Genomic DNA, 142076 nt, shown 5'->3' with positions numbered 1-142076 from the left:
CAAAGGGAGGGCCCCACAGAGGGCTGGCGGAGCGCAGAGCACACCCCACACAGGCTGGGGTCTGCCCTGGGGTCCGGAGAAAGTCACTCCCCTCGCCGCCTGCTTCCCAGCTCCCTGTCGGGGCGGGGGCGGGGGCGGGGGGAGAAACTGAACCTAACTGTGACTTCGTTCTCGCTGGCATACCACCTCCTGGGTCATTCTGTCATGTTTAGATTCAGGCCCAGTGTCTCATCTCGGCCTCTGGGGTGGGCTGCCCCACAATGCTCTCTGCTTTTATGCCTTCTGGTCACGTGTCCTTGTGTGACCCCCACACCCTCCCCTGCAGTGCGGATGGACATTGGGACCGGGTCCTGACATGCAGAGTGGCGTGTGAAAATGGGCGTGACTTCCGCTCGTTCCCAGCTCCAGTGTTCCTTCTCCCTCTCTCTGTCTCTCAGCGCCTGTCTTGTCTCTCTCTCTCTCTCTCTCTCTCTGTTTCTCTCTCTCCCTCTGCCTCTCTGTGTTTCAGTCTCTCTGTCTCTTTTCCTGGATGTATGTGCGTATACATTTACGTGCGTATCTGTGTATTTACATGTTTATATTGTTAGGGCTCAGGGCAGGTCACTTCTGAAAGTGCCTTGATGACGCACTGATTCTTTTGATGTTACTGAAGAAAAAACTTCCTTGCAAGTTGTGCGAGCACTTTGGTGGGGTCAGCTCTAAGGATCAGCACTGCTGGGGAAGGGCTGCGCCTGTGGCCCTTTGATGCGTCCTGCACACTGTTTCCCTGGAGGGGAATGTCTGTTCTCTCGTCCCTCCGGGGGATCTGCTGGGGCCTCTGCCTCCTCACGTTGCCACCAGGGCTGGCTGTCACCAGGCTAAAGATCTGCCAGCGTCATGGTGACAAGTGCTGTCTCCACAGTGTGTCCGTCTGCCTGTGTCCTCAGCCGAGAGGTCGAGCACGTCTAACACACACTGGCCACCTGCTCTGCCTCTCGTTGGAACTGCCCGTGTGTGTTCTGTTTGTTTAGAGCAACTGGGTTTCGAGAGGTTTTTGGGCCCCGCGGATGTGTAGCCTTTCTCCAAGCTTGGGTTCTGAGGAACGCTTCTTCCGGGTCGTGGTTTGTCTTTCCGGCTCTATTTCTGGGCTTTTGCTGGTTTCTTGATTTGCTTGGTTTTGCTTTGGCCCCAGGAAGAGCTAAGCATCTCCCTTCTGTCTTCTGGCTGTGGTGTCACAGGGGGAAGAGCAGTGCCTCCCCCGAGGTTATGCACAGAGTTACTGAAAGGGCTTCATTTTGTACATCACATCTTTAGCCCACCTGGATTTCCCTTTCAAATAGTAAAAATGCTATTTCAAGTGGAAACAAAACAAATCACCACCAGCCCCTGCTTAAGCCATGTGGGCAGGCACGCAAAGCCACCTTTCCTGTGGCTTCATTGACAGGGAAGACCCAGGAGAGGTAAAGACACCCAGAGGGGAAGTGGACTCGGGGCTGTCAGGGGCTGGAGGGGGCGGGGGAGTGCGTGCTCTGGAACCAGGGTTTTACTTTGAAGAAAGGAACAGTGTGAGCCTGCATGGTAGTGAAGGTCGCACAGCATCGTGAAGGCACCTAGTGCTCCTGAGTTGCACAATTTCAGAGGGACAAAGTCTATGTTTTATTAAAAGAAACTTAAAAAAGAAAAATAAAGGATGACATAACCGATCTGAAACAAACAGAGGGAAGCGAAGAAAAGCCAAACTCCAACAAGTGCAGGGGAAGGGAAGTCAAGTTCGGGTGGGGGAGGGGATTCATGGTGGGATTTTGAAGAAGAAGGTGTGGGTGGGCACAGAGGGGGCTCAGCCCCAGGGGCTGGTGACGCCTGAGCTGGTTCTCCGTGGCCCAGCGGTCCAGCTGCAGGTGCAGCATCTTCCGGGCCTTCGGAAGCAGCAGGAGCTGCGGGACCTTCAGCAGCAGCCGGAGCTGCGGGACCTTCAGCAGTAGCAGGAGCTGCGGATCCCTCAGGAGCAGCAGGAGCTACTGGAGCGGCAGGAGCTGCAGGATCTTCAGGAGCAGCGTTAGCTGCTGGAGCTGCAGAAGCTGCAGGAGCAGCAGGAGGGAGCTCGGGGTCTCCTGCTGGATCCTGATGGCCCTGGCTTTGGTCTCTGGCATCTTGCCCTGCCCCCGCCTGCTCTGGATCTGTGACTGTTGGAAGTGGAGAGAGCTTTCAGTCTTGTGGAGGTGCTCATGCTGTGAGAGAGGAAAGCTTTACCCATGTGCCTCCCTTTCCATGGGCCTCTTCAAGGACAGACATCTTCCCAGAGCTTTCCAGACAGCTCCCACCCAGCAAGTGCCCACAGGATGTGTTTTGTGACTGAATTCTTCTAGACCGGTGGTCTGAGGCCAATCTTTGCTCTGGTGCCAGCAGCAGCCTCTGGGGACGCCTCCCTGTGTGGCCCAGCCCTAGGCCCTCCCTCACCTACGCACATGCACCAGCCCCGCCCTTCTCACCTTCGGGCTCTGCCTCGGTGGGCTCCTGGTCCTCCGCCTGACTCCCAGGGAGGTGCTCCAGGTCAGAGGCGGGTCTGCTGAGCTGCCTGTCACCCGCGGGCAGGGCCCTGGCGTGACGCCTGGGCGGTTTCTGGGGAGGAAGCCGTCGTGGTGGCGGGGACCCCCCCGTGTGCAGACTCACCCGGAGCTCGTGCTGGCCCTGAGAAGCGTGCACCGGCCCCTCACTCGGGGAGGCGGCGTGGGTGTCGTCATCCAGCGGCTCCTGCAGTGTCCGGCTCTGCAATGACAGTGACCGGCAGCCGGCCCGGCCCGGAGGTCTCAGAGCCCTGCCCGGCCAGGACCACTCCTGTTTCTGCCCACTCGACCCTCTGCTGCCAGATCAGACTGGGACCTTGGTCAGCTCGGACGGCCACCCGGGAGGGAAGAGACACAGCCAGAGGGCATGGGCTTCGACTCGGGCAGCAGGGCCCTGCCCGGCTCGCCACAGCCCAGCCCGCCAGCTGGGACCCGGGGTGCGGACGTGACCGGCCCCCCAGGCCTCTGAGCTGCTCGTGCTTGAGGCAGGGCACCCCCCCTCCCCCAAGCCCAACATGACTGCCCACCTCCACCAGCAAGGAGAAGGGGATGTGGGGCTATACCCGGGTGGGGTCTGAGTGGTGGCCCGGCCTGGGCGGGCCTGCCCCAGGCCTCCCTGGGTTACCTTTGGGTCCCTGTGGCCAAAAGGCCAGAGGCGCCTGGGGTGAGAGCTGACCCAGCGCCGGCACCGCTGGCCCAGCCCCTCGCTGCGGGCCTTCCGGGGGCCGCGGCCTCGGGGTGTTGGGACACAGCAGAACATGTCTGAGTGGAGCCGAGTTCCCCAGCCAGGTGAGCTGAGTAGGGGCTTCTCCACAGAGTGGGTGCCTGGTGACCTCAGTAATAAGTTCTGTTGGGTTCTAATTGCCAGGGAAGTGAGGTCACTTCCTGGGGTCCCCTTCCCCAAGCTTCCTCCTTCCACAGAGGTCCCCAAGGGCCTCTCTGGGCTGCTGACTGCTCACCTCCCACCCCGTGCCATGTCCGCACACAGTGACACCAACTCAGCCCCCCTCCCCAGAACCCTGCGGAGGCCTGGATGCAGCCAGGGCGCCAGCTCTGAGGACGCAGCTGGGTTCAGACCCCTCGTCAACAGTGCTGTCACCCTGGACAAGCCACCTGCCTCTCAGGGTCTCCCCAGTCCCCCATCGGCACAGTGGGGATCATTCTGGCCCCTCCTTCCTGGGGAAGCCATCGTGTCTCCAGAGCCACAAACACCTACCGCACCTGTCAGCCCTGCGGGCTGGCATCACAGGGAGCTCGTGCGCAGACTCAGCAAAGGGAGGGCCCCACAGAGGGCTGGCGGAGCGCAGAGCACACCCCACACAGGCTGGGGTCTGCCCTGGGGTCCGGAGAAAGTCACTCCCCTCGCCGCCTGCTTCCCAGCTCCCTGTCGGGGCGGGGGCGGGGGCGGGGGGAGAAACTGAACGTAACTGTGACTTCGTTCTCGCTGACATACCACCTCCTGGGTCATTCTGTCATGTTTAGATTCAGGCCCAGTGTCTCATCTCGGCCTCTGGGGTGGGCTGCCCCACAATGCTCTCTGCTTTTATGCCTTCTGCTCACGTGTCCTTGTGTGACCCCCACACCCTCCCCTGCAGTGCGGATGGACATTGGGACCGGGTCCTGACATGCAGAGTGGCGTGTGAAAATGGGCGTGACTTCCGCTCGTTCCCAGCTCCAGTGTTCCTTCTCCCTCTCTCTGTCTCTCAGCGCCTGTCTTGTCTCTCTCTCTCTCTCTCTCTGTTTCTCTCTCTCCCTCTGCCTCTCTGTGTTTCAGTCTCTCTGTCTCTTTTCCTGGATGTATGTGCGTATACATTTACGTGCGTATCTGTGTATTTACATGTTTATATTGTTAGGGCTCAGGGCAGGTCACTTCTGAAAGTGCCTTGATGACACACTGATTCTTTTGATGTTACTGAAGAAAAAACTTCCTTGCAAGTTGTGCGAGCACTTTGGTGGGGTCAGCTCTAAGGATCAGCACTGCTGGGGAAGGGCTGCGCCTGTGGCCCTTTGATGCGTCCTGCACACTGTTTCCCTGGAGGGGAATGTCTGTTCTCTCGTCCCTCCGGGGGATCTGCTGGGGCCTCTGCCTCCTCACGTTGCCACCAGGGCTGGCTGTCACCAGGCTAAAGATCTGCCAGCGTCATGGTGACAAGTGCTGTCTCCACAGTGTGTCCGTCTGCCTGTGTCCTCAGCCGAGAGGTCGAGCACGTCTAACACACACTGGCCACCTGCTCTGCCTCTCGTTGGAACTGCCCGTGTGTGTTCTGTTTGTTTAGAGCAACTGGGTTTCGAGAGGTTTTTGGGCCCCGCGGATGTGTAGCCTTTCTCCAAGCTTGGGTTCTGAGGAACGCTTCTTCCGGGTCGTGGTTTGTCTTTCCGGCTCTATTTCTGGGCTTTTGCTGGTTTCTTGATTTGCTTGGTTTTGCTTTGGCCCCAGGAAGAGCTAAGCATCTCCCTTCTGTCTTCTGGCTGTGGTGTCACAGGGGGAAGAGCAGTGCCTCCCCCGAGGTTATGCACAGAGTTACTGAAAGGGCTTCATTTTGTACATCACATCTTTAGCCCACCTGGATTTCCCTTTCAAATAGTAAAAATGCTATTTCAAGTGGAAACAAAACAAATCACCACCAGCCCCTGCTTAAGCCATGTGGGCAGGCACGCAAAGCCACCTTTCCTGTGGCTTCATTGACAGGGAAGACCCAGGAGAGGTAAAGACACCCAGAGGGGAAGTGGACTCGGGGCTGTCAGGGGCTGGAGGGGGCGGGGGAGTGCGTGCTCTGGAACCAGGGTTTTACTTTGAAGAAAGGAACAGTGTGAGCCTGCATGGTAGTGAAGGTCGCACAGCATCGTGAAGGCACCTAGTGCTCCTGAGTTGCACAATTTCAGAGGGACAAAGTCTATGTTTTATTAAAAGAAACTTAAAAAAGAAAAATAAAGGATGACATAACCGATCTGAAACAAACAGAGGGAAGCGAAGAAAAGCCAAACTCCAACAAGTGCAGGGGAAGGGAAGTCAAGTTCGGGTGGGGGAGGGGATTCATGGTGGGATTTTGAAGAAGAAGGTGTGGGTGGGCACAGAGGGGGCTCAGCCCCAGGGGCTGGTGACGCCTGAGCTGGTTCTCCGTGGCCCAGCGGTCCAGCTGCAGGTGCAGCATCTTCCGGGCCTTCGGAAGCAGCAGGAGCTGCGGGACCTTCAGCAGCAGCCGGAGCTGCGGGACCTTCAGCAGTAGCAGGAGCTGCGGATCCCTCAGGAGCAGCAGGAGCTACTGGAGCGGCAGGAGCTGCAGGATCTTCAGGAGCAGCGTTAGCTGCTGGAGCTGCAGAAGCTGCAGGAGCAGCAGGAGGGAGCTCGGGGTCTCCTGCTGGATCCTGATGGCCCTGGCTTTGGTCTCTGGCATCTTGCCCTGCCCCCGCCTGCTCTGGATCTGTGACTGTTGGAAGTGGAGAGAGCTTTCAGTCTTGTGGAGGTGCTCATGCTGTGAGAGAGGAAAGCTTTACCCATGTGCCTCCCTTTCCATGGGCCTCTTCAAGGACAGACATCTTCCCAGAGCTTTCCAGACAGCTCCCACCCAGCAAGTGCCCACAGGATGTGTTTTGTGACTGAATTCTTCTAGACCGGTGGTCTGAGGCCAATCTTTGCTCTGGTGCCAGCAGCAGCCTCTGGGGACGCCTCCCTGTGTGGCCCAGCCCTAGGCCCTCCCTCACCTACGCACATGCACCAGCCCCGCCCTTCTCACCTTCGGGCTCTGCCTCGGTGGGCTCCTGGTCCTCCGCCTGACTCCCAGGGAGGTGCTCCAGGTCAGAGGCGGGTCTGCTGAGCTGCCTGTCACCCGCGGGCAGGGCCCTGGCGTGACGCCTGGGCGGTTTCTGGGGAGGAAGCCGTCGTGGTGGCGGGGACCCCCCCGTGTGCAGACTCACCCGGAGCTCGTGCTGGCCCTGAGAAGCGTGCACCGGCCCCTCACTCGGGGAGGCGGCGTGGGTGTCGTCATCCAGCGGCTCCTGCAGTGTCCGGCTCTGCAATGACAGTGACCGGCAGCCGGCCCGGCCCGGAGGTCTCAGAGCCCTGCCCGGCCAGGACCACTCCTGTTTCTGCCCACTCGACCCTCTGCTGCCAGATCAGACTGGGACCTTGGTCAGCTCGGACGGCCACCCGGGAGGGAAGAGACACAGCCAGAGGGCATGGGCTTCGACTCGGGCAGCAGGGCCCTGCCCGGCTCGCCACAGCCCAGCCCGCCAGCTGGGACCCGGGGTGCGGACGTGACCGGCCCCCCAGGCCTCTGAGCTGCTCGTGCTTGAGGCAGGGCACCCCCCCTCCCCCAAGCCCAACATGACTGCCCACCTCCACCAGCAAGGAGAAGGGGATGTGGGGCTATACCCGGGTGGGGTCTGAGTGGTGGCCCGGCCTGGGCGGGCCTGCCCCAGGCCTCCCTGGGTTACCTTTGGGTCCCTGTGGCCAAAAGGCCAGAGGCGCCTGGGGTGAGAGCTGACCCAGCGCCGGCACCGCTGGCCCAGCCCCTCGCTGCGGGCCTTCCGGGGGCCGCGGCCTCGGGGTGTTGGGACACAGCAGAACATGTCTGAGTGGAGCCGAGTTCCCCAGCCAGGTGAGCTGAGTAGGGGCTTCTCCACAGAGTGGGTGCCTGGTGACCTCAGTAATAAGTTCTGTTGGGTTCTAATTGCCAGGGAAGTGAGGTCACTTCCTGGGGTCCCCTTCCCCAAGCTTCCTCCTTCCACAGAGGTCCCCAAGGGCCTCTCTGGGCTGCTGACTGCTCACCTCCCACCCCGTGCCATGTCCGCACACAGTGACACCAACTCAGCCCCCCTCCCCAGAACCCTGCGGAGGCCTGGATGCAGCCAGGGCGCCAGCTCTGAGGACGCAGCTGGGTTCAGACCCCTCGTCAACAGTGCTGTCACCCTGGACAAGCCACCTGCCTCTCAGGGTCTCCCCAGTCCCCCATCGGCACAGTGGGGATCATTCTGGCCCCTCCTTCCTGGGGAAGCCATCGTGTCTCCAGAGCCACAAACACCTACCGCACCTGTCAGCCCTGCGGGCTGGCATCACAGGGAGCTCGTGCGCAGACTCAGCAAAGGGAGGGCCCCACAGAGGGCTGGCGGAGCGCAGAGCACACCCCACACAGGCTGGGGTCTGCCCTGGGGTCCGGAGAAAGTCACTCCCCTCGCCGCCTGCTTCCCAGCTCCCTGTCGGGGCGGGGGCGGGGGCGGGGGGAGAAACTGAACCTAACTGTGACTTCGTTCTCGCTGGCATACCACCTCCTGGGTCATTCTGTCATGTTTAGATTCAGGCCCAGTGTCTCATCTCGGCCTCTGGGGTGGGCTGCCCCACAATGCTCTCTGCTTTTATGCCTTCTGGTCACGTGTCCTTGTGTGACCCCCCACACCCTCCCCTGCAGTGCGGATGGACATTGGGACCGGGTCCTGACATGCAGAGTGGCGTGTGAAAATGGGCGTGACTTCCGCTCGTTCCCAGCTCCAGTGTTCCTTCTCCCTCTCTCTGTCTCTCAGCGCCTGTCTTGTCTCTGTCTCTGTCTCTCTCTCTGTTTCTCTCTCTCCCTCTGCCTCTCTGTGTTTCAGTCTCTCTGTCTCTTTTCCTGGATGTATGTGCGTATACATTTACGTGCGTATCTGTGTATTTACATGTTTATATTGTTAGGGCTCAGGGCAGGTCACTTCTGAAAGTGCCTTGATGACACACTGATTCTTTTGATGTTACTGAAGAAAAAACTTCCTTGCAAGTTGTGCGAGCACTTTGGTGGGGTCAGCTCTAAGGATCAGCACTGCTGGGGAAGGGCTGCGCCTGTGGCCCTTTGATGCGTCCTGCACACTGTTTCCCTGGAGGGGAATGTCTGTTCTCTCGTCCCTCCGGGGGATCTGCTGGGGCCTCTGCCTCCTCTCGTTGCCACCAGGGCTGGCTGTCACCAGGCTAAAGATCTGCCAGCGTCATGGTGACAAGTGCTGTCTCCACAGTGTGTCCGTCTGCCTGTGTCCTCAGCCGAGAGGTCGAGCACGTCTAACACACACTGGCCACCTGCTCTGCCTCTCGTTGGAACTGCCCGTGTGTGTTCTGTTTGTTTAGAGCAACTGGGTTTCGAGAGGTTTTTGGGCCCCGCGGATGTGTAGCCTTTCTCCAACCTTGGGTTCTGAGGAACGCTTCTTCCGGGTCGTGGTTTGTCTTTCCGGCTCTATTTCTGGGCTTTTGCTGGTTTCTTGATTTGCTTGGTTTTGCTTTGGCCCCAGGAAGAGCTAAGCATCTCCCTTCTGTCTTCTGGCTGTGGTGTCACAGGGGGAAGAGCAGTGCCTCCCCCGAGGTTATGCACAGAGTTACTGAAAGGGCTTCATTTTGTACATCACATCTTTAGCCCACCTGGATTTCCCTTTCAAATAGTAAAAATGCTATTTCAAGTGGAAACAAAACAAATCACCACCAGCCCCTGCTTAAGCCATGTGGGCAGGCACGCAAAGCCACCTTTCCTGTGGCTTCATTGACAGGGAAGACCCAGGAGAGGTAAAGACACCCAGAGGGGAAGTGGACTCGGGGCTGTCAGGGGCTGGAGGGGGCGGGGGAGTGCGTGCTCTGGAACCAGGGTTTTACTTTGAAGAAAGGAACAGTGTGAGCCTGCATGGTAGTGAAGGTCGCACAGCATCGTGAAGGCACCTAGTGCTCCTGAGTTGCACAATTTCAGAGGGACAAAGTCTATGTTTTATTAAAAGAAACTTAAAAAAGAAAAATAAAGGATGACATAACCGATCTGAAACAAACAGAGGGAAGCGAAGAAAAGCCAAACTCCAACAAGTGCAGGGGAAGGGAAGTCAAGTTCGGGTGGGGGAGGGGATTCATGGTGGGATTTTGAAGAAGAAGGTGTGGGTGGGCACAGAGGGGGCTCAGCCCCAGGGGCTGGTGACGCCTGAGCTGGTTCTCCGTGGCCCAGCGGTCCAGCTGCAGGTGCAGCATCTTCCGGGCCTTCGGAAGCAGCAGGAGCTGCGGGACCTTCAGCAGCAGCCGGAGCTGCGGGACCTTCAGCAGTAGCAGGAGCTGCGGATCCCTCAGGAGCAGCAGGAGCTACTGGAGCGGCAGGAGCTGCAGGATCTTCAGGAGCAGCGTTAGCTGCTGGAGCTGCAGAAGCTGCAGGAGCAGCAGGAGGGAGCTCGGGGTCTCCTGCTGGATCCTGATGGCCCTGGCTTTGGTCTCTGGCATCTTGCCCTGCCCCCGCCTGCTCTGGATCTGTGACTGTTGGAAGTGGAGAGAGCTTTCAGTCTTGTGGAGGTGCTCATGCTGTGAGAGAGGAAAGCTTTACCCATGTGCCTCCCTTTCCATGGGCCTCTTCAAGGACAGACATCTTCCCAGAGCTTTCCAGACAGCTCCCACCCAGCAAGTGCCCACAGGATGTGTTTTGTGACTGAATACTTCTAGACAGGTGGTCTGAGGCCAATCTTTGCTCTGGTGCCAGCAGCAGCCTCTGGGGACGCCTCCCTGTGTGGCCCAGCCCTAGGCCCTCCCTCACCTACGCACATGCACCAGCCCCGCCCTTCTCACCTTCGGGCTCTGCCTCGGTGGGCTCCTGGTCCTCCGCCTGACTCCCAGGGAGGTGCTCCAGGTCAGAGGCGGGTCTGCTGAGCTGCCTGTCACCCGCGGGCAGGGCCCTGGCGTGACGCCTGGGCGGTTTCTGGGGAGGAAGCCGTCGTGGTGGCGGGGACCCCCCCGTGTGCAGACTCACCCGGAGCTCGTGCTGGCCCTGAGAAGCGTGCACCGGCCCCTCACTCGGGGAGGCGGCGTGGGTGTCGTCATCCAGCGGCTCCTGCAGTGTCCGGCTCTGCAATGACAGTGACCGGCAGCCGGCCCGGCCCGGAGGTCTCAGAGCCCTGCCCGGCCAGGACCACTCCTGTTTCTGCCCACTCGACCCTCTGCTGCCAGATCAGACTGGGACCTTGGTCAGCTCGGACGGCCACCCGGGAGGGAAGAGACACAGCCAGAGGGCATGGGCTTCGACTCGGGCAGCAGGGCCCTGCCCGGCTCGCCACAGCCCAGCCCGCCAGCTGGGACCCGGGGTGCGGACGTGACCGGCCCCCCAGGCCTCTGAGCTGCTCGTGCTTGAGGCAGGGCACCCCCCCTCCCCCAAGCCCAACATGACTGCCCACCTCCACCAGCAAGGAGAAGGGGATGTGGGGCTATACCCGGGTGGGGTCTGAGTGGTGGCCCGGCCTGGGCGGGCCTGCCCCAGGCCTCCCTGGGTTACCTTTGGGTCCCTGTGGCCAAAAGGCCAGAGGCGCCTGGGGTGAGAGCTGACCCAGCGCCGGCACCGCTGGCCCAGCCCCTCGCTGCGGGCCTTCCGGGGGCCGCGGCCTCGGGGTGTTGGGACACAGCAGAACATGTCTGAGTGGAGCCGAGTTCCCCAGCCAGGTGAGCTGAGTAGGGGCTTCTCCACAGAGTGGGTGCCTGGTGACCTCAGTAATAAGTTCTGTTGGGTTCTAATTGCCAGGGAAGTGAGGTCACTTCCTGGGGTCCCCTTCCCCAAGCTTCCTCCTTCCACAGAGGTCCCCAAGGGCCTCTCTGGGCTGCTGACTGCTCACCTCCCACCCCGTGCCATGTCCGCACACAGTGACACCAACTCAGCCCCCCTCCCCAGAACCCTGCGGAGGCCTGGATGCAGCCAGGGCGCCAGCTCTGAGGACGCAGCTGGGTTCAGACCCCTCGTCAACAGTGCTGTCACCCTGGACAAGCCACCTGCCTCTCAGGGTCTCCCCAGTCCCCCATCGGCACAGTGGGGATCATTCTGGCCCCTCCTTCCTGGGGAAGCCATCGTGTCTCCAGAGCCACAAACACCTACCGCACCTGTCAGCCCTGCGGGCTGGCATCACAGGGAGCTCGTGCGCAGACTCAGCAAAGGGAGGGCCCCACAGAGGGCTGGCGGAGCGCAGAGCACACCCCACACAGGCTGGGGTCTGCCCTGGGGTCCGGAGAAAGTCACTCCCCTCGCCGCCTGCTTCCCAGCTCCCTGTCGGGGCGGGGGCGGGGGCGGGGGGAGAAACTGAACCTAACTGTGACTTCGTTCTCGCTGGCATACCACCTCCTGGGTCATTCTGTCATGTTTAGATTCAGGCCCAGTGTCTCATCTCGGCCTCTGGGGTGGGCTGCCCCACAATGCTCTCTGCTTTTATGCCTTCTGGTCACGTGTCCTTGTGTGACCCCCCACACCCTCCCCTGCAGTGCGGATGGACATTGGGACCGGGTCCTGACATGCAGAGTGGCGTGTGAAAATGGGCGTGACTTCCGCTCGTTCCCAGCTCCAGTGTTCCTTCTCCCTCTCTCTGTCTCTCAGCGCCTGTCTTGTCTCTGTCTCTGTCTCTCTCTCTGTTTCTCTCTCTCCCTCTGCCTCTCTGTGTTTCAGTCTCTCTGTCTCTTTTCCTGGATGTATGTGCGTATACATTTACGTGCGTATCTGTGTATTTACATGTTTATATTGTTAGGGCTCAGGGCAGGTCACTTCTGAAAGTGCCTTGATGACACACTGATTCTTTTGATGTTACTGAAGAAAAAACTTCCTTGCAAGTTGTGCGAGCACTTTGGTGGGGTCAGCTCTAAGGATCAGCACTGCTGGGGAAGGGCTGCGCCTGTGGCCCTTTGATGCGTCCTGCACACTGTTTCCCTGGAGGGGAATGTCTGTTCTCTCGTCCCTCCGGGGGATCTGCTGGGGCCTCTGCCTCCTCTCGTTGCCACCAGGGCTGGCTGTCACCAGGCTAAAGATCTGCCAGCGTCATGGTGACAAGTGCTGTCTCCACAGTGTGTCCGTCTGCCTGTGTCCTCAGCCGAGAGGTCGAGCACGTCTAACACACACTGGCCACCTGCTCTGCCTCTCGTTGGAACTGCCCGTGTGTGTTCTGTTTGTTTAGAGCAACTGGGTTTCGAGAGGTTTTTGGGCCCCGCGGATGTGTAGCCTTTCTCCAACCTTGGGTTCTGAGGAACGCTTCTTCCGGGTCGTGGTTTGTCTTTCCGGCTCTATTTCTGGGCTTTTGCTGGTTTCTTGATTTGCTTGGTTTTGCTTTGGCCCCAGGAAGAGCTAAGCATCTCCCTTCTGTCTTCTGGCTGTGGTGTCACAGGGGGAAGAGCAGTGCCTCCCCCGAGGTTATGCACAGAGTTACTGAAAGGGCTTCATTTTGTACATCACATCTTTAGCCCACCTGGATTTCCCTTTCAAATAGTAAAAATGCTATTTCAAGTGGAAACAAAACAAATCACCACCAGCCCCTGCTTAAGCCATGTGGGCAGGCACGCAAAGCCACCTTTCCTGTGGCTTCATTGACAGGGAAGACCCAGGAGAGGTAAAGACACCCAGAGGGGAAGTGGACTCGGGGCTGTCAGGGGCTGGAGGGGGCGGGGGAGTGCGTGCTCTGGAACCAGGGTTTTACTTTGAAGAAAGGAACAGTGTGAGCCTGCATGGTAGTGAAGGTCGCACAGCATCGTGAAGGCACCTAGTGCTCCTGAGTTGCACAATTTCAGAGGGACAAAGTCTATGTTTTATTAAAAGAAACTTAAAAAAGAAAAATAAAGGATGACATAACCGATCTGAAACAAACAGAGGGAAGCGAAGAAAAGCCAAACTCCAACAAGTGCAGGGGAAGGGAAGTCAAGTTCGGGTGGGGGAGGGGATTCATGGTGGGATTTTGAAGAAGAAGGTGTGGGTGGGCACAGAGGGGGCTCAGCCCCAGGGGCTGGTGACGCCTGAGCTGGTTCTCCGTGGCCCAGCGGTCCAGCTGCAGGTGCAGCATCTTCCGGGCCTTCGGAAGCAGCAGGAGCTGCGGGACCTTCAGCAGCAGCCGGAGCTGCGGGACCTTCAGCAGTAGCAGGAGCTGCGGATCCCTCAGGAGCAGCAGGAGCTACTGGAGCGGCAGGAGCTGCAGGATCTTCAGGAGCAGCGTTAGCTGCTGGAGCTGCAGAAGCTGCAGGAGCAGCAGGAGGGAGCTCGGGGTCTCCTGCTGGATCCTGATGGCCCTGGCTTTGGTCTCTGGCATCTTGCCCTGCCCCCGCCTGCTCTGGATCTGTGACTGTTGGAAGTGGAGAGAGCTTTCAGTCTTGTGGAGGTGCTCATGCTGTGAGAGAGGAAAGCTTTACCCATGTGCCTCCCTTTCCATGGGCCTCTTCAAGGACAGACATCTTCCCAGAGCTTTCCAGACAGCTCCCACCCAGCAAGTGCCCACAGGATGTGTTTTGTGACTGAATACTTCTAGACAGGTGGTCTGAGGCCAATCTTTGCTCTGGTGCCAGCAGCAGCCTCTGGGGACGCCTCCCTGTGTGGCCCAGCCCTAGGCCCTCCCTCACCTACGCACATGCACCAGCCCCGCCCTTCTCACCTTCGGGCTCTGCCTCGGTGGGCTCCTGGTCCTCCGCCTGACTCCCAGGGAGGTGCTCCAGGTCAGAGGCGGGTCTGCTGAGCTGCCTGTCACCCGCGGGCAGGGCCCTGGCGTGACGCCTGGGCGGTTTCTGGGGAGGAAGCCGTCGTGGTGGCGGGGACCCCCCCGTGTGCAGACTCACCCGGAGCTCGTGCTGGCCCTGAGAAGCGTGCACCGGCCCCTCACTCGGGGAGGCGGCGTGGGTGTCGTCATCCAGCGGCTCCTGCAGTGTCCGGCTCTGCAATGACAGTGACCGGCAGCCGGCCCGGCCCGGAGGTCTCAGAGCCCTGCCCGGCCAGGACCACTCCTGTTTCTGCCCACTCGACCCTCTGCTGCCAGATCAGACTGGGACCTTGGTCAGCTCGGACGGCCACCCGGGAGGGAAGAGACACAGCCAGAGGGCATGGGCTTCGACTCGGGCAGCAGGGCCCTGCCCGGCTCGCCACAGCCCAGCCCGCCAGCTGGGACCCGGGGTGCGGACGTGACCGGCCCCCCAGGCCTCTGAGCTGCTCGTGCTTGAGGCAGGGCACCCCCCCTCCCCCAAGCCCAACATGACTGCCCACCTCCACCAGCAAGGAGAAGGGGATGTGGGGCTATACCCGGGTGGGGTCTGAGTGGTGGCCCGGCCTGGGCGGGCCTGCCCCAGGCCTCCCTGGGTTACCTTTGGGTCCCTGTGGCCAAAAGGCCAGAGGCGCCTGGGGTGAGAGCTGACCCAGCGCCGGCACCGCTGGCCCAGCCCCTCGCTGCGGGCCTTCCGGGGGTCGCGGCCTCGGGGTGTTGGGACACAGCAGAACATGTCTGAGTGGAGCTGAGTTCCCCAGCCAGGTGAGCTGAGTAGGGGCTTCTCCACAGAGTGGGTGCCTGGTGACCTCAGTAATAAGTTCTGTTGGGTTCTAATTGCCAGGGAAGTGAGGTCACTTCCTGGGGTCCCCTTCCCCAAGCTTCCTCCTTCCACAGAGGTCCCCAAGGGCCTCTCTGGGCTGCTGACTGCTCACCTCCCACCCCGTGCCATGTCCGCACACAGTGACACCAACTCAGCCCCCCTCCCCAGAACCCTGCGGAGGCCTGGATGCAGCCAGGGCGCCAGCTCTGAGGACGCAGCTGGGTTCAGACCCCTCGTCAACAGTGCTGTCACCCTGGACAAGCCACCTGCCTCTCAGGGTCTCCCCAGTCCCCCATCGGCACAGTGGGGATCATTCTGGCCCCTCCTTCCTGGGGAAGCCATCGTGTCTCCAGAGCCACAAACACCTACCGCACCTGTCAGCCCTGCGGGCTGGCATCACAGGGAGCTCGTGCGCAGACTCAGCAAAGGGAGGGCCCCACAGAGGGCTGGCGGAGCGCAGAGCACACCCCACACAGGCTGGGGTCTGCCCTGGGGTCCGGAGAAAGTCACTCCCCTCGCCGCCTGCTTCCCAGCTCCCTGTCGGGGCGGGGGCGGGGGCGGGGGGAGAAACTGAACCTAACTGTGACTTCGTTCTCGCTGGCATACCACCTCCTGGGTCATTCTGTCATGTTTAGATTCAGGCCCAGTGTCTCATCTCGGCCTCTGGGGTGGGCTGCCCCACAGTGCTCTCTGCTTTTATGCCTTCTGGTCACGTGTCCTTGTGTGACCCCCACACCCTCCCCTGCAGTGCGGATGGACATTGGGACCGGGTCCTGACATGCAGAGTGGCGTGTGAAAATGGGCGTGACTTCCGCTCGTTCCCAGCTCCAGTGTTCCTTCTCCCTCTCTCTGTCTCTCAGCGCCTGTCTTGTCTCTCTCTCTCTCTCTCTCTGTTTCTCTCTCTCCCTCTGCCTCTCTGTGTTTCAGTCTCTCTGTCTCTTTTCCTGGATGTATGTGCGTATACATTTACGTGCGTATCTGTGTATTTACATGTTTATATTGTTAGGGCTCAGGGCAGGTCACTTCTGAAAGTGCCTTGATGACACACTGATTCTTTTGATGTTACTGAAGAAAAAACTTCCTTGCAAGTTGTGCGAGCACTTTGGTGGGGTCAGCTCTAAGGATCAGCACTGCTGGGGAAGGGCTGCGCCTGTGGCCCTTTGATGCGTCCTGCACACTGTTTCCCTGGAGGGGAATGTCTGTTCTCTCGTCCCTCCGGGGGATCTGCTGGGGCCTCTGCCTCCTCTCGTTGCCACCAGGGCTGGCTGTCACCAGGCTAAAGATCTGCCAGCGTCATGGTGACAAGTGCTGTCTCCACAGTGTGTCCGTCTGCCTGTGTCCTCAGCCGAGAGGTCGAGCACGTCTAACACACACTGGCCACCTGCTCTGCCTCTCGTTGGAACTGCCCGTGTGTGTTCTGTTTGTTTAGAGCAACTGGGTTTCGAGAGGTTTTTGGGCCCCGCGGATGTGTAGCCTTTCTCCAACCTTGGGTTCTGAGGAACGCTTCTTCCGGGTCGTGGTTTGTCTTTCCGGCTCTATTTCTGGGCTTTTGCTGGTTTCTTGATTTGCTTGGTTTTGCTTTGGCCCCAGGAAGAGCTAAGCATCTCCCTTCTGTCTTCTGGCTGTGGTGTCACAGGGGGAAGAGCAGTGCCTCCCCCGAGGTTATGCACAGAGTTACTGAAAGGGCTTCATTTTGTACATCACATCTTTAGCCCACCTGGATTTCCCTTTCAAATAGTAAAAATGCTATTTCAAGTGGAAACAAAACAAATCACCACCAGCCCCTGCTTAAGCCATGTGGGCAGGCACGCAAAGCCACCTTTCCTGTGGCTTCATTGACAGGGAAGACCCAGGAGAGGTAAAGACACCCAGAGGGGAAGTGGACTCGGGGCTGTCAGGGGCTGGAGGGGGCGGGGGAGTGCGTGCTCTGGAACCAGGGTTTTACTTTGAAGAAAGGAACAGTGTGAGCCTGCATGGTAGTGAAGGTCGCACAGCATCGTGAAGGCACCTAGTGCTCCTGAGTTGCACAATTTCAGAGGGACAAAGTCTATGTTTTATTAAAAGAAACTTAAAAAAGAAAAATAAAGGATGACATAACCGATCTGAAACAAACAGAGGGAAGCGAAGAAAAGCCAAACTCCAACAAGTGCAGGGGAAGGGAAGTCAAGTTCGGGTGGGGGAGGGGATTCATGGTGGGATTTTGAAGAAGAAGGTGTGGGTGGGCACAGAGGGGGCTCAGCCCCAGGGGCTGGTGACGCCTGAGCTGGTTCTCCGTGGCCCAGCGGTCCAGCTGCAGGTGCAGCATCTTCCGGGCCTTCGGAAGCAGCAGGAGCTGCGGGACCTTCAGCAGCAGCCGGAGCTGCGGGACCTTCAGCAGTAGCAGGAGCTGCGGATCCCTCAGGAGCAGCAGGAGCTACTGGAGCGGCAGGAGCTGCAGGATCTTCAGGAGCAGCGTTAGCTGCTGGAGCTGCAGAAGCTGCAGGAGCAGCAGGAGGGAGCTCGGGGTCTCCTGCTGGATCCTGATGGCCCTGGCTTTGGTCTCTGGCATCTTGCCCTGCCCCCGCCTGCTCTGGATCTGTGACTGTTGGAAGTGGAGAGAGCTTTCAGTCTTGTGGAGGTGCTCATGCTGTGAGAGAGGAAAGCTTTACCCATGTGCCTCCCTTTCCATGGGCCTCTTCAAGGACAGACATCTTCCCAGAGCTTTCCAGACAGCTCCCACCCAGCAAGTGCCCACAGGATGTGTTTTGTGACTGAATACTTCTAGACAGGTGGTCTGAGGCCAATCTTTGCTCTGGTGCCAGCAGCAGCCTCTGGGGACGCCTCCCTGTGTGGCCCAGCCCTAGGCCCTCCCTCACCTACGCACATGCACCAGCCCCGCCCTTCTCACCTTCGGGCTCTGCCTCGGTGGGCTCCTGGTCCTCCGCCTGACTCCCAGGGAGGTGCTCCAGGTCAGAGGCGGGTCTGCTGAGCTGCCTGTCACCCGCGGGCAGGGCCCTGGCGTGACGCCTGGGCGGTTTCTGGGGAGGAAGCCGTCGTGGTGGCGGGGACCCCCCCGTGTGCAGACTCACCCGGAGCTCGTGCTGGCCCTGAGAAGCGTGCACCGGCCCCTCACTCGGGGAGGCGGCGTGGGTGTCGTCATCCAGCGGCTCCTGCAGTGTCCGGCTCTGCAATGACAGTGACCGGCAGCCGGCCCGGCCCGGAGGTCTCAGAGCCCTGCCCGGCCAGGACCACTCCTGTTTCTGCCCACTCGACCCTCTGCTGCCAGATCAGACTGGGACCTTGGTCAGCTCGGACGGCCACCCGGGAGGGAAGAGACACAGCCAGAGGGCATGGGCTTCGACTCGGGCAGCAGGGCCCTGCCCGGCTCGCCACAGCCCAGCCCGCCAGCTGGGACCCGGGGTGCGGACGTGACCGGCCCCCCAGGCCTCTGAGCTGCTCGTGCTTGAGGCAGGGCACCCCCCCTCCCCCAAGCCCAACATGACTGCCCACCTCCACCAGCAAGGAGAAGGGGATGTGGGGCTATACCCGGGTGGGGTCTGAGTGGTGGCCCGGCCTGGGCGGGCCTGCCCCAGGCCTCCCTGGGTTACCTTTGGGTCCCTGTGGCCAAAAGGCCAGAGGCGCCTGGGGTGAGAGCTGACCCAGCGCCGGCACCGCTGGCCCAGCCCCTCGCTGCGGGCCTTCCGGGGGCCGCGGCCTCGGGGTGTTGGGACACAGCAGAACATGTCTGAGTGGAGCCGAGTTCCCCAGCCAGGTGAGCTGAGTAGGGGCTTCTCCACAGAGTGGGTGCCTGGTGACCTCAGTAATAAGTTCTGTTGGGTTCTAATTGCCAGGGAAGTGAGGTCACTTCCTGGGGTCCCCTTCCCCAAGCTTCCTCCTTCCACAGAGGTCCCCAAGGGCCTCTCTGGGCTGCTGACTGCTCACCTCCCACCCCGTGCCATGTCCGCACACAGTGACACCAACTCAGCCCCCCTCCCCAGAACCCTGCGGAGGCCTGGATGCAGCCAGGGCGCCAGCTCTGAGGACGCAGCTGGGTTCAGACCCCTCGTCAACAGTGCTGTCACCCTGGACAAGCCACCTGCCTCTCAGGGTCTCCCCAGTCCCCCATCGGCACAGTGGGGATCATTCTGGCCCCTCCTTCCTGGGGAAGCCATCGTGTCTCCAGAGCCACAAACACCTACCGCACCTGTCAGCCCTGCGGGCTGGCATCACAGGGAGCTCGTGCGCAGACTCAGCAAAGGGAGGGCCCCACAGAGGGCTGGCGGAGCGCAGAGCACACCCCACACAGGCTGGGGTCTGCCCTGGGGTCCGGAGAAAGTCACTCCCCTCGCCGCCTGCTTCCCAGCTCCCTGTCGGGGCGGGGGCGGGGGCGGGGGGAGAAACTGAACCTAACTGTGACTTCGTTCTCGCTGGCATACCACCTCCTGGGTCATTCTGTCATGTTTAGATTCAGGCCCAGTGTCTCATCTCGGCCTCTGGGGTGGGCTGCCCCACAATGCTCTCTGCTTTTATGCCTTCTGGTCACGTGTCCTTGTGTGACCCCCACACCCTCCCCTGCAGTGCGGATGGACATTGGGACCGGGTCCTGACATGCAGAGTGGCGTGTGAAAATGGGCGTGACTTCCGCTCGTTCCCAGCTCCAGTGTTCCTTCTCCCTCTCTCTGTCTCTCAGCGCCTGTCTTGTCTCTGTCTCTGTCTCTCTCTCTGTTTCTCTCTCTCCCTCTGCCTCTCTGTGTTTCAGTCTCTCTGTCTCTTTTCCTGGATGTATGTGCGTATACATTTACGTGCGTATCTGTGTATTTACATGTTTATATTGTTAGGGCTCAGGGCAGGTCACTTCTGAAAGTGCCTTGATGACACACTGATTCTTTTGATGTTACTGAAGAAAAAACTTCCTTGCAAGTTGTGCGAGCACTTTGGTGGGGTCAGCTCTAAGGATCAGCACTGCTGGGGAAGGGCTGCGCCTGTGGCCCTTTGATGCGTCCTGCACACTGTTTCCCTGGAGGGGAATGTCTGTTCTCTCGTCCCTCCGGGGGATCTGCTGGGGCCTCTGCCTCCTCTCGTTGCCACCAGGGCTGGCTGTCACCAGGCTAAAGATCTGCCAGCGTCATGGTGACAAGTGCTGTCTCCACAGTGTGTCCGTCTGCCTGTGTCCTCAGCCGAGAGGTCGAGCACGTCTAACACACACTGGCCACCTGCTCTGCCTCTCGTTGGAACTGCCCGTGTGTGTTCTGTTTGTTTAGAGCAACTGGGTTTCGAGAGGTTTTTGGGCCCCGCGGATGTGTAGCCTTTCTCCAACCTTGGGTTCTGAGGAACGCTTCTTCCGGGTCGTGGTTTGTCTTTCCGGCTCTATTTCTGGGCTTTTGCTGGTTTCTTGATTTGCTTGGTTTTGCTTTGGCCCCAGGAAGAGCTAAGCATCTCCCTTCTGTCTTCTGGCTGTGGTGTCACAGGGGGAAGAGCAGTGCCTCCCCCGAGGTTATGCACAGAGTTACTGAAAGGGCTTCATTTTGTACATCACATCTTTAGCCCACCTGGATTTCCCTTTCAAATAGTAAAAATGCTATTTCAAGTGGAAACAAAACAAATCACCACCAGCCCCTGCTTAAGCCATGTGGGCAGGCACGCAAAGCCACCTTTCCTGTGGCTTCATTGACAGGGAAGACCCAGGAGAGGTAAAGACACCCAGAGGGGAAGTGGACTCGGGGCTGTCAGGGGCTGGAGGGGGCGGGGGAGTGCGTGCTCTGGAACCAGGGTTTTACTTTGAAGAAAGGAACAGTGTGAGCCTGCATGGTAGTGAAGGTCGCACAGCATCGTGAAGGCACCTAGTGCTCCTGAGTTGCACAATTTCAGAGGGACAAAGTCTATGTTTTATTAAAAGAAACTTAAAAAAGAAAAATAAAGGATGACATAACCGATCTGAAACAAACAGAGGGAAGCGAAGAAAAGCCAAACTCCAACAAGTGCAGGGGAAGGGAAGTCAAGTTCGGGTGGGGGAGGGGATTCATGGTGGGATTTTGAAGAAGAAGGTGTGGGTGGGCACAGAGGGGGCTCAGCCCCAGGGGCTGGTGACGCCTGAGCTGGTTCTCCGTGGCCCAGCGGTCCAGCTGCAGGTGCAGCATCTTCCGGGCCTTCGGAAGCAGCAGGAGCTGCGGGACCTTCAGCAGCAGCCGGAGCTGCGGGACCTTCAGCAGTAGCAGGAGCTGCGGATCCCTCAGGAGCAGCAGGAGCTACTGGAGCGGCAGGAGCTGCAGGATCTTCAGGAGCAGCGTTAGCTGCTGGAGCTGCAGAAGCTGCAGGAGCAGCAGGAGGGAGCTCGGGGTCTCCTGCTGGATCCTGATGGCCCTGGCTTTGGTCTCTGGCATCTTGCCCTGCCCCCGCCTGCTCTGGATCTGTGACTGTTGGAAGTGGAGAGAGCTTTCAGTCTTGTGGAGGTGCTCATGCTGTGAGAGAGGAAAGCTTTACCCATGTGCCTCCCTTTCCATGGGCCTCTTCAAGGACAGACATCTTCCCAGAGCTTTCCAGACAGCTCCCACCCAGCAAGTGCCCACAGGATGTGTTTTGTGACTGAATACTTCTAGACAGGTGGTCTGAGGCCAATCTTTGCTCTGGTGCCAGCAGCAGCCTCTGGGGACGCCTCCCTGTGTGGCCCAGCCCTAGGCCCTCCCTCACCTACGCACATGCACCAGCCCCGCCCTTCTCACCTTCGGGCTCTGCCTCGGTGGGCTCCTGGTCCTCCGCCTGACTCCCAGGGAGGTGCTCCAGGTCAGAGGCGGGTCTGCTGAGCTGCCTGTCACCCGCGGGCAGGGCCCTGGCGTGACGCCTGGGCGGTTTCTGGGGAGGAAGCCGTCGTGGTGGCGGGGACCCCCCCGTGTGCAGACTCACCCGGAGCTCGTGCTGGCCCTGAGAAGCGTGCACCGGCCCCTCACTCGGGGAGGCGGCGTGGGTGTCGTCATCCAGCGGCTCCTGCAGTGTCCGGCTCTGCAATGACAGTGACCGGCAGCCGGCCCGGCCCGGAGGTCTCAGAGCCCTGCCCGGCCAGGACCACTCCTGTTTCTGCCCACTCGACCCTCTGCTGCCAGATCAGACTGGGACCTTGGTCAGCTCGGACGGCCACCCGGGAGGGAAGAGACACAGCCAGAGGGCATGGGCTTCGACTCGGGCAGCAGGGCCCTGCCCGGCTCGCCACAGCCCAGCCCGCCAGCTGGGACCCGGGGTGCGGACGTGACCGGCCCCCCAGGCCTCTGAGCTGCTCGTGCTTGAGGCAGGGCACCCCCCCTCCCCCAAGCCCAACATGACTGCCCACCTCCACCAGCAAGGAGAAGGGGATGTGGGGCTATACCCGGGTGGGGTCTGAGTGGTGGCCCGGCCTGGGCGGGCCTGCCCCAGGCCTCCCTGGGTTACCTTTGGGTCCCTGTGGCCAAAAGGCCAGAGGCGCCTGGGGTGAGAGCTGACCCAGCGCCGGCACCGCTGGCCCAGCCCCTCGCTGCGGGCCTTCCGGGGGCCGCGGCCTCGGGGTGTTGGGACACAGCAGAACATGTCTGAGTGGAGCCGAGTTCCCCAGCCAGGTGAGCTGAGTAGGGGCTTCTCCACAGAGTGGGTGCCTGGTGACCTCAGTAATAAGTTCTGTTGGGTTCTAATTGCCAGGGAAGTGAGGTCACTTCCTGGGGTCCCCTTCCCCAAGCTTCCTCCTTCCACAGAGGTCCCCAAGGGCCTCTCTGGGCTGCTGACTGCTCACCTCCCACCCCGTGCCATGTCCGCACACAGTGACACCAACTCAGCCCCCCTCCCCAGAACCCTGCGGAGGCCTGGATGCAGCCAGGGCGCCAGCTCTGAGGACGCAGCTGGGTTCAGACCCCTCGTCAACAGTGCTGTCACCCTGGACAAGCCACCTGCCTCTCAGGGTCTCCCCAGTCCCCCATCGGCACAGTGGGGATCATTCTGGCCCCTCCTTCCTGGGGAAGCCATCGTGTCTCCAGAGCCACAAACACCTACCGCACCTGTCAGCCCTGCGGGCTGGCATCACAGGGAGCTCGTGCGCAGACTCAGCAAAGGGAGGGCCCCACAGAGGGCTGGCGGAGCGCAGAGCACACCCCACACAGGCTGGGGTCTGCCCTGGGGTCCGGAGAAAGTCACTCCCCTCGCCGCCTGCTTCCCAGCTCCCTGTCGGGGCGGGGGCGGGGGCGGGGGGAGAAACTGAACCTAACTGTGACTTCGTTCTCGCTGGCATACCACCTCCTGGGTCATTCTGTCATGTTTAGATTCAGGCCCAGTGTCTCATCTCGGCCTCTGGGGTGGGCTGCCCCACAATGCTCTCTGCTTTTATGCCTTCTGGTCACGTGTCCTTGTGTGACCCCCCACACCCTCCCCTGCAGTGCGGATGGACATTGGGACCGGGTCCTGACATGCAGAGTGGCGTGTGAAAATGGGCGTGACTTCCGCTCGTTCCCAGCTCCAGTGTTCCTTCTCCCTCTCTCTGTCTCTCAGCGCCTGTCTTGTCTCTCTCTGTCTCTCTCTCTCTCTGTTTCTCTCTCTCCCTCTGCCTCTCTGTGTTTCAGTCTCTCTGTCTCTTTTCCTGGATGTATGTGCGTATACATTTACGTGCGTATCTGTGTATTTACATGTTTATATTGTTAGGGCTCAGGGCAGGTCACTTCTGAAAGTGCCTTGATGACACACTGATTCTTTTGATGTTACTGAAGAAAAAACTTCCTTGCAAGTTGTGCGAGCACTTTGGTGGGGTCAGCTCTAAGGATCAGCACTGCTGGGGAAGGGCTGCGCCTGTGGCCCTTTGATGCGTCCTGCACACTGTTTCCCTGGAGGGGAATGTCTGTTCTCTCGTCCCTCCGGGGGATCTGCTGGGGCCTCTGCCTCCTCTCGTTGCCACCAGGGCTGGCTGTCACCAGGCTAAAGATCTGCCAGCGTCATGGTGACAAGTGCTGTCTCCACAGTGTGTCCGTCTGCCTGTGTCCTCAGCCGAGAGGTCGAGCACGTCTAACACACACTGGCCACCTGCTCTGCCTCTCGTTGGAACTGCCCGTGTGTGTTCTGTTTGTTTAGAGCAACTGGGTTTCGAGAGGTTTTTGGGCCCCGCGGATGTGTAGCCTTTCTCCAAGCTTGGGTTCTGAGGAACGCTTCTTCCGGGTCGTGGTTTGTCTTTCCGGCTCTATTTCTGGGCTTTTGCTGGTTTCTTGATTTGCTTGGTTTTGCTTTGGCCCCAGGAAGAGCTAAGCATCTCCCTTCTGTCTTCTGGCTGTGGTGTCACAGGGGGAAGAGCAGTGCCTCCCCCGAGGTTATGCACAGAGTTACTGAAAGGGCTTCATTTTGTACATCACATCTTTAGCCCACCTGGATTTCCCTTTCAAATAGTAAAAATGCTATTTCAAGTGGAAACAAAACAAATCACCACCAGCCCCTGCTTAAGCCATGTGGGCAGGCACGCAAAGCCACCTTTCCTGTGGCTTCATTGACAGGGAAGACCCAGGAGAGGTAAAGACACCCAGAGGGGAAGTGGACTCGGGGCTGTCAGGGGCTGGAGGGGGCGGGGGAGTGCGTGCTCTGGAACCAGGGTTTTACTTTGAAGAAAGGAACAGTGTGAGCCTGCATGGTAGTGAAGGTCGCACAGCATCGTGAAGGCACCTAGTGCTCCTGAGTTGCACAATTTCAGAGGGACAAAGTCTATGTTTTATTAAAAGAAACTTAAAAAAGAAAAATAAAGGATGACATAACCGATCTGAAACAAACAGAGGGAAGCGAAGAAAAGCCAAACTCCAACAAGTGCAGGGGAAGGGAAGTCAAGTTCGGGTGGGGGAGGGGATTCATGGTGGGATTTTGAAGAAGAAGGTGTGGGTGGGCACAGAGGGGGCTCAGCCCCAGGGGCTGGTGACGCCTGAGCTGGTTCTCCGTGGCCCAGCGGTCCAGCTGCAGGTGCAGCATCTTCCGGGCCTTCGGAAGCAGCAGGAGCTGCGGGACCTTCAGCAGCAGCCGGAGCTGCGGGACCTTCAGCAGTAGCAGGAGCTGCGGATCCCTCAGGAGCAGCAGGAGCTACTGGAGCGGCAGGAGCTGCAGGATCTTCAGGAGCAGCGTTAGCTGCTGGAGCTGCAGAAGCTGCAGGAGCAGCAGGAGGGAGCTCGGGGTCTCCTGCTGGATCCTGATGGCCCTGGCTTTGGTCTCTGGCATCTTGCCCTGCCCCCGCCTGCTCTGGATCTGTGACTGTTGGAAGTGGAGAGAGCTTTCAGTCTTGTGGAGGTGCTCATGCTGTGAGAGAGGAAAGCTTTACCCATGTGCCTCCCTTTCCATGGGCCTCTTCAAGGACAGACATCTTCCCAGAGCTTTCCAGACAGCTCCCACCCAGCAAGTGCCCACAGGATGTGTTTTGTGACTGAATACTTCTAGACAGGTGGTCTGAGGCCAATCTTTGCTCTGGTGCCAGCAGCAGCCTCTGGGGACGCCTCCCTGTGTGGCCCAGCCCTAGGCCCTCCCTCACCTACGCACATGCACCAGCCCCGCCCTTCTCACCTTCGGGCTCTGCCTCGGTGGGCTCCTGGTCCTCCGCCTGACTCCCAGGGAGGTGCTCCAGGTCAGAGGCGGGTCTGCTGAGCTGCCTGTCACCCGCGGGCAGGGCCCTGGCGTGACGCCTGGGCGGTTTCTGGGGAGGAAGCCGTCGTGGTGGCGGGGACCCCCCCGTGTGCAGACTCACCCGGAGCTCGTGCTGGCCCTGAGAAGCGTGCACCGGCCCCTCACTCGGGGAGGCGGCGTGGGTGTCGTCATCCAGCGGCTCCTGCAGTGTCCGGCTCTGCAATGACAGTGACCGGCAGCCGGCCCGGCCCGGAGGTCTCAGAGCCCTGCCCGGCCAGGACCACTCCTGTTTCTGCCCACTCGACCCTCTGCTGCCAGATCAGACTGGGACCTTGGTCAGCTCGGACGGCCACCCGGGAGGGAAGAGACACAGCCAGAGGGCATGGGCTTCGACTCGGGCAGCAGGGCCCTGCCCGGCTCGCCACAGCCCAGCCCGCCAGCTGGGACCCGGGGTGCGGACGTGACCGGCCCCCCAGGCCTCTGAGCTGCTCGTGCTTGAGGCAGGGCACCCCCCCTCCCCCAAGCCCAACATGACTGCCCACCTCCACCAGCAAGGAGAAGGGGATGTGGGGCTATACCCGGGTGGGGTCTGAGTGGTGGCCCGGCCTGGGCGGGCCTGCCCCAGGCCTCCCTGGGTTACCTTTGGGTCCCTGTGGCCAAAAGGCCAGAGGCGCCTGGGGTGAGAGCTGACCCAGCGCCGGCACCGCTGGCCCAGCCCCTCGCTGCGGGCCTTCCGGGGGCCGCGGCCTCGGGGTGTTGGGACACAGCAGAACATGTCTGAGTGGAGCCGAGTTCCCCAGCCAGGTGAGCTGAGTAGGGGCTTCTCCACAGAGTGGGTGCCTGGTGACCTCAGTAATAAGTTCTGTTGGGTTCTAATTGCCAGGGAAGTGAGGTCACTTCCTGGGGTCCCCTTCCCCAAGCTTCCTCCTTCCACAGAGGTCCCCAAGGGCCTCTCTGGGCTGCTGACTGCTCACCTCCCACCCCGTGCCATGTCCGCACACAGTGACACCAACTCAGCCCCCCTCCCCAGAACCCTGCGGAGGCCTGGATGCAGCCAGGGCGCCAGCTCTGAGGACGCAGCTGGGTTCAGACCCCTCGTCAACAGTGCTGTCACCCTGGACAAGCCACCTGCCTCTCAGGGTCTCCCCAGTCCCCCATCGGCACAGTGGGGATCATTCTGGCCCCTCCTTCCTGGGGAAGCCATCGTGTCTCCAGAGCCACAAACACCTACCGCACCTGTCAGCCCTGCGGGCTGGCATCACAGGGAGCTCGTGCGCAGACTCAGCAAAGGGAGGGCCCCACAGAGGGCTGGCGGAGCGCAGAGCACACCCCACACAGGCTGGGGTCTGCCCTGGGGTCCGGAGAAAGTCACTCCCCTCGCCGCCTGCTTCCCAGCTCCCTGTCGGGGCGGGGGCGGGGGCGGGGGGAGAAACTGAACCTAACTGTGACTTCGTTCTCGCTGGCATACCACCTCCTGGGTCATTCTGTCATGTTTAGATTCAGGCCCAGTGTCTCATCTCGGCCTCTGGGGTGGGCTGCCCCACAATGCTCTCTGCTTTTATGCCTTCTGGTCACGTGTCCTTGTGTGACCCCCCACACCCTCCCCTGCAGTGCGGATGGACATTGGGACCGGGTCCTGACATGCAGAGTGGCGTGTGAAAATGGGCGTGACTTCCGCTCGTTCCCAGCTCCAGTGTTCCTTCTCCCTCTCTCTGTCTCTCAGCGCCTGTCTTGTCTCTCTCTGTCTCTCTCTCTCTCTGTTTCTCTCTCTCCCTCTGCCTCTCTGTGTTTCAGTCTCTCTGTCTCTTTTCCTGGATGTATGTGCGTATACATTTACGTGCGTATCTGTGTATTTACATGTTTATATTGTTAGGGCTCAGGGCAGGTCACTTCTGAAAGTGCCTTGATGACACACTGATTCTTTTGATGTTACTGAAGAAAAAACTTCCTTGCAAGTTGTGCGAGCACTTTGGTGGGGTCAGCTCTAAGGATCAGCACTGCTGGGGAAGGGCTGCGCCTGTGGCCCTTTGATGCGTCCTGCACACTGTTTCCCTGGAGGGGAATGTCTGTTCTCTCGTCCCTCCGGGGGATCTGCTGGGGCCTCTGCCTCCTCTCGTTGCCACCAGGGCTGGCTGTCACCAGGCTAAAGATCTGCCAGCGTCATGGTGACAAGTGCTGTCTCCACAGTGTGTCCGTCTGCCTGTGTCCTCAGCCGAGAGGTCGAGCACGTCTAACACACACTGGCCACCTGCTCTGCCTCTCGTTGGAACTGCCCGTGTGTGTTCTGTTTGTTTAGAGCAACTGGGTTTCGAGAGGTTTTTGGGCCCCGCGGATGTGTAGCCTTTCTCCAAGCTTGGGTTCTGAGGAACGCTTCTTCCGGGTCGTGGTTTGTCTTTCCGGCTCTATTTCTGGGCTTTTGCTGGTTTCTTGATTTGCTTGGTTTTGCTTTGGCCCCAGGAAGAGCTAAGCATCTCCCTTCTGTCTTCTGGCTGTGGTGTCACAGGGGGAAGAGCAGTGCCTCCCCCGAGGTTATGCACAGAGTTACTGAAAGGGCTTCATTTTGTACATCACATCTTTAGCCCACCTGGATTTCCCTTTCAAATAGTAAAAATGCTATTTCAAGTGGAAACAAAACAAATCACCACCAGCCCCTGCTTAAGCCATGTGGGCAGGCACGCAAAGCCACCTTTCCTGTGGCTTCATTGACAGGGAAGACCCAGGAGAGGTAAAGACACCCAGAGGGGAAGTGGACTCGGGGCTGTCAGGGGCTGGAGGGGGCGGGGGAGTGCGTGCTCTGGAACCAGGGTTTTACTTTGAAGAAAGGAACAGTGTGAGCCTGCATGGTAGTGAAGGTCGCACAGCATCGTGAAGGCACCTAGTGCTCCTGAGTTGCACAATTTCAGAGGGACAAAGTCTATGTTTTATTAAAAGAAACTTAAAAAAGAAAAATAAAGGATGACATAACCGATCTGAAACAAACAGAGGGAAGCGAAGAAAAGCCAAACTCCAACAAGTGCAGGGGAAGGGAAGTCAAGTTCGGGTGGGGGAGGGGATTCATGGTGGGATTTTGAAGAAGAAGGTGTGGGTGGGCACAGAGGGGGCTCAGCCCCAGGGGCTGGTGACGCCTGAGCTGGTTCTCCGTGGCCCAGCGGTCCAGCTGCAGGTGCAGCATCTTCCGGGCCTTCGGAAGCAGCAGGAGCTGCGGGACCTTCAGCAGCAGCCGGAGCTGCGGGACCTTCAGCAGTAGCAGGAGCTGCGGATCCCTCAGGAGCAGCAGGAGCTACTGGAGCGGCAGGAGCTGCAGGATCTTCAGGAGCAGCGTTAGCTGCTGGAGCTGCAGAAGCTGCAGGAGCAGCAGGAGGGAGCTCGGGGTCTCCTGCTGGATCCTGATGGCCCTGGCTTTGGTCTCTGGCATCTTGCCCTGCCCCCGCCTGCTCTGGATCTGTGACTGTTGGAAGTGGAGAGAGCTTTCAGTCTTGTGGAGGTGCTCATGCTGTGAGAGAGGAAAGCTTTACCCATGTGCCTCCCTTTCCATGGGCCTCTTCAAGGACAGACATCTTCCCAGAGCTTTCCAGACAGCTCCCACCCAGCAAGTGCCCACAGGATGTGTTTTGTGACTGAATACTTCTAGACAGGTGGTCTGAGGCCAATCTTTGCTCTGGTGCCAGCAGCAGCCTCTGGGGACGCCTCCCTGTGTGGCCCAGCCCTAGGCCCTCCCTCACCTACGCACATGCACCAGCCCCGCCCTTCTCACCTTCGGGCTCTGCCTCGGTGGGCTCCTGGTCCTCCGCCTGACTCCCAGGGAGGTGCTCCAGGTCAGAGGCGGGTCTGCTGAGCTGCCTGTCACCCGCGGGCAGGGCCCTGGCGTGACGCCTGGGCGGTTTCTGGGGAGGAAGCCGTCGTGGTGGCGGGGACCCCCCCGTGTGCAGACTCACCCGGAGCTCGTGCTGGCCCTGAGAAGCGTGCACCGGCCCCTCACTCGGGGAGGCGGCGTGGGTGTCGTCATCCAGCGGCTCCTGCAGTGTCCGGCTCTGCAATGACAGTGACCGGCAGCCGGCCCGGCCCGGAGGTCTCAGAGCCCTGCCCGGCCAGGACCACTCCTGTTTCTGCCCACTCGACCCTCTGCTGCCAGATCAGACTGGGACCTTGGTCAGCTCGGACGGCCACCCGGGAGGGAAGAGACACAGCCAGAGGGCATGGGCTTCGACTCGGGCAGCAGGGCCCTGCCCGGCTCGCCACAGCCCAGCCCGCCAGCTGGGACCCGGGGTGCGGACGTGACCGGCCCCCCAGGCCTCTGAGCTGCTCGTGCTTGAGGCAGGGCACCCCCCCTCCCCCAAGCCCAACATGACTGCCCACCTCCACCAGCAAGGAGAAGGGGATGTGGGGCTATACCCGGGTGGGGTCTGAGTGGTGGCCCGGCCTGGGCGGGCCTGCCCCAGGCCTCCCTGGGTTACCTTTGGGTCCCTGTGGCCAAAAGGCCAGAGGCGCCTGGGGTGAGAGCTGACCCAGCGCCGGCACCGCTGGCCCAGCCCCTCGCTGCGGGCCTTCCGGGGGCCGCGGCCTCGGGGTGTTGGGACACAGCAGAACATGTCTGAGTGGAGCCGAGTTCCCCAGCCAGGTGAGCTGAGTAGGGGCTTCTCCACAGAGTGGGTGCCTGGTGACCTCAGTAATAAGTTCTGTTGGGTTCTAATTGCCAGGGAAGTGAGGTCACTTCCTGGGGTCCCCTTCCCCAAGCTTCCTCCTTCCACAGAGGTCCCCAAGGGCCTCTCTGGGCTGCTGACTGCTCACCTCCCACCCCGTGCCATGTCCGCACACAGTGACACCAACTCAGCCCCCCTCCCCAGAACCCTGCGGAGGCCTGGATGCAGCCAGGGCGCCAGCTCTGAGGACGCAGCTGGGTTCAGACCCCTCGTCAACAGTGCTGTCACCCTGGACAAGCCACCTGCCTCTCAGGGTCTCCCCAGTCCCCCATCGGCACAGTGGGGATCATTCTGGCCCCTCCTTCCTGGGGAAGCCATCGTGTCTCCAGAGCCACAAACACCTACCGCACCTGTCAGCCCTGCGGGCTGGCATCACAGGGAGCTCGTGCGCAGACTCAGCAAAGGGAGGGCCCCACAGAGGGCTGGCGGAGCGCAGAGCACACCCCACACAGGCTGGGGTCTGCCCTGGGGTCCGGAGAAAGTCACTCCCCTCGCCGCCTGCTTCCCAGCTCCCTGTCGGGGCGGGGGCGGGGGCGGGGGGAGAAACTGAACCTAACTGTGACTTCGTTCTCGCTGGCATACCACCTCCTGGGTCATTCTGTCATGTTTAGATTCAGGCCCAGTGTCTCATCTCGGCCTCTGGGGTGGGCTGCCCCACAATGCTCTCTGCTTTTATGCCTTCTGGTCACGTGTCCTTGTGTGACCCCCCACACCCTCCCCTGCAGTGCGGATGGACATTGGGACCGGGTCCTGACATGCAGAGTGGCGTGTGAAAATGGGCGTGACTTCCGCTCGTTCCCAGCTCCAGTGTTCCTTCTCCCTCTCTCTGTCTCTCAGCGCCTGTCTTGTCTCTCTCTGTCTCTCTCTCTCTCTGTTTCTCTCTCTCCCTCTGCCTCTCTGTGTTTCAGTCTCTCTGTCTCTTTTCCTGGATGTATGTGCGTATACATTTACGTGCGTATCTGTGTATTTACATGTTTATATTGTTAGGGCTCAGGGCAGGTCACTTCTGAAAGTGCCTTGATGACACACTGATTCTTTTGATGTTACTGAAGAAAAAACTTCCTTGCAAGTTGTGCGAGCACTTTGGTGGGGTCAGCTCTAAGGATCAGCACTGCTGGGGAAGGGCTGCGCCTGTGGCCCTTTGATGCGTCCTGCACACTGTTTCCCTGGAGGGGAATGTCTGTTCTCTCGTCCCTCCGGGGGATCTGCTGGGGCCTCTGCCTCCTCTCGTTGCCACCAGGGCTGGCTGTCACCAGGCTAAAGATCTGCCAGCGTCATGGTGACAAGTGCTGTCTCCACAGTGTGTCCGTCTGCCTGTGTCCTCAGCCGAGAGGTCGAGCACGTCTAACACACACTGGCCACCTGCTCTGCCTCTCGTTGGAACTGCCCGTGTGTGTTCTGTTTGTTTAGAGCAACTGGGTTTCGAGAGGTTTTTGGGCCCCGCGGATGTGTAGCCTTTCTCCAAGCTTGGGTTCTGAGGAACGCTTCTTCCGGGTCGTGGTTTGTCTTTCCGGCTCTATTTCTGGGCTTTTGCTGGTTTCTTGATTTGCTTGGTTTTGCTTTGGCCCCAGGAAGAGCTAAGCATCTCCCTTCTGTCTTCTGGCTGTGGTGTCACAGGGGGAAGAGCAGTGCCTCCCCCGAGGTTATGCACAGAGTTACTGAAAGGGCTTCATTTTGTACATCACATCTTTAGCCCACCTGGATTTCCCTTTCAAATAGTAAAAATGCTATTTCAAGTGGAAACAAAACAAATCACCACCAGCCCCTGCTTAAGCCATGTGGGCAGGCACGCAAAGCCACCTTTCCTGTGGCTTCATTGACAGGGAAGACCCAGGAGAGGTAAAGACACCCAGAGGGGAAGTGGACTCGGGGCTGTCAGGGGCTGGAGGGGGCGGGGGAGTGCGTGCTCTGGAACCAGGGTTTTACTTTGAAGAAAGGAACAGTGTGAGCCTGCATGGTAGTGAAGGTCGCACAGCATCGTGAAGGCACCTAGTGCTCCTGAGTTGCACAATTTCAGAGGGACAAAGTCTATGTTTTATTAAAAGAAACTTAAAAAAGAAAAATAAAGGATGACATAACCGATCTGAAACAAACAGAGGGAAGCGAAGAAAAGCCAAACTCCAACAAGTGCAGGGGAAGGGAAGTCAAGTTCGGGTGGGGGAGGGGATTCATGGTGGGATTTTGAAGAAGAAGGTGTGGGTGGGCACAGAGGGGGCTCAGCCCCAGGGGCTGGTGACGCCTGAGCTGGTTCTCCGTGGCCCAGCGGTCCAGCTGCAGGTGCAGCATCTTCCGGGCCTTCGGAAGCAGCAGGAGCTGCGGGACCTTCAGCAGTAGCAGGAGCTGCGGATCCCTCAGGAGCAGCAGGAGCTACTGGAGCGGCAGGAGCTGCAGGATCTTCAGGAGCAGCGTTAGCTGCTGGAGCTGCAGAAGCTGCAGGAGCAGCAGGAGGGAGCTCGGGGTCTCCTGCTGGATCCTGATGGCCCTGGCTTTGGTCTCTGGCATCTTGCCCTGCCCCCGCCTGCTCTGGATCTGTGACTGTTGGAAGTGGAGAGAGCTTTCAGTCTTGTGGAGGTGCTCATGCTGTGAGAGAGGAAAGCTTTACCCATGTGCCTCCCTTTCCATGGGCCTCTTCAAGGACAGACATCTTCCCAGAGCTTTCCAGACAGCTCCCACCCAGCAAGTGCCCACAGGATGTGTTTTGTGACTGAATACTTCTAGACAGGTGGTCTGAGGCCAATCTTTGCTCTGGTGCCAGCAGCAGCCTCTGGGGACGCCTCCCTGTGTGGCCCAGCCCTAGGCCCTCCCTCACCTACGCACATGCACCAGCCCCGCCCTTCTCACCTTCGGGCTCTGCCTCGGTGGGCTCCTGGTCCTCCGCCTGACTCCCAGGGAGGTGCTCCAGGTCAGAGGCGGGTCTGCTGAGCTGCCTGTCACCCGCGGGCAGGGCCCTGGCGTGACGCCTGGGCGGTTTCTGGGGAGGAAGCCGTCGTGGTGGCGGGGACCCCCCCGTGTGCAGACTCACCCGGAGCTCGTGCTGGCCCTGAGAAGCGTGCACCGGCCCCTCACTCGGGGAGGCGGCGTGGGTGTCGTCATCCAGCGGCTCCTGCAGTGTCCGGCTCTGCAATGACAGTGACCGGCAGCCGGCCCGGCCCGGAGGTCTCAGAGCCCTGCCCGGCCAGGACCACTCCTGTTTCTGCCCACTCGACCCTCTGCTGCCAGATCAGACTGGGACCTTGGTCAGCTCGGACGGCCACCCGGGAGGGAAGAGACACAGCCAGAGGGCATGGGCTTCGACTCGGGCAGCAGGGCCCTGCCCGGCTCGCCACAGCCCAGCCCGCCAGCTGGGACCCGGGGTGCGGACGTGACCGGCCCCCCAGGCCTCTGAGCTGCTCGTGCTTGAGGCAGGGCACCCCCCCTCCCCCAAGCCCAACATGACTGCCCACCTCCACCAGCAAGGAGAAGGGGATGTGGGGCTATACCCGGGTGGGGTCTGAGTGGTGGCCCGGCCTGGGCGGGCCTGCCCCAGGCCTCCCTGGGTTACCTTTGGGTCCCTGTGGCCAAAAGGCCAGAGGCGCCTGGGGTGAGAGCTGACCCAGCGCCGGCACCGCTGGCCCAGCCCCTCGCTGCGGGCCTTCCGGGGGCCGCGGCCTCGGGGTGTTGGGACACAGCAGAACATGTCTGAGTGGAGCCGAGTTCCCCAGCCAGGTGAGCTGAGTAGGGGCTTCTCCACAGAGTGGGTGCCTGGTGACCTCAGTAATAAGTTCTGTTGGGTTCTAATTGCCAGGGAAGTGAGGTCACTTCCTGGGGTCCCCTTCCCCAAGCTTCCTCCTTCCACAGAGGTCCCCAAGGGCCTCTCTGGGCTGCTGACTGCTCACCTCCCACCCCGTGCCATGTCCGCACACAGTGACACCAACTCAGCCCCCCTCCCCAGAACCCTGCGGAGGCCTGGATGCAGCCAGGGCGCCAGCTCTGAGGACGCAGCTGGGTTCAGACCCCTCGTCAACAGTGCTGTCACCCTGGACAAGCCACCTGCCTCTCAGGGTCTCCCCAGTCCCCCATCGGCACAGTGGGGATCATTCTGGCCCCTCCTTCCTGGGGAAGCCATCGTGTCTCCAGAGCCACAAACACCTACCGCACCTGTCAGCCCTGCGGGCTGGCATCACAGGGAGCTCGTGCGCAGACTCAGCAAAGGGAGGGCCCCACAGAGGGCTGGCGGAGCGCAGAGCACACCCCACACAGGCTGGGGTCTGCCCTGGGGTCCGGAGAAAGTCACTCCCCTCGCCGCCTGCTTCCCAGCTCCCTGTCGGGGCGGGGGCGGGGGCGGGGGGAGAAACTGAACCTAACTGTGACTTCGTTCTCGCTGGCATACCACCTCCTGGGTCATTCTGTCATGTTTAGATTCAGGCCCAGTGTCTCATCTCGGCCTCTGGGGTGGGCTGCCCCACAATGCTCTCTGCTTTTATGCCTTCTGGTCACGTGTCCTTGTGTGACCCCCCACACCCTCCCCTGCAGTGCGGATGGACATTGGGACCGGGTCCTGACATGCAGAGTGGCGTGTGAAAATGGGCGTGACTTCCGCTCGTTCCCAGCTCCAGTGTTCCTTCTCCCTCTCTCTGTCTCTCAGCGCCTGTCTTGTCTCTCTCTGTCTCTCTCTCTCTCTGTTTCTCTCTCTCCCTCTGCCTCTCTGTGTTTCAGTCTCTCTGTCTCTTTTCCTGGATGTATGTGCGTATACATTTACGTGCGTATCTGTGTATTTACATGTTTATATTGTTAGGGCTCAGGGCAGGTCACTTCTGAAAGTGCCTTGATGACACACTGATTCTTTTGATGTTACTGAAGAAAAAACTTCCTTGCAAGTTGTGCGAGCACTTTGGTGGGGTCAGCTCTAAGGATCAGCACTGCTGGGGAAGGGCTGCGCCTGTGGCCCTTTGATGCGTCCTGCACACTGTTTCCCTGGAGGGGAATGTCTGTTCTCTCGTCCCTCCGGGGGATCTGCTGGGGCCTCTGCCTCCTCTCGTTGCCACCAGGGCTGGCTGTCACCAGGCTAAAGATCTGCCAGCGTCATGGTGACAAGTGCTGTCTCCACAGTGTGTCCGTCTGCCTGTGTCCTCAGCCGAGAGGTCGAGCACGTCTAACACACACTGGCCACCTGCTCTGCCTCTCGTTGGAACTGCCCGTGTGTGTTCTGTTTGTTTAGAGCAACTGGGTTTCGAGAGGTTTTTGGGCCCCGCGGATGTGTAGCCTTTCTCCAAGCTTGGGTTCTGAGGAACGCTTCTTCCGGGTCGTGGTTTGTCTTTCCGGCTCTATTTCTGGGCTTTTGCTGGTTTCTTGATTTGCTTGGTTTTGCTTTGGCCCCAGGAAGAGCTAAGCATCTCCCTTCTGTCTTCTGGCTGTGGTGTCACAGGGGGAAGAGCAGTGCCTCCCCCGAGGTTATGCACAGAGTTACTGAAAGGGCTTCATTTTGTACATCACATCTTTAGCCCACCTGGATTTCCCTTTCAAATAGTAAAAATGCTATTTCAAGTGGAAACAAAACAAATCACCACCAGCCCCTGCTTAAGCCATGTGGGCAGGCACGCAAAGCCACCTTTCCTGTGGCTTCATTGACAGGGAAGACCCAGGAGAGGTAAAGACACCCAGAGGGGAAGTGGACTCGGGGCTGTCAGGGGCTGGAGGGGGCGGGGGAGTGCGTGCTCTGGAACCAGGGTTTTACTTTGAAGAAAGGAACAGTGTGAGCCTGCATGGTAGTGAAGGTCGCACAGCATCGTGAAGGCACCTAGTGCTCCTGAGTTGCACAATTTCAGAGGGACAAAGTCTATGTTTTATTAAAAGAAACTTAAAAAAGAAAAATAAAGGATGACATAACCGATCTGAAACAAACAGAGGGAAGCGAAGAAAAGCCAAACTCCAACAAGTGCAGGGGAAGGGAAGTCAAGTTCGGGTGGGGGAGGGGATTCATGGTGGGATTTTGAAGAAGAAGGTGTGGGTGGGCACAGAGGGGGCTCAGCCCCAGGGGCTGGTGACGCCTGAGCTGGTTCTCCGTGGCCCAGCGGTCCAGCTGCAGGTGCAGCATCTTCCGGGCCTTCGGAAGCAGCAGGAGCTGCGGGACCTTCAGCAGCAGCCGGAGCTGCGGGACCTTCAGCAGTAGCAGGAGCTGCGGATCCCTCAGGAGCAGCAGGAGCTACTGGAGCGGCAGGAGCTGCAGGATCTTCAGGAGCAGCGTTAGCTGCTGGAGCTGCAGAAGCTGCAGGAGCAGCAGGAGGGAGCTCGGGGTCTCCTGCTGGATCCTGATGGCCCTGGCTTTGGTCTCTGGCATCTTGCCCTGCCCCCGCCTGCTCTGGATCTGTGACTGTTGGAAGTGGAGAGAGCTTTCAGTCTTGTGGAGGTGCTCATGCTGTGAGAGAGGAAAGCTTTACCCATGTGCCTCCCTTTCCATGGGCCTCTTCAAGGACAGACATCTTCCCAGAGCTTTCCAGACAGCTCCCACCCAGCAAGTGCCCACAGGATGTATTTTGTGACTGAATTCTTCTAGACCGGTGGTCTGAGGCCAATCTTTGCTCTGGTGCCAGCAGCAGCCTCTGGGGACGCCTCCCTGTGTGGCCCAGCCCTAGGCCCTCCCTCACCTACGCACATGCACCAGCCCCGCCCTTCTCACCTTCGGGCTCTGCCTCGGTGGGCTCCTGGTCCTCCGCCTGACTCCCAGGGAGGTGCTCCAGGTCAGAGGCGGGTCTGCTGAGCTGCCTGTCACCCGCGGGCAGGGCCCTGGCGTGACGCCTGGGCGGTTTCTGGGGAGGAAGCCGTCGTGGTGGCGGGGACCCCCCCGTGTGCAGACTCACCCGGAGCTCGTGCTGGCCCTGAGAAGCGTGCACCGGCCCCTCACTCGGGGAGGCGGCGTGGGTGTCGTCATCCAGCGGCTCCTGCAGTGTCCGGCTCTGCAATGACAGTGACCGGCAGCCGGCCCGGCCCGGAGGTCTCAGAGCCCTGCCCGGCCAGGACCACTCCTGTTTCTGCCCACTCGACCCTCTGCTGCCAGATCAGACTGGGACCTTGGTCAGCTCGGACGGCCACCCGGGAGGGAAGAGACACAGCCAGAGGGCATGGGCTTCGACTCGGGCAGCAGGGCCCTGCCCGGCTCGCCACAGCCCAGCCCGCCAGCTGGGACCCGGGGTGCGGACGTGACCGGCCCCCCAGGCCTCTGAGCTGCTCGTGCTTGAGGCAGGGCACCCCCCCTCCCCCAAGCCCAACATGACTGCCCACCTCCACCAGCAAGGAGAAGGGGATGTGGGGCTATACCCGGGTGGGGTCTGAGTGGTGGCCCGGCCTGGGCGGGCCTGCCCCAGGCCTCCCTGGGTTACCTTTGGGTCCCTGTGGCCAAAAGGCCAGAGGCGCCTGGGGTGAGAGCTGACCCAGCGCCGGCACCGCTGGCCCAGCCCCTCGCTGCGGGCCTTCCGGGGGCCGCGGCCTCGGGGTGTTGGGACACAGCAGAACATGTCTGAGTGGAGCCGAGTTCCCCAGCCAGGTGAGCTGAGTAGGGGCTTCTCCACAGAGTGGGTGCCTGGTGACCTCAGTAATAAGTTCTGTTGGGTTCTAATTGCCAGGGAAGTGAGGTCACTTCCTGGGGTCCCCTTCCCCAAGCTTCCTCCTTCCACAGAGGTCCCCAAGGGCCTCTCTGGGCTGCTGACTGCTCACCTCCCACCCCGTGCCATGTCCGCACACAGTGACACCAACTCAGCCCCCCTCCCCAGAACCCTGCGGAGGCCTGGATGCAGCCAGGGCGCCAGCTCTGAGGACGCAGCTGGGTTCAGACCCCTCGTCAACAGTGCTGTCACCCTGGACAAGCCACCTGCCTCTCAGGGTCTCCCCAGTCCCCCATCGGCACAGTGGGGATCATTCTGGCCCCTCCTTCCTGGGGAAGCCATCGTGTCTCCAGAGCCACAAACACCTACCGCACCTGTCAGCCCTGCGGGCTGGCATCACAGGGAGCTCGTGCGCAGACTCAGCAAAGGGAGGGCCCCACAGAGGGCTGGCGGAGCGCAGAGCACACCCCACACAGGCTGGGGTCTGCCCTGGGGTCCGGAGAAAGTCACTCCCCTCGCCGCCTGCTTCCCAGCTCCCTGTCGGGGCGGGGGCGGGGGCGGGGGGAGAAACTGAACCTAACTGTGACTTCGTTCTCGCTGGCATACCACCTCCTGGGTCATTCTGTCATGTTTAGATTCAGGCCCAGTGTCTCATCTCGGCCTCTGGGGTGGGCTGCCCCACAATGCTCTCTGCTTTTATGCCTTCTGGTCACGTGTCCTTGTGTGACCCCCCACACCCTCCCCTGCAGTGCGGATGGACATTGGGACCGGGTCCTGACATGCAGAGTGGCGTGTGAAAATGGGCGTGACTTCCGCTCGTTCCCAGCTCCAGTGTTCCTTCTCCCTCTCTCTGTCTCTCAGCGCCTGTCTTGTCTCTCTCTGTCTCTCTCTCTCTCTGTTTCTCTCTCTCCCTCTGCCTCTCTGTGTTTCAGTCTCTCTGTCTCTTTTCCTGGATGTATGTGCGTATACATTTACGTGCGTATCTGTGTATTTACATGTTTATATTGTTAGGGCTCAGGGCAGGTCACTTCTGAAAGTGCCTTGATGACACACTGATTCTTTTGATGTTACTGAAGAAAAAACTTCCTTGCAAGTTGTGCGAGCACTTTGGTGGGGTCAGCTCTAAGGATCAGCACTGCTGGGGAAGGGCTGCGCCTGTGGCCCTTTGATGCGTCCTGCACACTGTTTCCCTGGAGGGGAATGTCTGTTCTCTCGTCCCTCCGGGGGATCTGCTGGGGCCTCTGCCTCCTCTCGTTGCCACCAGGGCTGGCTGTCACCAGGCTAAAGATCTGCCAGCGTCATGGTGACAAGTGCTGTCTCCACAGTGTGTCCGTCTGCCTGTGTCCTCAGCCGAGAGGTCGAGCACGTCTAACACACACTGGCCACCTGCTCTGCCTCTCGTTGGAACTGCCCGTGTGTGTTCTGTTTGTTTAGAGCAACTGGGTTTCGAGAGGTTTTTGGGCCCCGCGGATGTGTAGCCTTTCTCCAAGCTTGGGTTCTGAGGAACGCTTCTTCCGGGTCGTGGTTTGTCTTTCCGGCTCTATTTCTGGGCTTTTGCTGGTTTCTTGATTTGCTTGGTTTTGCTTTGGCCCCAGGAAGAGCTAAGCATCTCCCTTCTGTCTTCTGGCTGTGGTGTCACAGGGGGAAGAGCAGTGCCTCCCCCGAGGTTATGCACAGAGTTACTGAAAGGGCTTCATTTTGTACATCACATCTTTAGCCCACCTGGATTTCCCTTTCAAATAGTAAAAATGCTATTTCAAGTGGAAACAAAACAAATCACCACCAGCCCCTGCTTAAGCCATGTGGGCAGGCACGCAAAGCCACCTTTCCTGTGGCTTCATTGACAGGGAAGACCCAGGAGAGGTAAAGACACCCAGAGGGGAAGTGGACTCGGGGCTGTCAGGGGCTGGAGGGGGCGGGGGAGTGCGTGCTCTGGAACCAGGGTTTTACTTTGAAGAAAGGAACAGTGTGAGCCTGCATGGTAGTGAAGGTCGCACAGCATCGTGAAGGCACCTAGTGCTCCTGAGTTGCACAATTTCAGAGGGACAAAGTCTATGTTTTATTAAAAGAAACTTAAAAAAGAAAAATAAAGGATGACATAACCGATCTGAAACAAACAGAGGGAAGCGAAGAAAAGCCAAACTCCAACAAGTGCAGGGGAAGGGAAGTCAAGTTCGGGTGGGGGAGGGGATTCATGGTGGGATTTTGAAGAAGAAGGTGTGGGTGGGCACAGAGGGGGCTCAGCCCCAGGGGCTGGTGACGCCTGAGCTGGTTCTCCGTGGCCCAGCGGTCCAGCTGCAGGTGCAGCATCTTCCGGGCCTTCGGAAGCAGCAGGAGCTGCGGGACCTTCAGCAGCAGCCGGAGCTGCGGGACCTTCAGCAGTAGCAGGAGCTGCGGATCCCTCAGGAGCAGCAGGAGCTACTGGAGCGGCAGGAGCTGCAGGATCTTCAGGAGCAGCGTTAGCTGCTGGAGCTGCAGAAGCTGCAGGAGCAGCAGGAGGGAGCTCGGGGTCTCCTGCTGGATCCTGATGGCCCTGGCTTTGGTCTCTGGCATCTTGCCCTGCCCCCGCCTGCTCTGGATCTGTGACTGTTGGAAGTGGAGAGAGCTTTCAGTCTTGTGGAGGTGCTCATGCTGTGAGAGAGGAAAGCTTTACCCATGTGCCTCCCTTTCCATGGGCCTCTTCAAGGACAGACATCTTCCCAGAGCTTTCCAGACAGCTCCCACCCAGCAAGTGCCCACAGGATGTATTTTGTGACTGAATTCTTCTAGACCGGTGGTCTGAGGCCAATCTTTGCTCTGGTGCCAGCAGCAGCCTCTGGGGACGCCTCCCTGTGTGGCCCAGCCCTAGGCCCTCCCTCACCTACGCACATGCACCAGCCCCGCCCTTCTCACCTTCGGGCTCTGCCTCGGTGGGCTCCTGGTCCTCCGCCTGACTCCCAGGGAGGTGCTCCAGGTCAGAGGCGGGTCTGCTGAGCTGCCTGTCACCCGCGGGCAGGGCCCTGGCGTGACGCCTGGGCGGTTTCTGGGGAGGAAGCCGTCGTGGTGGCGGGGACCCCCCCGTGTGCAGACTCACCCGGAGCTCGTGCTGGCCCTGAGAAGCGTGCACCGGCCCCTCACTCGGGGAGGCGGCGTGGGTGTCGTCATCCAGCGGCTCCTGCAGTGTCCGGCTCTGCAATGACAGTGACCGGCAGCCGGCCCGGCCCGGAGGTCTCAGAGCCCTGCCCGGCCAGGACCACTCCTGTTTCTGCCCACTCGACCCTCTGCTGCCAGATCAGACTGGGACCTTGGTCAGCTCGGACGGCCACCCGGGAGGGAAGAGACACAGCCAGAGGGCATGGGCTTCGACTCGGGCAGCAGGGCCCTGCCCGGCTCGCCACAGCCCAGCCCGCCAGCTGGGACCCGGGGTGCGGACGTGACCGGCCCCCCAGGCCTCTGAGCTGCTCGTGCTTGAGGCAGGGCACCCCCCCCTCCCCCAAGCCCAACATGACTGCCCACCTCCACCAGCAAGGAGAAGGGGATGTGGGGCTATACCCGGGTGGGGTCTGAGTGGTGGCCCGGCCTGGGCGGGCCTGCCCCAGGCCTCCCTGGGTTACCTTTGGGTCCCTGTGGCCAAAAGGCCAGAGGCGCCTGGGGTGAGAGCTGACCCAGCGCCGGCACCGCTGGCCCAGCCCCTCGCTGCGGGCCTTCCGGGGGCCGCGGCCTCGGGGTGTTGGGACACAGCAGAACATGTCTGAGTGGAGCCGAGTTCCCCAGCCAGGTGAGCTGAGTAGGGGCTTCTCCACAGAGTGGGTGCCTGGTGACCTCAGTAATAAGTTCTGTTGGGTTCTAATTGCCAGGGAAGTGAGGTCACTTCCTGGGGTCCCCTTCCCCAAGCTTCCTCCTTCCACAGAGGTCCCCAAGGGCCTCTCTGGGCTGCTGACTGCTCACCTCCCACCCCGTGCCATGTCCGCACACAGTGACACCAACTCAGCCCCCCTCCCCAGAACCCTGCGGAGGCCTGGATGCAGCCAGGGCGCCAGCTCTGAGGACGCAGCTGGGTTCAGACCCCTCGTCAACAGTGCTGTCACCCTGGACAAGCCACCTGCCTCTCAGGGTCTCCCCAGTCCCCCATCGGCACAGTGGGGATCATTCTGGCCCCTCCTTCCTGGGGAAGCCATCGTGTCTCCAGAGCCACAAACACCTACCGCACCTGTCAGCCCTGCGGGCTGGCATCACAGGGAGCTCGTGCGCAGACTCAGCAAAGGGAGGGCCCCACAGAGGGCTGGCGGAGCGCAGAGCACACCCCACACAGGCTGGGGTCTGCCCTGGGGTCCGGAGAAAGTCACTCCCCTCGCCGCCTGCTTCCCAGCTCCCTGTCGGGGCGGGGGCGGGGGCGGGGGGAGAAACTGAACCTAACTGTGACTTCGTTCTCGCTGGCATACCACCTCCTGGGTCATTCTGTCATGTTTAGATTCAGGCCCAGTGTCTCATCTCGGCCTCTGGGGTGGGCTGCCCCACAATGCTCTCTGCTTTTATGCCTTCTGGTCACGTGTCCTTGTGTGACCCCCCACACCCTCCCCTGCAGTGCGGATGGACATTGGGACCGGGTCCTGACATGCAGAGTGGCGTGTGAAAATGGGCGTGACTTCCGCTCGTTCCCAGCTCCAGTGTTCCTTCTCCCTCTCTCTGTCTCTCAGCGCCTGTCTTGTCTCTCTCTCTCTCTGTTTCTCTCTCTCCCTCTGCCTCTCTGTGTTTCAGTCTCTCTGTCTCTTTTCCTGGATGTATGTGCATATACATTTACGTGCGTATCTGTGTATTTACATGTTTATATTGTTAGGGCTCAGGGCAGGTCACTTCTGAAAGTGCCTTGATGACACACTGATTCTTTTGATGTTACTGAAGAAAAAACTTCCTTGCAAGTTGTGCGAGCACTTTGGTGGGGTCAGCTCTAAGGATCAGCACTGCTGGGGAAGGGCTGCGCCTGTGGCCCTTTGATGCGTCCTGCACACTGTTTCCCTGGAGGGGAATGTCTGTTCTCTCGTCCCTCCGGGGGATCTGCTGGGGCCTCTGCCTCCTCTCGTTGCCACCAGGGCTGGCTGTCACCAGGCTAAAGATCTGCCAGCGTCATGGTGACAAGTGCTGTCTCCACAGTGTGTCCGTCTGCCTGTGTCCTCAGCCGAGAGGTCGAGCACGTCTAACACACACTGGCCACCTGCTCTGCCTCTCGTTGGAACTGCCCGTGTGTGTTCTGTTTGTTTAGAGCAACTGGGTTTCGAGAGGTTTTTGGGCCCCGCGGATGTGTAGCCTTTCTCCAAGCTTGGGTTCTGAGGAACGCTTCTTCCGGGTCGTGGTTTGTCTTTCCGGCTCTATTTCTGGGCTTTTGCTGGTTTCTTGATTTGCTTGGTTTTGCTTTGGCCCCAGGAAGAGCTAAGCATCTCCCTTCTGTCTTCTGGCTGTGGTGTCACAGGGGGAAGAGCAGTGCCTCCCCCGAGGTTATGCACAGAGTTACTGAAAGGGCTTCATTTTGTACATCACATCTTTAGCCCACCTGGATTTCCCTTTCAAATAGTAAAAATGCTATTTCAAGTGGAAACAAAACAAATCACCACCAGCCCCTGCTTAAGCCATGTGGGCAGGCACGCAAAGCCACCTTTCCTGTGGCTTCATTGACAGGGAAGACCCAGGAGAGGTAAAGACACCCAGAGGGGAAGTGGACTCGGGGCTGTCAGGGGCTGGAGGGGGCGGGGGAGTGCGTGCTCTGGAACCAGGGTTTTACTTTGAAGAAAGGAACAGTGTGAGCCTGCATGGTAGTGAAGGTCGCACAGCATCGTGAAGGCACCTAGTGCTCCTGAGTTGCACAATTTCAGAGGGACAAAGTCTATGTTTTATTAAAAGAAACTTAAAAAAGAAAAATAAAGGATGACATAACCGATCTGAAACAAACAGAGGGAAGCGAAGAAAAGCCAAACTCCAACAAGTGCAGGGGAAGGGAAGTCAAGTTCGGGTGGGGGAGGGGATTCATGGTGGGATTTTGAAGAAGAAGGTGTGGGTGGGCACAGAGGGGGCTCAGCCCCAGGGGCTGGTGACGCCTGAGCTGGTTCTCCGTGGCCCAGCGGTCCAGCTGCAGGTGCAGCATCTTCAGGGCCTTCGGAAGCAGCAGGAGCTGCGGATCCCTCAGGAGCAGCAGGAGCTACTGGAGCGGCAGGAGCTGCAGGATCTTCAGGAGCAGCGTTAGCTGCTGGAGCTGCAGAAGCTGCAGGAGCAGCAGGAGGGAGCTCGGGGTCTCCTGCTGGATCCTGATGTTCCTGGATTTGGTCTCTGGCATCTTGCCCTGCCCCCGCCTGCTCTGGATCTGTGACTGTTGGAAGTGGAGAGAGCTTTCAGTCTTGTGGAGGTGCTCATGCTGTGAGAGAGGAAAGCTTTACCCATGTGCCTCCCTTTCCATGGGCCTCTTCAAGGACAGACATCTTCCCAGAGCTTTCCAGACAGCTCCCACCCAGCAAGTGCCCACAGGATGTGTTTTGTGACTGAATTCTTCTAGACCGGTGGTCTGAGGCCAATCTTTGCTCTGGTGCCAGCAGCAGCCTCTGGGGACGCCTCCCTGTGTGGCCCAGCCCTAGGCCCTCCCTCACCTACGCACATGCACCAGCCCCGCCCTTCTCACCTTCGGGCTCTGCCTCGGTGGGCTCCTGGTCCTCCGCCTGACTCCCAGGGAGGTGCTCCAGGTCAGAGGCGGGTCTGCTGAGCTGCCTGTCACCCGCGGGCAGGGCCCTGGCGTGACGCCTGGGCGGTTTCTGGGGAGGAAGCCGTCGTGGTGGCGGGGACCCCCCCGTGTGCAGACTCACCCGGAGCTCGTGCTGGCCCTGAGAAGCGTGCACCGGCCCCTCACTCGGGGAGGCGGCGTGGGTGTCGTCATCCAGCGGCTCCTGCAGTGTCCGGCTCTGCAATGACAGTGACCGGCAGCCGGCCCGGCCCGGAGGTCTCAGAGCCCTGCCCGGCCAGGACCACTCCTGTTTCTGCCCACTCGACCCTCTGCTGCCAGATCAGACTGGGACCTTGGTCAGCTCGGACGGCCACCCGGGAGGGAAGAGACACAGCCAGAGGGCATGGGCTTCGACTCGGGCAGCAGGGCCCTGCCCGGCTCGCCACAGCCCAGCCCGCCAGCTGGGACCCGGGGTGCGGACGTGACCGGCCCCCCAGGCCTCTGAGCTGCTCGTGCTTGAGGCAGGGCACCCCCCCTCCCCCAAGCCCAACATGACTGCCCACCTCCACCAGCAAGGAGAAGGGGATGTGGGGCTATACCCGGGTGGGGTCTGAGTGGTGGCCCGGCCTGGGCGGGCCTGCCCCAGGCCTCCCTGGGTTACCTTTGGGTCCCTGTGGCCAAAAGGCCAGAGGCGCCTGGGGTGAGAGCTGACCCAGCGCCGGCACCGCTGGCCCAGCCCCTCGCTGCGGGCCTTCCGGGGGCCGCGGCCTCGGGGTGTTGGGACACAGCAGAACATGTCTGAGTGGAGCTGAGTTCCCCAGCCAGGTGAGCTGAGTAGGGGCTTCTCCACAGAGTGGGTGCCTGGTGACCTCAGTAATAAGTTCTGTTGGGTTCTAATTGCCAGGGAAGTGAGGTCACTTCCTGGGGTCCCCTTCCCCAAGCTTCCTCCTTCCACAGAGGTCCCCAAGGGCCTCTCTGGGCTGCTGACTGCTCACCTCCCACCCCGTGCCATGTCCGCACACAGTGACACCAACTCAGCCCCCCTCCCCAGAACCCTGCGGAGGCCTGGTTGCAGCCAGGGCGCCAGCTCTGAGGACGCAGCTGGGTTCAGACCCCTCGTCAACAGTGCTGTCACCCTGGACAAGCCACCTGCCTCTCAGGGTCTCCCCAGTCCCCCATCGGCACAGTGGGGATCATTCTGGCCCCTCCTACATACAACTTAAAAGTTGAGAATTACGTTTTATTTAGCAAATTTACTGAGAACTTAAGCCTGGGAGGAGGAGCCTGGATGTATAGATCTGCCTTTTCCTAATGCATTTCTCCCCCTGCTCATGAGACATTTTTCATATCAGACCCATTCCTTTTTGTTATGGACTTTACTGAGAGCCTATTCTGTTTTGGCCACATAAGCATCCCTAGGTTCCAGGATTTATATAATTATATGTCATAACCAAGTTGACAGTGTTCTTGATTGGTGGTTCACTAGTAATACTTTTTGTGATGTCTTACCACCGTCTCCGGTATCCATATACATTGAAGCTAATTTGTGACTTGTAAATACCTGATTCTGTTCAGGTAGTTTTAGGTTTTGATGGCTTTACAGAAGTTTTGACAGACATATTGTTTTGGCCACTTTCGCTGATTAGTTTGTGATTAAAATTTTTTTGATTTAGTTCTGATTGGGGAGGCTGTGGCATTAGTGATACTGCAATTTCTTATAACTCCTGCAAACTGCCAAAAAGGAAGAGCTTTATCAGAGACATTCTTTTTGTCTTTCTCTGTTTTCATTACTTCCCGACCCACAGCCTCGAAATTATTACCATTTGGCAAGCACCAGACAAGACTCATCTTCAGTTAGGCAGATAGGTTTCACGGCCCACCCTCGGGGGACCTGAACTCCATTATTCCTGAGTACCATGCTGCTGTTTTTGTTTTTGCTTTTGTTTTTTACAGTCTTCTTCATTAATGTACATCAAAAATAACAAAACTTGAATGTGTAGGCTTATTTGCTTGTTTCTTTTAATATTTTCTGTACTTTTATATTTAGAAACATCGTTTTATTGCTGTATCACATTTCCACACAAAGACCCCCCCTTATATATTTTAACTGATTTATAATACTGGACATTGATCAGGTCATGGCAATAGCAGCATTGTATTTCCAACTTTTACTTCTTCTGCATTTTACTAAAGGCCTGGGTTTTCAATTTCTTTTGTTTGTACTTAGCCCTGCCTTCCACTCCCCTGAATGAATAATTCAAATCTTAAGGGTCCTCAAACCTGTCACTCAAGCCTGCCTCCTTCATCCCTAGAAGATGACCTTCTCTCCTACTTAACTGAGAAATAGAGTCCAGCAGCCTTGGACTCTTGCCTGCCCACTAAATCTTCCTGTTTTCAGATCCTTCCCTCCATTCATGGAACAAAGGATTTCTAACTCCTCCTCAAGAAGAAAATAAGCACCATCTAAATTTCAACCATCTGAATGTAATTGGCTGTATTTCTTTCCAAGGCAGATTTTTTTGATGCTGTGGGCTTGGCTCTTAAAAATGAAAGGAATTGTAAGGAAAAGTGTGAGTTATAAACAGTGAAACTCAAAATGCAGTGAAAACAACTTTTGTAAGGGCATTTATTCTCCCAATATGGGGATCAGGGAGTTTTAAATCTGTTCCCCACTGGAAGCACTTGATGTGAAAACATTTCACATTATCTCCCTTTTTCCATGTTTTAGTTTCACAGTTTTAAAAAAGATGGCAAAGCTCTTGTTTCTTTGCATGGATTTTTCTCTTTAGTAGAACATTATAAGCTGCTTAAATCAGTTAATCTATTTTAAGAGATTTATTGATCATCTACAGTGTAAATAGCTACGGTGCACATACAAAAAGAATAAATCACAGGGACATGTGTTATTCACCTTCTATGTTCTTATTATCTGCCACACAGAGGCTCTCAGATATTTCTGGTCTTGAACATAGTATTTGCCCTTAAGATGTTGATGGTATTACAAAGAACTTTGGGGCACAGATACGAAAATGAAACTTATGGCACAGTGTCGGGGAAGGGAAGATAATCAGCAGTATCAGATTCAAATTGGATTAAGAACTGGAAAAGGCTGTTGGTTTTGTTGATTACAATATTGCTAGTGACTTTCAAACTTGTGGCTTCAGTATCACAGCAATATAAAGACACAGTTTCTGCCTAGTTGGGGACATATGTAACATTTAGAAAAAACAAGACCACCAAGACATAAAGAGGACTTATCTAAGCAGTGCAGTTTTGTTGCCAGAAGCTTCTTTACTAAGGCAAAGAAATAATACGGGAGTGGGTGAAGTAGAATGTCACTTCCCTCTCCAAGTAAACTTATCAGAATAGTCTTCCTCCTCTTTTCCAGGTGGGAGACAATTTATGGTTCTTTTTAGATTGCCTCTGTGGGGTTTGGAACCTGAGGGGTGTAGTCCTCCCTCTTCCTGGGTGCAGACACTGTATCAATGACTTTGTATCTGACACAGTGTCATTGCTTTCTAGCAACTGCTTCTTCTAAGCTAGTGTTAAGGTGATTGCACACTGTATATCAAAGGATTAATTGTATGGTATTAAATAGAGCAGTAGGACACAGAGAAGCCAAAGCCAACTATTACATGCACCAGCCCTGAAGTGTTAGCCTTTGGCGTTTAGATTTGAAAGAAGCCGTCCTGGCTTAATATGGTTTAAGTAATATGAAATTTCAGTGTAAGCTCCAGTTTAAACTGACAGTCGTAAATTGTTTTCTCTATCGATTATTGAAAAATCTGAAGTCAGATGATTTAAAACAGCAGTTTCTTATGTGGTATAAGTTCAAATGTTTATTGTACAATTGAATGAGCTTAAAAGTCTGCTGCAAGGTTGTCCTTCTTCATGGTAATGCTGTACCAACAAGAAGACATTTTGAGAAGTCATCATAATTTTAGGTCTTGGAAAGATTTCATATATGGCTGATTTTTCATGAGCGTCTCAACCGTAAACAATCTAAAAGCTAGGTAGCTAGGAAGGAAGCAAAGACAGGCTTCCTCAAGCTGCGTTCCTTTCCGGCCCTCATCGTGGACTCCTTTAAATAAGTGTACCTTGTTTATATTTCAGAGTTAAGTATCTTTCCTCAAACATGTTTTCTGCCTCAGTGCCTTTGCATATACTGTTCCTGCTCCTCCAAATTCTCTTCTCTAAGGTCACTTTTTAAAAACTTTTCTGAGAAAAATCTCAAATATGCAAAAATAATGAAATGGTATAAAAATCTCTTATTTACTCATTACACAGCTGCAGCTAGTAGCAACCATTTTGCCAATTCCACTTAGTTTTTTTTCCACAATTGTTTTCTTGGTGAAGTTCCTTGCTTCCCAGCCAGAGGGATCTGGTTTCCTCCCTGTGTACCTCGAAAAGTTACTGCATACCTTTTGTATGTACTTATTCAATAGCACTAATTACGCATTAGTGTGATTATCTTTTTAAAATTTTCTTCCCCACAGTAAGATATACCTTCCTCTATGAAGTGTGTATAGTAGTAACTTATTAGAGCATTTATTCAATTAAATACTTGAGTTAAATGAATTCTCCAAAAATAGTAGAAATAACTCATTTGTAACTGTACATAATGGTAAACAACTATAGATACATGTATAGTGTACATTTAGCAAAATTTTAAAGATAATCAATTTTGACCTTTATCTGATGAGAGTCTTTGTCTCCTGAGGCCTTTATCAGTATGTTCTAAAACATTGCTCTAATTATATAGTCTTAGGAGATACTGAGTTGTGGGAAAATATGCTGTGGGAAAACTAAAGAGTAATGATTTAAAACAAAAACAAAAACAGAAATAAAGACGGATCCTCAGTGAATCTTCTGGGATGGGTGTGGTAATCAAATGAGAAAGCAAAGAGAAATTACTCTCCTGACAGTAAGTGCTTTCAAAGATTTGATATTGTTCCCTTGAAACAAGTGAAATCAAACAGATATTTTTTAACTTATATAAGGTATGCAAAAGGCTTACAAAAATAACACAAACCATGCTGTTTAATCCACTATATATAGTACCTTTCCTACACTGGTGTGTCCATTCCCCATGCTGGTAACTTATATGAGTACTTGCTGCATTCACTACCTTTCCATATTACTAGGTTTAGAAGTGATCATTATTTTAATTATATTCTTATTAATTTTCATCCCTGAATGCAGTAAAATTGAAAAATTAATCAGGAATAAGTGTTCTGGAGTTGTGTGTACTTAGTTGCTCTCTTTAGAGAAATTTTACATTATAAGACCAAAAAGTTAATTTTATGTATGTTTTGAAAAATGCTACATGGAACTTAGAAATATCAACTGTAATCAAAAGTAAGTAGGATAGGGCCTATATATGAGCACAGGATAGATGTTCAGTGATGAATCTTTTAAGATCTCAAGGATAGATTTTCCAGATTAGTACTTTAAAATGTAAGTTGGGGTTCTAATGAAATATAATTAATTCAATGAAGATTTGAAAAATTGAGCTTTTAATGAAGTAGCACTGAACTTATTTTACCATTTCTTGGTCCTTTTGATTAGACCTATGATTTGTTTAATATTCAGGGATATGACTCCGAAATGAAATTTGAAGTGTCACTAATACTAGAAGACATAATAGTGGGTGAGTCTGTGACTTATCCATGGAAGAGAAGAAAAGAGATTTTTATAAATTCTACGTGTGATAAAAATAAGGGAAAATTAAGCTCCTAAGTAGTTTGGTGTGTCACGTCTTTTATTTAGTAATTGAGTTTGCATGGTTTTTTTTTTTTTTTTGACATGTGTGTTTTCTGTACAGCGCAGAGCTTTTAAACTATGACTATATCATGCTTAGCAGAGTTTGCTGAATTGATTTCAAACTGATTTCCATACACAATATTTTAGTAGATATATCTGATTGTTCAATAATCCACCTAATCATATTAACTCATACACCACATACACTGTGCAAAATCCATTGCAGTAAAGATGGGCCATTAAAAAAAAAATCAGCCTTCAACTGGGGAGCCACCTTGCAAATATGATTATCTCTTGTAAGACCTTTCAAGCATTGAAGGATAAAAGACCTTGCCTTTGAGCAATGCAAGGAAAAAGGCATGTTACTGAATATATTTATTTACAGAGTAAAGTATAAACATTTTATAGCCTCAGAGAATGGCTTCTTTTGGAAAGCTCTCAAAACAAGAGTGGCTTAGGAATGGTTATAAGTAATTATGTAGTGCTAAGAAGCAGGATGTCTTGAAAAGAAGCAGATTTGTATGCTAGCTCTGTCCTCCTACAGCTCAGTGAATGAACTTAACACATGCTATTTCACTTTGCTGAATTTTAGTTTCCCCATGTGCAAAAGGGCTTAAGTAATATTTAATTTCACAAGGTTACTGTGAGAATAAGTGAAGTATATATGTAAATATACTTGATTTATAGTATATTCTCAGAAATATCAGATGATTCTGAATTAGATATCGTGACACTGTTTATCTTATTGAAAGATAAAACTTGGGCTGCTTGTCTAAGAGAATGTGAAATGCCTTCAACTGGTAAATTGTTTTTAATCATTCAGGGTGGACTAGAGAGAGCTGTTTAATAAAGATTGTTTAAAATAGTGTTGATAAACCTTAGATATCCCTTGAAAATATCCTATATTCAGATTTTCACAAAGAGGAGGAAGACAGATTCTGTGAACTTTAGATGGGGGAGCCTCCAGTCCTAGGTGAGATTTCTGTATCACATCATTAGCAGGGTTGTTTTGAGCACTTAAAGCAAATGGTGCCTCCTGGGTTAACTGCGGGATTCACTAACTAGAGGCATAAAATAATTTCCTTTTTGACTGGATTACACCCTGGTAGACTAGGAAAATTCAGATAGCATGATGGGATTTCAGCAAGGTGTTTGGCAAAATCTCAAGATGTTCTTCTGGACCAGATAAGGACTTTTGTTCAAAGGTTGTTGACTAATGGGAGGAGAACAGCCTCTGGCAGATTTGTCCTCAGGGCTGTTCTCTTACTAGTGACTTAGATGAAGACCTTGATTACATGCTCATCATGTTTTCAAATGCAGGAAGCTGAGGGAGAGTCAATCTGAAGGGTGTCAGAATCTAGATGGAGAATTTTTTTTTAATTGAAGTTTAGTCAGTTTGCAATGTGTCAATTTCTGGTGTACAGCATATTTCAGTCATATATATGCATACATATATTCCTTTCTATATTCTTTTTCATTATAGGTTACTATAAGACATTGAATATAGTTCCCCGTGTTATACAGAAGAAACTTGTTTACCTATTTTACATATAATTGTTAGTATCTGCAAATCTGGAGCTCCCAATTTGTCCCTTTCCACACCCTACCTCCCCCCCGTAACCATAGGATTCTTTGCTATGTCTGTGAGTCTGTTTCTGTTTCATAGATAAGTTCATTTAGAGTCTTCCTTTTACTTTTTTTAGAGTCCATATATAAGTGATATCATATGGTATTTTTCTTTCTGGCTTTACTTCACTTGGAATGATGATCTCTAGGTCCATCCATGTTGCTACAAATGGCATTATTTTATTCTTTTTTATGGCTGAGTAGTATTCCATTGTATAAATATACCACAGGCTTCTTTATCCAGTCATCTGTTGATGGACATTTAAGTTCTTTCCATGTCTTGGCTATTGTATATAGTGCTGCTGTGAACATTGGGGTGCATGTATCTTCTCAAATTAGAGTTCTCTCCTGATATATGCCAGGAGTGGGACTGCTGGATCTTACGGTAAGTCTATTTTTAGTTTTTTGAGGAATCTCCTAGATGGAGAAAATCTTGATAGGCAAGAATGTTATTAAGATGAAATTTGATTGCAGATATATATAAGGGCTCATGCTTGCACCTCTGAATCCAACTATAGGTACAGGTGGTAGCCTAACAGGATCAAATATGAAAAAGAATTAAGGGTTTTATGGAGTCACTCATAGGTGACATGCAAAAAACATCTGCAGCCAGTACAGTTTCAGACTGTATTACTTGAAATTTGTTAAACTAGCATATGGGAACTGAGGTCTGGTGTGTTGTGACTGGACTGATCTTCCCTCATTTAAATAATATGTTGAACAACTGGAGCATGTGTATAGAGGAGAGCAAAGAGAAACTAGTGAGGTAGCTGGAAACATGTAATTAGAAAAGTGGTTAAAGTACCTGAGTGTTTATTCTAGAAAAGATAGTATTTGGAGGCATGTGTTGACTGCCCTTAGGTGTTAGGGGAGTACTTATTCGGAAGGGCTAGCAAACTAGCTCAAACAGTAGAATTAAGACCAATAGGTGAAAGTTAAGTGACATGGTCAAAATCTTGGAAAGTCTTTAAAGTATTTGAAGGTAGCTTAACAGGAAATACTTCCCCATCACTAGATAGGAGATAGTGTGGAGAGGCTTTTGGCTGATCTGCTGGATCATTACATACTTAGCTGATGGATATTATGTTTATATGATAAATAAGTATATTGGACTAACCATAGCTTCTTTAAACCTAGAAATTCTGATATTGGGTTATGAATAAATACGTGACTCTGACATGAACAATTTGTGATGATCTCTCAACTTAAATTGGTATGCCTTTTTATTCTGTCGTATTAACATAGGATCAAACATCTTTTCTCTGAGACAGTATCAAGTTCATACTTTAATTTTATGAAATATTTATTTTAAACCATTCTTAAAGTGATAGCTGTGTATTACTTTATCTCATAGGTAGTCTCCTTTTCATGTCTTTGTTGCTTCAAGTAAAACAATGTTCATTGGGGGAAGATGTCTAGGGATTATGATTATTCTGAAGACGCTTTCCTGGTTAATAATGTAATTGATAAAATGTTTTCTTTCACAGGTGGTCAACCTGTTGATGGGAATTTTGCTGACTGTGGAGGTAACGCGTCCAAACTCAATGCCAGCTGTCAACATTCAGTATGAAGTCATTGGCAATTACTATTCATCTGAGAGAATGACTGGTATGTCTTTAGTTGAAACCATCTCCTGCTAATTATGCACACACTTGTGACTTAGGGGAGGAGTGATTAAATTATGTTTGTTATTATATTTGCTGAGGCATAAAATGTTTTCCTAGGTTTTTCGAAGATACTTTGAGAATTATAATTGAGCATTTATAGCCAGAAAAGTAATGGACTGCTAGAAGATTTTTGAGAAATATGTATTGTACATTGGTCATTGATTTCTGTGGGGTACTGTGGAGAGAGGAAGGAGAGAAGGAATTACAAAGACCGAGCGTTTGGGGGTCAGCTGACTAGTGTAGCCGAGGATGGGAGATTTGCTTGTGAAGCAAAATCTTACAGTCAAGTATAAAATATGAATTATTTGAATATTTGGTGATATCTTTTGCTCAGGGTACCAATTCTAAATATATTTCTGTTATTTAGATGAAGACTGGACATTTGGAGTTAAAAATAGGGTACTCCTAGAACATTATGGGGATTACCTTTTAAACCTATTTAATTCCCTGAGAGCAGTATTTTCATTATTTATCTTTCTTTAAAATACAAGTTTAATTTTATATTAAAAATTATGTTAGGAATTTAATATTTGAACAGAAAATTATCCTTCAGACTTTTCAGGGTAAACAATTTCTTATTTAGAAAAATTTCACTTCAGATAAATGTTCCCAGTTCACATGTGTTATATTTGTAATATTACAGGATCTTCATTATAATATTTTTAGGTTATCTTTTATCATAAAGTTCTGCAGTTCATTGCATTTTGATCTCTGATCTATTAATGAAGTTTTTTTTTTCTAATTTGATTCATTGTCAAATGATTCATTGTCCACAGGGCTAACCTATTTCTAGGAGCCAGGTAGAGTTTTGTGGCCATCAGTTACATATATTGTAGTGTGATAACACTAATAGTTGTTCATATTGTGTTTTTAAAGTTGTGTTTTTTTAAAATGAGTCTCCTGGTTGTCTTTTCAAATATAGTCTGATCCTTTGGTTTTGTTGTCAAATTGAGAGCAGAAATACCAAGAACATATAGAAACTATTCCTTCTAGTATTTGATTTTTTTTTTCTGAGTAATCTTTTTTTTTAACCAAAATAGAACAATAAATAAAATTGTGCTGAAGCTGCTAATGTCAGCATTTTCCCTTGTCGTGTGTGTTTCTCCTCAAGCTGAGGCACAGAAAAAGACTTACAGTCATTGAGATTCTTGGAGGTCTGTGCACTGGTTCTTTCAGAGCTGCAGGGAAGAGGTCACAGGTTTATTGCCTGTTGCATGAGTGTTATCGCTGCTGCAGAGAAAACCAGATGTATTCATTATCATGTTTTTGTTGATTATAATTCTGTCAAAGCCATGTTATTGAGAGAATATAAAAATACATAGTTCCTGGCCGTACGGTAGTTGGTATTTCTTTGGAAACCGAGTTTCCCACAGACCCAGTGTTACAGAGGTAAGTTAATTTCTGGTCATTGGCCTGATAACTGATTTTTTAAAATGAGGTTCACGATTAGTTATTTTGAATCAGCCAAACAGGAAATGACACTTTGTGTATATGAACTACTTCTGCAGCATATGCAGGCTGTTTTTCAAATATGAATGTGTCCTTATTTATATTCACGTTGGAGATGGATGAAGACTTAGGGGCGTCCCGGAGAAGATGCTGAATGTGGTGGTGGGTAGGTGGAAACCTGAGACTCGTATCCGGGCATCTAGCCCCTCATATTCTGTTTGCTTTATTGGTTCACAAGTACTGGAGTGTCTCTGGCTCCAGGCATTATATGTATTTCCCACTCATCACCCATCTCGCCTCTGTTTTGCTATTTGTTGCTCCAATGAAAGACCTTGAACTTCACTTTAACTATTATTTCCATACTTTAAGAAATGGAAATAAATACGTAGTCTTCTGGTAGCAGATTCTAGAAAGCTGATTGTTTGAATAATAAATTTTGCTTTCACGTTTGATAGTACCTGTCCTGTTTAATTTCATATTTGTTTATATTTGATTTCTTCCCTTTGAGTGCCATTTTGCATGCTGCAGCAGGGAAGTCCTTTAAATCCTTACCATTTAGCTATCCTCTATCCTCTAGGAAAATCTAAAGAGGGCTGTTCTTAGTTTACTGCCAATCAGTGATGCTGTTTGAATTGCCAAGTGACAAGATGATACATGACATTTAGTGAATAGTGTGAACATTAAGCATTGAGTCTACTCATTCGTCATTGTTAGTGCCTGAAAGGTTCTTAATATCCATCCAGAGTCACAGTCCATTTTAGATTTGTACTAAGAAACTCATCAAGTGTGGTTTAGTACTGATTAAGTTACATGGGTGCTTTTTGAGAAAATTAGTGAACTTGGATTAATGTAGAGAAAGGGAACAGCCTGAGGAAGAGTTGAGCAAAGAAGAACATAGACTGTGTGTAGCAGAGAAGCTAGGGTGAAAGGATGTGGAGCCGGGAGTCTGGATGTCGGCATTGGGTGGGGGTAGGGGGAGGGATTAATGGAGAGCCTGGAATTTCAGATTATTTATTTTATCTAAAGCGAGAGGAGACATCTGTAGCATTCTGTGTTTAATATATCTGTCTTTTAAGCAAATATCAGCCTTTCCCTCTGGTTGAGCCCTTCTTATGTCACAAAACCCAACTTGTGTCATTTCTTTCATATTTTTTCCTAGATTTTACAGGCAAAACTAGTTGTTTCTGCTTCTGTTGTAGCCCTTGCCACATTGGATTATAATTGTCTATTTGCACATCTTCAGACTCTCAGACTCTGGGCAGAGACCTTCTCCCTAGCAGAGTATCTGGCTCATGTGCCATCCTAAATTAGCATCAGTGAGTTGTGGCAATTTAACAAGAGAAACAAAGGTGTGAGTTTCTCAAACTGTATTAGTTGATGCTGAGGCAGATTTTTTTTTTTACTCTCTTGGCCTTAGATTTTTTTTCCATAGCCAATCTTGAAAATACTCAGTTTTTTAAGCTAGATTTAAAACATTATTTTGTCATAAAGAGTTTACTTTTTTGGTTACATGAGTAGCTTATTTACATTTTGGTTTTTGTTTTCTTAGATAATGCCTATGTTCTTTTTGCTGTCTCTGTTCTTACGTTTATAATCAGTTCAGTGCTGGTACATGGAGCAATTTCTGTAAGTATTCTGTTTTCAACTTTCAGTATTCGACCTTTTACTGAGTGATACTTAGTAATTTCATACATGTGGTTTCTGCTTTTTCTCTTCAGTATCAAGTGGGTTGGCTGATTCCGTTCTTCTGCTATCGGCTTTTTGACTTTGTTCTCAGTTGCCTGGTTGCTATCAGTTCTCTCACTTATTTGCCAAGAATCAAGGAATATCTGGATCAATTAGTAAGTGTGTATGCTAATTAAACTCTTTCTTTTAAGTAAAATATTTACATAGAAATTTGGAGTCATCTTAGGTACTATTCTTATTAATCTGTCCTCTCTATTTTTTAAAGTGTTTTAAAATAATTATTATTACTACTCTTACCGACCATGTTGAAACCAGTAAGATGAAAATAGAATATCTTCTTACCATACCGTTTGGATAATCCAGTATAAAAAGTCCCTAAAGAGAGATATCATAGAACTTCAGAAGTAGTTCAGCTTTTGTTTTGAGCATATGAAAAGTATTATAATTCAGCTGCATTTGGCACTCATTGGAGTTTTAGCTTTCTGTCTTTGCAAGCATCTGTAGCAAATGTTTGAGTGCTTACCATATCCCTTCACTCTATTCTAGGCAAATTGTTGGTGAGTGGTTTAGATATGAACATAAGTTCCTTCTCTTCAAGGAGCAAACCATGTATTTGGGGAGCTAAGACATGAAGATCTTACCTGTGATAATGAACCAGGACTGTCCCGTGACAGTAAATGAGGTGCATGGATTAATTTGGTATTCTTAAGATGTGTTCTAGGTTATCACAAAGTGCAAAATGGAGGTGCCATGGCTGAATATAAGTGTGTGTATATGTTTAATTAATAAACTGTTTTTTAGAGCAGTTTTAGGTTCATAGCAAAATTGAACAGAATGTACAGAGAGTTCCCATATACTCCTTCCCCCACCCTACTAGCCACATCCTAAACCACAGTGGTACGTTTGCTGTAATTGATGAACCTGCATTGACACATCATTATCACCCAAAATCCGTAGTTTACATTCGGGGTCATTTTTGGTATTGTCCAGTCTTTAGGTTTGGACAGGTGTCTGATGACATTTACTCCTCATGGTAGTATACAGAATTGTTTCCCTGCTTTAAAAATCTTTTCTGTTTCACCTACTCATGCCCCCCTTTTTTATAGCCTGATTTTCCCTATAAAGATGACCTCCTGGCATTGGACTCCAGCTGTCTCCTGTTCATTGTTTTTGTGTTCTTTGCCTTGTTCATCATTTTTAAGGTGAGTTGCTTACTGAATATTTGGGGAGCCTTTTGGACTGTGACCACTGTCCATCTCAACCTTCTTGTTGGTTATCTCCTTCCAGTTCACAGTGAGTGAGTGTTTATTCTGACATAGTACAAGAGATAGCTTTTAGGCAGTGTCCTCCATCTTCCTTCCAGGCAGTGGTTGGAAATGCCAGGATTCTTCCTAAGTGTAACACTATTATGTTTTTGGATGTGACTCATGATTTGGACTGAAAATCTGTTGAAATTCCCAAGGTCCAGAAACAAAACTTCTTCTGTAGCACAATGATTGCCACACCTGAAATGAAATGCCAACTCTGGTTTCTCTGTAAAACGGTGATAATAAAACTTGAGACATTTAAGTGAGAGCAAGTAGAGAAAGCGCCTGTGTTAGGTCCAGATGGATGTCACTTCCCTTCTCCATAGAGAAAACATAGGGGAGAGCATTAAAAGTCACCTTAATTTTAGAGCAGGTAATCTGTCGAGTTTCGAGCATATGTAAATTTTGTTTGTATTCTTTTAGGCTTATCTAATCAACTGTGTTTGGAACTGTTACACATACATCAACAACAGAAACATGCCAGAGATAGCTGTGTACCCTGCCTTTGAAGCACCTCCACAGGTGAATGACCTTTTAATATATTTAAACTTCACTGACCATTATTGATTATTCCCAGAAGAAGAATCTGGATCTTGACTTTGTCTTTGATGCCATAACTGTGGTTTCAGGCATGGGTAGCTTAAGTCCACCAGTTTCAGCATCTCTTAGTTGGAATCCTGGGTATGTGGGCTAGAGACACTGTGCACTCCTCATCTCGTCCTGTTCAGCCATTAGGTTTGGTTTCTAAGTGGTCTCCAAGAGTTGCATTTTTGTGGGGAGATCAGACAGGGAACAGCAGTGTGAGCAATGCCAGGCTCTTGGCTTCTGGAACTTCTAAAGTTAGGGTACCATTGGCTGTAGTATATGTTGCTTTCAGAAACATTCACATGATGCAGAGGGGAGGCTGCATTTCCTTTGGGGAGACGAGTGCGGTGGGTACCTCTCGGGGCCCTCTAGTTGCTGCTATGCTGTCTTCCCAGGTTTCCAGCATGTAGATTATATGTGACCCATGTAGGGCCAGCCTGTCACATGGGAGTCACTTAGGTTAAAGTTCCACCCTCCTACGTAGATGTGCCTTTTACCCTAGAGCAAATGATACAAGTACCTGATGCTTGGACTACAGATTGTGATGAAATTCAAGATCCAGCCACTTATTGGAGGCTTCATTTAGCATGGTACAGAGGGGCCCTTATCCAAGATCCTCAGTTCCTAACATGTACTTGACATTGCTGCTTTATCAGTCACACTGGAGCAAGGGGAGGGTGGTGGCAGGTACCACCTGTCAAGGTGTCCTGGTGGCGTCAGGGTCAGTTCAGAAGCAAAAATTTGTCTGCCCTCACCCCGTCCTTCCATCCATGCATCTCTAGCAGTCTTGAATCAGATGTGTCACCTGCATGTAAATAAAGTTACAGGTTTTTAGCTTTACTCTCAGGAACTGCAGTTGACCCTTAGACAACGCAGGTCTGAACTGTGAGTGTCCGCTAATATGCAGATGCTTATAGTACTATGCGATCTACAGATGGTTGGATCCACAGATGTGGTACTTCAAATATGCAGGGCTGACTGTAAGTTATACGTGGATTTTTAACTCCGTGGATGGTCGGCACCCCCTAACTCCCACATTGCTCAAGGGTCAGCTGTACTTAGCTAACAGTTTCTTCAGCTCTTCTCCATGAGTTTGTATACCCCTGTTTGAGATATGAAATCTGAAAGCTAAATTATTTCAGATAGGATCTGAAAGGAGAACTAAGTTCAATATAATTTTTTTCTCTCTTCAGTATGTTTTGCCAGCCTATGAAATGGCAGTGAAGATGCCTGAGAAAGAACCACCGCCACCCTACATACCTGCCTGAAGAAATTCTGCCTTTGTCAATAAACCCTGTACCAGCTTTTTGTCTTGTTTATTTTCAGAATGCTGCAATACAGGTCTCTTCAGACTTGTTTGATATAAGGTACATTTTCCTTTGTTTAAGTATTTATTTTTAAACACTAACAAGCTTTTTGGGCATCTGCTAGAATTCAGAGTTCGTTGTTGTTGTTAAGTATATTACATTTAAATAGTTGTTGAAAACAACGTAGGTTAAGCAAGAGCAAAGTGCCATTGTTTGCCTTTGACTGGGGGGTGGGGAGGGGTACTCTCCACACATTTTCTTTTTTAACTCCGCACTTTCTTTGTATAATAGTTTGCATTTTGGTTATTTGCTGCCCTGGATACTTCCAGGAAGAATGAATTAAATATTCAGCATGAGTGAGCTGAGTATAAGATCTGGAGTTTTCAACTATGAAAATAGGAAAAAATATATAACATTTTAACTTGACTGTGGAAGATGATGGTTGCATGTTTCTAATTTGTATGTTTCCACCTTTGTGATAAGATGCTTTAATAAATCTCTTAAATATTTGTTGGCTTTTTTAATCTATTACCATTTTTTGGTATATGAAACACAACATTTTCTATTACAGTAAACTCAGACTGCCAGGCTTTTAATTTGAAAATATTTCTTTAATCCAGTAATTGAAATATTATTGAAAGTTATGGCAAAATGGTACTTGAACTCCTGGACAGAAATTACACTAACATTGATGGTTTGATAGAAAAATTGTATGATTAGTATAGTGAGCTATGTTTTTATGTTGAGATAATTTAGTCAGGGAATGAACTCTTCAAGAATAATTCAAAGTAAAATGTATCAGTTGAACTTCAGAGTATGTTTTACTGAAACCTTTATGGTTTTAGAATATTTCAGAATCAGGGATGGCTTCTCTGGGGTAGGTCTCACTTTGTATAAAACTGTAATGGAAATCTCAAGATCAGGTTTTCTTGATTGTTGCTGCTGGCTTAAATCTATTGTTCTCGGTTGAAGATCATGCTAAGCAGTATTTAGATACTAACCCAGCTGGTACCAGCCTTTTGATACTGGTGCAGTTACATCACAGTTTGAACATATCAGGACCCTGATCTGGTGGGGCCCCTTTTAGTGCTGGGAGTTTGGCCCGCAGTCTACATAGCCAGGCTCAGCAGCCCCAGCTGGGCATGCTCCTCTCCCTGGGGTGGAAACGATGACCATTATGACCGCTAATCACTACTTCATTCGAAGCAGGTTTATCTCCTGGAAAAGAACATAGACCTTAGACTTTAAATAAGAGAACAGTCATAGAATATGTTAAATCCCAATCATTTCCCCCAAGGAAGAAGAGAAATTTATTGTGAAGGGGTCGTTTTCCAGTAGTGGGAAATCTTGTCACATAACAGGTAAATATCCTAATAAATATGCCAAAAACTGTTTGCCAAAACAATTTTTAACAGATTAAAAATTAACAGATAAAAGCCATTTTTCTTCCCTCTGCGAGTTCTAGAGAAAAACTTTAGTAGGTGACTTAGTGTATTTGATTCTAAAATGAAGATAGAGACAAGATTGAAAGATAACTGTTGGACTTGTGGTTACCAGGGGGGTGGAGGGTGGGAAGGGATAGACTGGGATTTCAAAATTGGAGAATAGATAAACAAGATTACACTGTGTAGCACAGGGAAATATACACAAAATGTTATGACAACTCACAGAGAAAAAAATGTGACAATGAGTGTGTATATGTCCATGAATGACTGAAAAATTGTGCTGAACACTGAAATTTGACACAACATTGTAAAATGATTATACATCAATAAAAAATGTTAAAAAAAAAGAAAGATAACTGTTGAAATACTTAGCCCTGTTTTTAAAAATATGTAGCAACTTCACCTTAAGTGAGTAGCTCATACATTTCACCATTCTAACTCCGAAATTTGACACTCCCCTCGTATTCCCACAAAATGTCTCAGGAGGTATTGATGCCCTCCTAAACCACGAAGTTCTGTTACTGTTTCTAACTTCAGTTCTGGTTTTTATCATTCATTGTTAACTACCGAACCTTCAAAGTCACTTTTCTCTTGGCCTTCAAAATATTTTATTGAGGTTTGCCTATCCTTTTAATCTAATCAGTTTCCTTCTCTTGCTGTTTTCATCCACATTTACATTTGTCCATGCCACTCTGTTCTGGTTTTGGCCATTTTGCTTCACTTTCTCAGCTTTTACTCAACACTAGGAATGTAGCTGCAAAAACTTGTAGAGTTTTGTTTCTGAGTCATGTCAACCTGAGAGTCCTGTGAGGATCTTGTTTCCAAAATTGAGCTCACCATAATATACGTTCTCTCTGGCATTAGCACATTTGCTGTGTTGGGAAGGGTGGGGTCTTTCTGTTGGGTTCCAGTTCTCACTTCTGCATAATCTTGAGCAAAGTTTAATGCAGTTCAACTCAGAAGTTTTCAGCATGTACTTTGTTTCAGTTGCAAGAAATACAGGAGTGGGCAAAATGTAATTTAAAAAATTCCTTAGTCTTATTTTAGTGGGAAGAGACAGAAGATTTAAAGTTAACTGTAAGCTGTATAGTAAGTGATAGAGCTAGGGAGGAAAAAAGGAAACAAGGAAAGAGGATGAAGGGTGCAATTTTAAATGGCAGGAAAGTCCACACTTAGAAAATGACACGTGAGCAAGACCCGAAGCACGAGGGAGAAAGAACATCCCAGGCAGAGGGGCTGGTGTATTCAAAGCCAGTGAGCTTGGTAAGTGGAGAGGGAGGAGAGTGCGCAGTGGTGGGTGACAAGCTCAGAGAGGTGTTACATTGGCCATTATGGGTCATTACAGTGACTCTTAGTGGCAAGAAACTACAGGAGGTTTCCAAACAGATGAGAGTCCCAAAATGACTTATGGTACAATTTCTCTGAGTCTGTTTTCTCACTTGGAAAAGGACTCATAACTCACAGAGTTGTAAATAAATGCTATAATTCATATGCTTACCCTGGTACAGAGCGTATTACATGACAAAAAAATCGGCTGCTGTAAAACAGACTGTACAGAGGAGTTGTTGATAAATCACATAATGGATTCAGACAAATTTGGTTTTAAACCCCAGTTCTGCCACTGATTTACCACATGAGCGTGGCCAGGTTACTTAACCTCTGTGAGCTTTAATTTGCACAATATCTTCCTAAGATGAAGATGGTACAGTGCTTCTTGGCACAAGGGCAGACTTGTAAGTACTCAAAAGAATACAACATGAAATATTTAAAAATTCTTCAGTAAATAGTCAATTCTGTAAATTGGCCATTTCCTCCTTTGACCCCTCCCCTCCCCCGCCCCCATCTACAGCACTTAGCACAATGACCTACTCAAACCGGGGTTGTTAGGGGTGTAGTAAATGTTTACTGAATGAAACAATTTGTCTCTACAAAATTTTCACTGCTAATAGATTCTTTTTTTGTATAAATTGGGTATCATCCAAATGTGAGGCACATCACACCTACATTTAAAGGGTCTTAAAATATGAAAAGAAGAGACTACATTGATAAATTGTACCTTTTATTCCTCCTGTTTGGTGGTGTCCTGATTGCTCTGTTTTCCCGTCTGTGACTAATTTGTTTAGTCATCTTGGAACTTTGTTCTAAGTCTAGTTGTTACAATGCTCCTTGTAGGCAAATGTTGGTGTGCCATTTGCAGGTCTCCTTTTGCTTTCAGAGAAGAAATGCATTGTAAGTAAGCCCAGGAGTTGTATGAACGAAAAAGGTGTACCTTTGCTTGTCTGAGGTTGCTTTGTTTTTTTATAAAAGTCATGACTTTAATTATGAGGAAATAATTTAGAAGCAAGATGAATGTTGCCAAAGACCATGAAATTCAAACATAGGAGTGAGGCAGAATGGGCTGGTGGAATGAGCAGTGGATCTGGATAGTTGAAATTAAATTCCCCACTTCACCAGGATATTACTCTCTCATCTTGGGAAATTTAACTGGGATGTGAATTTCAGTTCCTGCATCTAAAATCAAGAAGATGCAAATTCCTGATCTACAGACTTACTGGCGGCATTCTTGGGATCAAGTGAGGTAACAGACATGGGAGGGTTGGCAGCTATAAAGCCCTGTGCAAATATTATAATGGGTAGGGGTGGGGGGCAGTGAGCAAGGAATGGCTAGAGGAAGTCCTGAAGAGGGAGAAGGAAAGTATTTGACCTGAAAACCAGAAAAAGAGTAACTTTTCTACCTGTTAGAAAGGAGCTTTGTATCTCTCATCTTTCAACTAGGGAGCTCAAAATCTGGACAGGGTATCAGGAAACCTGATTTATATTCCTGGCCCTCCTCCCATCAGTTGAATGACATTAGTAAGTAAATCTTTGCAAACAAGTGGCTGACCAGATTCCCTCTTCCTCTGCCCTTCCTTGACTCTTATTTTTTATTAAACAGTTAATTATCTTTTAAAGAGAAAAATAATTGAAAAACCCACATATACATCCATTTAGATTCTATTCCTGGTATTTTCTTTCTTTTTGTGGTCCCACATTTCTATCTGTCATTCTTTGGCTCCCAGAGGATGTGTTTTAACATTTTTTTCCAGTGTGCTTCTGCTGCTGCTGAATTCTTTTAGTTTTTGTCTGTCTGAAAATGTGTTTTATTTACTTTTGTTTTCAAAAGATATTTTCCCAGGGTATGGAATCCTAGGTTGTCGGGAGTTTTTTTTCATTTGTACTTTAAAGATGTTGCTGCTCTGTCTTTCTGCATATATTGTTTCCATTGAGAAATTTATTGCCTTCCTTAACTTTGTTCTTCTGTATGGAAATTCCTTTTTAAATTACAGTATAGTTAATTTACTATATATTTTTTTTCATTACAGTTTATTATAAGATATTGAATATAGTCAGACTTCTAGACTTTCCAATTCTAACTATTTATTCTAGGGGAAAAATAATAATTCACAACAATTCACAAAAGGAGATTCATTGAAGCACTGTTTATAATTTAAAAACAAGTATAAACCAAATGTCCCACAATGAGAATTGGTTAAGTAAGCGGAGTATACAATGGAATACCGTATAGCCCTTAAAAATGATGTATTAGGAAAAGAATTATAACAAAAAATTGTTGACAATTCATTAAGTACAGAAAGCAAGGTATAAGACCACAATATACAGTGTGATCTCATTATAAATAAAAATATATGAACATATAAGCAGAGAAAAAGATGTGACACCACAGCATATCTTTGGGGTGGGTGGTATTATGGATTTTTTTTTATTTTTGCTTACTTACATTTTCCAGATTCAGAGTAAGTGACATTACTTTTACAACAAGGAAAAAAATCTTAATTTTAAAAATTAAGATTATATATAATTTAAAAAATGATATATTTCTTAAAGATGACCTAGAAAAAAGCCTATGGGTTTCCAGATTGTATAGAGTGTGGAAGGCAGAAAAGGAAAGGGTAAAGGCACTTAGTGCAGAATCAGGCTTATACAGCAGCTCTGCAGTGGGCCCCCATCCAGGCCTGCAGCCGAGACCTCTAGAACCAGGACATTGCAGACTCCCTCAGCACAGCAGTTTCCTCCAGAGATTGTCAAATGCAGATTCCCGGGCCCAGTCCCAAACCATCTGAATCAGAGTATCTGGGGTGGGGCGCAGGTCTCTGCGTTTAAGACCCTCCTGGCAGATTCTTGTGCAAGCACTAGGGCATGTGTACAATTAGGCCTGCTTCTCTAGGTTTCTGGCCCAGAGTTGGAGAGGACTAAACCTGGGAGTTTCTGTAAGTTTCACAGTTGGACATTTTTGTCATAAATCAGTAAAATCAGGATGTGAAGAAAATATCTTTTGGAGTCCAACTGACACCACAGCCTTGCATGTGTCCTGAGGGCTTGGCTCCTGGGAGTGACAACCTGTCAGATGACACATTCAGTAATTTTCCAGCGGGACTGAGCAGAGAGCTGGCACAGGTCCCCTACTCCTGGGACATCAGGTGGCAAGAACACAGAGACCAATCCACTGAGGCTCTGTCCTTCAGAAGCTGAAAAGAAAGTGGTTAGATCAGCTAAAGCCAGGGGCCTCTTAACGAGAGACTGACCCGGACTCAGATGAAAAAGTTCTTACTGAATCAAGAGAGGAAACCTCAGAGGGGTGCCCATCCATCATATTATAAAAACGATGAATAAAGAAATTGTGCTAGATCACAGTATGGTTTTTAGCGATCTGCTATACTTCCTGTAAAAGGTTTATATACCCCCATTAACATCAGGCTTGCCCATGTGACTTGCTTGGACTTGAAGTTCATTGACTTGGGGGTAACACGTGGTGAAATGAATGGAAGCAACTTCCTTGCAAAAATGTTGAGATCTGTCATCTGGTTCCACCATCTCTCATTTCTTTCCTTTGCCGCAAGACCAGCATATTCCAGGTTGAGGCAGCCCCTTAAGTCTGGGTATCAGAATGAAGAAGATATAGATACAGGAAAGACCTAACAGAGCAAGAAGTAAATCTTTGTTGCTAAAGGACCTTGAGACTTTGGAGTCATTATCAGAGCATAATCTAGCTAGAGCTGAATGGTAAGGAACCAGTCATTTAGAATTGTAAAAACAAACTAGCAGTATGAAAGTGAATTTTTACAGAAAGCTATCCATAATATGTATTCCCTAGCCTAGCCAAATAGTTTTAATTTTTACACATGCCAATGTACAAATGTGCTGAAACAGATAATGACGCTTTATGTTGCTTCTTCCCCTGAATTTCTTCAGAGAAGGAGCCTAGGGTAGAGGAGGACCAACTCTCCCACTAGAGGAGGCCAGAGGAAGGGCTGTCTGTGAGCCCATGCCCAGCACAGAGCCGTCTCTTGTCAGTGGAGTGAAACTGAGTGAAGCCATTTCCTCAGCATCATTCAACCCTCGGAAAAAATAATGCCAAGTTATTTCTTTTCCTCCAAACAATCTTTCATGCCTGTTGACTATCCTGCCAAGGGAGGGCTAAATATCAGCCCTGTTCTATGATCTTTCATTTCCTGAAGTCCTAGTCCCATGATAAATATTTAACTTGCACACAGCGAGGGAGAATTTATAGGAATTCAGCAGTGAACAATGCAGCCATCAATTCTGCCCTCCCAGAACCTGCAATTCAGTGGGCTATAGAAATAAATCAATTCAACATCTATCAAATAATTATAAATGGAGTTATTCCCACAAAAGAAACGGTATGCTGTCATAGGTTGGAAAAACAGAGACAGTAGGAAAGAATTTACTTGAAATAAGAGTTTTTCAAACTGCTGACTAGGAAACAGTGAATCATGAACTCTAGATGTTCACAATCAGATCTTTAAAAAAAAATAACAGAACGGAATGGAGGTGAATAAAACAGAAGGCATTAGAGTGGGTTACATGTGGTAAGGGTAAATGCTCTTTCAGGAAAGTACCACTTCTGCTGTATTTATGTAGCTCCTAGTTCACAATAAAGAATGTGGTTGCTACAGTGAATAGTGGTAAAAATAAGTTTGAAAAAACGAAGATATGGCTTCAGGGAAGATTGCTCTGAAGAAGGAAGACATTACATTGATGGCTAATGAATTGGTTGACTTTTTTTTATTAAGTAGTGAAACTTAATATTCATGCTTATATCTGTACAGTGAAACAATAAAAAATTAATGCCAATTTTTACTAAAGGAAGCAAAATTGCTGTGAGTTGCTCTTTTCAAATATTTATTCTGTTGTTTTGAATAGAAATAGATCTTTCGTTCTCAATGTTCATTAATAGCAGTAGGCCATTTACAGAGCTCTGCAGAACTTCTGGCAATGATACAAACATGCAGCCTATGTTTCAAAAATAGTCCTCCTCTCTTTCAGAGCAGCCAACATTGCCTGCAGCCTCGTCCTATTCCCAAACAACTCTCATGTAGTTAGGAAATTGGTATCCAAAATTACACAGACATAAAAAAAATTATACAGACATTAGAACATGAAGTTTAGACTTAATTCCCACAATTTCTGTTTGTTATCACAGATTTAATAAAATCATTACCATTCCATGATTAGTGTCATCTTAACCCCTCTGGCAATTAAAAAACAAAGGCAGCAACACATCTGTAAGTCACTGCACACGTTCATTTCTGCACATTTACCTGAGTGTTACTCAGGTGGATTTTAGTGTGGAGAAACTATACAGCTTTTACTGTACTATCCTATACGCTACAGAAAAACTTCCATTTTGGGCTGGAGGTGTTTTGGGGGAAGAAAAAAAAAGTGATTATATTTGTTGTCCAAGGACTTGGTCTTGTCTTTTCTTTACCAGATTTAAGAAACTTTGGGACATTTTTTGGACAATATTTTTTCCAAAGCATCCACAGAATTTAAGACTTTTTCACCTGGTTCAGAAGTAGCTCTTCTGAACTCTCACCCTCTGGGTCTCAAGTTAGAAACATATGTCTCTTCCAATACAGCATTCAGAGAGTATGTATGTGTCAGTATTTTAAAATACTGACACATACAAGTTCTTGGATATTCAAGATGCTGGTAACAGTGGGGCCACAACAGTAGGGGTCAGGGGATAGAGATAGTTCATTTTCACTGGATATCTGTGGCAGATACCATAGGTTAGCTCTTGACACACATTCCAATCCGGTTTTTCCTTTGCCTTCCTCTCTGTAGACCTAAGAAGCTGAAAACGTACCTTCCAAGACTCCCTGCCACCAGGCGGGGCTGTATGATATATTTCTAGCCAATGAGATGCAGGCAAAAAATCTCTACATTTTGCCCTTTGCCCTTGTGTCTTCCCTCTTCCTTTGGCCTTGAACGCTGACATAATACTTGGAGGTCAAGCAGCCTTGGGGACAAAATTCACATACCAAGGGTGGAAGGAGAAGACTGGCTCCTTGAGTAGCTCCCAAGATTTACACTACTGTGGGAATCCTAATTATATAAGAAAAATAACCCAACATGTTCACTCCTTTGTACCACAGTAGCGATGCAAAGCAAAAGTACTCTCAGCATTTGATAGTTTTTTGTTTGTTTGTTTTTGTTTTGTTTTGTTTTGTTTTTGTTTTTCACTGTTTGGACCAAGTATATGCATTACCTATTTGAAAAATAATTAAAAAACTAAAAACAATGTGAAGTATACATAAATCTTCGTTACTTTTTTCTCTTTTTTTTAAGTTTTTTTTGGGGGGGAGAGGTAATTAGATTTATTTACTTACTTATTTTTAGAAGAGGTATTGGGGATTGAACCCAGGACCTTATGTATGTGCTCTACCACTTGAGCTATACCTTCCCCCCTCCTTTTTTGTCCTTAATAGTTGAAGAAATTTGTTTGGACTCCTCACTACCTAAACATTTAGGTTATCAAAAAGTTATTCTAGTCTTTTCGTGAGCATGGCTACAGCCTAGGCCAGTAGCCACTAAGTTAGTGACACACCAGAAGCCTCTGGGGCCACCTGGATCTCTTTGCCAGAAGAGTTGCCTTTGTGTTTGTTTTTAGAATTACTGGACCACTCATGTAAGATTGTGAACTCATGGGAAGAATTCTGGAGACACCAATTTATCAATTTTCATTTCATCCAAGATGGTATATCATGCATAGATGTGCATCTGAAATCATCTAAGTTACTGGCAACTAATGTGTCCTGTCATTCACCAAGAAGCTAAGAGATTCTTGATTTATTCTGAGCTCTCTGATAAGATAATGCTCCCTTGTGGTACTTAAAGGTAAAAATTATAAGATAAAGTTAACAGTGGCAAACAACAGAACCCACTCCAGCTAGAATAAGCAGAAAAAGGATATATGAAGGGTATGATCAATCCCACTACTAGTCCAAAATGCATATGAAAAGCCATCCATTCCGCAAGATACCTCACTGCCATTTATTGAAAAGGAATGCCATCTGTTATAATAAATATGTGGTGACTATGCATATGAATAGTGCACGATATGCAGCCCGGGATATCAAGTGACTTACATAATTCCTGGAAGAGGGTGAGAATCAAGCTTGGAAGCCACACAGTCATGAAACACTCCCAGTCACATTGCAGGTCAGCTCTAGGGGACACCTAGAGCCACTGCTGATGGGCACAGACAGCCTAGCTCACCTTGCTTTCCCTGGGCACTGTATCCAGCTCTTCCCTTCCCATGGCTGCTTTGAAAGCTAGCTGTCTCTCCATCCTCATCAGAATGAAGACGACAAAGTGCTTGTTTCTTCTCACCACTAGCTGCTGAAACAGAAAGGCGAATTCATCTGATCAATGAAGTCTGGGTCATTTGCATATATGCTAGCTGCAAGAAATGCTGGGAATCAAGTTGCTGGCTTCTACTCAGGGAGGTGCTGACTCATAAAGTTGGAATTTGCAAATTGAGTAAGGGTGTTCAAAGGCTTTGAGGATCATCCAAAGAGCATGATGATGAACAAATGACATATGTCCATGAGAGCTGGCAGACATTGTGCTGGACAAGAACTTCTCACTTTGGCGTTGCTTCTTTCAGTCTTCTTAGTGTCCCCTTCCCATTATAACATTCTAGCTTCTAAGATCCTCCGAAATAGGTGAATTCTCACCAGGAGTTGAGAGACATTTTCCCTCCTTACGACTCTCACTTTGCTAATAAGTTGCTCCCACTAACACTGACGGAGTTGTGTCAATTCTGTGAGGTTTAATGGGATGAGAAATTGAGAACCACTGCTCTGTGGTGATGAGAATGGAGAGGGGTGTAGTGGGGTGGGTAGAGAAGATGAAAGATGGGAGGTGGGACGACCAGGTGCCAAGGCCACAAGGTGGGAACAAGCTTGGTGTCCTGCAGGACCGAGGAAGGCTAATGTGGTTGATGTGCGGAAAGCAGAGTAAGTTCCAGATGTGGTCAGTGAGGTAGACCAGGTGGCCATGAAAAGGAGTTCGGATTTTACTGAAAGTGAAGTTGCAAGGCTTAATAAGAGAAGTGATTTTAAGGTTACTATGTGGAGTGTAGATTTCAAAAGGCAATCGTCTGAAAGCAAGAAGACCAGACAGGATCTGTTGGAGCTCGTGTTCGTTGTCATGTTTTACCATCCAGCTCAGAAGTGACCCCTCTTTCTGGTTTTGTCAGGCAAAACCAGTTTCTCCTTGAATTCAGCATGGTCCCTTAGACAAGTACACTATTTATGCTTCTTTCTCTCCCGGTAGACTGAGTTCCTGCTGGGTCCCCTGGTTGGCCTCCAGCCCTGTGCTGCCACAATCGCTCTTCTGGAGAGGAAGTGGGATAAAGGGAGAGCCTTTGAAGCCTGTCCGTACAGGCTGTCCTTCCAGCTAACGGGGGCTCTCTGGGGAATGTATGTTTGACTTTCTATTCCCGGTAATACAAGTTCAAATGTTTACGGATGTTTGAAGCTGGGATGAAAGCATTTCTATTCATGCTGCTAGAATCTGTGAGGCTTTTCTTTTCTTTCTTTCTTTCTTTCTTTCTTTCTTTCTTTCTTTCTTTCTTTCTTTCTTTCTTTCTTTCTTTCTTTCTTTCTTTTAACTTGGGTTACTTGGCTGGGGAAAGGAAGGTAGTGTGAGGATCAGAGTGAATCCTTGAGGCAGGTAAACCTGGATGGGGCTGGACGGCAGAGTCCCGGCCTTCTAAACTGGGAGCCTGGGGCGCCGGCCACAGGCGCCTGGAGGTCAGGAGGGCGAGTGGAGGGTCGGGCAGTCCCCGGGTTGTACAGGTGAGGCAGAAGTTTCGAGAGAGACAGAGCCCGGCCAGAAGGCTCCGGGCTGAGCCCACTCAGACAGGGACGGGCGGCGCAGCGGGCCGGGGTCAGGTACCGCGCCGCTGGCCAGCTTGTCCCAGACATTCCGCGTCCGCGGCGGCGGGAATGCGCGGGCCCGGCTGGCCGCTGCCCCGGGGCGGGTTCGCGGGGCGGGGCGTACGCCCGAGGGGCGTGGCCCAAGGCCACGGGGAGGGGCTCAGGACCGCGGGACCTTTAAATGAGCAGCTCGCGCGCCGGGCACCGGCCCGAGACTGACCCAGCCAGCGAGTGAGCAACTACCTGCTGACTGACACGGGCAGCAGCACCGAGACAGTCATGCCGCGCCACCTCCCGGGACTGGTCCTGCTGCTCTGGCAGCTGCTGCTGCTGCCGCCCCCCCGCCGCCCCCGGCCCCCAGGCCCGACCGGGCTTCCGGAGGTTGGAGACTCGAGGCCCAGGGGGCAGCCCTGGACGCCGTCCCGCTCTGGCCGCCCCCACCGGCGCGGCCTATGCGGGAGTCGGCCAGCCTGGCGGGGCCCGCGGCACAGGTATGGCCTGGGCGAGGGCAGGAGGGAGATCCAGGGCTGGTGCCAGCGGAGTGGATGGATGGGCACGGGAATCCAGCGTCGAATGAGGAGGAAAAGCCTCCGTCATCCGACAAGTGTTTCTTCCATCCCAGTCTGCGCAAGACCATGGTGCCGGAGAACAATCCCCTCCCCAACGAACTCTGGAAAACTGAGATCCAGAGAAGGGAAGGGAGATGCCCAAGGGCACTCATAGCCAGGGCTAGACTTTGAATCTCTAGAAGTTAGAACTCCAGCAACTGCCCCCCTGAGATTTGGACAGGGGGGATGGGGCAACTGTGGGAACACAGGGTACCTCCCAGCTCTCTGACCATTTCCACCTCTGGTTCAGTTCAATAAACCCTTCCTGAGATTCTGCTTTTAGTTCTCTGATTGACTGGGCCCCAGCCCTAACCTGTACTCTCTTACATTCTCAAACACTCAAGACACTTTGGGTCTTTGGCGAACAATTTCATTTCTCTTTTGGGTCAGTAGTTGGTTCCTGTGGCAGAGCAAAGCTCCTAGAGCAGCAGAGCTGGAAGATCATCTGACCGAATCCCTAACAGTACATGTAGGGAAACTGAGGATTGTCAAACCAAGGGGACTCAGCAAATCAGTCTCAGAGCCTGGGGTAAAACACAGAGCTCAGGTATTCCAAGCATGGGTGTTTCTACTGCTCCAAGCTACCAAGCTCTTAATATGGTTTATATGAGAGTTTATCTTCGTTACCAAAAAGTCCAGCTTCAGACTTGTTAAAGAGAGGCTGCCCCAAACCATTTTCTGGATGTTGAGTCTCATCTGGCCAGTTTCATCTGCCTCAGCCTGATTTGTGTTGTTTACCCCTCCTGCACCTTTCTGGATAATGTTGATGAAAAGCACAAGGGATTCTTCCCTGCCCCAGCTCCACTGGGCTGGATTTGAAATGGTGAGAGCATTGTCATTGAGACGGGCTGTGCCAGGGTTTACAATGGTTAAATTCAGCTGGTAGCTAGTTGGTTGCTCCAGGCCAGGCAGGAATGGGGATAAGGGGAGAAACTTGTCTCCCAGAATTAAATATTACCTCTGGTCCTGATCCACTTCCCTTGGGGATGGAACTGGGAGAGGGAGGAGGGATTCTGCATTGGGTGGTCATATTTCCCCTAAGCAGCACTCGTCCTTCATTACCTGGGATCCAACTCAATATTGAATGATAATTCTTTAACAAACACCACATTGCACTCTTTTCCAAATTCCCTCCTTTTTGCATCCAGAAATTGCTAAGCTTTGCTATGGGCTTTTATTTCTAGTGGAACTATCAGAAATTAACAATTACTGTGAATAAGGAAGCATTTTAGGAAATTCAGATTCTCCATTTTCTTGGTTTCTGAGAATCAAAGTGCTGTTAACTAGTAAAGAGGAATGAGATTCAAAAACAGTGAGGAGAGGGTCCAAATCAGGAAGTGAGCAGATAATCACAGAATGTCCTGCCATCCGAGTTAGGCCCCCTGTATTTTCTATTCCTGTGGTAATAAATTACCACAAACTTAGTGGCTTAAAACAACACACATTTATTATCCAGGAATTCTGTAGATCAGAACTCTGACACTAGTCTCACTGGACTAAAATTAAGGTGTCAGCAGGGCTGCGTTCCTTTTGGAAAGATCTTAGGGGAGAATCTGTTTCTTTGTCTTTTCCAGTTTGTAGAGGCTGCTTTCATTCCTTGGTTCGTGGATTTCCCCCTCCATTTTCAAAGCCACCAAAGGCAGGGTGAGTCCTTCTCACATGCCGTCTCTCGGATTTCCTCTTCTGCCTCCCTCTGCCGCTTTTATGGGCTTCTGTAATTACATTGGACCCACCAGAATAATCCAGGATTGCCTCCTCATCGCAAGTCTTTAATCACACTTGCAATGTCTCCTTTACTACATAAATTAACATACTTACAGGTTCTGGGGGTTAGGATATGGACATATTCATGAGGTGAGGGGGGTTATTCTGCCCACCTCACCCTCTGTAACCTCCCATAGATGATTCCATGTGAAAAATCAAATGGAGAAGGAAGGAATCTTGCATGTTTACTTTTAAGAACATAACCTAGATATTAGTAAGGGCATCATTTGGATGTTAGTGACAGCATTGCTAGATACATAGTTTTCCTTTTACTCCAGTTGTGCAAAAACATCCAGATCCATCCTCCAGAAAGACTTTCTTCTTCTTTGCTCTTGATGCATAGCAATCAGGGATGAAATGAAATTCTGGAGTTGTTAAAAAAAAAAAGAATTAAATCTTTTTGACTTAGCTAAATACATGTCATACAGCATATTTCAGGCTGGTGGCTCAAAGTCAACATGCAGGATGTTTACTAGGTATATGAGATAATGTTGATTTCTGTGGTGGAAAATGTTGCCTCAGAGAGAGGCAACTATGCAGTGAAAAGTCCCTTTGGGATAGGAGTTAGGAAACCTGGAATCCAATCTATGTTCTACAGCTTTCAAGCTCTTATACCTCCTTGAGACTCAGGTTTCTCACCTGTAAAATGGGAATAAGAACAACCTCTGCATCTCTGACATCACAGGGTTGTGGTGTTGGAATCCTATGATCGCCAAAAGGTTACTGAAAGTAGAATATTATTTACTTTTCTAATTAAATACATCTAGGAATCAGGATAAAACCAAGAGGATAGTTTTCAGTTTTTAAAAGAAATCTATATAGATGCATAATTCCTGTTCCAGACAGGGCTTTTTCTGTCATCAACTGCTTAGCCTAGGAATTTATTTTGAACAAATAAAAACCTGTTCGTTCCCCCGCTACACATGAAGTAAATTGCCTTCTTAGAGTAGCATCAATTTCCAGCCCCCTATTAGGAAAGAAAAGACCCTAATGACACGTCATGCTCAGGTATCTCGTTTCCATTTAGGGCTTGGTGTATATGATGTGTGTGTGCGTGTGCGTGTGGGTATGTGCTGGAACAGAAGGAGGAATGACCTGAAAAAGGCTTCTCTCTTAGCCTGGCCAGACTTTTGGACTTGATTTTGGTGGTTAGGAGAGAGAAGAGAGTAGAATGAGATTGTCAGAGGGGAATGAATAAGACGAGATGAAAACAGAAATGTACTATGTAGCTACAACATGCCAGGTCCTTTTGTGTGGGAAAGATACAAGTTCCTTGAGGGCAGAGAATCTGGCTGACTTGCTTTAGTAGCCCTTTGGCTTAATACCCAGTAAGCTTTCAAGAAAAAAATTTGGTAAATGAAAAATGAAAGAGGTCACTAAGAGAGTTCGGTGGGGGCCGTAGGATGGAGATCAAGTCAAAATCTCTGCTTCTTAAACAAGACATGTTCACAAAGATGCAAATGCAATACACATGGATCAGATTAAGTTCCACTTAATCTGCTTCTTTCCACTTTCAAGCTATAGCTCAGTGCTAGCTGGGCCCCAAAATCCACTAAACATGAGTGAATGACCAGTTGGAGGGAGAATTTAGGGCCACTCTGGAGTAGTCTTCACCGCCTTGGGAGTGGAGTAAAAGAATGATGCCACCAGGAGAACACATGTTCCTCGCCTCAAACTGCCATTGCCTGAGGGGTCTGTGAGGCCTGGGCAGGGGAGTGAGCCGTGAGGCTGCCCTGTCACATGGTTCAGGCACTGTCCCGTTGCCTGAGGTGCACAAAGTGCCCAAGAAAGGTCTGGAATCTATTTATTCCTGAGAGTCAAGAGGAACCTTTGAGCAGAACTTTACACAGAGGGATGAGACTCCAAGTGAAATGTGAGGGCTTAGCCAGTCCATAGGAGAGATGTTTAGGGAAAGTCACACCTTTATGTGAATTCTCACTAGTGTGTTCTGAAGGCCTCAGTGCTTTCAACATCCAAACGGAGGGTGGTCTTGGGCAAGTGAGCAAACGGGGGTAACATGGGGTCAGAGGATGCTGTGTTGCCTGGTCTCCAACCCCAGAGCTCTCCAGGTGGGAGAACTGCCGAGTTTCTGACTGTGGTCTGATCATGGCTTAGTCATTTCTGTTCCCCACACCCTTATTTGCAGGTGTTTGCAAGAGCAGGCCCTTGGACTTGGTGTTTATCATTGATAGCTCCCATAGTGTACGGCCCCTGGAGTTCACCAAAGTGAAAACATTTGTCTCACGGATAATCGACACTCTGGACACTGAGGCTGTGGACACACGGGTGGCAGTGGTGAACTACGCTAGCACAGTGAAGATTGAGTTTCATCTCGGTACCCACTCGGATAAGCAGTCCATGAATCGGGCCATGGCGTGGATCACACCCTTGTCTACAGGCACCATGTCCGGCCTGGCCATCCAGACAGCGATGGATGAAGCCTTTACAGTGGAGGCAGGAGCTTGGGGGCCCACTTCCAACATCCCTAAGGTGGCCATCATCATGACAGATGGGCGGCCCCAGGACCAGGTGAACGAGGTGGCGGCTCGGGCCCTGAGCTCTACGCTGTGGGTGTGGACGGGGCAGACATGGAGTCTCTCAAGATGATGGCCAGTGAACCCCTGGACGAGCACATTTTCTACGTGGAGAGCTATGGGGTCATTGAGAAACTTTCCTCTAGATTCCAGAAAACCTTCTGTGGTAAGTCTTTGCTTCCCACTAGAAAGGGTGTTATAGTCAGACATCGTGTATCCAAAGAAAAAGAGATTTATTCTTTTTTTTTTTTCTTTCTTTTGGTGGAAATTTTAAGGAAAACTTTTATAAATAATTTTTTTGTGCTTTTTTAAAAATGAATTTAAATACAATTTGTTGATTAGGAATATAGAGCTGCCTTATATATGTAACTTGGTTTGCTCATAAAATCTTCATGTTTGCATTAGAAATGTGAAGTTTTGGAAATATCCAGGATAAATGATCCTGTGTTCCCTGATGGGGTCAGGAAAATAAATAAATAAATAAATAAATAACTCAAGACACCTCTTTTCTCCCTTCTGCCCTCCACAGTTTTTCCAGATGTTTTCTTTAGTTTTACCATCTCTAGGTTTAACAGAACCCTGTTTGTTTTCCTGCAGAAAACGGGGAAGTGTGTCCATCCACAGAAGAATCAGCAGGCTTACATTCCAGCGGAACTGTCGGAGTGCACACAAAGGAATACTCCAGTTTTCAGGTTGGCTCTTTCTCAGATTACTCCTTGTGGATGGGCAGGATTAGGGACCAGGGAGACTGAGATTTCAGCTCACTCATGAGCTAGCACAAAGCAGGGTATTTTTTGTTTTTGTTTTTTTGTTTTCTGATCGTTCTGTTACTGTCCTCCTTTCTTCCTTTAGGATAGAGTTTAAATACGAATATGCTGATTTAATTAGACTTTTTAGCATGAATCAGCCAAATCCACGAATATGAATCCATTCAAAGTTGATGTTTGCTTTTAGTCACTGATCAGAATTGCGAATTTGTGGGACTCAAACTTTTTAATTTTAAATTTTAGTTTTGTTTTTCTTCTTAAAATTTCTATTTCTCTCTATATTCATGCTTTATGTTTTTTGTCATTTGTAGATAATCTTTCAAAGCCCCCTGTGGAATTATCCAGGCAGGTGTGGACAGATTTCTAGCTCAGGTGAATTTTAGCAGTGTTATTATTACTTTTTTTTTAGAGGAGGGATATATTTAGTTTATTTATTTTTAGAGAAGGTACTGGGGATTGAACCCAGGACCTCCTGCATGCTAAGCATGCACTTTACCACTTGAGCTATATCCGGGCACTGCCCTGTTCGGGTGAATTTTAAAATGTAGATACCTTTGGCTATATAATCTATTCCACATTTTGTATTTTCAACATGCATTTATTGATCACTGACGATACAAAGAGAAAGGTAGTCCCTCTCTACTATCCAGCAACAGTCTGAGGGTGGGGATGAGACAAACAAGTGAATCAATAATTACAATTATAAATTTCAAGGAGACTTTTTATATAAATGAAGGTGAAACTCAGCAGTCAACAATTTGTCAGGAAATGGGAGATGAAGTCTCAGTCAAGACCTAAGCCCGACCTGGCTGAGGCCCCCTTGTCTTTCCTGCCCCAGGACACTGGCCCTTCACAAACTGTCCTTGGCTTTGGTGGCATCTACTCGGCATTCATTGGTTTCCCAAAAGAAAATGGCTTTCTTTCTCCCAGGAAAACCCCTTGTGCTTGTGGGTGAGAGCTTTTGCATAAAGATACTAGTCTGTGGCAAGGCTGGGTCTCAAAGCTAGCACCTGGGGTTGGGGGTTGAAGGACATACAGTAACAAGTGGTGAGTGGCCATCTTTTCATTCTGGTACAAAAGGCCTGCTTGTTCTGGGGAAAAATGTCCTCTCTATGGAAAAAAGACTGAGGGGTAGCTTGTTGTAGTCAACGGGCTGGAAAGATTATTCCATGAAAAGGCCCTTCTTAGGAAAATATTAGCCTTATCCTGTTGCCAAAAAGTGGAGGCTGGGTAACCTGCCATGAGGGTGCCGGCCTCCTCCAAAAGGCCTCCTTGGTTTCTCAGAAATGACTCCATTCATTGATTCTTCTATCAAAACATGTCACTAGGAAAAAAAAAAATCCAAAGAGATAGAAATGACTCCAGGAGCAAAAAGATGAAGATGCAGTTTAGCTAACATAATCTTATTTATTGTGTTTTTCCTTTTCTTTTTACCGGTTTGTGTATAGCATATGAGTTTATTCTCCTGGCAGATAGGAGAGCCCCTGAGGTTGCATGCAAATACATTTGAGTTCAGGAACCCATGTTGCATTTTCAGAAGACAGTTACCTGCATTGCCCTCCACCATTTGCATGTTCAAACACATATTGCTGCCCAAGAGTGAGTGGGTTCCAGGCTGAGAGGAATGTCTGAGTGTGAATTCTGTTTAGACACAACTATAGAACCCTTGCAATCTGGGTTCTGGTTGCTGTGGGACCACTAGCTCATAGAACTTCAGGAAGTACTTTATTGTTCTCCCTGTTTCTTGTTGGGAAGCAAAAGTCTTTTTTTCTGGTCAGGTGGATATGCTGAATAAAATATCAAATTGCCTGCCTCCTGTAAATGTTTGGCTAGGCCTCCAAATTCAAAATTCCCTTTATCCTTTGAGAAGTCAACCGCAAGATCTATGATTTTAAATTAGTAACATTACTAGTTACTAATTTAAACATTACTAAGAGTGGTATTTGTAATAGGCCAGGGACAGAGGAAAAGAGCCAGTTTTTATAGTGAACTAAAGATAGCATTGGAGAGGAACCCAGAGAGCAATGTGTTTTTGACATGGGAGAGAAACTATCTAAAATGCTTCTTACGTGTCAACACTGACTGTTATAAATTTCTTTGCACAGCTCTGGACCCATGCGTGCTTGGCACACACCAGTGCCAGCACGTGTGTGTCAGTGACGGGGGAGGCAAGCACCACTGTGAGTGCAGCCAAGGCTATTCCCTGAATGCTGACAAGAAGACGTGTTCAGGTGAGGCCTGCTTAGGGGATGGCGGCTGACTGTGACTGACGCAGGGACTCACTATCTGGGCTGGAGACTGGCTTTATGCTTTTCTCCTCACTGCCTTTTGGCTGGTTTTCTGTTGTCAACGATTTTCCCTGAGAGGGAACAGGAGAAGAAAAGTGAGATAATACATAAAACAGCCTCTGACGGGACTTATTACTAGTTTTAGAGAGAAGGGCCAGTAGGGAAAAGGGCTAGTGTGGAAAGGGGCCCAAACTCTTGGTCCTTTTGAGGATTTGAATATTTTACTGGATTTTTTTAATTAAATAATTAATTAAATACAAGCTACTCTAGCCTTTGTGACTATAGACACTCGTGGAATCTAGAAATGGAAGAAAATTTAGGGAGGTTCTCACACATCGGCCATATGAGCCATCACATATAGTCAGTGAAGAATGGGAATTAGGTCCATTTTGTAAAATCCTAGAAAAAAGTTTTTGAGAGGAAGAAAACTTAGAGATTGTTTAATTCAACATACTCATTTTATAGGTTGTGAAACTGAGACCTAAGGAAGGGGAAAGGATAATCCACATCATGGGGCCTGGTAGTGAAGGAGCCAGGATCAGAGGTCGTCAGTTCCTAACCTCTAGGCTGGCAGTCTTCTTCTTGTGCCTGTCTGTCTTGTTTCATTAGCAGTGTGTGTGTGTGTGTGTGTGTGTGTGTGTGTGGTATGGCCCATAATCATTTATTTACCACATTTCCGATATGTTGACATTTGTCCTGATCATCTTTTGATAGCTATTGATAAGTGTGCTCTTAACACTCATGGGTGTGAACACATCTGTGTGAACGACAGAGCGGGCTCCTACCACTGTGAGTGCTACGAGGGTTATACATTAAATGAAGACAGGAAAACGTGTTCCGGTAAGTGGGGGAGGGGGCTCTACTATTGCTTCCCTGTCTGCCTGCCTCCCTAGCCAGTGTTAGGGAGGGGGGGTCCATCGATGGGGAGCTTGGTCTCTTTTCCTCTCTCGCCATCTTGGGCTTTTCCCACCTCTTATTAGAAACGTTAGAAACAGGAGCATGTGTGTATTATGACCCACATGTGTGAGTGTGTTGTTCATTTCCTTCTCTGTACCCAGCCCTAACAGTCCTTTCCAGATGCTAAAGACACTTTAGTAGATTAAAATTACATAACACTCCACAAGATACTTATTACTTATAAAGGGAAAAACAGTACGTTTATAGTGGAGAAACCTGGTAGACACCACTTCAGCCAAGTGAGCAAAATTAATGTCACCAGCAATGACACATAGTGATGTTGTGGATCCCCTGACATGATGTTCTGAGGGCCCAACAACACATCTGTGGTATTCTTGCTGAAAACTCAGAATCATGAGGAAGCCTCAGACAAACCCAAACTGAGAGACATTCTACAAAATAATTTTTCAGTAATTTTCAAAAGTGTCACTGTATGAAAGGCAAAGAAAGGCTGAGGAAATGTCCCAGATTGGAGGAAATTAAGGAGATGTGACAACTTAATGCACTTTGTGATCCTCGATTAGATCCTGGACCAGAAAAAGGACGTTAGTGGTGGAACCATTGGCAAAACTTGAATAAGGTCTATAGATTAGTTAATAGCATTGTATCAGTCCTAATTTTCTGGTTTGATAATAGCACTGTGCTTGTATAGGATGTTAACATTTGGGGAAATGGGGTGAAGTGCAGGATTTTTTGTACCATTTTTGCAACTTTTTCGTGAGCCTGAAGTGATTTCAAAATGAGCAGTTCAAAGATTAAAAAATAGTTTAAAAATATGTCAGTACAGAGAAAAGATCACTGAGTGGCAATTTGGGTCTTGAATTCTGATGCTGCTCTGAGTCAGTTGGTCTCCTTTGGACTCAGTTTCCTTATTTCTTACAAGAGAGGGTTGAGCTATGGTTTCTTCAAACTCTAGTTCAATGTCTTTCTGAATCTAGTATAATTATCCCCACAACAGTTGGAATCCCTCAGATTCAGCATAAATACAACAAACCTACAAGGAATGCTTTACAAAGTATTTATGAGATACTCAGATAATGAAAACTCAGTAAAAATGATTGTGAACATGAGTTGAGGACGATCGAAGTATAATATTATGTGTGTAGGATTTTGTTTTACTCAGCTAATTTATTGGTAAGAACAAATATGACTGATGGCTTTGAATGGTTTCTAATCAGTTTTCTGCTTCTGCATTTCTACCTACAAATAAGAAGATTTCTCTATATGGGTAATAAAAGACTTTTCCACGTTTAATTTCTTTCCTTCTGGACTTTGGCAGCTCAAGATCAGTGTGCGCTTGGTACACATGGCTGTCAGCACGTTTGTGTGAATGACAGAGCTGGATCCTACCACTGTGAATGTTATGAGGGCTACACTCTGAATGAAGATAAAAAAAACATGTTCAGGTAAAGTCCATTCAGTAAACTCTTTCACATGTGGCTCTTTCTACTGTGGTGAAACCAACTTGCAATTTACCAAGAGAAGATTCTTAAAGGTAATGTAAAGAATCGGGCCTCAGACATTCTACCATGTTTACAGACCAAGACATAGTGCTCAGAGGGCAACGAGCTCATTAGGTTTTGCAAACATAGCTTACTTCAGACAATTACTTGGAAATGGGTAGGCAGTGGGGGATATGAGAAAAGCTAATTGAATGCAGGGTCCTTATTCAGGAAAATTTTATAGCTCTGTAAAGCAAATAGGAAACTTCAAAGGAAGTCAGTTGGACAGTAACTATTTGGTGTGATAGGCTGAAGTGATCTTTTTCCAATTAAAACTTGGCCTGTAACTTTTCTGTAGAGTTAATCTTAAAGCTGGATCGTTTCAGTAAAGGAGACTTTGTAAACAACTGAATTAGACCCACACAAATCTTCCAGTAAGTTTGAAGCAAGTCCTTTCCTGACAGTTTCTAGATGATCAATCTTAGGTCAATCTGAGCCTTACGACTTGGTGAGGGAGCCCATGCCAGCACTGCTAATCCTCATTAGTATGATTTAAACTCACTAGCAGAACAGGGTGGCATTTATAATGTACAAACACTCCTTAGAGAAGCTCCTAGCTCTCTGAGTGGTGTTTCGTTTTAGCATACTCAATATTTTTTTTAGGTTTTATGTGTATTTTCTTCTCCCTTGAGGAGATACATTACATTTCTCTTGATCTTTTCAAGAGAGATTAAAAGAAGTGGAATATCACCAAGTCCCCTTTTTTAAAAAAATGAGATCAGTACAAGAGTACTGAGCATCTATTGATTCCCAGGACTGTGCTAAGCACTGTGGGGCTATAAAGTGGAAGCTTCTGCCTCTGGGTGCAAAGAGAACCAGCACCTTAAGGAAGCAGGGACTAAGTAGTCAGGGACTGGTGGTACTAAGGGCGGCAGAGGCAGGATGTCTGGACCAGACACAGAGGGGTTGGGGCTGGAGGTGGGCCTTGGAAGGTAGGGGAGGTTTAGATGGAGAGCAGCAAGGGCAAGGGGCGTGGCTTGTGTTGGTTTGTTCAAGGGTGGAGGGACTAAATCGCCTGGATGGAGAGGATTCATGGTCACACATTTCAAACCATCACAAATATTCCCACTTGGTACTTTAAACTGAGGCCTTTAAACAGAAGGCCTGGAAAAAGGAAACAAAAACAAATTTAGATATAAACTAACAGATATTATAGAATAAAAATGGAACATTTTATTAAAAAAAGAAATCAAAGACGATTTTCAGTTAATGCAGACAACTCCAGGCAACACTTCCAGGTAACAGGAGCTGTTAGCACCGACTGTGTACCATGTACAGTTCTAGGCATTTTAGATGCTGTCACACATTTACTGCTCACAGAAACTTTATGAGGAAACTGAGGTACAAACAGATTAAGTGACTTGCCTGTAGTCACCTGATTGCTGAGTAGCAGAGCCAGGATTTGAATCCAGGTACTTGCTCTGGTGGTGACACATTCTCTCAAACACTAAGCCATACCATCTCAGGGTAGAAAGCACAGGAGAGCAAAAGGAGATAGAAGAAAAAGACAAGATGGGGCAGTTAGTATTTTTCACACTTTAATAATGAATGCCATTCTAAAACTGGCTGCATGACATGGGCCAGACCCCCTGCAATGACCTGCCTACCCCTTGCTGGGTAGTGGGAAGGTTTGTAAATTAAATGTGGAGCCGCAGATCAGGGGCCGGAGGCTGCAGACTTGTATGCTTGTTATTTCTGGAGCGGCTGCTAAACTGGGATGAGGGGAAAATGAAATGCTCTGCTATTTTGCTGCAAACATCTGAATTGTAGTAGTGAAGGGGAATATCACTGTGAAGGTGGATTACATAGAGCCATATGTTTCATGAAAAGTGTTTTGTAGGCAATAGTGAGCCACGGAAGGGTTTTGAGCATGGAATGACACTTAAGAGAAGAGTTAGAGGGGAACAGATAAAGTAGTTTGGCTCCTTTAGTGGCCGAGGAAGAACCTATGTCTCCCAGGAAGCCCTTGCTCCTTGTAACGTACTTACTTGTGACAGGTAATAAATGCTTCCTTATCCAGTCATACACCATCGTCATCACTGTCATTGCTGTTATTTTTGTCTCTATCTCTGTGCGCGTGTGTGCACATGCATGCAAGCCATTGTTTTCTGTCCCACTGTGTATGTATCAAGGGCAGGCCCTCAGTCAATACAGTCTTTTTTGGGCAGCATCAATTTAGCTCCAGGTGCAGGCCAGGTAGGTCCCTAATAAGTTATTTTTGGTGATGGCGAAGATAATCCTTTGTATAGGTGGAGATGTTGGAGGCATTTATGGTCATCAGGAAACGCCAAAGGTAAGTTCTGGAATAGAATCAAGACTCAGTGCTGCCCCAGTGCTGTAGGTAGGAAGAAAAGAAGGTATCCAAGATTTCTACAAGAAATAAAAAGGAAAGTGGTATATGCAATAAAAGGCGAGGCTAAAGAGATGTTAGGGAAAAGGGAAACAGGTCTTCTGAAAACACTTCGTTGATGATTGAAGGAGTCATTTGCTGTACTTGTTGGGACCAAACCAAAGGTTCTTTTCTCCCAGAAGTCTGGGTTTGGTTTCCTATTGTAATCTGTGAATATTTTATTTCTTGCCCCACTCCTGGTCAGTTCGTAACAAGTGTGTTCTGGGCTCTCATGTTGCCAGCACATTTGTGTGTGAATGACAGGGCCGCCTCTTCCCACTGCGACTGTTACAATGACTACACCTTGAATGAAGACAAGAAGACATGTTCAGGTAAGACTGTCCCTTTAAGCCTAGTTCATGTGGCTAGGACAGTCTTCTAGGAGTAAGCTCTCTTGTCTTCAAGTCTGGAGCACAGTTCTGAGTCTTGCTCCTGGTCAGAATCCTCCAGTGGTTCCAGGCTGTCTTCAGAATGGAATAATTCTACTTTTCCACCAGGCATTCTTTCTTCTGCGATCTGACTTCATCATTTATCTGTTTTTTTTAATACAAATTTATAGATTAAATAAGCAATGATGGAAAATAACAGAATAGGGGTTGGAGGAAACTATTTCAGGTTGGGGGGCTCTCTCTGAGGAGGTGACATTTGAAACCTGAGAACTGGCAGCAGGTAAGTTGAGACTGGAGGCTGGCCGGAGGAGGGGGAGCAATGCTAGGCCCTGTGTGGTGGCTTTAGAGGGGAGAGAAAATGAAAGGCCACCAGTGTGACAGAAGCATGACCAGCCAGGAGGAATGTGGTGCAAGCTAGTTCAGAGAGTTAGGCAGGGGCCAGATCATGCTGATATCCTGGGGCAAGGGAAATTCTATGAGAAATGGGAAGTCATGGAGAGTTTGAAGCAGAGGAATGACCTAATGCTGTTTATATTTTTAAAAGTCACTCTAGCTGCTGTGTGAAGAGTAGATTGAAGAGGATGGAGAGCAGAGGAAATCCAGTTTGGAGGCCATTGCAGTTGGGCTAGGACAGTGGCATTGACGATAGAAGTAAACTGATTCCAGATATGTTTTGGAGGGAGGATGAATAGGGCTCGGTGATAAACTGGATGTTGGGGATAGAATGAGGGAGGAGTAAGGATGGCTTTCGTATTCCACTTGAGCAGCTGGGGGGATGGGGCATCTTTACTGAGGGAAGACTGAGAGTGAAGCATATTTGGGGAAGAAAACTCAAGGGTTTTGGACTGGTGTTTTTTATGCTCCTGTAGATTGTAAGCCCCAGCCCCGAAGGGCAGTAGATCTCTGTATTCCTAGCATCTACCATTATACCTGAGAGTTACTCAGCAGATATTTCTTCATTTGAAGTCAAGTATGGATCAGTTCTTGGGAAGGGTGACAATAATACGGAGCAGCTTGCTTCTAGAATTTGAATACGTCTGGGTACTGTCGCCCGACCTAAGTGTTTAATCTTCAGAAAAATCGGTCTTGGGCATTTTTTCTTCTCCTGGAAGGTGAGGATTCCAGCATGATTTGTAGTGGTTTAGGCTCTGACCTCACTTGTTTTAGCCATTCACTTATTTATTTGTGCAGCAAGTATTCATGGAGCTACTGTCATATATCAAGAACTCTGTTAGGTCCGGAGGAAGGACCTGGAGACAGATTAATATTTTGTGGTTCACAGTGTACAAGTATCGCACTACTTTTGTTAAATTTATTCCTAAACATTTTATTCTTTTCGATGCTATTGTGAATGGACCCATCTCTCAACTTTCAATTGCACAACATCCCAATTTTCCATAGGGTGTTTTAGTGAGGATGTTACACTGAGCCCCTTCTCTCACAGAGCTTACAGTTTGTCAGGCAAGATACACTGGAAAAGTGTCATAGGTACCAGTTTTATACTTTGTACAGGGATGATGGGCATATACTTGATATTCAGTAAATACTTTGGGGCTTACTAATTAACCAATTGAGATGGGGATTTGAGCTGGCTATCCCTGAAAGTTTCAGTAGGATTTGGACAGCTACATAGGTTATATTTAATCAAGTGAATTTGTGGTCCCCCAGCCTCATATCTTCTTTGTAGCACATGGGAGAAAATGTAGGCGGAAAGGACTACGCCCTGTCCTCAGGTAGTACTACTACTCAGCTGGAAGATTATACATGTTTTCAGACCTGGGAAGTTACTCTTATTTCTGTTAGGCAACTTTAGGGGTGACGATACTGAGTAGGAATAGCTGCCTCACTGAATTACAGAAAGAAATTCGGGTTAGAATTATCATTCTCCCAGGTTCTTTGCTTGAATGTTAATAGAAACCTGAATTCTTAGTTCCAAAGTATTTATGGGTAAGAACTAGAATTCTCAGTTCAAACCATTCAGTGGAATAAGTCTGTATAGGAAATCGGGAATTACCTAGTTTTAATCCTTAAAATATTCTAACCACACAAATAGAGGACCGTTTTCCTCATTTTCATTTCTTATTGAGGACACAGGATCACAAGGAGATTGCCTTATCTCTGCATTCTGGGCATCTTCTTCTTCTTCTTGTTTTTTTTTTAATTAAAAATTTATTTATTTGGGGGAGATAATTAGGTTTAGTTATGATCAGAGGGAGGTACTAGGGATTGAACCCAGGACCTTGTGCATGCTAAGCATGTACTCTACCACTTGACTTATGCTCACTACCGCTTGGGCTATACCCTCCCCCCGCATTACATCATCTAATTAAACACTTACTTTATATCATGGAAAATTTTAGACAACCACAAAAGTATAGAGAACAATATAATGAACTCTCATGCTACCATCCCACGGCTTTGAGAGCTGTAAACTTTTCCTCAGTATCTCCTAACTCAGTTTCTTCTGTGACACTCAAATTCCACAGTGTTTTCTCATCTTTCTTTGTGCTCTTATATCCTTTTCTCTTCTAGAGAAATGCATTTAGGTAAGTCTTAAAAATGGAAGTACTGAAGCACAGATTTCCTGATTTGCTATGATTTCTGATTAGCTGTAAAACTTGTGTACTGTCCTTCTCGTCAGCCACTGAAGCACAAAGACTCATCTCCACAGAAGATGCTTGTGCGTGTGAAGCCACACTGGCACTCCGGGATAAGGTCAGCTCGTATCTGCAGAGGCTGAACACCAAACATATCCTTTCTGGAAGGTTTTCTGCTTCTGCTTGAAGCAAGCTGAGGTACTAAAATTGGGCCGACATTCCACAGGATAAGGAAAAAGTTCGTTAAGTTTCGAGATGAGCAATAGTAGCACATAGCTTTATTTTCTAAATTTAGAATTCTTTTCAAATGTTTTAATAGACTGTTATGCCTATCTTTACTTATGTGTAAAAGCTGTGTAATTATTTATTTTCCTAGTGCTTTTTCACAGATGTAGAAGCTCCTCACTGAGCTCTGTTTAACAGGTGGTGCTATTCTGCTGATTCCTTACTATGGCTTTCATATTCAGAACGGGTCAGCTGATTACCAGGGTGTGACGGTGCAGAAGACACAGAGCTGTGCACTCTCTCTGTCCAGCCCAGTGGTCAAAACGCAGACTTCAAAATGGAACATAGTAGCACCTCAGCAACCTTCCAAATCAGTTGTTTAGCCAAAGAAGTCACTCAGGAAAAAGTACTTTTTCTTAGCGCAGCTCAAGTGAACTGACAACACCATTCTAGTCATCCCAGAGGAGTGGTACTCAGACTGAGATGGGGCCACCCCAGGAGTCTGCAGAGACCTTCAAGGGGTATTGGTGGGGCTGAGGCAGCACAGAAAATGTTAAAGGAATCAGTTTCCAAATCCTTCGCTTCCTTACATTGATCTGCCTAAAATGTGACTGGGGGTCAGTTGGCATTCTCTTTTCTCACCTCTTCAGTACCACCATTCTCCTAACTTTATATAAAAAAGGCATACCTCTTACTCAGCCTGCCCTTTACTAAGGTGAATTTCTTGGAAAAGTAAACTCTCCAGAGAGCCAAATAAAGGGTAAATTCAACAGATTATTAATGAAGCCCTTATAGACATATGTCCCCCAATGAATTCCATTAAGAGATACATTTCTAATCAAAACTTACCTTTTGTTTTAAATGATTTTATGTCAGAATTTGTAATTTGTTTATTGTTTAGATCAACTGTGTGCCCAAAATAGTTGTAATGATAACTCAAATGAGATCATTTAAAAAATTTAGAGCCCATGGTCAAAGAAAATTAATTTAAAGGTAATTTCGATATAAATGTGTATTTGCTTGTTGTCTGTATAAAGTTTACATCAACGAAATACAATAGAGTGATCAAGAACAGATTTCCAAGATTCAAAGTAGAATAAAATTCTGTAGAGAAAGTAGAAATACAATTTCAAGGAAATATTTTATTTTAGAAGAATGATAGTAGTATTAATTCAGTATGGTATTAATATTACATGGGATACATTTGAAAGACAGATTTAAATTTTATTTTAAAGAGTCACTATTTATAATATAGCAGAAATTGCGTATTTTGTAACTAAACTTAAGAAAAATTTCATATAATTTAAATATGTATATATCCATATAATTTAAATATAAGATATCATTTGTCAAAATTACTTTAGGGGATATCTGAGCAAAAATGTTTGAAGACCACTGCTTTATATCATGCTCTCTAAAGAACAGAATATCTGAGTTTTAGAGTAAATTAGATTATTGATGAGAAAACAATTTTACTCTTTTTGTTCAAAATAGAACTTAAATGTTTTTTCTTGTATTGAAGTGTTTGAAAGTGTGGTTGCATTTTCTAATGTCTAAAAATATGTGGTGTTAGCCTTAACAACTTGCCACTCGATGACATTTTGGAGAAGTTGCAAGCAAATGAATATGGACAAATACATCGTAAAATAGCTCAATTTTTTCACCTGGAAACATGGAGCGCTTGGTGTATTTAATAATTCGGCACACTTCAATATTCCTGCTAATAATTTGCCATTACAAATGCTTGAATGTTACCGGATAAGTAGTGTGAGGACCTTCTGGAAAATCAGTTTCGTTTTTCTAAGGAAATAAATGTCCATATCCTTATTAAGAGCAAACTTTAGTGTCTCTAAGCTATGACTGTGAAATAGTTGGTAGTAAATAGAATGTAAAGTTTCATATTTCTTTCTTTCTTTACTAATTGAGCCATTTAATTTTTAAATGTTTATATTAGTAAAATAACCATACATACAATGGGAACTTTTGATCTATTTTTTTTCTTGATAATATTTATAGTATAAACCAGGCTTATTATTGAGAGTGTAAATTGTACAAAGTATTTACACATAAAAAAATCATACCATTAAATTGAGATGAATATAATTTAGAACTTTATCTTCAACACTTTTGGTTTTTGATCATTTTTGCTAAAGTACTGCTGAAACTATGATCGGGGATTGTAATACACGTACCTAAATATAGTTAACACACATCAAGTGAACTGTTATATGCCATTTTTAATTCATTTTGATGTGAGAAAGAAACACACAACTAAAGACTTTAGTTGTGAATTAAGAGTATTATAACTTTTTACCAAGGACAAAAAAATCCTAAGTTTACTTTATCGTTTTACTTTAGGATCCAATCAATAAAATTATGTATTTATAAATATTACTATAACAAATAACAAAACCTAATGTTTTTAAAATGTTAATGATAAGCCTAACTTTTTTCACTTACATATTTGATACATATAATTTTTTCAGCTTTAAAGCTTGTAACTTTTAGAAGAAAACAATTCTTTAAATTGTATACTACTCATTCTTTTTTGGTTTATGTTGTCCTTAGTATAATAAAAACATCATTATCTTTATATATTATTGTCATTTTTTTTTGGGTGACATCAACTTTGTCTATTAACACATTTCCTTAAATTAAGCTGAATTAACAACTGTTTTGAATATGAAACAGTTCCTTGTCACAGGACACACTGTTGTGGCTCTTTCTACAATTTAATTTCATGCTTTTAAGATTACAAATGTAAATTCATGTTAAATAGAAAGGCTTGAATCAAGAATCTTGTGGGAGAGGGAATACAACAAAATTACTTAAATTTAGATAAAATGATGAGGATGCATTAATATATGCACCTGAAAAGCAAATGTAACCTACAAATGTAAACCCAGGAACAGTAAAAAAAATCTAAATATAAACTGTAAAGAGAAGAAATGAAAAATGAACACATCACGGCAGTATATATTATATGAAACATATATTGTTATTTGTGAACACTTTGAAAGGACCTAACACAGAGCAAGCATTCTTTTCCAAACTTGTTTGAGCACACAGTTATATTAATATATCACCAAAAAATGGTGCTATAGGAGGGATAAATGAGACTGAATGTGCAAGAACTAGGGAAAGGAATTAAAGAGAGATGAATTTTCAAGAATGTAATCATCAGTAGTTTCAACTAATCATGTCTTAAACTTTGACCAGTTGATTGGAATCCCCTGGCTTGGATAATTGATTTTTCTCTTGGGTCCAGTATAGGGCGTTCATGAGCAGGTGTCAACACATCTTAAGAATGTACAGTTTGGTGCTGAAAAAAGATACTCATACATTTGAAAACAAATAAATATATTATCTGAATGGGATGGGGGTTAAGTTTGGAAAGAATTTCCCAGGGAGACCTGATTTGTGTGTTTGACTAGGCACAAATGACCAAGAAGGTAGGAACATCAGAGGACATATAAAATGGCTTTGGAAGCAGACAGGCGTGGTGGGATGAAAAAAGCAATACTGGCTTGTATAGAGTAGGGTCACCAACATAAAGACATTCTAAGATTGAAGGAAGATCTGCTTTTAGCTGGGGTTTAGATTTGATAGGAAAGAAACTAGGACCATTGTCAACTTTTGAGTATGCCGGGTGAGGTAATAGACTCAGGTCAAAGGATTTGAACCTTATTTGCCTGAGATGGGGAAAGCCTCTAGGTGGGGAAATTAGCTACTGCTGCATGAAGTACGTCCTAGATTATATACAACAGTGGTAGCTACAAATATGGTAAAAGTGAAAACGAGAGATAAAAAACAGATGAGACTAGAGGGGAGGATATAGCTCAAGTGGTAGAGCGCATGCTTAGCATACACAAGGTTCTGGGTTCAATTCCCAATACCTCCTCTAAAAAGAAACAAATAAGTACACTTAACCCCCCCCCCCTTTAAAACAATACATAAATTAAGGAGGAAAAAAACAGGTGAGACTAAATAATTTCATGCGAGTTTCTGCCCTATGTCTAAAACTGTGGTCTGTAACTCTCCAAGCATTCAGAAAGGACAAGGAGAACTGAAGGAAAAAATAAGGCAGAAAAAGGAGAGAATATAGAAGAGTCGATGCCAGGCAAGAAAATACCAAACACCTCAATCACTTAAAAATGGAAGGCTATGCCCAGTGTCAATCACATGCTGTAACAGCCCAAAGCGCACACAGATTCCCTTCTATAAGGACCCTTGGGTTGCAGTAACAGCTTAAATAAACTGTTAAAAACTTCTAAAACAAACAGAATTGACGCAACCTCCTACCCTCAGATTGCTCCAGGGAGTTCTCCAACCCCCAAAGGCACAAAGGAAGGTTTGCAACCTGAAAACGCACGTTTGTACCAACATTAGGCCAACGGTGCCAGCCTGCCAAACGCCGTGAATGACTTTGCCCTTTCAACAACGCTGGGACTTTTCGGCTGACACAACACCGCATCGTCAGGACTTCAGTGGAGTGGGTGCCTTTACGCCTGAGTTGATACTGACCCCTCGGGCGAGCTCCACCAAGACCGTCTGAGGTGTGGCCGGTCCTCGGAGCCCGCCCGAACGGAGGGCGGCTGAGACGACGAGGCAGGGGCGTGAGGGCCGCCGCCCCGGCCCAGACGCACGGCAGTAAGGCCAGAACCGTTCCCACTTGGCCCCGCGACGTCCGCGCGGGAGTTCGACGCCCCGCGAGGCGGGGCGACGCCGGAAGTGTCCCTCGGCGCCCTGGACGGCGGCGGTTGCGACCGGACGGCGGCGGTTGCCAGCGCGACAGGAGCTTCCCAAAGCCGCTGGTGCTCTAGACAGGAGATTTAGAAGTTTCTTGTTGCGGGCTCTGACTGCTGGGCTCGTCCTGTCGGGGTCCCCAGGATGTTATTTTACCCGAGTAAGAAAGTGAGTTTCCCGGCGTTCGCCCTCGCTGCTCCTCCGATCTCTCGTCCGGCGGGCGATTCCCGCATCCTGCCTTAGAGGCCAGGCGTCGTGATCGCGGCTTCGCCATCCCTGCTCCCACTTTTCTGCCTGGTCCAGCCTCGGACCTCCTGCTGAGCCCCAGCTAGTCCTGGTGGAGCCAGCAGCCCTCTCGCACGATTCTTTCCCATTCCCGCCCCGGGTTAGGTCCTTCTGGGGGAACTGCAGGACCTTGCGTGCTTCCCTATCCTTCCTCCGCCACCTGTTGCTGATCCAGTTGACTTAAATTCTTTGGATTATCACAGGCCGCTGAGCAGGAGAAAAATAATAACAAAAAGGAAGGCAAAGTGTGTGTGCAAAGAGAATATGGATTGATGGTATAGGTTTATACCTCCATTACCCCCTCCCTCCTTTAAAAAAAATCCATCAGGTCTCTCCTCTCTTGGGTTCTTTCTCAGTCACTCACCTTGTCTTGTGTGCAGTTCTTTTTACCAAATGGCGGGGCCCGGGGCAGTTCAGGGGACTATGTTCATTTTCATAACGGCTCGCACTTCTGCAAGGCTGGCCGTTTTTCGTCTTCAGCCTTCGTCTCGGGTAGACCCGTTCCCAACCCCTTCGTGAAGAGCTGTGAGAGTGGGTCTGGTTGTTTTTCAGATTACCATTCCCAATAATGTGAAGCTGAAGTGTGTATCTTGGAACAAGGACCAAGGATTCATAGCATGCGGTGGTGAAGATGGATTACTAAAAGTTTTGAAATTGGAGACGCAGACAGGTAAATGAATGCGAATCCAAATGTTTGAACTCGACGGAAAATCATTTGTTCAGGGAGATTTGCTCATGGTATTTGTCAGTATGCAATTCTAATTCTTGCAAAAGGAAAAGAACAAAACCCCAAAAATTCTGTGGTGTTTTTCTAGTTTTTTTTTCACATGCAAATGTTAGATGAATTTGGCTGAAGTTATTGATGGAAATTGAAAAAGAATGAGGAAAGAAAACTAAGACACTGTGTTGCCCTATGCAATGTGTGTTATTGTGCTGTATTATTAGGAGACCAATAAAAATGATGTGAATCAGCATTTCAGTAAGGTTACAAAATCTCACATTTTGGCAGATTATTTGCAGGTTTATGTTATCCTTTCTGATTTTCAGATGTGTGAATTAGTATGCACCTAGTTCCCAAGAACAGAAAATTGGATTAAAAACATTTTTATTAAGAAGTCTCTTGTGTTTCATGGCTTGATTTCTCTTTTTCTAGTTCTCTGGAATCATAGCAAACTGTTACACATTTTGTTAGAATCTAGTGTTGCTCCATGTTGGAGAGCTAGACAATCCCCAATCTAAATTGTAGATCAAAATGAGGAGATTGGAGTTGGAACCTCAGCTCTGCCGTAAGACTTCTGAATGTCTTTCAGCACATTGCTGACTATCCTTGGGTTTTAGTTCACTTTTTTGTAAAATAAAGGATTGAGCTAAATTACTTTTTGGATTCCTTACAGCATTGCTTCTCAATGCTTCTCAGACATTAGGAATCATCTGATGAGGTTGTTAAAATGGATTTCTGGGCTCTAGCCACAAAGTTGATCTGGAATGGGGTCTGAGAATTTGCATTTCTAGTGATACTGACGTTGCAGATTCTCAGACCACACTTTGAGTAGCACTGCTTTACAGCTTTGAAGTGGTATTTAGGAATATTAATTGAGAACTTTCTATGTTTGGGGTGTTTAATCTTTAGTATCTCATTTGACTTCACAATAATCTTGAGAGGTAGGTATTCCAGATGAGAAAACTGAGGTGCTGAGCAGTTAGTAAATGGCCAAAGGTCACATAGGAAATAAGTGACACAGATACGATTTGAAATAATGGGAATAGAAAAGAGTTTTACTTGAGCCAAACTGAGGACTGTAGGCGGGAAGCAGCATCTCAGGTAGTTCTGGGAAACTGTTCCAAAGAAGATGGTTTTATCTCCTGCTGAAACAAACAGCATCAAACATGACAGTGGTACATTCCTTCAAGGAATGTATATGCTTCCTACACAATGAGTAAGTCTGGCTTTGGCTTTGGCTTCTAGGAAGAGAGCCTTATCATTGAAGGAGTACCAGCACTGAGCATTTATATTTTATCTCTGTGTTCAGAATGGACATTCTTTACTTCTGGACAATGCACGCTTTAATGATTAAAACAGATAAACAAGATGTTTGATAGGCTACAAAACAGGCTGTTCTAGTTAGCATAAAGTTTAAGTTAAATAATAAATGAGCCAGAATGACTTCCCCATACTTCAATATGTGAAAATTTCTTCCATCAGAATTTAGTTTGTCTCACTTTCAAGCCCACGTTTTTAACCACTACACAGAGGGCTCATGGACAGCCTCAGTAGAGAGAGAATAATTGTTTTGATGTGTTAAATTAATTCTATGAAATAAAAGGCAGATTTGGAAGGTTGATACTTATGTACCAATTAGAGTTTGACCTCTGATGTTTAGCAATTTAATTTCTCAATGCTTTAGTTTTATTAACTGTGTTAAGACAAAATAATTTGTGTCTCTGTTATGTTTTTCAAATATATAGGTACCTATGTGTATGTATGTATTTTTTTGTTTTGCTTAAAACATGTAGGAAGTTTTAATTACATTAAGAAATGCACTTATGTTTAATATTGTAGACTTTTCAAGAAAAAAATTACTTCTTTTCCTGTTCTGCACTTTTGATGAAGTATGGTTACAGTATTCTTTGCAATTAGTGAGCAAGATGGCATATAGATTCTTGAGAGTCTTGGAAGATGGAGTAAATTATTTGTTTTGGAACTTAATGAGTGTGAATCATATTTTAAAGAGATGAATATAAGAACTATTACTGGAAGATTGTTTAAAGTTCAGTCTATTGTGTTTAATAAGCATAGTTGTGATACAACAGATCCTCCAGTAACAATGACCAGATATTGCATGCCTAGTACGTTTGAAGTACTGTGTTGTACTAAAGATGCAAAGATGTGACTTTGTAAGTACCATTTTGGAGTTTAGCTACAAAATAGCTAAGTTATTATCATTCATCAATATAATATAACAATCCTCTACATCAATAAAACACCTTCTATGGCATCATTTTAATGGCTGTTTAGTATTCCATTATGTTGGTATATATGATAGTTTATTTAACCAGTTCTAGTGTTGGACATTTAGATGTCTTCATATAGGTTGTGTCTAACAATATCTTCGTATCTAAAGATATTTATTAAAGATATTTCTTTGTGTAAACCTTTATTTACTTGCTAGGATAAATTTCTAGAAGTGGAATCCATTGGATCAAAGGTCATGTACATTTATAAAGCTTCTTCGTATGTTTAGCCAACTTATCTTCTAGGAAGTTTGCACTACTTTGCATTCCCTGTGGTGATGTACCCGGTTTTCACTCCCTTGCCTTAGAAGGAAAGGGACTAGAACCAGCATTAGCCTGAAGCTTTTTCCATCAGGTTAAGATGGGGAGGCGGGTAACTTTCTTCTCTCACAGGCCAACTTCCACATGTTTTGCTGAAGCCCACCTCCTCCCTCCTTCCATGGACCCCATTACTTTTTTTATCCTCTCTCTCCTTTGAGTTTCAGTTTGATTTCTCCCTCTTTTCTCTCCCTCACCAGTGATTTTCATGTTCCAAATCCAATGGACAGCTTTTATTTTTGGTTCCTATCAGCATTTGACCTTTCCTTCTGTCTTGAATCATTGTTTTTCAAGACAGAAGAACTGAAGTTTTTTAATTATTGTTTTATTTCTATGTGTTGCTTTTCCCTCCTTTCTCAATCTCTTTACTAGATTTTCCTCTAACTATTGGAATTCCTGAGAACTTGGCTCTGAGCTCTCTTCATTTTACGTTCTCTTTAGACTTATTCTTTCATTTCCATGGTTTTAAATGCCATCTGTGGGGTGATGATTCCTAAATAAACATCTCCAACCCAGTCCTGATTTTTCAGACTTGGACATCGCCACAAGAATCTTTCATGGGTTTTAAATGCCTTATTTTATTGGTGCCTTCTTTCATCATGCCTTTTAAATCCAAGGGTTATTGGTACGTGCTTTTAGAAGAATTCTGTCAGTATTACCCAATTTTTGTTCCCATGCCAGTCTGGTTTGTTTCCTCATTGGTCATGGGGAGTTTAGGAATGTAACTCACTAGAGTCTTGGAATACTGGTGGCTTTGCTCTACCTCTACCTCATTGAAAACTTTTGGCTTTTTTTTTTTTTTGACATCAGAACTTTCAGGTGAGTTTTGCAAAATTTTCAGCATGATCAAGTTCTGGAGTTGTTGCCAGCAAAAGACAATGTTTTGATGTGGATGATACTTGTTCAACATGTAAAGTGGAATTCCAAAAAATTATTCTCATCTGTCAGAATATATTTTGTGAAGAGTCCTTCACTAAATAGTTTAACAAAGAAAAAATATGCCTGCTGTGCAGAATTATGAATTCAGACCATATAAACAAAGGGAAAGATGGAACTATTTCATCACACTTTCAGATATGGTAGGTCCTGTAAACCCTTAGAATCACGTATCATTAATTTCACTTGGTTACAGTGACTATTACTATGGCATTAGAAGGGATTTTCAGTGCTATAAGAAACATGTTTCTAGCAAATGTTTTTAGAATACTAGAATAAGGTTTAAGTGTGTAGAACAATTTTTAAGCGATTCAGTGAGTGAAAGAACCTTCTGTTAAAAAAATAATGATCCCCCTAATGTATATCAACAACATTTATTCTGTCTTAATGTTTGACAGATGATTGTGATGTTATATATGTGCATTCTTCTTAATGTTACCAAGACAGTAACTGGATAATTAGAACCAGTGGTTTTAGAGGAACTCAGGTATTTTTTCCTGAGATTGTTTTCAGAATAAAGAATATTTTTCATAATATTTTAAGATACATGTTATCTGAAAGTAGAATTTTATTTAGCATCAACTTTTGTAATTCCTATTCTCACAAATTCTTTAAAGAGTTTCATAAATTTGTATTTTAAAGTAGATGTTTTAAATGCTACATTTTACATGCATTAGTCAGATTTGCTAAGTGAAGATTAATGTGCTGAGATGACATATTAATGTATTATTCTCTACAATACGATTAGTAATCAAGGAGAATAAATCACTTTAAATAAAAAAGTCTTTAAAGGCATACATTGCTCTTTGGATAAAATCTAAAAAAAAATTTTTTTATTGTTTCCTGCAAAGACTTCCTAATTTTTCTTGTGCCCATCACTTCTGCCTCATCTTGTGCCATTCTCCCCCAGTTCAACCAAATCGGCCTTTTTTCAGTTTGTCAGAGGCTCTACACTTCTTCTCAGGGGGCTTTGCCTCACTGTTTCGTAGCCCAGAATACTGCCCCCCTTTCCCTGCCTTGCTTGGCTTTTTCCAGATTCTCCCTCAGTCTCAGCATAAATATCATTTCTTCAGAAATCGTTCCCTGGTTCTCCCTCCCTCCAATCTAAATTAATCCCCTTCTGTTACTGCCTCTTTTTATACCTTTACTTCCCCAGTTTATAATTATATATATATATATTTATGTGAGTGTGTGATGGTGTATTTAATATCTGTCCCCTCAGTAGACTCCAGGCTCTCTGAAGGCAGAGGCCTTAACTAGTTTGTTCATCATTTTATATTCAGAACTTTCCACAGTACATAGGTCAGTGTGGACATTCAATAAATATTTGTTGAATGATGAATGAATAAATATAAGATTCTGTAAAATCTAGTAAAAACTAGTTTCCAAAATCTTTGCTTTTTGATCAATCTTATGCTTTAGAGTTCTCAATCTATATCTCATAAATATTTTTATGTATTATCTTTGGGGAAGGAATAAGTAACAATAATAAGTTATATATTTAGTATACTGAATAAACAACGTCCTTTACACATTTTTGCTTTATTTTTCCAGAAAAACGTCTTTGCAAGAGGGTATGTGTTATTGTCCATGTTTTCGCCATGAGAAAAGCAGATCAGAATGAGGCATACTTAAATCTTTCTAATATTATCTGGGAATAGGAACTCCTTTCAAAAAAAGCAGGAAATGTCAAAATTTTATAATCTGCCACTTACATATTTGCCACAGTATTTTTTTGTTTTTGTTTTTTTAGATGATGCAAAGTTGACAGGTCTTGCAGCCCCTAGTACCCTTTCTGTGAATCAGAATCTTAAAGGTCATAGTGGTGAGTCATGTAAATTTTTAAATCATATTTGAATAGTATTAACTTTAGGAATTTAGAAACTGTCTACTTAATGCAACAATGTCATCATTTTAAATAATGGTAATATTTTAAGAAATCATTTCTATTTAGCCATAATTAATAGAGTGTAGAATCATTCACCAACTTTCAGATGATTAAATAACATCTTCAACAGATGTGAAAAAAAGTAGCTATTTTATATATTAAAAATACTGTTATCTGCCTATGGATAGGATATAATCCTTTTTTGGAGTCTGTCCTATGGTCCCAGATTAAAGTAGACTAAGAGGCATCTGAATGCACTACATGAACCTAGACTGAATCTTGAAATGACAAAAACAAGTATCTATAAAGGACATTATTTGGACAGTTAATAAAACTTGAAAGTGGGCTGTGGGTTAGATAATATTGTACTGTTACTAAACTTTCTAATTTGTAAAATGATTTTAAAAGAGAAATGCTCCTGTTCTTAGGATATACATACTAAAGTATTTAGGGACTAAAAACTAAAAGAAACCCCATTTGGTCATATAACCCAGAGGTTTAAAATATGCTCAAGAGTTTGTTACTAATAGAATGGAAAACAAGGTTGGAGAGGGGAGAGAAATAGGGGACATATCAACCACAAACAAATATCCACCCCCTCCCCCAACCAAAAAAAAGTCCTTCGTATGATGTCCTTTGGGCATCATAATCCTTGAGAGTCAGGCAAATTAGGTAAATCTTACTTACATTTGTTTCTGTCGTCAGATATATGGCAGCTCTTGCAGCTGATCCTACAGGGGCTTTAGCTGGCATGAAATAGAAATAAACATGTAAAATAGGATTATGCGTTCTTGTAGAAATGAGTAATAATAGTAACTACATCCTGTGAATATTTTTGAGTAGTATTAAAGACTGGTTAGTTGCCCAGGAACAGTATTGATTTTAATCTGCTCTTGGTATTTAGTGTAAAAATATAAATTTGAAATTAACCGTGGCTTCCTTTTTGGTCTCTAAACTGTTTTATAATTTTTTAGGTTCTGTTCAAATTGTCACATGGAATGAACAATACCAGAAGTTGACTACCAGTGATGAAAATGGTCTTATCATTGTTTGGATGTTTCATGAAGGTATATTGGGAGAGTTCATTTAATCTTTCACAAAATGGAGTCTGGATTACAGTATCTGCATGGGGAAATAACTTCTTTGAAACAGGCCCTTTTTTAACCAGCAACAGGAGGAGTTCACAGGGGTGATATTTCTGAATTTATGGCTGCCTACTCTTCCCTTTAACATTATTTCTTTTGAACTGTGATCTTGCATTAAGAAAGTGAATTAGGTGACTGTTGGTTATCTCCAAACTGAACTTAGACTCTTAGCAGTATACTTTCTGCTTGAGATAGCCTTTTTGTTTTCTTTTTTCTTTTTTCAGGTTTCCAGTAAGAATTGGTTTCTCTGTGGTCAGGGGCTAGAGTTAGTTCAGTAGATAAGAACATGTTTATGAAGAAGTCAAAGGCAATAATTCATTTCCTTTAATGAGCCAGTCAGCTTCCTTTTCTTCCGTGGATACAGATTTCATCTCGGCTCTGACTGCTGGCTCACAAGTTGTGCCTTTTGCCCACGAGAGAGAGAAGGATTAATTTATGTGCATCACTATTGCCAGAAAAATAACTGAATAATACACATTCTTTTGAGGCTTGTAGCCATCATCTTTAAATGAAAAGGGCCCCTTAGTTCACACGTGTTGTTTTGAAAACGTTTAGGGTATGCCTTTTAAATATTCTCAGTTAAAATATGCTGTAGTACATGAATTCATTTATTTATGTTTAAAGTTTATGTCTGTGTGTGTGTGTGTGTAGGTAGTAGAATGTGAAAGTACAGGAGATTAAACTTTGTCTGTTTCCAAAGTAGGTCTTCTCTGAGCCTCGGTCTTGACTTGATGATACCCTGCTCTGACTAGTTATTCCACATTGCATGATTATTTGCCTGGCTTCAAGCCAGAGTTCCCTGTACAGAATGTAGTAAAGCCTTTTAAAAATGAAAACAAAACAAAGTAGCCTTGGGATTTGTCTCACCTTTGGTTATACCTTGAGTCAGGTCACATCTCACTCCAGCCCCGTGTACAAGAACGTTTTTGTCACTCAGCATTAGTGATGTGATATCACTAATGTGATATGAACAGTTTAAAATTTTTTTCAAGCAGGCTTAGAGTTTTTACATAATGTGCTGATATTTAATATGCCTATAATTAATCATTGGAGAGTTTATGCATACGTATAAAGGTACTGTAGTTATTCTGTTTTTTCCCTTGGTTATGCGAGATGTACTCAAGTGGGAAAAGTTGGGCTTTGAGGAAAATCAATTGTTTTGGTTCTTCCAAAGCAAATGAAGTTTTATTTTTCAATTAACAGAAAAAAGGAAAGAGAAAAAGATTATGAAAATGAATATATGTACGTATATGCATGACTGGGACATTGTGCTGTACACCAGAGACTGATACATCATAATTGACTGTACTTTAATTTAAAAAAAATTCATTCCAAACAAAAAAATTAAAATAAATTGGTGAGAAAATGTAAAAAAAAAGAAAGAGGAAAAGAAAGCAAGAAAGAGGGAAAAATAAAGATGGGCATTTGTTGTGTTTTCTGTGATAACCTTTGAAGCAATTATTAGTTAAGACCTAAGTTAGTTTTTGCATCTTGTTGTGTTGGATTTGAAGATTTTATAGTTTAATGTGTCAAGTTGTAGCAAACTTTGTAGTTATTTATCCCATTGTGTATTTTATGGCATGTTTTCAACTCTGAAGTACCATTTGTTAGATGGGAGTTTCGGCTTGTAATTAGTTTCTATTTGTGAAAACAGGCTCGTGGTATGAGGAGATGATCAATGATAGGAACAGATCAGTGGCTCGAAGTATGAGCTGGAATGCCGACGGGCGGAAGATCTGCATCGTGTACGAAGACGGGGCTGTGATAGTTGGTTCTGTGGACGGTAATGCATTTTTGCACCTAGAGCTAAGATCAAGATTTAGCTGACATTTTTGATCTTTAGAGGTTTAAATTAATTGTCATATGTTAGCATTCTGATAGAAAAATAAACAAGAAAAGAGAAAATAGTTACTGTACAATTTGATGACATTCAAGAATCATTTATTTTCAAGTATATTCAGGTGAAAAATCAATTTAAGTTTCCTACAGTAGCACTGGAAAAAATGAATTTTTCAGAATTATTTTAAATATATCTGCCTAATTATATAAGTTATCTTTACATTTGTTAGACTGTATTATAAATATGTAAATATTAGTTTCAAAAAGTATGTAGAGGTCTAACGATCACTTTTTAAACATTGAGATGAAAATGATATATATAACATTAGTTTCAGGGGTATAGCATAATGATTCAGTATTTTTATATATTATGAAATGATCATCTGGTCATTTTTTAATAGAAGTGAGCATGTCATTGCTGTGTTTTGTAGGCTAAAAACCTATGTCTTTAAAATTCTAGTTCATCTATAGCACTAGGGCTTCTAAGAGTTTGGACTTTTGTTTTAGTGTGAAATTCTGTCCATTAGAGAAATAATTTATTAAAAACATTTTTTTGTACAGAAAAAAAAATTTTCTGAGAGCCTTCAAAATGACAGCTGTAGTTCTAGGCACTAGGTACAACAAAAAAAATTTTTCAGATCTGGATCAGGAGAGATGGATGAGTAACCAAGCAATTACAATGCCTCATGACAGGTGCTAAGGGAGGGAAAATACAGCAACACGTGGAAGAAGTATGCAACCCAGAATCAGAGGGATCAGGGAGGGCATCCTGGAGGAAGTGATGTCTATGCTGAGGCATTAGCTACAAGGACGGTTGGTGTGTACAATGTCCTAGACCTAAGAAACAGCATTTGAGGAGGTCCAGAGGAGTTGAACTTACCCATGTTTAGGATATTGAAACAATTTTGAGAATCAGTGTAGTATAAAACGAAAAGGAGAAGGGTTGCATGTGATGAAATTAGGATCTTAGCCTAGATTAGTGTCTGACTGAGGACATACCTCTTTCTTTGTATCGGGGGCAAAGCAGAAAGGATAAGTGGATTCAGTTCTGTTCCGAATGTCTGAAAGTGGGAATGGGGGATATCTTTTTTGAAAGGTTTTATTTTCTTCCCAAAGTAGAAGTGAGTAGAAGTGAGGTTCTGAGTCAGAGTTTAGAAGAGAAGGAAGAAAGCTGGAAGCAGCTGCTATTTCAAATGCTCAGTAGGGTGTTTGACACATAGTAGGTGCTCAGTATTGACTGAATAAGTTGAACAAATGCATGGATGCTGTGAGGAGTGTGAGGGCTTTTTCAGGAAACAAAGATTTTCAGAGAGGCTATTGGAGAATCATGACCTTGAACTTTTAATGAAATTATGATGTTTTATGTTATGTTTTAGGGAATTGCATTTGGAGAAAAGACCTGAAGGGTATACAGTTATGCCATGTAGCCTGGTCCGCAGATAGCAAAATCTTACTTTTTGGAATGGCAAATGGAGAAATACACATTTATGATAATCAGGGGAATTTTATAGTAAGTATATATATTCTTTACTTTTATTTATACAGTTTTATATGATTATTTTCTATATCATTCACATATGTATACACATTTATTTATTATGATAGTTTATGTAATCAAGAAAGTCTTCAATTCAGGTTTTCCTCCAATCGTCTAAAATTTTTTAGTTAAAAAACTTCTGGGTTGCTTTAAGGTAAATTAATGCTTTTAATTCTGATTCTCTGGTAGCTGGAAAGGACAAGACCTCAGCGTATTGAAACTGAGGGATTATGGGTAGGATGATGTGTAGTTTAATCTTTGTGTCCTCTAATACCTGAAGCCAAAGTTTCCATTAGATACCAAAGATATTTTTGTAGCAAGCTACTAAAGATTGTAAAAAGGATGGAAGACTTAAACATCAGGTCCTGAAAAGAAGACAAAATAGAATAGGCTGAGGAAGCATAATATCAAGAAAAACCTTGGCTTTGTGAAATCTGGCTGTGATGGATCTCTGACCTTACTTCTGGGGCAGTTTTTTTGTCAGGGAGGGTAGGTGATTAGGGTTTTATTTATTCATTTATTTAAATGGAGGTACTGGGGATCGAACCCAGGACCTCGTGCCTGCTAAGCATACACTGTACCACTGAGCTCCACCCTCCCCCTACTTTTGTTTTTAGTGAGGGTTAAGACGTTACATAAATCCACTCATTAGTGGAAGTGATAATAACCAACCAACTTTTACATGACACTTTGCTATTTTCAGAGCACTTTTGTGTACCTCGTGTCATTGAGTCTCATAAAAGCTCTGGGTTTTTTTTTTTTATCTTCATTTTACGAATGGGGAAAACTGAAACTCAGGTAAAGTGATTTGTCCATGATTGGTAAACCAATAAGTGATGGAGCTTGCATCCCAAACCAGATTTTTAAAATTTTTTCAGTGTTCTTTATATAACACTGATTCATACTGACTCCTGTTTTAAAATGTAAAACACTAACCTAACTGATTTTATTTAGATGAAAATGAAACTCAGGTGTTTAGTGAATGTCACTGGAGCAATCAGTATTGCTGGAATTCATTGGTACCATGGCACAGAAGGCTGCGTGGAGCCAGATTGCCCTTGCCTTGCTATTTGCTTTGACAATGGGAGATGCCAAATAATGAGACATGAAAATGACCAAAGTATGTAATTTTTCTTTTTTTCAAATGTGGAGAATTAAAAAAATATTTAAAAATTATCTTTAAGATGATAAAATTCTCTAGGCTAAGTTTTTCACTATAATTACTTCATTTTTTCTTTTTGACTAGATCCTGTTTTAATTGATGCTGACATGTATGTAGTCAGCATCCAGTGGAACCACACTGGCAGTGTGCTAGCTGTGGCAGGCTCCCAGGAGGCCAACACTCAGGATAAAGATGGAAACGTTGTACAGTTTTACACTCCGTTTGGTGTGGTAAGTGTATTAAAGATTTTGTCTTCTTTCTATTTAAATATGCAGTGAGTAAGGGGGGAACCAAATGGAGGGAGGGATATGAATTTGTCACATTTTTTAAAAGGGACATTTCAAGTAAAAATGATGAACCATTAGGTGAATGTCTTTGAATGTTATCCCCATATTATAAGTCTTCATGGTTGTATTTTATCATGGAATTTATTTGATAATCTGTACATTTAGGACACCAGATGTTTCACATAAGAAATCACTAGGGAGTAGCTGAGAATATTTTCTCTGTGATCTGAACATGCATCTCCTTTTACAGCTGCTTTTTGAGTTATTTTTAGTGTAATTTAGTTGTTCGAGGTTAATTTTGGGGGGTTTTAATATGATATATTAAATATGCATAGGTATTTAAATATACATATCTGTCTGTCCTATCCCAAACTTCTAATAGTTTTAATTTGTTGTGGAATAATCAATTATTTTAAGACAATCTATCTTAATAATTAATCTTAGGTGATACTACATTAAAATATGTGTTGTTTTCATAAATGCATATGCTATCTTTCTCAATAGTATTATTAATAAATTTAATTTTTGAAGAGAATTTTCTTTAAGCAGCAGTAGAAAAGATCAAATAGGAGGATTCATATATTGTACATTTTAAAGAATTTAGAAAATGAGAACTTAGTAGTAACTAAACTTAATACATTTTTGCCTATTTTATTTTCTAACTTTAGACTATATTCAGTCTCTTTTGGACATCCTGTTGATTTTTATAAATTCATCCTAGACTTCAATAATACATATTTTTGGCTACACAAAAGCCTATACCAGTTGCTCTACTATTTTAATATTAATATTTTTTATGTATTTTCATAATTTCTCTAAGGGTAAGAAATGGTGTCAGCTGATGCTGAGTTACCCAGTACAGTGTGCTCTTGAGAGCAGGTACTCTCTGTAAGTTGTCAGCTAATAGTATTTCTGGTAGTTGTAAAAGCTAAGGAAAAACAAAAGCATAGTTCTCAAGGTTCCTACATAATTAAAAATCTGAATTCTAGTTATCTCGATGTTGATAGCCTCCTTTTTAATTCGTGTTCTTTGTTGGTTATTTTTGTTTGTTGCCATTGTCTAATTTATCATTATGTTATTTTACCAGCTTATTCTTGTTAGTTCAGTCTTCTCTAAGTATAAAAACATGCATTCAAAGGTCTTCTTGCTTTGTCTTGCAAATCAACGTGTTATGTGTTAAACTGGAAACTGTAAGTAGTTTTCGGTATAGTTGTAATTAAAAGTATCTAACACTTCCTTGAGGTATTTAGTCACTTAATATTTTTTGTTTTGTTGTGTTTTGAATGAGTGAATATATGAGGGATTTATTTTTGGATCTATGTTATTAAGATAGAGAAGGTAACTTGAAAGGAGATTACCTAAGGATTTAAACTTAAGAAAACCTCAGGGAAGAATTTGCTTTTGGTTCTGAGGGCTAGGGCCTTCTGGTTTGCACAGTGTGGTCTTAGCCATGGGAGGGGATAACAGAGCATGTGGTTTGTAGTCAGGTTGACCTGGCTTTGGCTTTGAATTCCCTTTCTACAGTGTAGTTTCTCTTAGAGAAGTCATTTAACTTCTAAGACTCAGTTTACTAATTTCCTGAAATAAAGGTAACACCTCATGACATTGTTGTAAAAATTAAAGGAGATGACAATGGGAAAATGTCTACCGCGGTGCTCAATGGATGTTTACTAACAGTTGGCTTCTCCCCTGCTGCTGCCACCGCCTGGTGTTTTTGCAGCGTTGGGAGATGGCCTTGCTCTCACAGTGCAGGTTGTCAGTACCAAGAGTGATGTGAGAGCCTGCTTATTCCCTCTGGTTTCATACAGGCAGCAGGACAGATAGAGTGGACCCTCCTAGGTTAAACCTTTTTCGCCCCATTGATTGCCCTGGCAAAATAGAGTTTAATACATTTGACTTTAGAGCATACTTGCTTAAGAACAAGTCTACCAGGATGATTTATTGAAATTCTAGGGATTATACTCTTGTGTCAAATAAGCAAAGATTAAAAATGTTTTCTTTCTATGGCCACATTAAAAAAGTCTTTGTATTTGTTTATTCATTTGTAAATTTAGCCATAAAACAGAGTGTGTTAGTATATGAAGAAATTAATTTGACTGCATGATACATTAATTTACATAATAGATTTTTTTTGAGTACTTGTTTACCAAGGGATCTTTTAAGGGATAGGGAAACAAATGTGGATATGATAAAGTTAGTGCTCTCAAGTAGCTCACTGTCTGAATTCTTGTATCTGTTTAAGATGCCTAGGAGAGCTCCAGGAGGATGAGGAACAGGATAGGGGAGGTGCAGGGGAAAGGGAAGAATGATTTCAGGTGGAAGAGATACTATATGGGCCAAAGGAATGGAGGCACAGGCGTTCCCTCCTGTGTGAGAACACAGTCATTATGGCTAACTAGGGTGCTGAACCAAAGAGTTTTGGGCAAAGGGGAAAGGCACTGTATACTATGCTAAAGAATGTGATGGTGAGCTATTGATTTTTTAAAAGTATTAAACATTTTTTAAAGCAGAGTAGGATTTGATTGGATTTGTGTTCCTGAATGATAACTGTGGCATCGGAGTGGAGACTGAATTTGAAGGGTGGGAATGATAAAGAGGCAAAAGGTAAAAATTGCAGTTAGGAGGCTATTACCATAGTTCAGCCAAGAAAGGAGGCAGCCATAGTGGAGCACAGAAAGGGGTGAAAGCAATAGGGCTTGCTGCCTGCTTGGCTGTTGGGGGTGGGGTGGGGATGAATGAGATGCAAGACTTAAGGGTTGTGTTTACTACTGCAATATTTCACTGATTGTACAAAGCACAGCTTTTTACAACTCTAAAGCTGGGATTCATCTTATAATCAAAGTTGTCCTATTTTAATTAGTGTGTTTTTCTTTCCTTAGTTGTACATAAAAATAAAGATGCATATTTAAATCTTAGTAATCTTAGATTTGATGAAATTTGATACTGAATTCTTTGGCTCTAGTTTGTAAACTTCTATCATAATATTTGTTTTTCATCATAGAAATTGAAGGAAAATGATTTGAAGTGTGTAGCAACTTTTCATAAAATAATTTTTGTACCACTTTTGATCTCTGTGAAGTGACTTTATTTATTTAATTGTGATAACTTAGGTTAAATATAATAATTTTTTTTCAGCATCTGGGTACTTTGAAGATTCCTGGAAAGCAGATTTCTGCACTATCTTGGGAAGGAGGTGGACTGAAAATTGCACTAGCTGTTGATTCTTTTATATATTTTGCAAATATTCAACCTGATTATAAGGTGAGTATCATGAGCAGTTATAAAAAAAGGTATTTTTTACTAAATAGTTTTGTAATAACTGGAAGTTTAATGTCTGTTTCTTGCTTATATTCATAGCCATTTTGTTTAGAAGCCAGTTGAAAGGAGGGTTTTTTAGTGTGAAAACCTTAGAACTAGTAAGCTTTTCTAGGATACTGTATATAATTAGTAAAATTATTCCTGCAGTCAGGGTCTCAGCAGGAAACAGAGGAGTAATTGAAGAGAGATTCATGAAGGGTTTATTACAGCAGTATGGACAGGGCTAAGGGGACCAAGTAAGGGATGACAAAGCCAGCACCCAAGGACTAGCAGCAGTGGGCAAGAGAAGGAGTATTGTTCCTGGAACCCACTAAGCATGGTGGCCATACAAGAGGGGCTGCCCTGTGGGAGCACAGCCACCGCTAGCTGGCTGGGCAGAGACAGCTTGGGGAAATAAATACTTTCACCCAGTTCTCTACCGGCTGGTGCCTTTTATTGGCCAAACCCAGCTGGAAAGCAGAAGGCAAGGTAGCTCAGGTGATGGAGTTCATAGAGGTCATCCTCCAGGGCAGAGAGCAGAGCAGAGAAGGGCAAAGTGGATCAGGAGAAAGTAAGAATAAGCAGTGTAACAACTAACCATATTTTACCTTAAAGTTAACATTTGAGTCATAACAAGATCTGAAGTATGGGATTGATCTGGTAAACTACTAAGAATATTTGTTGTGAAAAGACTTACATATTTAATTTTTAAAGGTCAAGCACCTTGGAGAAATGGCTGATTTCTAGGACTAGGGTGGGGAGAGCGCAAGATAAGCCCAGAGCATCTTACAGTGCCAGGAAGTAAGGAAGTGCTCAAAAAACAGAAAGATGGGGGCGTGCCAAAGGGACAGAGGAGCCAACTTGAAAGAGCTCAAGGCTGGAACAATCTCAGCAACAAAATGAATGACGTAACGTTGGCTTGTCACCCAGATTATAAAATAAATGTCCATAAGTACAAACCAATGTCGATAAATTATTAAATAAATAAATGGGGGAGAAGAAATAAATCTTCTTATAGAAGTATTCTAATTTACTTAGACACCACCCTCCAGGAGGTGGAGAGTAGTCCCTCCCGTTCCCCCAGCTTGAGTGTGGACTGCATTTAGTGACTCACTTCCAAAGAGCAGAGTATGGAAAGGGGGAAAAAGAAAGTGACTTGCAGCGGAGAAACCTGGCAAGCACTACCTTGTCCAGGCGAGTGACGCCAGCGTCATCGGTGATGTCACGTGGAGCTCACATACCCCTGCTGTGACATGATGGGCTGAGCTCTTCACTTGTGGGGTGGTCTCCCCAAAAACCGATAATCTCCTTCTTAGCCTGAGAAAAGCAGCAGACAAACCTGAATTGAGGGACATTCTACATTAATACCTGACTAGTACTCCTCAACACTGTCAAGGTCATCAGAAACCAGGGAAGACTGAGAAACCGTTACAGCCCAGAGGAGCCTCAGGAGACATGATGACTAAATATAGTGTATTCCAATTGGGATTCTGGATTAGAGAAAGGATATTAGGGAAAAACAAATGAAATCTAAATTAAGTTTGGAGTTCAGTAAGTAGTAATGTACCAGTGTTGGTTTCTCAGTTGAGACAGATGCACTGCGGTAATGTAAGATGTTAACAGTAGGGGAAAGTAAGTAAAGAGTATAGGGAACTTTGTACTATTTTTGCAAATTTTTTTGAGTTGAAATGACCTTAATTGGTTTATTTTTAGTCACATTTTTCACTTTAGTACAAATCCGTTTATTTTTATTTTTTATCAATTTTTTTAATTGAAGTGTTGTCAGTTTAATTTCTGGTGTATAGCATAGTGATTGTTATACTATTTTTGCAGTTTTTATATAAATCTAAATTTTTAAGGTAAAAAGTTTATTTTGAAAAGTAATCATGGTATAAAAAATAAACGTGACTTAGCTTTGAATAGTAAACACAGTGTTAATAATGTAGATAGTGAATATTGATTTATTCAAAATTACATATGAATTTTTTGGGAAAGGGAAAGCTGTAAGTTCTATAATCAATATGCATGTGATATGGAAATCGATACCAAATAGTTACAGCTAAAAGAGTTGTGAATGGCTGTCCTGGGAGGAAATTAGGTGGGGGTGGTGGAGAGGTCTGCATTTTGTTTTTGTTTTAAATAAGCCATGTAGAATTATCTGACTATAAACTATGTGCATATGTTACTCTGATAAAAACAAATATGAAAAACCTGGGTGAGAGGAAAAAGGCAGAGCTCCTATCTCTGAATTTTGGCTTGGGGACTCAGAATTGAACTCCGGAAGGGGTCACTCCTGTTGCCCCCAGGCAGCTGTTGTTGATGGCTGAGAAATCTGAAATTCTCACCACAAATTAAAATAAGGAAAGTTAAACTAAATTTATTTTGAAGCATATTTTTAAGCTGTCTTTATTACTCTTAGATTTTTTTGTTATTTTATTGAGAAAAGGTCTTAAGCTGAATATTCAGCCCTTATCGCTTCCATTTCTAAAGAATGTATTTTGTCACCACTGATAAACCACATATCTGCAATATTTCTAGGAGAAAATGTAATAATATGACTTTCCCAATGGTAATTTCTTTCTCCCTTTCTCTCTCGTCCCTCCTGTCTTCCCTCCTTCTGTTCCCTCCCTTCCCTCCTTCCACAGTGGGGTTACTGCTCAAACACTGTAGTTTATGCATATACCAGACCTGATCATCCAGAGTACTGTGTTATCTTTTGGGATACAAAAAACAATGAGACGTATGTTAAATATGTCAAGAGTCTCATTTCCATTACTACCTGTGGGGATTTCTGCATTTTGGCTGCAAAAGCTGATGAAAATCATCGTCAGGTAGGTGTTCCTTGATGTCTTAAAACTTAGGTGGGTTAACTGCTTGGCAGAATTGGGCTATGGTTATCCATCTTCTCAAGCATGGCCTCTATACTGGCAGATATAGCAAATATTGGGTCTTTTGGCCAGGTCTGTCTAGACCTCTGCTTGGAAAACTATGTGACTCCATTGATTCTGTGTTCCCTGATTTTTTCTCCGATCAGTTAATCCATTGGCAGTTCATACTCACCAGTACTGAAGCTTTTTGTCTCTGGAATATGTTTAAAATACCACAGTTCTTTTCCAGTTTAAAATTCCATAAGCAGAAATGAATAACCAGATGTCTAGTACAAATGCTCAAGAAATTATGTAACAGTGACCATTTATAACAATTTGGGTAGCTTTGACATTCAGAAATGTACTTTTATGTGGAGTTATATTACTTTAAAAATCAATATCTCATAAAATAAATAATATAAATAATGCCCTTTTAAAAATGTTCTATAAATGTAAATATTTTCAGAGGTATGCAAATTTTTCAAAAAAGGACTCATTTATCTTTAGCTGTGTTATAAATTATTTTATCACATTAAAAAGTATAGAATTTTTGGTTTAAGGTGGCCATTTGAACAGCCACATTTGGCTCTCTTCTCTTCTGAAACTCATTAAAACAACAGGAAAAGTATTTTTTAAAAAGCCATACGCCCCTAGGGACCAGAAAGGGAGAGGAAATGGCATCATAATTTCGGAGGTTGGAGAGTAGGTGAATTAGTGGCAATTGCCTTAGCAGACTCAGGAAAAATGAGATCTTCAGCCATTAGTGGAGAAAGCAAAGCAGCAGCTAGTTTTTATCACAGAATCCCAAAGAGACACAGGACTTGATGGCACCTGGCAGCAGAAAGAAACAAACAGAAAAGCAATTTGAGAGTACCAGAGATTATGCAGGCAGGAGAAAACTTCGGGGAAAAAAGAGGGGCATCTAAAGAAGCAGATTTCTAGATCCCCTCCCCACTACTGAGCTCACAGGGAGCTGCCCTTCTACCTCCAGGGGAGACTGGTTTGCCCCCAGAGAGTCTGCACTGCAGAGCACCATGCATCAGGAAGGGTGAAGGAACTTGCTGAGAACAGGGCAGTTAAATAATGCTACCCTAGGCTTCTTTTCCCACTTGGTTCCCAGGACAGATTTCACCGGATCAGGTGTCATAGTGGCATTCGACTTGTCAACCTCAATACTTCGGAGAATTGCTTTCAAAATTCTGAGGGAAAATGACTTCTCACCTTGAATTCCACACCTTAAGCAAATTATTAATGAAATATGAGGGTAGAATTCAGACATTTTTAGATATACAGGATCATCAAAAACATACCTTCCAAGCTTCCTTATCTTAGGAAGCTACTTCAGGACATGGTTCAGCAAAATGAAGAATAAACAAAAAGAGAAACAATCAGGGTCACCTGACAACAGTGGTAAAGAATGGTACCTGCTGACAGTTACGCACATGCCGAGGCAGTCAAATGAGAACAGGCCACGTGGCTCCAAAAGAAATTCAAGATGAAATTAATAGAATACTTAATGTGGTTTAACTCTTGAGGGGAGACGTACAAACTGGGGGATAACTGTGGACTTGAGTTAGTAGTAAATACCAAGAAAACTAAGCACAGAAAAATAAAAGACAATTATCCACTACAAGGAAAGCAAAATATGCTTGAAAGGAAAATAAATGTTATACCTGATTCAGCTATGGGCCAAAATAGTCAAAATGCTGTTCTCAACTGGATTTTTTTTAATTAAACATTTTTGAAAATTGAAGTATAATGAAGATTTTAAAACTGAAATCCTGATTTAACAAAATTCTAGTGGATCGATGGAGGGATGGGTGTGCACTGCTGTGTGATGGGAGCCTGGGAAAGGGGTGAAGGAGGGCTCCACACGTAGCTGTCTTGGTGGGTAGTGGTTACGTAATGCGCCAGGCTGAAACACAAGTAGCATTGTAAGCATGTTACTTGGATTTGTGGAGGTAAATATCAAAAGGATGACGTACAGAAGCTGGACGTAATTACTCTAGGGAGCAAGAAACGGGAAGTTGTGGGGATGGGGGTCTTCTTTTTTAATAAGAAGTCTTATTTGATCATGTGAATGATAAATATGTAAACCATTTGTATTTTGTGACAGTAAATAAGCTTATTTTAGTTAGTGAAAGAATAAATTATATTTTAGTATAATCCTTATTTAGTTTACATGTATGAAATTAAACAAGTTTTACTTGAGGTACTGAGAAAAAAAAAGTCCACATGCGTTGAAAGTTGGCTTATTTGAAGTTATTATTCTAATCAGGAAAATGTCTATGTAAAATAATGTTCTTAGTACTGGATATAGAGAAGGTCACTAATGGCAAAAAAAAAAAAAGAAATTATTATTAGAATGTAAAGTGTGTATTGTGCTTGATTATTTTTCCTAATATTAATTATTGATAATTATTTGTGTGTGTGTGAATCACTGGGCATTTTAAGTTATTTTCATTAGGTTAATTTTGTTTTTTCTGAATTAACTGACTTTTTTTTGAATTTCTATCATTTATATATTGCTTCAAGGAGGAGAACGATATGGAAACATTTGGTGCAATGGTAACAAATTAAGTTAGCTCTTATATAGCTGGATATAGGATAAAAATGAGTTTTGAGGTTGTAGCTGATCAGGAATTTTAGAAGTATAAATCGTGAAAAGTAGCCAGTGTACTTGTGTTTCTTAACTGATCTCTTAAAAACCGATGTTCCATTAAGTCGAGAAATCAGCCTTGGTTTAATTTTAATTCATATTTCTTTATTTTTGATGCTGTAGATTATCTTTGCTATTCTTTGCACTTAATTTTATCAATTACTTCCATATTAGTGATACTTGAAAAAGAGACAAGCATGTTCAGTTACCATTATTTCTTTTATTTAAAGTGCGTAAGCAAGAGGTTTGATATTTTCTATTTTATTTGTTCACAGTTTGTGCTAGTTCTTTGTAATTCTATTGGCACACCCCTGGATCCCAAATACATTGATATTGGTAAGAAGATGTTAATATTTATTCCCTCTTTAATCAAGTTTTATTTGTGAAACGAATTTAAAAGTGCAACGATGGCATTATTATTAGAATGGTATTCTCTAAAGCAAGGATGAGTGTACTTCCTGGTTTGCCAGGCTCAGTACCAGTGTATGCCTGTTGTGGTAGAATTATTAATAACTCCCCCATTTCACTCTCAGAAGAATCCCGCTTAATACAGTAAATGATAAGGTTATTTTATCTAAAATTGACAGTACTCTCACAACTACCATATTGTCATCATTTGCTTTAAATGGGAAATATAACTTTTATAGGAATTGGTATCTAACCTAATGATTCGTATGTAATAAACTGAGGATTATAGAAAGAATTTTGCCATGGAAGCACTTTTATTAATAAACTGCTTGTAAATACTTCTCTTGCATAAAAAAACACTTTAGCTGCTTGTGAAAGTGAGTTTGTCCTTTCCAGATTTTTCTAATGAAATCAGTCTGTTAATAGGGACAGCTTAAAAAAATCCCTGACTTCTTGTTTTCAGAAGACATTGTTACTGTGGATTTACCACTCCCTCTATCCAATAGCTATGAAAGTAACAATTAAGAAATTACAAATCCTGTTCTAAGGATTTTGTCAAAATGGTTTAGCAGTTATCTTATGATTTAGAGCAGATGGGGTCAGTGAAAGCTGAGCAAAGCTTGGGCCTGGCATCCCCAGGGTCTCTGCTGCCATTCTCAGGAGTGCCTTCCCACCAGCTGTTCCCCAGAGGAAGGCTTCTAGCTCCCTCTAGAGTTTGTAGTGGTATACATTTTGAATAGAGAAATCTTGGCAATTGTAATAAAATATTTTTAAAAATATGATTCAACTATACTGAGTTATTTAGCATATAAAATTATTGAATTTGAATCTAGACTTATTAATCTATTCAACTAACACCATACCATCAGTCTAGTTTCTAGTTTCTTGTTCAGTTTCTAAGTCTCCTACTGCCTTAAATGTCCTTTATTTGGACTGTGGCAAGAACTGTGTAAATGGTAGCTGCTAACACCATTTCTTTATTCTGACCATATTAATGATTACTTTGTAAGTATTTGTAAATAGAAAAATATATTTTGTACTATTTAAATTGTGAATTTAGAAACTAGGTACTAAAATGATCTTTTATAAAAGTTTTTTTATTTTTCCATATTTTGTGTGAATGTGTGTGTCTATTTTTATATTATTTAGTTTGTTTTGGACAAGTTATTTTACTTCCTTAATCCTCTTTTTCTTTATATGTAAGATGGATTTGATGGGACTATTTCATCAAAGGATACACAGTAGGGATTTACTTAAATGTTCTCTAAGAAATGGAACATATGAAAAAATGTTTAAGAGAACATATTCCTAAACTAGGAAGGAACTTTGGAGAATTTTCTTTTCCAAATTAATGAGGAAATATAAGGCATGTGAGATCAGAGGGAAGGATAAAGGCCTGAACTGGCCAGTGATGGTAGTGGAGATGGGAGGAAGGAGTGGGAGTTTTTAAATCCACCTGTCAGTTAGTGGACTTATGGGCCATTTCCATTTTTTTTTGGCTGTTATGAATGCTGTTATGCACATTTGTGTATGAGTTTTTGTGTGGGCATATGTTTTCATTTCTCTTGGGTATTTACATAGGAGTGGAACTAATGGGGCATATGGTAATCCTATACTTAACATTTTGAGGAACAACCAAGATGTTTTTCAAAGTGAAGGCGCCACTTTACATGCCTACCATTTCTCTATCATATTTTTGCAAATACTTCTTACTGTCTGATTTCTTGATTCTAGCCATCTTGTGGGTGCAAAGTGATATCTCATTGTAATTTTGACTTGTGTTTGCCTGGTGGCTAATGATGTTGAGCATCTTCTCAGTGACTTAGTGGCCATTTGTATATCTTCATTGGAGAAACGTCTATTTAGATCCTATTTGTCTTTTTATTATTGAATTCTTTACATATTCTAGATACAGTTCCTTATCATGTATATGATTTTCAAATATTTCTTGCATTTGGGGGTTGTCTTTTCACTTTTTTTGGTTTTCTTGGAGGGGAGGAGTTAATTGTGTTTATTTATTTATTAATTTATTTATTTTTAATGGAGGTACTGGGGATTGAACCCAGGACTTTGTGCATGCTAAGCACACACTCTACCACTGAGCTATACCCTCCCCCCACCTTTTCACTTTTTTGATGGTGTCCTTTGGAGCACAGATACTTTTAATTTTGATGAAGTCCAGTTTATCTACTTTTTCTTTTGCTGCTTGTGCTTTTGGTGTCATATTTAAGAAACCATTGTCTAACCCAAGGTCACAAAGATTTATACCTAAGTTTCCTTCTCGGTTCTATAGTTAGGTCTTTGATCCATCTTGAGTTGATATTTTTGTATAGTCCTACAAGTGCTTGACTCTTTTCTGATGCCCCAGACTGTGTGGAGTATATTGTCTGTAAAATGAGGGATTGGACTCAGTGATCACTGAAGTCTTTTGAAGCACAAACATTTGGTGATTCTGTCTAACTGTAACCTAATCGTCTTTATGTTCTTTTTAATAGTACCATTATTTGTTACAATGACTAAAACCCATGTGATAGCAGCTTCGAAAGAAGCATTTTATACCTGGCAATATCGTGTGGCAAAGAAGCTCACAGCACTGGAAATTAATCAGATCACACGGTCTCGAAAAGAAGGCAGAGAAAGGTATATCTTTTGATGCATAGTTTTTAGTAACTCAACCATATCACATTTAAATTAGACATAGCTATTATAAATTGTCATGCCTGAGAACTATAAATTGTTTTAATTAGCAGTCATCTTCTTCCTTCACACATACTTGAGATCTTACTGCAGTCGTCCCTTTCCTTTAAGACTCACTCATGTACTAAGATAAGAGTTATAACCCCAGTTTAAAAAAAGAAGTTTGGATATGTGAATTCATGTGGAAGCAGAAAAAAAAACAGTTGAAAAATACTGTATCTTGTGTTCTCAGTAGTTCTGAAAGACTCAATGGGAAGGGCCTTTGGCCTCTTTCGGGGGAGAAGGTGGATCTTGGGAGAAGTTGGGGCAGAAAAGTCTAGCATCTTCACTGAGTGAGTGTCCTTCATGAACCAGCTAAAGAAATTCTGGGTTTTGTTTAAATAAAGAAGGTGGCATTTCCTTTTTCCTTATATTTCTGTCTGGGATATACTTACTAGTTTTAATGACTTTGAGTCCGTTCCCTCTGGACCTCAGTTTCCCTGTCTGTAAAATACAGTTGACGATGGTGATCAGAGCCAGCACTGACTGAGTACTTCTTATGTGCCAGACTCTGGTAAGTCTAGTTAGGACTCTGATTATTCCTGTTTCACAGAGAGGAAACTGAGACACAGAGACTTAAATGACTTGCCAGAGGTTACCAGCTGATAAGGAGGGATGGGACATGGAGCCACTCTGCCAGATTGGCCTTCCTTGTGGTTTCCTGCTTGTTTTAAGGAAAGGATGTGGGTCACACGATCTTTTGAGAGACTCCTATTTTAACCTTCGACTTTTATTTTGTGATAACTAAGTAGAAATATTATGTTTGTACTTAAAAGAAATGTATTAGAAAGCAGAAACTTGGTACTTCTAAACTGATATACCTCTCTGTATTTAATACATTTCTATTACATTTATTTGACATTTGATCTCCCTATTACACTGATGAAAGTACAAATGTGACATCAATTTAACAATGACAAAATTTCATATATTAAAGATAGAAAATGACTTGATTTTCGTGTGGTTATACTGCAACTATAATTTCTTAAACTCCCTTTATATATCAGGCTCTGTGCATGTGTGCTTTAGAAACATTTTATTTCTGCTTCTCAAAAACTCTGCAAAGGGGAAATTGTTAACCTTATTTTACAGATGGAGAAATTGCATCTCAGAGACGTTAAATAACTTGCCCAGGGCCTCATAGCATTTCTATGATATGTCTTCTCTATTCACCTCCATTCATTTTAGTATTTTTTTCATCAGCCATTATAGAGCCCCTGACACTGTGTGGCAGGCACTGGAGATGCAGTCTTTGCCTCCAGGAAAACCACCATCTAGTGGGAGAGACAAGGACACTAGCAGTGATACTGCAGTGTAAGCAGTACCACACAGGTGCCCGAGAGATGGTGCACAAGGTGGGGCAGCTGCATAACCCGGTAAGCGCAGGGGAGGATTCTTTACTTCAGAACAAAAATTCCATTCGTTAGAGCTTCCTGAGTACACTTCAGTTCTACCTTGAGTGAGCACAGCGACAGGAGGGAGATTATGGAGAAGCAACAGAGTAACTTAGTGCACTGGAAGTTACTGCTAACTGGTGTTCATTTGGAGACTAAGGGAAGATATCTCTTGGGACTTACTGCGGTTCACTGGAAATATGTGATTCAGCGTCCAGGTGTATTTTTGGCACAGCCTTTAGGAACATGGCACTCACATAACTAGTAAACACCTTGTAGATAGTTTCTGCCTTTATAAGATTGAGCTGGGCCAAGAACTGTTTAAAATAATCAAGATATTTGTATTAAATAACAATATTCATTGGTGTCATCCAATCCTTTAATTGTCCTAGAGATCATGAATAGTAAAATATCTTCCTTATACTGTCATTGAAATTTGAATTTTTTTTTCAGAATTTATCATGTTGATGATACTCCTTCTGGGTCAGTGGATGGGGTGCTTGATTATAGTAAAGCCATTCAAGTAGGTGATTTTATTATTGCCAGCAAATGTTAATATCCGTAGATTTGGAAATACTGTAGTTTTATTTTGAGACCAGAAAAAAAATTATTTCCAGTGAATAGCATATTATTCTAGTAATTCTTTCAAAAATTTCTATTCTGTAAAACTTTTTCTAGATCTGCTGATTTTTTTCTTCTTTTGGTTTTTAAAACAAAAATTTATTTTGACATAATCATAGGCTCACAAGAAGTTGCAAAAATAGCACATAGAACCCCTTTACCCAGATTCTCTCAATGGTGGCATGTAATGGGAGGATAACATCAAAAGCAGGAAGTCGACATTGGTAATGGTGCTGTTAACTAGACTATGACCCAGTTCGTTACTCAGTTTTCACTAGTTTTTACACGTAGGTTTATGTAACTTTATCACCATAAAGGAACTTGCCTCATGCTTCTTCATTTCCACACCCTCTCCACCCCCATCCCTGTCCCCTGGCAGTCACTAATCTGTTTCCATCTCTATAGTTTTGTCACTCTGAGAATGTTTTATGAATGGAACCATATAGCATGTAATCTTTTGAGATTGGCTTTTTTCTCCAAAAAACCCAAAACCAAAACCAAAAAAACCCTAGAGACCCATCCAGGTTGTACAGAGCTGTGCCGTTTGCCCCTCCTCGTTCTGGCACGTGCTGGTCCTTCTGCCAAATGTTCGTCTTCTACAGCTAAGCCCAGGCTTTTACCTCTCTTCACATTTTGGTGTAAGCTTATGCTCCTCCCTCTGTGCTCTCGTAACTCCTGAGTTTACCTCTCCTCTTACCATACTGCGCTGTCTTTAGATGTCAGTCCACTGTCTTCCCCAGTAGACTTTGAGTAATTCCTGAGGGCAGAGATTTCTATACTTAGATGCTATAGTTGAAGTATTCTTCTTAGTGAATTTCATACTACCTTATACCAGATTAGTCATTCAATAAATATTTGTTAAAGAGTAACATTGATTTATTTTAGGGAACAAGGGATCCAATTTGTGCCATAACTGCATCTGATAAGACATTGATTGTGGTAAGTTGTTAAAAAAATTACCCTATGAATGAGAATTGTTTAAATTGTAAAAATAGAATAAAGCAGTATGTTTTGGATTTGAATTTCATCTTTGGGTGCCTCCAGTTTTACTACGTCCAACATAAGAAATAAGAACGTTTTAAAGATTGCCTCACAAATTATTAATCATTTGCAGAAATAGCAGTTTATAAAAGCAGTAGAACTGTGGCCAGCTGGGGAGAGTGTGACAGTGGTTTGAATGAGCCCTGTAAAGGGTTGGCAGATTTGGAGAGGACTGGATGGTGGTAGTGGGTCTTGGAAAGTTGCCTCCTTTATGTGGCCTGTTAGTTTGTACCGGAGAAGGTGCTTTGGCTCAGTCAGTTTCACAAGGCTTAGAATGAGGAGGTAATGTGTTTGCTAGCCAGTAAAGTAAGTCTGTGGCAAATTTTTGTTGAATTTTTCAAACAAAATCAATGTATCAATGTTACAGTGTCTTTTCTTGAGCTCTGATATTTAAAAATATTAATTTTAGAAATAAATGTTTAATGTAGTAATGCTGGTGGAGTCACTGAATTTGAATTATGTAAACAGATCCTTGATAGTGTGTATTTCCAGTTCTACTTACATTCTTTAGACATTAGCTAAGTTTATGGGGGGGAAATCTTAAGAACGTAGTGTTCATTATTCCTCACCTAATGATGGTGTATGTTTTAAGCAATTTATCTTACAATCAGATCTGAGGAATCTCTTGTTTTTTTTTGTTTTGTTTTGTTTTGGTTTGTTTTGGTTGTGTTGTGTTTCTGACATGTGCAGGAAAAATCAAAAAACATGCAAGTCAAATCAGTCACAAAAATTGACTTAATTCCTAGATGACAGGGTGTACCTATGAGAAACACACTCCAATAGTTTTAATACCAGCCAAAAATTTTAATGGAAAAGATATCTTCTGCATTTAAAACTTTCCACTTTTGAAATTCAAATGGTTTTTAGAACCATTACTTTTTCAACCTTTTAAGACCACAGGATCCCCTTTTTCAAAAAAAAAATCTTACTGTGTACCTCAGCATATTAACTCTTTTAAAGACTATACCTCCCTTTTATACATTAAAAACGTCCCCACTCCTGACCACCCCCACTCTCCCCAGCCTTTCTGATAGGCCCTCTGCAGACGCTGCAAGAGCAGTGATGCTCGGTTTAGACCGGGGCGGGCGGAGGGTGGGAAGGGATGGCTGAATGCAGCCTTGCACTTTTTCCCATTGCCATGGCCTGAGGCACAGCAGGGTTTGGAAATCATAGCTCTTTCCTGTCTGTTGCTCTAACTCTTGGTCTGTCAACCTTAAGGCTTGTACAGAGTTGCATAGAAACTTATGCTCTGTTTTATTTTTAAGCATATTTAGACTAATACTCATTGTATCACTGCTTTCTGATCATCTCCCTTTGCCACAAACTAGTATCACATAGATGGCGTAGGAGAAAAATGTAGACTTTCAGTAACAACTGTTTCCTATAATGATCTTATATTGATGTTTCATATAAGTGCTTTATATTTTAGCTTTTAATATACCCTGAATATTAGCCAAGACAACTGTAAATAACCTTAGATATTTCTTCCTTGTGATAGAAAGCTTTGTATATTATCAAAGAATAGGTTTCTGATTTCTTTCTTGAATGTTACATTTAAAAAATTAGATCACCTTCAGCTACTTTAAAAAGGTTTTAATTAAATTAAGAGGTAAATATGTACTCAGAACATATTTCTAAGTATGGAATTGGGAATTCACTATGACACCATCACTTTGGCTTTGAAACAGTTCTATGAACATATAGGGAGACCTGTAGTTGTAATATAATATTATGATGTTTAAATATGCTTTCATAATCAAACATATTTTCCATAGAGTCGTGAATCTGGCACCATTCAGAGATACAGTCTTCCTAATGTTGGTTTGATTCAAAAATATTCCCTTAATTGTCAAGCCTGCCGGTTATCCTTGAATTGCAACTCCAGGTAAGTCTGAAAACTTCCCTCACTTAGGTGTTGGACTTAGAGGTTATTCGTTGGGATTGCTGCACTTATGTAATAAATGCAAAGACGTGTTTGTTTTCAACTTAATAAAGCTCAATGTGACTTTACTATACTGTATTTGTATTTAAACATTGTATTCACTATACTATGTTTAGTTTAGATATCTTTCTCTAACTGGGCAAAATACAGAAATTCTAGTGTAATATTTTAACATATTTACACACCAATTGCTTTAATCCCTTTGGATATTTTTTTCTCACACGGAAGCAAAATGGAAAGCAGCCCACATCTTCTATCAAATTTATAAACATGTGTTTAAAGCCAGTTATTTATTTAAAGCCGTTTCTCCCTGATTCTCAGGTTCTGATGAACTAATTTTGAAGCATGGTGGTAGGTAATTATATTCATGATCGCTGGTAGCACTTTCACAATTTTCCCCTTCTCCAATTTCACCATTTGTAGTCGTCTTGCAATCATAGACACCGCAGCAGTTCTAACCTTCTTTGACTTGGATGCTCGGGTAAGAGACAGCACAGGACAGCAAGTCACTGGCGAGTTGTTAAAATTGGAGCGAAAAAATGTCTGGGATATGAATTGGGCCAGAGATAATCCTGATCTGTTTGCAATGATGGAGAGGACAAGGATGTATGTTTTCAGAAACTTGGATCCTGAGGTAAAAACAAGAAATGAGCATTAACAGTGCATAAATAATGAGCCAAATATCAAAACCTGGACATTTCCCCTTTGTTTCTTCAAGAGGTTTATTGGTGTTGGCTCCATGAATTTCTGAAAATAAATAGAAACATTTCTGTGGAATTTAAAAATATTTGGTCTTAAGTGGGAATAATATTTATCCTTTAAAGATTCTCTACTTTCTCTGAAAGACGCTTCTAAATCTTTCTCTCCTTTTTAAAAGATGGAACCATGGTCACCAACTGTATAGCCTTTGTTTTTTCCCTTGTTAAAGTGAAAAAAAAAAGAAAGGAAGAAAATAGTATTATTTACTGAAATTGCCCAAACAAAAAATGTAGTTTTGAAATTGCCTTATCTTTTCATACTTCTGCCTTTCTGTCCACCTTATTCTGTGCTTACCTTGTCTTATTTGTGTTCACATGAAGTCTGTCACCCACTAACCCATGTTCTTCCTCACCCTGATGGTCTTACTGTGCCTCGCCTACGTTCTCTGAGGTATCAAGAAGCCCCTTTTTCACTGATTTTCAAGTTACAGTTTTATTTTCTACTTGTGGCTCACATCAGCTAATTTTTAGCCTCTGAATTTTCCTGCCACTTAGTCTGCTCTGTATCAGCCGTTAGATGTTGTGTTTAGGAAATTCAGAATCATCTGAGTGGTAGCCTAATCAAAACAGCATTAAGAAAGTAAATCTTTTAAACAATTTTTGAATTATTAGTGGATTTTCAGATTGGAATTTTTAGTACTCCTGCTATATTCCACTACTGTGCATAATAAGAGATGACTTGATAAATGCTTTATGTCATTAATTGATGTTTGTTTGGACCTATAGTTTCCTTCTTGGGAAGAAATTGCTTGCTTGGGCCCCTGAGCTACTGAAGGTCTTCTGTAATGACTTATTTAGTGGTAAACTATTTGCCTCTTTAATATCCTAAATTAGTTTCATGTTTCCTCTTTTGAGCCCTACTCAGAATCTTTGGGTTAGTAAATGACCTTATGTAAATTGCTCTCAAAGGCTTTTGTTGAAGTTTTTAGGAGTCTTAAGAATTTTTGTAATTTTTAGAGCCTGGGGAATGGCTCAAAAGAAAGGTGTTCAGGGCTGCTGCATTTGACCCGTATGCATAGGCTGCTTTCAAGGATCTGAGGGAAATTTGACCCTTGCTACAAAACAAGTATGAAAATTATCCCTTGAGATCACCTTGAGGATGGAAGTAAAATACTTTCTGACTGTTAGGGTCCTTTTTCCATCCTTGGCTCTACTTATAGTAATTCTGAAACCATATGCCTAGGAAAGGGAGAAGATTATGCCTGGCTGTCCATAATGTGTATGTAGCACACATGGTTAATCTAGTACCAGGGGAAATCTTAGCCTGGTGGAAAGCATTCCTTGAGTAGTTTAACAAAACAGCCTTTTATTTATTTATTTTTGGAGTTTGTTGTCTGGCTTGGGAAGTTCTTCAGTTTCTATTAGATTTAGAACTAGGTGAATTTCTTATAACCTTACCACTGACTGAATTTCTTTATAAATCATGCTGTGCTGTTCTTTTCATTCATGAGAACGCTGCCTGGCTGTGGTCCCTGCTTGGTTAGTTACTCTGCTATTTATTCCTCCAGCTGCTTGTTGACTGAGCATGTGAGGACATACTCTTCAAAACAGAGCTTACTAGAACTCCTTCAGGACACAGTGTTCTTTATTATTATTCAGGAGATAAGCTATTATTTGATGGTTAATGTTGAATGTATTTTTATCCATTTGAGTGTTACTATGAATTCTAGAGTCATACCTTTCCTTAAGTTGTAAACCTTTCTTCAGATTATGTGTGAGAAAAGGGTGCCATTTGTGTACAAAGTTCTAGTTCATTGATAAAGTACATTTTCTTTGAAAATTAAAAAATAAGTGTTTAATGTTGCTATTCCCTGCTTGATCCTTTTCATCTCCAGTCACCCTCTCAGGGTACTGATTCAGCTCTTTTATTCTTTGTCTTAGATCTTCCCTCTCTTTGGTGCTATTTTATATTCATAGTCCTTTCATATCTCGTATTTTCATCAATTAGTTTCTTATTTTTGTACATTTGCTTCTTTTCCAAACAAGGGTTTTCTAAAGTTTTGAATCCGTACCCACCATATATGTATACTTACTTATTTAGAAGAGAACATCCTTCTCTTTTAAAGGTATGTGCTGAAATAGGGGTGAAATCTCATGATGTCTCTAAATTTACTTTAAAATACTTTAGCCAAAAAAATTGACTGAAGCGTATTTAACAAAATGTTAATTATTTAGATGATGGGTATATGGGTGTTAATGACATTCTCTTTACTTTTTTGTTGTTTTGAAAACTTTGATAATAAAATTTAAAATCATGATATGTTAAAGAAGGGAAATTTTGTACAATTAAACTTCAGTATTTGTTTTTGTTTTTAAAGGAGCCCATTCAAACTTCTGGATATATTTGTAACTTTGAGGACTTAGAAATTAAATCTGTTCTTTTGGATGAGATATTAAAGGTAATTCTTATTACGAAACAATTATATTTTTGTTGCTGGCTTGACTAGGATTCATTTTTGCACCGGGCAGTGCAGTGTCCTGGTTAGGAGTGTGGATTGAGGAGTTCCAGCCCTGCTCAGTCACTTACACAACCTTTTTGCTGGTTCCTTCATCTTTTCACCTTCATTTTCCTTTCCTGTTTATAAGCCTCAGTGTTTACCTCTATAAAATGTGGATGGTAATAGCACCTATCTTATACGATTGTTATCTTACAAGATAATTTATGAAAAGCACTTAGCACAGTGGGAGGAACTGAAAGCTGGTAGGTAGTTGTTGTCATCATTATTTTTATATTAATAATAGAGATACTGAAGAAATATTTGATAATTTTCTTTAGTCTTTTTCTTGTTCAGGGATATTTGAGTAACCTTTTGTTTGGAGGTCCATTATCCTCCCATTTTGTTTTTAGGTTTTCATAAAATACTCTAATTCCAGATAATAGAATTCAGATAATTTTTGAATCTCTACTTTGGCCTTCATTGAACATTCTCTGAGAATTTTTTACTTTAAGAATATATTGAAAATTTCCCTTCACTTTATCTAAATATTTACTTGTCTATGTACCATGTATGTTTTTTGGAATTGGAATAGATTTAATTTTCCAGACGTTAGCTGCATTTTATAGCATGTCTTCATATTTTGGTTTATATGTAAATTGCAGCTCTTTTATTGTGAACCAGTTTGTCGCTAATCATGCCTGCTCTGCAGCAGCAGGATGGGTTTCCACCCTAAACTTGGTTCGCATGTCAAGAGTGATGACACTACAGACATACCAAAAGGGTGCAAGAAGATATTACCTACATAATGGGGTTTTTAAGGGAGAAAGGACAGGCTTCCCAAGCTGGTCCAAAGATGGTTTGAGAGCAGGGAAAGGAGACTGGCTTGGTTTTTTGGGGAGGTGGGGGAGTTAGAGGGTGGGGTTAGAGTGAGAGTTTCCATGTGTACGTAGATGTCTGTGTGCTTTGAAACTCCTGTGGCGCCAAAGGATGGACCACTTGTTCTTTCTCATCACCTTGCCCAGATGTGAGGCAGAAGAAGGGGGAGGGATGAGGCTTAAAAGTTGTCAGCTGTCAAACATCAGAAAGGAATGTCTGAGGTTTTATTGCAATCTAGATGGTTTAATGATTAACATTAGGTAAACACCAGAACGGTATTCTAGAAAGCAGTAACCTGTATGTGGAAAGATACATTTGATAGACTAGAAAAATAAATGGAAATAATTTTATAAGAATGGCATCACTGTACAATCTACTTTTGTAGTGTTAAATTTGATTTTAATTTAATAATGTGACAATATTTGAAGGAATTGTAGAACATTAGGTAATTTTTTCTCACCACAAACAATACATTTTTCTGGGTAAGAAAAAACTATGAAAAACTAAGTTTATTGCTTTTAAACTACATTTTCATTTTTAATAGTGTTGATTGTCCATTCTAAAAGATGATGTTCTTACATTTTCTCCCTCTTTCTCTTCTTTTTTGTTAGACATACTATTTTTATGTTGTCAAGATTTAGAACTTGACATTTTGTTTTGTAATCCTAATTTTCAGTTATTTAGAGTCACATTAAGAGACAGCTATTACCAGTTTTTCCTGCATTTTCTTTGTACATGAGTGCTTAAAAATGCCTGTGATATTGTTGGCCTGATAATTGTATTGACTTTTATGAAGAATTTTTAAAAATGCATATTTAAATTGTTAGATGTACTTTAAAATTCTTGATACACTGGACACATTTTTTGCATATCTAATTCTAGAGTAAAGAATATCTATAGTACTGTTGCCCAGTTTACAGGCAGTTGTTAAACTGTAAGGAAAACCAAGTTCTCTCTGACAGTTTTGTTTTCTGACTTACTATGTGCCAAGCCATAAAGAAAAGAATATTGTCGTACCTTAGTTCCCACTGAGGCCTTGTCGACCCAGGAATTGTTTAGCTAAACTGTGGATTCCTTCAGACATACAGTTTTCAGAAATAACATGAGTGTTATACACCTAAAACTAATGCAATGTTGTATGCCAATTATATCTCAGTAAAATAGGGGAAAAAGAGAAATAACATGAGAACTTTCTTGGAAGACTGGAGAAGGAATGCAAAAAGAAAAGAAGGGAATTAACATTTACTAAAGTTCCTTCATATGAGGTGTTCATTTGTCTTTGCATATTTTTGTTTATTTGTCATTACAACTGTACTTGGTAGATATTACACAGACCTCATTTGTAGATGAGGAAGACTCTTAGTGGGTAAGATATTTAACCAAAGTTCATCTATTCGTTGACTCAGCAAATATTTATTGAGGTCTAGTGAGACAGTTTCTGGCCTCAAGTAGAGGAGCTGGGGAGATGGACAAGACATTCAGCCACCGGAAGAGGGTTGGGGATGTGGTTCAGTTGGTTGGTGTATCTCTTATAAGGTTTGAAGCAAGAGAGCATGAGGTCAGTTCTGAGACTGCAAATAATGTGAGTAACGCAGCTAGGCACTGTGCTAAGTGTTTGATATGTTTTCTCAGTTAGTCCTCACAATGCTTGGAAGTAAGTTTGATTATTCCATTTGTCCAAAGGAAGAATCTGAACAAGTCTGCATAATTGTGAGGGACCCCTTCTACCACTGTCCCCGTTTAACCTCAGGAAGGACTTGTGGGTTGGGGCTGTTTTCCAGATAACTCAAAAGATTCATATATGGGAATTTCTTTTCTCCCTGGTTTTGCTCATAATATGATGCAGTTCCTGTTTTGGTTTTTTTTTGGTTTTTTTTCTGTTTTGTTTTGTTTTTTACTGTAAAAAAGAAATACATATTCTACAGGGAACAGTTTGATTTTTTTTTTCTTTTCACCTTTACTTTCAGAATCCAGAACATCCGAACAAGGATTATATCATTAACTTCGAGCTTCAGTCCCTGCGAGATAGCCGAGCACTGATTGAAAATGTTGGCATTCAACATGCATCTCAATTCATACAGGACAATCCACACCCCCGACTTTGGTATTTAAAAAATTCAACAACAAAAATACCTCCCCAAATGTCAGGTGTAAGCCTTACGGTCTCAGCTCTGTCTTCCTCTGCACTCATCCTAGCCTCCTGATGGGAGTAGACTTCCGTTCTTGTTCTTTTAAAAATACAGAAATTCAGTTTCGATTTGGAAGTACTCAACAGAAGCATAAAATTATATGAACATGGATAAATGTGTTAAAATAACCACTTCCCACCATGGTTCACTAGAAACAACAGGTGTAATAATTGAATTCTGATTCGAGACTTCTTTATCAGTAACTTGCCATATGTTTTCCTGTTCTTTTGTACTAAAGGCATCTGCTGGCTGAAGCAGCTCTTCAGAAGCTGGATTTGCACACTGCAGAGCAAGCATTCGTGCTCTGTAAGGATTACCAAGGCATTAAGTTTGTGAAGCGCCTGGGCAACCTACAGAGCGAGTCCATGAAGCAGGCGGAGGTGGTTGCCTACTTCGGCAGGTTTGAGGAGGCGGAGAGAATGTACCTCAATATGGACAGAAGGTCAGTGACGAAGGTGCTGACACCCAGAGTACTTCTGGAAATTGCGATTTTTTTTTCACAAGTGGGAATTGTAAAATCATGTGTTCTAGAAAATAAATTCATTTTGGATTACAACCTGGATATTCTGCATGACCTTCGTGAATTTATGCTTTGTAATTTGAGGGCAGCTTTATTCTCTCTTTATACATGTAGTAAGGGCTGGCCATGGGTTAGTTTTTTCATTTGGTAGGAGAAAAAAGTCATATATGGCTGCAGAAACTGGAAGCTTTAGCATTTATTTACTAAGCTGATTGTTTATGTTCTCTTTTTTGATTTAAGCCTTTTGTCAAGGAGCATGAAATAAAAATCAAAGATATTAGGGGATTGAGTGTTACTCTTCATATTTCATTTGATTTGTAGAAAATAATTATGAACTTCATTTCAGCTGTGAACATTATATCTAATTTTTATTATTTGTACTTTTAAGAAATTGCTAATACAACTTGGGCCCTGACAAGAAGTATAAAACCAAACATGTAAGCATGAAATAAGCCTGATCATGTCTTAAGAAATTGATGAAAAGAAGTGATTGTTATTTAAATCATTATTTTGCCAAGTAGCTTGAAAGTCTAGGAAAATAAGAGACAGGAAATTGTTTCCTTTTTCTTATTCCAGGTTCTCCCTATTGCCTCTTACCTGATGGGGCTAAATTTTAAAGTATTTGGAGAGTTACCTCATCTGTCCATTCATTGCTGTGTATTCTCAGGGCCCTAGAATTGAACCTAGCATGGAGTAGGCACTTGATAAATATTTGTTGAATGAGTGAATGAATGAATGAATGTCATTTTTTTGTAGAGATCTTGCTATTGGCCTCCGGGTGAAATTGGGAGATTGGTTTAGAGTACTCCAACTCCTGAAAACTGGATCTGGTGATGCAGATGACAGTCTACTTGAACAAGCCTACAACGGCATCGGAGACTACTTTGCTGATCGACAAAAGTGGTAGGTAACCTATGTGGACCCCCTCATCCATTTACCCAGCACTTAAAATTGTAGCTGCATGAGTACTTCCCTATGAAATAATGCTAGGGCTGCCTGAGTACTTCCCTATGACGCAATGCTAGGGCTGCCTGAGTACTTCCCTATGACGCAATGCTAGGGCTGCCTGAGTACTTCCCTATGACGCAGTGCTAGGGCTGCCTGAGTACTTACCTATGACGCAGTGCTAGGGCTGCCTGAGTACTTCTCTATGACGCAATGCTAGGGCTGCCTGAGTACTTCCCTATGACGCAATGCTAGGGCTGCCTGAGTACTTCCCTATGACGCAGTGCTAGGGCTGCCTGAGTACTTCCCTATGACGTAATGCTAGGGCTGCCTGAGTACTTCCCTATGACATAATGCTAGGCAAATGAAGGCCATCCTCCCGGCACCTAAATTCATGTAGTTCTAGATTCATGTTGAAGAGCAAGAGCTCCTTCAAGCTGTCATGTAAGCATCATAAGCCTTCGGAGTTTCAAAACTCACAAAACTTACCTTTTAGTTCCAGATAACTTTCTGCTGTTTGAGGATATAGTTTATATTTGCTTGTTTTGTTATTACAGATTTTTTTCCAGAAATCATTGGCTTTGTTCTTAAGTTATCATTTTGATCAGTATGCTTATTTATTTATCTCAGTGTTTGGAAATACAACAGTATATCAGATTAAAACAATATGTCCTAAGAATATTCAAAGGCATTCTGTAATGAAGATGATGACTAGAGTAATACTAGTACTGGAATCCTAATGAAAGAACATTTTTGGTGAAATTTGCTTATTTACCAGGAAACTCATACTAGTTTCATTAGTTTTAAAAGTTTTTTTTTTTCTTTCCCTAGGGTGAATGCTGTGCAGTATTATGTACAAGGCCAGAACCAGGAGCGCTTAGCTGAATGTTATTATATGTTAGAAGATTATGAAGGATTGGAGAATCTTGCCAATTCACTTCCAGAAAACCACAAGTTGCTTCCAGTAGGTATTAAAAATTTTAGTTTTTGGAGCTGTTAGGTGACTTTATAAGGTTTTTATGTTATAGGCAGGAAATGTCCTCTGTAATACATAAAATTAAAAATTACTACAACTTTACAGTGTCTTAGACATAGAATGATGCTTTAGTTATTAAACAAATGTCAGTATGCTTGAAAATGGAGAGAAAAATGTCAGTCATATTCCTACTATTTTAACATGATCATAGTCTTGAGTAGGGTTGTCAGTTTAGTAAAATTGTTTTAAAGAGTTAGCTGAAAATGTGAAATACTTACAGATGAAATGACGTCTTGTCAGAATTTCACTTCAAAATAATCTGAGGTGGGTCTGAGGAGTGGTGTGTGTGTACGTATGTTGGAAATTTGCTATGAGAAAAGTTTAAAAAGATAGCTTGACTTTTATTAGGCTACATTAACAATAAAGGGTTTAATGTTAAAAGAAAAAGAAACTAAAAGCAGAGTTCTCTTTAATTTTGTTCTATTTTCTCTTTTTAAGCCTCTTTAAATTAATTGTTGAATGATGTAAATGAGCTTGTATTTTATTTGTTTTATCTAAACTATAAAACACTGAGCTGTATGATACCTAGAGAGGTAAGAGCTCTCAGCTACAGGGTCTGGACAGGTATCAGTTGTAGGTTCTCCCACAATGTTTTGTCTATTAATAGATGAGTAAAGAATTCTGATAATTCAGGTTTTTTCTTTATTGTGAATCAGAGCAATTATCCCTGTAATAATGGCATTTTCACATACCCTTATTCTCAATCTTATGTGTTTACTTAAGTAGGAAAGAAACTGAAATTACTTACAACATAACCCTGGATATAGGGACAGTGAATCTGATATTACTGTCATCTGTTACGTGTGTCTGATGGTGCAGAAAAAAATGTTGCTGAAGGGTATCCAGAATAGTAATATTATTGAGTAAATACTAACTATAGCTATAATAACAATAATTAAATAATTAAAGTATAGTTTAATTTTTAAAATTGAAGTACAGTCAGTTACAATGTGTCAGTCTCTGGTGTACAGCACAATGTCTCAGTCTTGCATATACATACATATATTTGTTTTCATAAAGTATATTTTAATTTAAACTGCAAATTTTAAATAAAGTTTTGAAGGATTTTTTAATAATTGGGAAAATGAACAAAATATTTAAGTGGAGAATACAGTATACAAAACTGTGTATATTATGATTACAAAACATACATACACACACATACACATATAGTCATAGGACACAGATGTTAGGACATTCCATCAGAATATGGAGACAGGTTTCTTATGGGTAATAAGAATTATGAGTAGCTTTACTTTTTCATATTTTCTAATTTTTTTTACCATAAGAATTACTTTATAATCAGAAAAATATGACCATCATTTAAAAAAAGATAGTTGGGTACACAATGTACTTTTATGATATTTCCCAAAATCTTTTGGGAGTGGGGATGCAGAGAGAAAAACTCTAACCAACTAGATAATAAGAAAGGAAAAAAACCTGATATTCTGAAAATGTCGAGTACAGCCCAATGGTTATGACTGGTTTTTGTTGTGGTTCTCCCTCTCTGTTTTTGGTCTAGTTTCCTGAACTGATGAGCGGTCAACTTGTCTGGGGCATTTTTTATAGAGGTATTTGAGAGCTCTGTGAGTGTGAGGTTTTTCTTAAGCCTCTAATGATTAACACTGAGTGTAACATCAATTGCCTTAAAGGTTTTTTTTACCCACTAATGTGGGGTTCGTTGTGGAGCTTGGCATTTCTGTAAAATAGCTACTGAACTGAGAGAAGATACGAGTACAATATTGTCAGCACCTGGTTAAAAACCAGATCCTCGGTGTGAGTCACTGATTTTATAGAATGTGATGCCTTAGCATCCTTTCTGGTTTGTAGCCTCTACCTCTATGTCTGTTTAAAAGGAAAATTGGTAGCCACCAGTGAAGTTAATATTCATATATCCCTATGGAGTTTTGTAAGTTAAAATATAAGTGATTTCCTTGTTCTGTGAAATCTGATAGTATTGTTTTGTCCACAGGAAATAGCACAAATGTTTGTGAGAGCTGGAATGTGTGAACAAGCAGTGACTGCATTTTTGAAATGTAATCAACCAAAGGCAGCAGTGGATACCTGTGTGCATCTCAACCAAGTAAGGAACTGAAGTCAAAGTCACCGTAGTGATGCTTTAAAGCCTGTTGCCAGTGTAAGGGTTGGAGAGCTTGAGGTGGATTTTGTGAAAGGAGTCAGGTTGTCCCTTATTTAGTGGAGGACTAAGAAAATGTTGGAATGTGCACTTAACCTCTTGAAGGGCTACCATTAAGGGTGACCCACTCGTAACTAATTCAATATGGGAACATGAACAAAACTGCTTTTAGTCTGGCAAGTTTTTGTCTGGAAGTAATTTCATAATTTTCTGCATTTTATTAGGATTGGGTTTTGTTTCCAATGAAGGAACAGTTAACAGTCATTGCAAGAGGAAGGAATTGAATTGCTTTATCAATATTTATTTTGGCAGATCTATTTTCCTTTCCCTATATAGAAACCATATATTTGATATTTTAAGAGCTGGAACTTAAATAAAATTAAAGTACAGAATTATTGAAATTATTGACTATCAATGTATTCTTTTAAGTATTTTCTAAAGTATTTTATAAAGCTTCATTTGCTTTATAAAAATAACTTTAAATGTTAAATCCGGTAGGATGTTTTCTTAACTGAAATTGCATATTTTGTATTACTATAAACAAATAAAGAATTAGAATTGTAAGATTAATGTGATTATAAACTTTGAAGTTTTCTTTTTCAGATATACTTCGTAAGCATATCTTAGGTCATTGGATTATTTTGACACATGTTTGAATCATAACATTTATAGTTGCTCTGATTTTAAGTGATTTTTAAAAATAGATACCAGTTTTTAAATTTGCATATAGTCTTATGTATTCTTATAAACTTAAAGCTTTATTGTGTGTATTTTAAGACATCTGACTGTAAATGCTTGGGTAACTGTATGTTATATATATTTTTCCTCAGTGGAACAAAGCTGTTGAATTGGCTAAAAGTCATAGTATGAAGGAAATTGATTCCCTGTTAGAGAGGTATGCATGTCATTTATTGGGAAAGAATAAAACTCTTGATGCCATAGAACTCTACCGGAAAGCCAGTTACTTTTATGATGCTGCTAAACTGATGTTTAAGGTAAATGTAATAAACTTTGTGAGTATTTGGTTTCTTCTAGTACTAATTTTTTATATACTGAAGAGTACCTTTTCCATTTTCTTTGGAAACAAGTATTTGTTATAGCAAAATCCCTCTCATTCCGTTGCTATTATAACTATGTGTTATCTGAGTATTATTACCTTTTACTAAAAAGGCTATTTATTAATTTTAGCACCTTAATGATACCTAAGCAATTGTATATTTACTTAATATCAAAGTTAACAAAGAATTATAGAATTTTCAGGGACCATAAAGTACAAATCCCCGTAACTGGAAATTAAATCCCCCTGACAGTAGGATTTTGAGTCCTTTTAAATGTTCAAGTTTTAAAGACTTTACATTTTTCATAGTATGCATTTGGAGGGAAGATGACCAGTACAGTATTAATGTATACAAATTTTACATTCTTTTCTGTTTGTTTCCCATTTGATTTAATGAAAAAGGAAAACTTTCCCTCCAAATCATTTAAATAAACTTTAATTTCTGAAGGATGTACCATGTTAAAGCCATCTTATTTCTGGGTACTTGGAACATTACTCTAAAAATCTCTTCGTTATGGAAAATACTACCCATTCCATGAAAGCTTTCTTCATTCTGACTTAGTTTTTTAGCAGCATCTATTATTTTCTAAGATGGTTATGAGCTCTAACTCCAATAGCTAAACACTAAGGAAAGAACTAAGTACTTACTAGTACTAAGGAAAAGAAAAAAATTTTTTAATGAAGGTACTGGGCATTGAACCCAGGATCTCGCCCATGCTTACGCACATGCTCTACCACTGAGCTATACCCCCAAGAAATGGGTTTTAAAATATTTACTATAAATGAGTAGTATTTATATCCCATCATACTGACTTTCCTCCTTTTTGTTAGAGAATCATATTTCAGAAATGATAACTGTACAAATATAGTGTAAGAAATATCTTCCATAACTCTTTAAATGTTTAAAGATTGCAGATGAAGAGGCAAAGAAAAGAACTAAACCTTTACGTGTTAAGAAGCTCTATGTACTATCAGCTTTACTTATAGAGCAGTACCATGAACAAATGAAAAATGCTCAACAAGGAAAAGCTAAAGAAAAGAACTCAGAGGTAAGGTAGATTATTTAGTAACATTAAATCATCTGAAGTGTTTAAGGAAAAAAGAACTATGAAAATTCTCTTTATGGACAGGACATTTAACTTGTTTGTTTGCATTTATTTTCTTAAATGGTATGAGGGAAATTAATGACTGATTTGGAATTGGTACTCAAATTTAGACATTGCAACTTGCAAATATTGCAAATTATTTTTTTACAAGACTAATCTGTAATCTTTGTTTAAATTCCTTACTTGGAAAATCCTTTCTAACAGTGAGTTTTAAAAGCTTTTCTAGAATATGTACATTCTTTTAATGTGTGATTGAACCTTACATTAACTTAAAGCTAATTAATTCTATTTTAATATTTGATCATACCATGGGGAGAACCTTCTCACAATGTATACATATGTCGAATCAGCATGATGTACACTTTAAAAATCTTATAATTTTTAAAATCAATTATACCTCAATAAAACTGAAGAGAATTTAATCATACTTGTTTAACAAAATATGAATTATAATGGAGAAACTAAGTTTGGAATGAGTTTTGTAATGATAAAATCTGCTAATTTAGATATTTTAATGTATAACAATTTCAGAAGTCATCTTCATTGGAAGACCATTGTTATGGTGGAGCTGACAGAAAATGTGGGTCTGCTTTACTTCTAGGCCACTTCTGCTTTGGCTGGTTTGCTGGAAGAAGAAGCTCTGTCCACAACTAGTCGTTTCACAGATACTGCATGGAGGGGGGCTGAGGCTTACCACTTCTTCCTCTTGGCACAGAGGCAGCTCTACGAGGGCAGTGTTGACAGTGCACTGACGACAGGTGGGCCTGTTAACCTAGTCTGTGTAACATGCCTAAAAAATTATAAATTGAATATGAAGGGCCAGCTCCTTCACTTTGCCCCTATATTAGTTTCAATAACACTTTTTTTTCTGGATTTATTTCATATGTTCAAGATTTGCTATCTGTGATTTGTTTTGTACATTTTCTTTTTGAAGTTCTTTTTACTTTTTAATACATGGAAAGCAATATATACATGGTTAATAGAATAAGCAGAAGTTTGAGATAAGGAAAAAGAACATTTATAAAACATTAACTATCTCTATTTTATTTATGCAAAGTTAAACACTTAACAGCCCAGTCCACATTCTTGTGTGTGTTTGTGTATATATATATATATATATATATATATATATATAATATAAATCTTTACATATTTAATATATAATATAAGAGTCAATGTATATTATATAAAATAAATAAATAAAAATAAAATAAGTATATATATATTTAAAAAAATTTTTTACAATGCTGGAAGTGTAACAGACCATACTTATGGGACTTTTTAAAAGACAATGATCTGTTATCAAATACTTCCACATTAGTAGATAGATATCTATAGCATTTAACTTTTTAAATAAAAATGATACTTATATAACAGTTTCAACTAAAATAGGAAAAAATGCAAAGACAAGACTAAAATAATCTAATAACTTATAAAATAATCTTAAAACTCCAGGATAAGCATCGCTAACATTTGAGTGAACCTCCTTTTAGACATTTCTCCATACCTATAAAATTGTATACAGTTTTACTTACAATAATATGACACTGTAAATTATTGCCTATGAACCTGTGAAATTAGAGGGTATTCTTTATTGTAATTCAGTGAATTTCCTTTTTTTAAATTTCTTCCGAATGAGCTTTGTTGTAAACACTTGACCCCAGCACCAGTGTATAGTAATCTATTGTAAAATACATGAATATGTTGCTTTGAATTGTTTTATGAAGTTTCCAGTGTTATACTCTAACAAGATATTTTTGAGATTGCCAGGTCTAGAGAATAAAAAGATACAATTTGGTTACTAATGTGTTATTAACTCTCCAGTGCATTTTAAAGAAAGAGATTATATCTGCAGTGTAGAAGTATTGAAAATAAGACACGGTAGCTGTCAAAATAAATTGTCTGAACTAACAACTTAGAGTCTCATTTTCATTCTTTTTTCTCAAAGTTCTATTTGTTTCAATAAGACAAACAGAAAAGCAATAATCTGTTCAAAGAAACACAAAGAGAAAACATACGATTTCATACTTTGCTTTTTTAGCAAAAAGAAACAGGATATATTATTTTGAGAATCCACAGAAATATCTGACACACTTATATGGAACAAAAGATGTGTGTTTTGACACCTTTTTTTTTTTCAGTCTGTGTGTATATTTCTAAATGGCACAGCCACATGCATTATTTGGTGGTGGTTATTTTCATAGGCCCTGAGTTGTTAGCTGGGTTTGCAGAATGTGGAGATCATGTAGCCTTCATCCTCCTACTGGTTCTTCAGTCACCATTGTTTTCTTTAAGTTTGCATAAGTTCATGTAGGTTAAACTGAAACAGCTTAACATAGATTCTTTCCCATGCATGTTCGTGATATCATGATTGCTTTTAAAAATCTAAATTGTCTTCTCTTTCCTAGCTCTTTGCCTGAGAGACTATGAAGACATTATCCCTGCCGTTGAGATCTACTCTCTGTTGGCCCTCTGTGCATGTGCCAGAAGAGCTTTTGGTACCTGTTCAAAAGCTTTTATTAAACTTGAATCTTTAGAGACCCTCAGTTCAGAACAGAAACAGCAGTATGAAGATCTTGCTCTAGAAATCTTCACCAGACATACTCCAAAAGATAACAGAAAATCTGAACTGGACAGCCTTCTTGAAGGGTAGGCTAATTGTAATTAGTAGATGTCAGTCTACCTTATTAAAAGCTTGGATTTTTATGCCTAAATAGTGTCACACAATAATTGAAGCACTAAATTTTGAAGTAATCTACCTTAATAGTATACCCTACTTTATTTACTCTTGTGAGTGTATATTAATGCTTATTTGAAATTTACCTTGAAATGTTTTTCATTCTTCAGTTTTCTTAAGTGTAATAAATAAAGTTTTAAGTAATTAGAAGTTTTAAAGTATAATTGCTTTTCCTCTTATTTTTACAGAGGGGAAGGGAAACTGCCAACATGTGTTGCCACAGGAAGCCCAATCACTGAGTATCAATTCTGGATGTGCAGTGTGTGCAAGCACTGTGTTCTGGCTCAGGAAATCAGTAACTACAACTTCTGCCCCTTATGTCATAGTCCAGTGGGATGAAGAAGTGACAAACTATGTATAATTGGAGTGTTTATTGTAATAAAGTTGACTCTGAACATCTTATATGAAAATCAGCATTATTATTTCATAGTTGTATTTTATACAAAATTTAGTATATAACATACATGGTATATACACACATATATAAATTATGTATAATTTTGTGTAAAAATATAACTGTTAAATGATGCTAACTTTCATAGAAAGTGTATAGAAATCCATCATATTGTCTGTTGATCTGTCTTGTGGTTGTTTATATGATGCTATGGAAATATTCCAAACAAGAAATTTTTTTCTCACAGTGTCAGGGTTACTAATTCATTAAAAAGCTTGGTGCAGAGGAGGAGGGAAGCATGGGAATGGGGCAAAGTTGAATTTAGGGGATTGACATAACCTGTAAGAAAAGGAGGTTTAACAGCTGTAATACTGAAATGAGCACTATATGTAGCTGTATTTAATTAAGTAAGTTTATTGAATGTCTTCTCTATTTTATTTTTAGAATTGAGGAGAAGGCATTTTAAGACTTTTTTTACAATTTGAATTATTTGTAATAGCTTATTTTTTATATAGATTTTCCTTTTTTATTTACCCTTTTATATCTTGAGATCTACCCAGCCAATTGACCTTTGCCTATACTGTCCACCTCAGGGCTCTCAGTGACCATGGCTACTGAAGAAGCGGGTACCTGCATCTCCTGGATCTGAGTTCACCATCTTTGTCCTTGAAAAAGATTATCTTTACTCTTTATTAATGCAAGGTCCCATGATACACCTCATTTTCCAAAAACAGGAAGTTTAAGGGTCATCTGCTCCTTTCTGTCCCACAGCCAATTTTGTTAGTTTCTTGTGGCTGCTGTAACAAACGATCACAAACGCTAGACAACACAAACTCACCAACTCACAGCCAGAAGTTCAATGTGGGTCTCACTGTGTTGGGAGAGTGGTGTCTCTTTCTGGAGTTTCTAAAGGAAACGCTGTGTCCTGGCCCACTCTCGCCCCCTGAGGCTGTGTGCCTGCGCTGGCCTGTGGCCCCTTCCTCCACCATCAGAGCCGGCACTGAGGGGTCAGTCCCGGCACATGGCCGCATGCTGACTGCACTTCCGTAGTCACAGCCTCTCTGATCTCCTCCGCTTCCATTTTTGAGAACCTCTGTGATTACTAGTTGGTCCCTTCTGGATAATTTAGGACAATCTGTTTATCTTAAAGCCAGTTCATTGGCCACCTTGATTCCGTCTACAACCTAAATCCCTTTTGACATACAACTGAACATGTCAGCTTCTGGGGAGTCAGGCACAGGCAGCTTCGGGGGTGGCATTATCTGCCCAAGCATCCAAACACCAACACCCAGCTGGATCCTTCATTGATTCCTGATTAATTCTGCAGTTTTCTTTTCCATCATGCTCTTCTTTGAGCCAGTGTTCACAGTGACCATACATCCTGGTTTCATGGACAGTCCTGGACTTAACCCCTTTCAGTATCAATCAGGTCCTGATTTAAATGGTCACTTATACGGTTGCTCTGTTAAGTTCCACCGGCCAGATCACGGAGAGTTCCCCAGTATCACCCAACCGCTCACACGCCCAGCCTCTGCCCCACTCTACCCTCTCTGGATGCCCTGCACTCCATCCTGCATCCATGCTTCAAGTGTGGACCCCCACGTCCTGTCTTTTGTTAAACTGTCCCACTCCGTGGAGGCATATCTGCTCATATCTGCTCTCTTGCCAACACTTGCTCGTCACACGGGCCTCTGTTACTAACTGTGAAGTACAGTGGAGCTATGTTTTCCTTCCCTTCCTGAGGGTGAGCTCCTCGAAGGCAGAAGGCATCTCAGATCTTCAGACACTCACCTAAGACCCCTGCACGGGGCTACTCTCAGCAAACATGGACAGAGTTGAGATAACAGGGCATCCATCCTCCTGGAAAACTGCAGAGGTGGAAAGGGTCGCTCCGTCCTCAGTTTATAAATAAATGATGTGCTGACGTGCCAGTGGGTATCTGCACAAGTCCCTTCCAGTCTATTCATTGAACCACAGTTGTTAACTGTAGAAGGAATTAGAGGATTTTTAGAATCCCTGTTTTGCAGCCTCTATGGAATTACTTGATGCAGGCAATGCCTGCTAATGGATGAATCCAGGAAATGAGTGACGGTAAACCTGAAAATGAGAAGATCAGGAGGCCGCCACCTCAGCCCACTGACTGATCTCAACCGTGAAGCCCGGACCCTGACGCGAGGCTCCGTGGCTCGCACAGCTCTGCTTGTAACGTGCTCTTCCCCAAACACTGCATCGGAGACTACTCAAGCCTCTACCTCCCGTTTACAAAAACTGAAGACTAGAAGACCAGCCTTATGACCCGAAGGAACAAACAGACAAGCCCTGTTTGGTTAATATTCTGCAGGGCAATTGATTTAATTCCTGAAACAAGTCAGTGCACCCGGTAAAAGGGGGGAGGGGCTTCGGCGCATTAAAGGGACTTGGGAGATTTCACAACTACATTCAGTGCATCAACCTTGTTTGAATTCTGAATCAAACTGACTTGAAACACATTCATGAGCAGTCAGGGGGAATCTGACTCTGGACCGTGTTTGGGTAAATGCAAGAAATGATTAATCATGTCAGGCGCAACAGTGGGTCTGGTGATATGTGAACATGTCCATTTTTTCAGAGATACACGCTGAAACACTTGGGAGTGAAATATTACTATATCTGACATCTGCAAAAAATAGATTGAAAAAAGGAAAATATGCAAATCAACAGATGAAGCAAATGTGAAAAATAAGACAGCTCTGCTTCCAGATATGTTTGAAATTTTACATCCAATTAAAAAACAGAAATCATTACATATATGCGTTAAGTGATTAAGTTAGTAAATGAAATAGTTTTCCCCCAACTGTGAAGCAAATGTTCTCAACAGTCAGTGGGGAAGTCAGACCTGAAGAGCTGGGCTCAACGGGGAAAGTTTTAGGACCTAAGCCCGTCACAGTCTGCTCCGGACCCACATAATCTCCATAAAATTATGTGCCAGCCTCGTTTTACATTTGGAAGCCACACAACCAGGCAATGGGCCTCACTTGCCACAAACTCTGCTTCTGGTCTTTGCAAATAGTGGGCAAGCCCCCCTCCTCTCTTTGTTCTCCCCAGGGTCCCATGTGTCCCCTGCACACAATGGATGCTCAGTTCCTGCCCCTGGGATGAATGGGAGGGGTGGCTGGCTGGGCCTTTGCACATTTGTGATACCATAGCTCATGAATGAATGGATGAGGCTCATAAAAAAAGACCATGTTTTGCAGTGAAATTCCTTCATGGTCCTTCTGGGTCCAGAGACTCCTTTTCTACAGACATTGTGTCTATAAATCCATATCTACTAGGCCAGGCTCTTGAGTGAATGACTTACCACCTTCCTACCACAGCCCCAAGGATGCTGAAAGCCTCGGAGCCCATCTGAAATCAAAGGGAAGGTTATCTCCCTGTTGAGAGCTACGTGGACCGAAACGAGGGAGGCAGAGGTGAGAGAGAAGCAGCCTGCTCCTCCTGAAACTCTAGGTCTGCTGGAGTTCAAATTCATGAATCTCCACGCTGATCGCTCCGTTGGTTTTCTGCATAAAAAAACAACAACAAAAAAAACAAAAACAAACAAACAAAAAAAACCCAGAGGCACTGGTTTGCATTAGAATCTCATAATATGCTATAAAATCCTTGCCAGAGCCAGCATCTAATTTAAGAATTATCTCTCAATTTTATGTCTCCCACTCCACCTCTGCCTCTTCCTGCTTCTCCCACTCTGCCTCTGCCTCTTCCTGCTTATTGGCTTCTCCCTTCCCTCCTCCACCTGGCTCCCTCCCTCCCTTCCTGCTTCTCGCTACCTCTCCCCCAGGCCGCCCCTCCACACCTTCTCCCCTTCCTCCCCGCTGAGTAAATGTGGGGTCTGTCTGATGTCTGTGAGTTGGAGAAGTCGAGACAGGTCATGTGCTGGGAGCCGCGATCACCAGATCTGGGGCACGTGGCAGCAGAGCTCTGTCCCGTTGGGTCTGGTTTATAAATACGCCTGGAGAAATCGGCTCAGCTTCATGGGGTCTCCAGAAATCTGGGTGTGGGACAGGGCTCACAAGCCACGCCAGCTCCTTCTGAGCCTTCACTTCTCCCGCCCCAGCACCTCGCTCTGCTCACCCGTATCCTTCGCTTTTTCTGTCCTCTGGAGAGCTTGCTCCGAGGTTGGAGGAAAGACTCACAATCGACCCAAGAGGAAACTGATCAGTGGGAAGGGTCCTGGCGCTTCGGTGCAGACACTGTGTGTGGGCTCCCACCACCTGCCCGGCACACCCAATGTTCTCATTAACTGTGTTCAGTCTCCAGCCACACCCGTC

General features: G+C 45.1%; 3 protein-coding genes and 2 pseudogenes across 3 annotated transcripts; 4 read left to right on the top strand and 1 right to left on the bottom strand.

Annotated features, from left to right (window-relative positions):
- Window positions 1-600: 600 nt before the first annotated feature.
- Window positions 601-3528, bottom strand: LOC140691399 (uncharacterized). Its single transcript, XM_072954962.1, has 4 exons — window positions 3169-3528; window positions 2469-2745; window positions 1726-2162; window positions 601-606 (listed from the first exon to the last, which is right to left on the bottom strand). The coding sequence occupies exons 1-4, from the start codon at window positions 3301-3303 to the stop codon at window positions 601-603; spliced, it is 855 nt and encodes a 284-aa protein (XP_072811063.1). The 5' UTR covers window positions 3304-3528.
- Window positions 3529-53233: 49705 nt separating this feature from the next.
- On the top strand, window positions 53234-60253 carry LOC102532674 (lysosomal-associated transmembrane protein 4A-like). Its single transcript, XM_015251771.3, has 6 exons — window positions 53234-53351; window positions 56409-56485; window positions 56578-56700; window positions 57652-57747; window positions 58276-58374; window positions 59631-60253. Exons 1-6 carry the CDS (start codon window positions 53246-53248, stop codon window positions 59703-59705), a joined length of 576 nt encoding a protein of 191 aa, XP_015107257.3. The 5' UTR covers window positions 53234-53245; the 3' UTR covers window positions 59706-60253.
- An 11462-nt stretch (window positions 60254-71715) lies between these two features.
- On the top strand, window positions 71716-89210 carry LOC102532429 (matrilin-3-like; annotated as a pseudogene).
- Window positions 89211-92208: 2998 nt separating this feature from the next.
- Window positions 92209-137777, top strand: LOC102532168 (WD repeat-containing protein 35-like). Its single transcript, XM_072955013.1, has 27 exons — window positions 92209-92370; window positions 93040-93157; window positions 98507-98578; window positions 99616-99708; window positions 101441-101569; window positions 103002-103135; window positions 104117-104282; window positions 104409-104554; window positions 107747-107872; window positions 110554-110739; window positions 113710-113770; window positions 116338-116482; window positions 118426-118495; window positions 119479-119532; window positions 121410-121519; window positions 122000-122210; window positions 124653-124733; window positions 127616-127752; window positions 128076-128279; window positions 129114-129260; window positions 130134-130266; window positions 132311-132421; window positions 133306-133470; window positions 134441-134581; window positions 135240-135396; window positions 137047-137287; window positions 137564-137777. The coding sequence occupies exons 1-27, from the start codon at window positions 92347-92349 to the stop codon at window positions 137712-137714; spliced, it is 3513 nt and encodes a 1170-aa protein (XP_072811114.1). The 5' UTR covers window positions 92209-92346; the 3' UTR covers window positions 137715-137777.
- LOC140691428 (E3 ubiquitin-protein ligase RNFT1 pseudogene) lies at window positions 96375-96900 on the top strand (annotated as a pseudogene).
- Window positions 137778-142076: the final 4299 nt, after the last annotated feature.

The sequence above is a fragment of the Vicugna pacos genome, chromosome 35 (assembly GCF_048564905.1).
Source record: "Vicugna pacos chromosome 35, VicPac4, whole genome shotgun sequence".
NCBI lineage: Eukaryota > Metazoa > Chordata > Mammalia > Artiodactyla > Camelidae > Vicugna > Vicugna pacos.
This window is presented reverse-complemented; position numbering and strand designations above follow the sequence as displayed.

Bases quoted from the DNA above. Each gene is read 5' to 3' on its own strand.
- LOC102532674 (XM_015251771.3), top strand. From the start codon at position 53,246: ATGGGAATTTTGCTGACTGTGGAGGTAACGCGTCCAAACTCAATGCCA. The intron at 56,486-56,577 runs GTAAGTATTCTG...TTTTCTCTTCAG, and splicing joins TGGTACATGGAGCAATTTCT to TATCAAGTGGGTTGGCTGAT. The intron at 57,748-58,275 runs GTGAGTTGCTTA...GTATTCTTTTAG, and splicing joins CCTTGTTCATCATTTTTAAG to GCTTATCTAATCAACTGTGT.
- LOC102532168 (XM_072955013.1), top strand. From the start codon at position 92,347: ATGTTATTTTACCCGAGTAAGAAA. The intron at 93,158-98,506 runs GTAAATGAATGC...TTGTTTTTTTAG, and splicing joins GAAATTGGAGACGCAGACAG to ATGATGCAAAGTTGACAGGT. The intron at 135,397-137,046 runs GTGGGCCTGTTA...TCTCTTTCCTAG, and splicing joins TGACAGTGCACTGACGACAG to CTCTTTGCCTGAGAGACTAT.
- LOC140691399 (XM_072954962.1), bottom strand. From the start codon at position 3,303: ATGTTCTGCTGTGTCCCAACACCCCGAGGCCGCGGCCCCCGGAAGGCC. The intron at 2,746-3,168 runs GTAACCCAGGGA...CTGTCATTGCAG, and splicing joins TTGGCCACAGGGACCCAAAG to AGCCGGACACTGCAGGAGCC. The intron at 2,163-2,468 runs GTGAGAAGGGCG...CACTTCCAACAG, and splicing joins CACCGAGGCAGAGCCCGAAG to TCACAGATCCAGAGCAGGCG.